Source organism: Salvelinus alpinus, chromosome 36 (assembly GCF_045679555.1).
Source record: "Salvelinus alpinus chromosome 36, SLU_Salpinus.1, whole genome shotgun sequence".
Classification (NCBI taxonomy): Eukaryota; Metazoa; Chordata; class Actinopteri; order Salmoniformes; family Salmonidae; genus Salvelinus; species Salvelinus alpinus.
The window spans coordinates 4341283-4485461 of NC_092121.1; the positions used below are offsets into that span (position 1 = coordinate 4341283).

The window sequence follows — 144179 nt, forward strand, 5'->3', positions numbered from 1 at the left end:
GTTACTTGTTGCTGTCTTGGCTTGTCGTTCTTTTCACCACCTCCCCTTGCCAAATGTTTGTGTTCTCCTCCTCCTCTCCATCATTGAGATCAATGGCTGCCCTCACCATGCCCCTCTCTCACATAAGCGCCATTAGAACAAAACACAGCTGAGAGGTGAATGCTCTCTGTGTCACTACTACTACAGCCGTGTGGTTCCAAGTTGTAACCCCTTAAGTGAGGAGGTGGGGTGCTATATTACTAACGTACAAATAGGATTTATGTCGGTCGGTCAACATGCGCATATGATGCCACCACAATGAGCAGACGCGTGCCAACCCCGACAGATAATAGAGAAAACTTTGTCGCCAAAAATATGATATGATAATAGTTGACCCAAACCCTCGTTTTCAACTTCTGGAGAGCGATGTTGCATGGTGGATTCTCTTCTACGTTCTCGTTCACCGGGTGTGTGTGCTTTCTTCTCTTCTGCAGTCTGTGCTGTAATAGACAGTCCGGGTAGGGTAATTAGCGACATAAATCGTGAGCGACAAATACTCGCCCCTCACGGAATGGGCAGTTATCGTTACTGTATGAAGACCAGACTACAAATAACCGTTAAACGTTTACGTACACATAGAGGCTGGCTGTGCGATGTCGTGTTGCCAAAGTCTTCGTATTTGGGGTCTTCCTCCTCCTCTTCATCATATTCGAGGTCGAAAATGCGCTTTGCTATTGTTTTCCTTCTCATCTTTCTCCCATTATCCTTTCCCCCCGCTGAAACACTGGCTGCTTCTTGAACATGCTGGTCAATACACTGCTCGGCTCCCAGACTTTCGCGTCAATGCTGGGTAGGCACCCGCATCAGCCGTGGTGCGGGGGAACAATATTTGTTACGGTTGTCCTACTTTGTGTACTTATTGCATCTCAGTTAGTAGAACTGTGTTCAACACACTTGATTTAAGCTGTTTTTCGGTGAAATGTACCGTGGCATGACATGGCAAGATTGGACAAAGCCTGCTCAAGATGAAAGCAGCAGTTATAGCTTTGGGCATGATCATGACTTTCAAGTACATTTATTGTTTATTTATTTAACAATTATTTGAATGAGAGGGTTTATTCGAAGGGATAAAGTACACTATGTGAATTTCAATTGCATTACTAGGCTATAGGGTACTAGGGGGTAACTAGCCCCCCCCCTCCCCTAGGGCTTTTCTATAAAAAAAAAGTTACCCCAGTAGAAGACTTTGGGATAGGGTTTCACGCAAGTGTGTTAAAATCCATTTAATCCGTTTTATTGCGAAATTATTTAGTAAGTAATACTTTGAAGCTAAGTCTACTTGTCTTAATTGAATTATTGAAATAGAATATGGGGGGAAATGTTGTTCCACATGTCACAATTAATATACGCACTATGAGCAGATATGATGTAAAGTCCCTCTTTTTTTAACTCACCTGCACATTCATTTCCTTTGTTCTTTCTTTGTTCCTTTTCCATACAATCCATTATGTACAATTGCACAAAATATTATTTGAATATTGCAATATGTTTTACCCCAGCCGTCTTTAAAATGACATTCAGGAGCAAAAGGTTTTCAATAGTTGTTTTTAATTCATTAAAAAATTAATATTAATTGGAATATTGGAATGGAATATATCTAATAACATTGGAATATAAGCATTGATAAGAATAACTCATAACTTTACGGATTAATTCAGCCTAACATTGATGTGGCAGTTCTGCTATTGCTCAATTCTAATTTGTACATAGGTCACAAATAAAGCTATCCCCAGTAAAATCAAGTCTGGTTCATCATTGGGAGCAATTTCCAAACACCTGAAGGTACCACCTTCATCTGTACAAACAATAGTACGCAAGTATAAACACCAGGGGACCACGCAGCCGTCATCCCGCTCAGGAAGGAGTCGCGGTCTGTCTCCTAGAGATGAACGTACTTTGGTGCGAAAAGTGCAAATCAATCCCAGAACAACAGCAAAGGACCTTGTGAAGATGCTGGAGGAAACAGGTACAAAAGTATCTATATCCACAGTAAAACGAGTCCTATACCGACATAACCTGAAAGGCCACTCGGCAAGGAAGAAGCCACTGCTCCAAAACCACCATAAAAAAGCCAGACTACGGTTTGCAACTGCACATGGGGACAAAGATCATAATTTTTGGAGAAATGTCGTCTGGTCTGATGAAACAAAAATAGAACTGTTTGGCCATAATGACCATCGCTATGTTTGTAGGAAAAAGGGGGATGCTTGCAAGCCAAAGAACACCATCCCAACCGTGAAGCACGGGGGTGGCAACATCATGTTGTGGGGGTGCTTTGCTGCAGGAGGGTCTGGTGAACTTCACAAAATAGATGGCATCATGAGGCAGGAAAATTACGTGGATATATTGAAGCAACATCTCAAGACATCAGTCAGGAAGTTAAAGCTTGGTCTCAAATGGGTCTTCCAAATGGACAATGACCCCAAGCAAACGTGTTGTCTTAAGGACAACAAAGTCAAGGTATTGGAATGGCCATCACAAAGCCCTGACCTCAATCCTATAGAAAATGTGTGGGCAGAACTGAAAACGTGTGTGCGAGCAAGGAGGCCTACAAACCTGATTCAGTTACACCAGTTCTGTCAGGAGGAAAGGGACAAAATTCACCCACCTTATTGTGGGAAGCTTATGGAAGGCTACCTGAAACGTTTGACCCAAGTTAAACAATTTAAAGGCAGTGCTACCAAATCCTAATTGAGTGTATGTAAACTTCTGACCCACTGGGAATGTAATGAAATAAATAAAAGCGGAAATAAATAGTTCTCTCTCTCTCCTGTTATTCTGACCTTTCACATTCTTAAAATAAAGTGGTGATCCTAACTGACCTAAAACAGGGAATTTTTACTGGGATTAAATGTCAGGAATTGTGAAAAACTGAGTTTAAATGTATTTGGCTAAGGTGTTATTGTCCATGTGTTATTGTCCATGTGTTATATTATTATCCATGTGTTATTTCATAGTTTGATGTCTTCACTATTATTCTACAATGTAGAAAATAGTAAAAATAAAGAAAAACCCTTGAATGAGTAGGTGGGTCCAAACTTTTGACTGGTACTGTATATAGATCTAACTTTGTTGGAATATATCTACAATTTTTTTTACCACAAACTGTTTTGTTTAAATATCTCCAAAAGTTGTGATGGCACAGAGGAAATGTTCTGTTGAGCAAGAGCAGTGGCAGCCAGGGCGTGTTGGAAAAATAATTTGGTGTTGTTAATGTGAATTACAGGGGGGGGGGGCAGTTACCCCAGGGGGCTAGTTACCCCCTAGTACCCTACAGTTTAGGCTAGGCTACTGTCCCTTAAGAAGACAACATGGGGATGCAAAATGTCAACATGTGCCACTACACGTGACAACATTCCAATTTACACATGTAAGAGTTAGATTTTCATGTGACATTTTTCCACATGTGAAACTGCAAATTCCACATGTGAGAGTTAGGTTTTCACGTGTAAAATGGCAAATTTCACATGTGAATCTGCAATTCACGTGACGGGAAAACATGTTATCCTCCTCACATCTGAAACGTTGGCGTTAACATGTGAACTCTATATTGAATACATGTGAACATATGGTTTCACATGTGAACAGCTGACCTCACGTGTCTCTTTAGTTTTCACATGAATTTTTTTCAAAAAAGAATTCAATTTTTTTTCTTCATATTTATTTATTTATTTATCAGTGGTTGCTGTAGCACCCTCAGCACTTCTACTTCTCTATGTCCACCTGTATTGTAATTGTGTATTGTATTTTACAGTATTGTATTGTACATATGTAGGGGTCCTGTACACGGCTCAGTTCGTAAGAGCATGGCACTAGCAACACCAGATTTTTGGGTTCGATTCCCAACTGGGGTCACATACCGAGATGTGTGGACTGTTATCGTTTTGTATAAAAGTGTCTGCTACGTAATTGCCAGTTATTACAGTACTGTGTTGGCCTATGCAATTTTGGAAAAGCTACTTCATTTTGGATACATGACTACTGTATCGGATGTCCTTCTTATTTTGGACTTTCTGGATCATTAGTATGGCTCGCGAAAGCAGCCACACTTTAATTTGCGTATTGCTATTGTATTGTGTTGATATAGAAACACGAGCATTTCGCTGTAGCTGCTGTAACATCTGCTGATCTGTGTGTGCGACCAATAAACTTTGATTTGATTTGTTTACATACAATACATCTCTGGTCTCGTCAATATGTGTTTTCTTTTTAACTTACTGTGGAGTAAAACCATGATAGTCATCATCATAGTAGTATATTCAGTATATATCATACCTTATATGTTTCTACTTTACAGAAATAGGTTTTCATTATGTAGTTCTCAAAATCTATAGTAGACATAAAATCTATAGTAGGCATAAAATCTATAGGTTTGCCAAATGATTAAGTGATCATCAATTAAGAGCCGTCGGATTAAGTAAAAGTCAAATGTATCTCAACAAAAGAGAAGATAATCATATCAAAAGTAATGCGAGCGTCGCATTATGAAAGGCAATTACTTTATTACGAACATGTACTGCAATGTGAAACATGGATTTTGAGATGAAAAAGTGACTGTATGATTTTATTGTGCTGCACTTTAGTTGAAAATGTGCTTCGAGTTTTGTAACAACTGCCTTTTTGATGATCTGTTTTGAGTTTCCTACTAAGAGTTATGAAAATGTACCGCACACTTGTGAAAATTGCACCGAAGCGATACAAAAAAAAAAAAAAAATGTCAACCACAAGCACATGAGCTTTCAAAAGAGGAAACAGATTCAGGGATCAGAGGAGAGAGATTGTGTGTGTGTGTGTGTGTGTGTGTGTGTGTGTGTGTGTGTGTGTGTGTGTGTGTGTGTGTGTGTGTGTGTGTGTGTGTGTGTGTGTGTGTGTGTGTGTGTGTGTGTGTGTGTGTGTGTGTGTGTGTGTGTGTGTGTGTGTGTGTGTGTGTGTGTGTGTGTGGCACCATAATGTAGGTTCTCATATGAACTGTCCAATCGTTTTGGTTCCCCTGATCTGATGGTTGCTATAGAAAGAGAAACTGTCTGTGATCAATTTGTTGAATTGGAAACAGATCACTATCAGTGGTTCCTCTTCTTAACAAACAAAACAAAACGGCACCACAATACTCTGCATCAGAGTTCCCTAATTGGTGATGTGTAGCCAATTCCCGGGTTGTAACTTGTGACCAGATGCATGTTGTGTGGTTTATCAAGATCTTATCATGGTGCCAATGTATTCTTGGTGTTTTCTAGACACTGGGCAAAAACTGGTTGAATCAACATTGTAATTATAATTGTAATGTAATTTCAACAAAGAAATCCAACGTGAGGATGTTGAACCATGTGGAAAACAGATTGGATTTGCAAAAAGTCCTCAACGTTAAGAAATGTGTCTTTTTTTCACCCAACTTTTAACCCTAATTCCAATGACATGGTGACATTTTTCGTTGATTTCACGTTGAATTCACGTTACTTGACAAGTCAACCGAATGTAAATCCAAACCAGATGTTGAAATGCTGTTTGTGCCCAGTGTGCAGTGACTCATAATAACCACTGAAGTAAACAATATGACCCGCAACTTGTCCCCTGATGTGCAATACGAATCAATAGCCTTTTCATTCATGCCCAGTTCATTCCTGATATCCTGATAGTTCCCTTTGTGTCCTTCTAATAAAATGTTTGTAGAACTTAATCTCATTGTGACCCTAAAATGCCAAAATTTATAAAAAGCGTGGCATTGAACTATGACATGAATATTGAATAAGTATATCCAAGAAGTGTATATTTTGACTCTAGCTAGACATAAAGGACTTACATAAATGTAACAGTCCCTTTCCCTTGTAGCAATTGTGTCTCACAGAGCGGCTCCCCCTGGGAATAACCTATTGATCCATCCACTGCATATTTTTCACACTTAAGTGGGTCTGACACAGAAAAAGCAGGAATATTGATAACGCATCGACATCTACTGTTCTCTCTGAGGAAGATTCGTCCGCAGAGCACCAGCAAGCCATCGAATCTATACTTTGCCTCCTGTCTTTGATGGAGAACAAAGAGAGAGAGAGAGAGAGAGAGAGAGAGAGAGAGAGAGAGAGAGAGAGAGAGAGAGAGAGAGAGAGAGAGAGAGAGAGAGAGAGAGAGAGAGAGAGAGAGAGAGAGAGAGAGAGAGAGAGAGAGAGAGAGAGAGAGAGAGAGAGAGAGAGAGAGAGAGAGAGAGAGAGAGAGAGAGAGAGAGAGAGAGAGAGAGAATCAGTGACAGTCACTCCCACACACATCTCTGTGAACCTGCCTGTGAGACCTGACATGACACGTCTTTAGCCACAGTTATAGCTTGTTTGCTTCGTCTCCCTTCTTCCCATGCAATCACACTTATTTTTAGAAGCCTATCTCCACCAAGCCAGGTGACTGGCCCCTGCTCAGGGCCCTGACTGCCCCACTCAGGGGTCTCCCTATTGACAGCTGAAGAGCCAAACACAGATTACATGCGATATTAGAGGGGCCAAAGTGGGGGTTCAAAGGAAAAAGTCATGTTTATCAGGCGGCGATAAGGTTACACACGGAACCTCTCCTCCGGAGTGAAATTGAAACTGTGGCCCCGTGCCCCTGGAGATAATTGAAAAACGAAGGCTCCATCCAACAGAAGCAGGACGTTTTCCCTCCCTCCCCGGCCGGGCCCCCGTTACAGATTGATAGAATGAATGGGGCCATAAAGAGAGAGGCTGGACTTTGGCATTGAGTGGGTTTTGATTGACCAGACGGGGGCGTCAGGGTTGAACTTTGACTCCTTCCCCCAGCAGCCATGGAGGGCTGTAAATGATTTTTGTGCTGATGAACAGAGCCGGTGGTGGCCGAGGTAGACACACACAAGCACGTTTATACAAACACACACACACACACACACACATACACAAACACATATTCACATGGGATCAGTGACCACTGCTGAGGCCTAGACACTCACACATAGAATCACACACACTCACACACACACACACACACACACACACACACACACACACACACACACACACACACACACACACACACACACACACACACACACACACACACACACACACACACACACACGAACCCATACAGAGCATTCGGAAAGTATTCAGACCCCTTGACTTTTTCCACATTTAGTTACGTTACAGCCTTATTCTAAAATTGATTAAATTGTTTTTACCCTTCATCAATCTACACACAATACCCCATAATGACAAAGCAAAAACTGGCTTTAAATTTATTTGCAAATGTATCAAAAATAAAAAACTGAAATATCACATTTACATAAGTATTCACTCCCTTTACTCAGTACTTTGAAGAAGCACCTTTGGCAGCAATTACAGCTTCGAGTCCTCTTATGTATGGAGCTACAAGCTTGGCACACCTGTATTTGGGGGGTTTCTCCCATTCTTCTCTGAAGATCCTCTGAAGCTCTGTCAGGTTGGATGGGGAGCGTCGCTGCACAGCTATTTTCAGGTCTCTCCAGAGATGCTCGATTGTGTTCAAGTCCGGACACTGGCTGGGCCACTCAAGGACATTTGGACTTGTCCCGAAGCCACTCCTGCGTTGTCTTGGTCTTGTGCTTAGGGTCATTGCCCTGTTGGAAGGTGAACCTTCGCCCCCAGTCTGAGGTTCTGGACGCTCTGGAGCAGGTTTTCATCAAGGATCTCGCCGTACTTCGCTCCGTTCATCTTTCCCTCAATCCTGACTGGTCTCCCAGTACCTGCCTCTGAAAAACATTCCCACAGCATGATGTAGCCACCACCATGCTTCACCGTAGGGATGGTGACAGGTTTCCTCCAGACTTGACGCTTGGCATTCAGGCCAAAGAGTTCAATCTTGGTTTCATCAGACTAGAGAATCTTGGTTCTCATAGTCTGAGAGTCCTTTAGGTGCCTTTTGGCAAACTCCAAGCAGGCTGTTATGTGCCTTTTACTGAGGAGTGGCTTCAGTCTGGCCACTCTACCATAAAGGCCTGATTGGTGGAGGGCTGCAGAGATGGTTGTCCTTCTGGAAGGTTCTCCCATCGCCACAGAGGAACTCTGGAGCTCTGTCAGAGTGACAATTGGGTTCTTGGTCACCTCCCTGACCCAGGCCCTTCTCCCCCGATTGCTCAGTTTGGCCGGGCAGCCAGCTCTAGGAAGAGTCTTGGTTGGTCCAATATTCTTCCATTTAAGAATGATAGAGGCCACTGTGTACTTGAGGACCTTCAATTCTGCAGACATTTGTTAGTATCCTTCCACAGATCTGTGTCTCGACACACTCCGGTCTCAGAGCTCTAGGGCCAATTCCTTTGACCTCATAGCTTGGTTTTTGCTCTGACATGCACTGTCAACTGTGGGACCTTATATAGACAAGTGTTTCCCTTTCCAAATCACCTCCAATCAATTGAGTTTACCACAGGTGGACTCCAATCAAGTTGTAGATACATCTCAAGGACGATTAAGGGAAACAGGATTCACCTGAGCTCAATTTCGAGTCTCATAGCAAATATTTATGTAAATTAGGTGTTACTGTTTTTTATTTTTAATACATTTGCTAAAATTTCAAAAAAACTGTTTTTGCATTGTCATTATGGTGCATTGTGTGTAGATTGAAGAGGACATTTTTACATTTAGAATAAGGCTGTAACGTAACAAAATGTGGGAAAAGTGAAGGGCTCTGAATAGTTTCCGAATGCACTGTACATTACACATGAATGCAAGAATTGATGGTTATAGACATAACACAATCCAACATAGATGTATCTAATCATTTTCTACTCTCTTTCTTTTATTGCTATCTAGTGTGTTATTGTGAATCAAAGAAATATGAGTCTATTTGTTTCATTCTGCTGGGCATATGTGTCTGTGATCGTAGTTTATATATCTGTGTGTGCCTGGCTGCCTGTGCTTCTCTAAGTGTAGCATGAGTGAGCTTGTGGCTAACCTGCTGTGCTTCAAGTCCACAGGCCTAGCGTTGATGGACAGGTTGAAAGCTAATGTTTAGAGAACGTTCCACGCTCTGTCTCGCAGATCAGACCCCCACCGTGCCGATTCTTCCTCTCCGCCGACACCGTTTTGTTCGCCCCTCATGAATATGCAGCGGCTGATTTGAGGGGATGATAATGTTTTCTGGGAGAAGCATGCTCTGGCCATAACTAAGACTGACACAGGCATGGCCAGGCTGAGAACAGTGAACGTCTCTTCCTGAGATACAAGTAGAGGGAAAGGCCTCAGACATGAGAAACCATGTGGAGAGCAGTAGCTTCAGTTGCTCAGCATCCATTATAAAGATCATGTTTTCTATTTCTCCAATGGGACTAATGCTGTTTGAAAATATATGGAGGTATTTTGGTTGAAAATGTATGGAGGTAGATTGGTTGAAAATGTAGGGATGTGGTTTGGTTGTAATTGTATGGAGGTAGTTTGGTTGAAAATATAGGGATGTGATTTGGTTGGCCAAGGTGCACTATTGTGATAGTTGTGAGCACAGTCATCTACAAATACTATATGGCAATGTATGGCCTTGGTATAAATCTGAAGAGAATTTAAATGAATCTGCTGAATTAATTGATATTGAGACTGGATTGACGCCAAACGTCCCAGATACAGTACATGACTACAAATGTCTTAGAGAAGTTAGCCATTTTGTCTTCAGGTGTCTGACTAGTAGTATAGTTTTGGGTGCTTTAGTTGTCCAGATGCCATTCACCCCGCCAAAACCCTGTCAGCCAGCCTGTCATGTTTTATGTCAGCCATCTTAGCCTCTATGTCAGCCATCTTAGCCTCTATGTCAGCCATCTTAGCCTCTGTGTCAGACATCTTAGCCTCTATGTCAGCCATCTTAGCCTCTATGTCAGCCATCTTAGCCTCTGTGTCAGCCATCTTAGCCTCTGTGTCAGCCATCTTAGCCTCTATGTCAGCCATCTTAGCCTCTATGTCAGCCATCTTAGCCTCTGTGTCAGACATCTTAGCCTCTATGTCAGCCATCTTAGCATCTGTGTCAGACATCTTAGCCTCTATGTCAGCCATCTTAGCCTCTGTGTCAGACATCTTAGCCTCTATGTCAGCCATCTTAGCCTCTGTGTCAGACATCTTAGCCTCTGTGTCAGCCATCTTAGCCTCTATGACATCTTAGCCTCTGTGTCAGCCATCTTAGCCTCTATGTCAGACATCTTAGCCTCTGTGTCAGCCATCTTAGCCTCTATGTCAGCCATCTTAGCCTCTATGTCAGACATCTTAGCCTCTGTGTCAGCCATCTTAGCCTCTATGTCAGACATCTTAGCCTCTATGTCAGCCATCTTAGCCTCTGTGTCAGCCATCTTAGCCTCTATGTCAGACATCTTAGCCTCTGTGTCAGACATCTTAGCCTCTATGTCAGCCATCTTAGCCTCTGTGTCAGACATCTTAGCCTCTATGTCAGCCATCTTAGCCTCTGTGTCAGACATCTTAGCCTCTATGTCAGACATCTTAGCCTCTGTGTCAGCCATCTTAGCCTCTGTGTCAGACATCTTAGCCTCTATGTCAGACATCTTAGCCTCTGTGTCAGCCATCTTAGCCTCTGTGTCAGCCATCTTAGCCTCTGTGTCAGCCATCTTAGCCTCTATGTCAGCCATCTTAGCCTCTATGTCAGCCATCTTAGCCTCTGTGTCAGCCATCTTAGCCTCTATGTCAGCCATCTTAGCCTCTGTGTCAGCCATCTTAGCCTCTGTGTCAGCCATCTTAGCCTCTGTGTCAGCCATCTTAGCCTCTGTGTCAGCCATCTTAGCCTCTGTGTCAGCCATCTTAGCCTCTATGTCAGCCATCTTAGCCTCTGTGTCAGCCATCTTAGCCTCTGTGTCAGCCATCTTAGCCTCTGTGTCAGCCATCTTAGCCTCTGTGTCAGCCATCTTAGCCTCTGTGTCAGCCATCTTAGCCTCTATGTCAGCCATCTTAGCCTCTATGTCAGACATCTTAGCCTCTGTGTCAGCCATCTTAGCCTCTGTGTCAGCCATCTTAGCCTCTGTGTCAGCCATCTTAGCCTCTGTGTCAGCCATCTTAGCCTCTATGTCAGACATCTTAGCCTCTGTGTCAGCCATCTTAGCCTCTGTGTCAGACATCTTAGCCTCTATGTCAGCCATCTTAGCCTCTATGTCAGCCATCTTAGCCTCTGTGTCAGCATCTTAGCAGAGTCCTTTTTTCCTCTCCCCTCAGTGATGTCACCAATGGGAGTTTCACCCCTGTTAAATCATTTGGCGCAGGTCACTGCAGAATCCGGACAGCGGGCTTATTGCATGTGCTATAATTCACAGTGTGACTTTGATGATAATAGCACTAATATTGGTGTGACACTGACGGATGGGGCAGAGCGGCTTTAGAGGTCTACAGACTGACCCCTGGTCCAATCAGAGCACTTCCAGGTTAAAAGGCTTTTACTGCCCACCAAAGGCCTTCCTCACTGTGAATGAATGAAAGAGAGAGAGGGGGTAGGGGGTTGGGGGGGGGGGGGGGGTGCTGGGAGGTTCAATCAAGATCCCTTAGTCAGGACTACAGACAATAGACACACACACACACCAATTCCTTCAAACACCATCCATCCAAACATAAATTATTTTCCTATTCATCGGAATCCAACCCACCACCATAGCTAACGAAAACGCAAAGGCATAAACATTCCCGAACCAAACCACATGTCAAAATCCCTGAGAAAAAAAATCTTGTTTTGTTTACCGCTTGCCAAAGAGGTGGTCTACGACTCTTGGCTTTTGGTTGGTTCCTCTCTTGATCAGAGAGGGCGCCTCTTCTGGAGCTCTGGTGGGAAAGTTGCGCCGGCCAGCCAGGGCCATGTGTTTGACATTAAGCCCAATCAGGCTGGGTCTCGTTTCTGGTGAGTGCCGAGAGATTGAGAGGCAGGCAGATCCAGCGGGTGATAGATGGCTGGGCCTACTTTCCAGTGGGCGGATGGAAATCAAACATCACGACAGAACCATGGGGGCTGTTTGCTTTATTTGCAAGGCCCGTCAAGACCCGGAGATTTATTGCAAGCGCACGCGGGGTCCTGATTAGCAGAAACACGGCTCTGCGTTCGAGAGAGAAGAATGACCCACGGTGGGATGTGTGACCTGTATGTCCTAGAGGTGTATTTTAATTCCTGTATGACATAAACAAGCGTTCCAACCAGTGGAGGTTGGATCCTTTACAGCGCGTAATGGTTTCATAAGTGGAGAGCTGACGTGGGGGTGAGGGGGAAGACTAGAGACAGCTCCAGCCTCAAACTGCTGGGTGCAATTTGCATCATTTTGATCATAAATCTCTCTCAGCCCTCCGCCAGTATGGCCTCAGACACTGATACTAACGCCTGCTTGTACTTAGACTCAGGCACACACTCTCGGAGGTCCAATGACTTGAGATGTGCCAGTAAGTCAAGCTTTCAATCAAATCTTCCACTGACATCAGCATAGGCTACATATTATGCACCGATGCCAATAGATTCACTTGACAGTTTGGGCTACTCCGTGACAATCAAGTCAGTCGCTTCATGACGTGCATTTACTATCATAAGCACGTCTGACATACAGTATGTCCGGAGTTTGCTCTTCCTTCAGGCGGGAATACGTCCTCGACTCTCACTCAGACTCGCACACTCCTTCATGTAACTGCCTGCCTGTGCTTTCCTCCATGGTTCTCCTCAGAGTTCTCAGTATGTCGACCTGCACTCTAGGGCCTTCTGTCCCATCCCGTCCTGCTCATTGATCCTCATCCCTCATACCTCGTAGCTTCTTGCACATTGGATCCATTCTAATATCATAACAGGAGCCTGCTTCGCGATTAGCTCAATTAGAACCCCCGCCCCCTGCTCCCCCAACGCCCATTAAACACTGGCCCGTCCTCCGCTCCTCTGCCACTCCGACCCTCTTCCATTGATCCCCGTCCATCCTTCGGATCAGCCTTAATCACCGACCGCTGTCCCCTCGACCATAAACGACCACGCTAGACCGCGCCTTGTCAAAAACCTACGGGGGCCGGCGGAATTTATCGGATCCTTAAAGGTAGGAGTTTGCACAGGGGAAGGAGAGGAGGCCAGCGGAGTCTGCAACACGGCGGACACCCGTGTGAGCTGCCTAGCGTGTCATAATACAGCACCAGAGGCCCCGGGATGAAGCGTGGTTGGCGGATTGATTTAGTGTCACGGCAGGTCTCGCCCCCTTCATGCGCCTTATCGAGTGATCCGCTGAGCGTGACAGGTTGACGTTATTGAGGAGCACCCAATCACTCGCCCGTCTTTTTTTTTTATCCGCCAGTGTATTGGCATTACCTTTCTTCTACCTTCTACCTCTAGTCACATCTCAGGTCATCCTCTTTCTTTTCAGGGAGAAACATTGGTTAGTTGTTGTTCCATTTTGTGACAGCCATTTTGGTCTCCTGCTTTCCAGTGTTGGCATGGCCTCAAGGGGACTTGGGAGGCAGGCTGTGTCCGGTCACGCCACACCTGGAGGGGTTATTTTGCCGACCTTGTACCTCTATACGTAACACAAAACAAAAGGGTCTTTGTCCCCCATTCGTGCAGCATGTGAGCCAATTGAAATATTTAGCATTCAATTCTATCTGTTGTCCTTCGAGTGATTTTCAAATCCTCACGCTACCATATCAAACTCTATTTTTATATATTCCTCTTGCATTTAAGTGAACAGTTTAGATAGTTAGTTAGACGAAAAGGGACATCGAGAAAAGAAAACAGATGAACTCGTCAAAGTCTCAGAGTGGGGAGACCTTTACTGTCTGTGGTGGCTGATTCCTGGTACCCGCTAGCCACTCATGGCGTCTGATTTCCTAGAAGAACAGAGCAGTTCCGCCCAGAGCGAGTCAGCTGATTCACCAGTCAGCAGAAATAGACAAAGCACACATAGTTGAAAGTGTGTCATCCATTTTTTACACTGAGCGTTACCGCACCCTCTGTGCAAAGCCGAGGTAGTTTACGTGCTTGAGCTAAACATGCTCTTTGATATTGACTCTATCTGGTACTGTTGTCCACAGAATGCGTGGAAATATATCTCACTCTGCCTTCACACAGTCTGATAAAGAAGAGGCTATATGTCGAGCACAGTACATGAGAATGAACATCCTTGGGGCTGCTTTGTGTATGAACCAACTTTCTAAGGATCTCTGTGTGTCTGAATGTAGTGTGTCCTGTAATTGCCACAGTGTCTGCTTGTGGACTCTTCTCAAACACGTACAGACACCATTGTCTTTACAATTTGCGGGACTAACAAAGCATTTGATGACAGTGTCATGCTAAATATTTATGATTCACCAGACCAATGGTTAACGATCTTGCTCTAAGTTCACTATACTCCCAGGGGTGCATCATGGGCCTCTATGTGGCCCTGCAACAATCTCCAAAGTTATGTAACAGCTTGGACTACTGTAACCTCTGAATGGCGACTTCTTCATTCAGCAGGTGTGTTTTGTTATTTTTTTTATTTAACCTTTATTTAACTAGGCAAGTCAGTTAAGAACAAATTCTTATTTTCAATGATGGCCTAGGAACAGTGGGTTAACTGCCTTGTTCAGGGGCAGAACGACAGATTTTTTACCTTGTCAGCTCGGGGATTCAATCTTGCAACCTTTCGGTTACTAGTCCAACGCTCTAACGGTGTAATCTGGGCGCTGTGTTAAACCTCTCTCTCGATCACTTTTGGTTTCCCTCTCAAACCTTTTTCTCCGTCGCTAACATCCCTCTCCCCCCTCTCGCTTTCTCTTGCCAAGGCCTGCCACCAATTACATGTGTGTTTGAGAGTCACACCCACCGTCTGACATCACAACACTCAGACAGCCCTCCACCAATTTCTCCGCCCTATTTCGCAAGGACAGACAGACAGACAGACAGACAGACAGAGACAAAGACAGAAAAATGTGTTTGTTTGCGCCTGTGTGAGCATTCTGACAAGCCTTTGTCAACCCTGTCGGCCTTTGTAAATCTGACCAGTGACGGGGTACTGAGGCGACATCAGTCTCCCACACAACCGCCCTAACTGCCATGCTTTGTCAATCATAGCCAGCCACAGCCAAGCAAGAAGCCTTCACTTCTCAGTCACCGCCACTATTCGGTCCAGCTAAATAACTGCAGTTGAAGGCAAGTGACGGCCATTGAAAGCATTTGACAGCGGCAGCGTTTGAAAGTTTGAATGAGCTTTTGGTCCCCATCTGACCCGATCAGACTAGACCCATGGGTGTCAAACCCCAAAGTAATGTCATGGCAACGTTTTAAGAACGCTGCATTCCACGTATGCCTTCCTATCGAGTTTATCATGGAGTATAGGATGGGGGTTGGTGAGAGAGTGCTTGTTTACATAACACACCGTGACATTTTGATAAAACTCTGGCAATTTATACGCATTGTTAACCAATGGTTTGTAATCGTACTGGAAAGAACTTATAAATATACTTTAGCTCTGTAAACCTCTACCATGTATGTTTACTTTGTATGTTTACCTTGTGTTTCCCACACCGTGTAGCTGTTTATGTTTTAATCGTCCTCCTTTGTCTTCAAACTGTCTCATGTTTGAAGTAAATGTCTTTGTTTTGGGAAGATTCTTCTGGAATGACTGTGACTGTGTTCATACTTTGGACTGAACGTAAGCCAATGAATGTAAGAAAGAAGCTCTGAAGATGCATTCTCAGTCAAGGTGGAGACCGTCATTACATCTCACGATAAAGATATGAGCCCACGTTGGTTCCTCTTCGTGTCGTTTGTATGTAACACACATCAACAGTTTTAGTTTACGTTCAGATTGAGTGAGAGACGTGCCGGCCAGAGACTGTAAAGTCCATGGAGAATAAGAGCACCTCCTCCCAGCTGCCCACTGCACTGAGGGTAGGAAACACTGTCACCACTGATAAAACTACAATAATCGACAATTTCAATAAGCATTTTTCTACAGCTGGCCATGCTTTCCATCTGACTACCCCTACCCCGGCCAACATCTCAGCACCCCCTGCAGCAACTTGCCCAAGCCCCCCCCACTTCTCCTTCACCCAAATCCAAACAGCTGATGTTCTGAAAGAGCTGCAAAATCTGGATCCCTACAAATCAGCTGGGCTATACAATCTGGACCCTCTCTTTCTAAAATTATCTACCGAAATTGTTGCAACCCCTATTACTAGCCTATTCAACCTCTCTTTCGTATCGTATGAGATACCCATAGATTGGAAAGCTGCCACTGTCATTACCCTCTTCAAAGGGGGAGACACTCTAGACCCAAACTGTTATAGACCTATATCCATCTTTGAAAGCCAAGTTAACAAACAGATCACCGACCATTTCGAATCCCACCGTACCTTCTCCACTATGCAATCTGGTTTCCGAGCTGGTCATGGGTGCACCTCAGCCACGCTCAAGGTCTTAAACGATATCATAACCGCCATTGATAAAAGACAGTACTGTGCAGCCATCTTCATCGACCTGGCCAAGGCTTTCGACTCTGTCAATCACTGCATTCTTATTGGCAGACACAATAGCCTTGGCTTCTCAAATGACTGCCTCACCTGGTTCACCAACTACTTCTCAGATAGAGTTCATTGTGTCAAATCGTAGGGCCTGTTTTCTGGACCTCTGGCAGTCTCTATGGGGTTGCCACAGGGTTCAATTCTCGGGCCGACTCTTTTCTCTGTATATATCAATGATGTCTCTCATGGTGATTCTCTGATCCACCTCTACACAGACGACACCATTCTGTATACATCTGGCCCTTCATTGGACACTGTGCTACCAAACCTCCAAACGAGCTTCAATGCCATACAACACTCCTTCCGAAGCCTCCAACTGCTTTTAAATGCAAGTAAAACTAAGTGCATGCTCTTCAACCGATTGCTGCCCGTACCCTCCCGCCCAACTAGCATCACTACTCTGGACGGTTCTGATTTAGAATATGTGGACAACAATAAATACCTAGGTGTCTGGTTAGACTATAAACTCTCCTTCCAGACTCACATTAAGCAACTCCAATCAAAAATGAAATCTAGAATCGGCTTCCTATCGTAACAAAGCCTCCTTCAGTCATGCTGGCAAACATACCCTCGTAAAACTGACTATCCTACCCATCCTTGACTTCGGCGATGTCATTTACAAAATATCCTCCAACACTCTACTCAACAAATTGGATGTAATCACAGTGCCATCCGTTTTGTCACCAAAGCCCCATATACTACCCACCACTGCGACCTGTATGCTCTCGTTGGCTGGCCCTCGCTACATATTTGTCGCTAAACCCACTAGCTCCAGGTCACCTATAAGTCTATGCTAGGTAAAGCCCCGCCTTATCTCAGCTCACTGGTCACCATAACAACACCCACCCGTAGCACGCGCTCCAGCAGGTATATTTCACTGGTCACCCCCAAAGCCAACACTTCCTTTGGCCCCCTTTCCTTCCAGTTCTTTGCTGCCAATGACTGGAACGAATTGCAAAAATCACTGAAGCTGGAGTCTTATATCTCCCGCTCTAACTTTAAGCATCAGCTGTCAGAGCAGCTTACCGATCACTGTACCTGTACACAGCCAATCTGTGAATAGCACACCCAACTACCTCATCCCCATATTGTTACTTATCCTCTAGCTCTTTTGCACCCCAGTATCTCTATTCTCTACTTGCACATCATCATCTGCACATCTGTCATTCCAGTGGTAATGCTAAATTGTAATTATTTCGCCTCCATGGCCTATTTATCACCTTACCTCCTTACTCTTCTACATTTGCACACACTGTACATATATTCTTCTATTGTGTTATTGACTGTACGTTTGTTAATGTGTAATTCTGTGTTGTTGTTTTGTCACACTGCTTTGCTTTATCTTGGCCAGGTCGCAGTTGTAAATGAGAACTTGTTCTCAACTGGCCTACTTGGTTAAATAAAGGTGAAATATATATATATATATTTAAAAGACTGAGGAGTGATTTTAGTGTGCTTGGCTTTTCTAAAGACCATTGTACTCTTCTGCCATCTACTGGCCAAAAGGAAGTACCACTTGCATGCCCATCATGTTTACGTAGCCTATCGATATACTGAGTATACAAATATCAGGAACATCCTAATATTGAGTGGCCTGTCGTGGAAAGAGCAGGTGTTCTTAATGTTTGGTATACTCAGTGTAGAGGGAAAACAGCTTTTGTTTTTTATGAGATACTACAAATAATTTATTGTTCCCCAAAATCAAATAATTATGAATAAGCCTTTAAATATGTAAGTGTAATACATTTTACTAATTGATTAGGGGTTACTTAGTTATAAACAAACAAATGGTAGCGTACCAAACACTTATTTCATCGTTGTCAAACATGTGTGTTGGAGTGTATGCATTGAAGGAATAAAAACTCCATAATTGGCCCTCAATATTTAGCATGAAATGGACCTTGATGTGAACCATTATAAACATAAACAGTTGGTAGGCAAAACAATTGCAATGTCCAGATTTGGGGAAATGTAGGCCTTTAAAAAAAAAAATCTATAGATTATCAAATGTAACTGACGCCTAACATGTTAATTTTTCAGATAGCTTACCATATACGTTACATAATTTGAATAAATTTGAAACGGAAGTCAAAGTTTATGTGTAAAGTGTAGCCCTAAAGCAAGGCTATAGAGGCTATGTTTTATTAAAATATATACATATATATATATATATAATATAATATAATGAAGCACATCAAATTATGGTGACATAGCCTAAATATAGAGGCCTTTAGGACGCTCTGGGCCTTTTAGTGACAGCATGTGGTGTTTTGGAGACCGAGTGGCCAGGTCCAATATTGGTAAAATAGCCTACAAACTTCAGCCTTACATGGCTTTGAGAATCCCATTTTCAAAACAAGGCAGTCTAGGTTAGCCTACTTCAGCCTTTATTTTCCAACATAAGGCTCGATTTACTTTCGCTTGATTGACTTCCTGTTAATTGTTTTTTTTTGTGTGAAACCTCTCAGCCCCGCCTGTCACCTAATATTTTCAGAAACCTGTCGCTTGTTTACCTCTCAAGACGATAAATCGTTTTATTTTTTTCTAATTTGGCTCCATTTTACGAAGACTGTGCGTCCGCGGTCTGAGATTGTGTGCGAGTTTATTTGTTTAAGAATGGGGCCATCATTTATATCCCGCGCGCTCTGTTTGGGCAGATGGTGGGCTTTGGTGCGCCAAACAGGGCTACGTGTTTATTTGAAATGGAGCATGTGGCACGCTAGGGTACAAAACGGCCCCAAGGAGCATGTGGTCCTCCGTCGCTGATTGAGAGACGAGAGTTTGGCAGCCTGGCTCGGCTTTTGACAAGATGCAGGAGACAGGACTGGTGTTCTGTTGAAACAGACCCGCCTGTTTTCACGGGCCCGGGCACCGGGCACAGAGACTGACTGGCCTCGAGTGCGGGCTGTTGGCTGTCCGTATTCTTTATGGCGTCGTTCGCAACCCCATGTGGATGTGATAATGAATTTTATATGTCCAGCTGGAACTTCATAGAAATATAATTACATTTCAAGATTACATTAAATATGACATATCACAGGCTAAAGCGTTGGACAATGGACAAATATTGGAGAGTTTAAAACGTGCTAATTGTAGGACATATTGTGCATCCATAGCGCAGGTGAAAATATGAAATTCAACTTTCGTGTTGAACGAATTCAATCTTTGCAAGATAATTAGATTGTGAAGGGGGTTATTGATTGTGCAATAAAAACAAATGCACTCCTTAAAACATAATAGATATAGGGCGTACTTTCAGTCAAATTATAGTTCCAACATGATGATGGTCTATACTCCACAGACCGTCAACAATAGAGCTACAGGGTAGAAGGGCTCACATTAAAGTTTACAGCAATAAGGCAGAGGCATTTGACAGTTATAGCCTAGAAAATAAAATGGAGTTTGTGAAAATGTTACAATCTTATATAAATTGTAATTCCATAAGAGGTTTTATTTCTCATAGGCCAGTTAATCAGTAAAGCACTTTCCATTTGTATTCTTTGTTTATTCTGTTATAGACAACACATAACAAGATGTTAGACTGCAGAACATGATACAACCTATATCCACAGTCTTATTTAAAGAAAAAAAAAATAGCATGTCTTCCTTTGATCACAGTTGATGATTGACAGTTTACCCCCTATTCCACCCCACCCTTCCCTATCTCCATCCAGCTCAGCCCACTTTTACATCATCACTGGAATATCCAATCAGCTGGAGACCAATTTGTCAATGTCAGGTCCACACACCAATCAGCGAAAGATATGGTAATACATTCGAGCCAATAAGAGTCAGCCTTTGTGCTCCATGGCTATATATATATATTGGACCTGAGCTGCATCTGTCACATAGACAGTTGGGAGCCAGCTGGATCATCGTATGGAACTAAATGAAACTGAGCAGAACATACCTTGAGGCTGATGTTATAGGCGTATTGATGGATACTAGGCATGGAGTTGATCGAGCTAGATGACTTTTGTATTGGGATGTAGGCCTATCTTAGTGGAACAGAAAGGCAGAAAGAATGGATATACACCTATTTATGTGGATGTCCTTTCTGAATTGTATTTTGTCAATACCAACTACTTAAGTATCCTACGTTAAGAACATTAAAAAAACGTTAATAACACATTAGTAACATTACACAACACAACAGCCTGAGAATACATTGATCGAGTGGACAAGGGCAGGATTTACAGAATGACATAACTACATTCTATGTCTGTCTGTAACACTGTCCAGTGTTGTCTTAGCTAAGTGCACCCTAGATAATCCTATGACCCAGCTTTGGGAGAATCGGACCCAACGGCCCGACTGCAGTCCATGTCTCTCAGGAATCTCAGCCCCAGATCCCCGTTCTACTCCTGGACACTCCTCCTGAACCCCTCCCATTACCCAGAGCACCATGGCCCCATCGTGGCCACGCACTGCCTCTGCCTGGCTTGTACAAATCACCCCCTGTCACTCTGTCAGAGCTGTGTAACATAATTCACCCTGTTTGACTTGGCTCTCTCACAAAGGGGGCTGAATGTGTGTAAGTGTGCGCTTCCCACTTGTGCTCAGAGCCTCGGACCTCTGCGTCACACCTGCTTTGATGGAGGCCAGACCATGGGGCTGCAGAGCCAGTGTGTGTGTGTGTGTGTGTGTGTGTGTGTGTGTGTGTGTGTGTGTGTGTGTGTGTGTGTGTGTGTGTGTGTGTGTGTGTGTGTGTGTGTGTGTGTGTGTGTGTGTGTGTGTGTGTGTGTGTGTGTGTGTGTGTGCGCTTGTCTATTGTTCATAGTCCCTCTCCTATCACTGCTTCCCTCCCTCACTCCCTCTCAATTTCCATCCCTGTGTATTTTCTCTCTCATTCCATTTCTCTCAATTTTTCTTTCTCACTCGCTCTCTCATGTTGTAGCCTATCCCTGTGTGAAAACCCCTTGTCAAACTCCCACTCCCACTTAGGCTTTGTCCGTGGGCGTCACAGGGATGGGGGCTAGGGAGGTTGTTGCCAGAGAGCCCTCCTCATTCATCCTCTCACCAGTCACTGGCAGCTGTTTGAGGGCACATTTTGACTGATGATATGGCCACTTCTCTGAACTCAAGCTGCTAAAAGATCATACAACGTAAATAAGATGTCTTTTTTAGGTATTTATGGGAAAGGGTGGCGTGAAAGGCATTTTTTTTTTCTCTCTCTCTCTCTATATATATATATATACTTTTTTTTTTATAGCTTGATAGACCTATAGGCCTTGACCTAGCAAATAGGCTTACCAAGTAAAATTATGAATTCATATTGGTTTCAGCCACAGAGCTAATCAGAGAAAAGTAAAATATGAATATATATGAATATATATGAATATGAATATATATATATACATACAGAGAAAAGTAAAATATATGTACGTATATATATTATATATATATGTACATATATTTTCATATTTTACTTTTCTCTGATTAGCTCTGTGGCTGAAACCAATATGAATTCATAATTTTACTTGGTAAGCCTATTTGCTAGGCCAAGGCCTATAGGTCTATCAAGCTATATAAAAAAAAAGTTTAATATCCGATGTGTCTTAAAGTGTCTGTTTTAATTTAATTATGGGGCATTTGCTAGCCTACAGATGCTATTTTATTCTTCATCTCCTCGTGAATTTGAACTGACCTTTCAGCACTCTCTTCTGCCTCCGTCTGATATGAGATGACGGAACCACGTGTTTGTGTGTGTTTTATTTCCCCGTACAGTTCAGACAGTGGCGGGACGTGAACGCATTTGAGAAAACGTTTGGAAATCAGATGTTCGTAGAGCAAAAAAAAAATCTCATAAAAAGGCCAGCTGGGTTGCTTTTGAGTTCGCCGTGACAGATGGAGATGTATCTGATATCTATTAGCACTCACGCCTCGCTTCTAAAAGGCCATAATGGATGTTGCGAGTTTCCGGAGGATGTGGCACACGTGCGTCGCGTGCTCACAGTCAACTGGTGCGTTGATGACGATAGCTGGTGCTGAGTGCAGCTCAGGAGAAGAGAGGATGTTGTGATTGACCCTTTCGCTCAGGAAATGTATCATCCCACGTAATTAACCGATTAATGCCACGTAATGCCACAGACTGGAATATATTCTGGGATTCATCTGATAACATCGAGGAGTTCACCACATCAGTCACCGGCTCCATTAATAAGTGCATCTACGTTGTCATCCCACAGTGACTGTACGTACATACCCCAACCAGAAGCCATGGACTACAGGCAACATCCACACTGAGCTAAAGGATAGAGCTGCCGCTTTCAAGGAGCGGGACACTATTCCAGACGCTTATAAGAAATCCAGCTATGACCTCCTGAAGAGCCATCAAACAGGCAAAGCGTCAATTACAGGACTAAGATCCAATCCTACTATGCCGACCTCTGACGCTCAACGAATGTGCTAGGGCTTGCAAACTATCACGGATTACAAAGGGAAACGCAGCCGCAAGATTCCCAGCAAGGCCGCAGGGCTAGACAGAATACCAGGACGCGTACTTAGAGCATGCGCTGACCAGCTGGCAAGTGTCTTTATTGACATTTTCTATCCCTGACCTGTACGTACATACCCCAACCAGAAGCCATGGACTACAGGCAACATCCACACTGAGCTAAAGGATAGAGCTGCCGCTTTCAAGGAGCGGGACACTATTCCAGACGCTTATAAGAAATCCAGCTATGACCTCCTGAAGAGCCATCAAACAGGCAAAGCGTCAATTACAGGACTAAGATCCAATCCTACTATGCCGACCTCTGACGCTCAACGAATGTGCTAGGGCTTGCAAACTATCACGGATTACAAAGGGAAACGCAGCCGCAAGATTCCCAGCAAGGCCGCAGGGCTAGACAGAATACCAGGACGCGTACTTAGAGCATGCGCTGACCAGCTGGCAAGTGTCTTTATTGACATTTTCTATCCCTGACCTGTTCTGTAATACCAACTTGTTTCAAGCAGACCACCATAGTCCCCGTGCCCAAGAATGCCAAGCTAACCTGCCTAAATGACTACCGCCCAGTAACACTCACATCTATAGCCATTAAATGCTTTGAAGGCTTGTCACGGCTCACATCACCCTGGACCCACTCCAATTCGCATACCACTCCAACAGATCCACAGGTGACCAGCCTTTCAAAGCATTTCATGGCTATAGATGTGAGTGCTACAGGTCGATAGTCATTTAGGCAGGTTAGTCCCCTCCAAGCTCATCACCAAGCTCAGGACTCTGGGACTGAACATCTCCCGCTGCAACAGGATCGTTAACTTCCTGACGGGCCGCCCCCAGACGGTGAGGGTAGGCTACAACACATCCGCCACGCTGACCATCAACATGGGGCCCCTCAGGGGTGTGCGCTGCTTAGTCCCCTTCTGTAACACCTGTTCAGCCATGACTCCATGGCCGCGCACGACTCCAACACCACCAACAAGTTTGCTGACGACACGACGGTGGTAGGACTGATCACCAACGACGATGAGGCAGAGCTTCAAGTTCCTCGGTGTCCACATCACTAAGGAATTAACATGGTGCGCACAGACCCACACAGGCGCGAAGAGGGCACGACAGCGCCTCTCCCCACTCTGGAAAGATTTAGCATGGGCCCTTAGATCCTCAAAAAGTTTTACAGCTGCACCATTGAGTCTTGACTGGCTGCATCACCGCTTGGTACGGCAACTGCAAAGCACCCGGCCGCAAGGCTCTACAAAGGATGGTGAGTATGGCTTAGTACATCACTGTGAACGAGCTCCCTGCCATCCATGACCACTATACCAGGCGGTCAAAGACTCTAACCATCCAAGCCATAGACTGTTCTCTCTGCTACCGCACAGCAAGCAATACCAGTGCACCAAGTCTGGAACCAACAGGACCTTGAACAGCTTCTACCGCCAAGCCATAAGACTACTAAACAAAATGCTAAATAGCTAATCAAATGGCTACCAGGACTACCTGCATTGACCCTTTTTTGCACTAACTCTCTTGGACTGACTCTACGCACACACACACGGGACTCTACCCACACATACTTAAACTGACACCGCAACACACACATAACATACGCACACATGCATCCTGATGACACACACGCGCTGCTGGTACTGTCTATTATCTATCCTGTTGCCTAGTCACTTTACTCCTACCTATATGTACATAGCTACCTCAATTAGCTCGTACCCCTGCACATCGGCTCTGTACTGGTACTCCCTGTATATAGCCATGTGATTTTGACTCTTTAAAAGGATTTGTTACTCACTGTGTATTTATTCCCCGTGTCAATATTTGTATTTTATTTTCTATTTTTTGACCTTTATCTTAAATTGTTTTGAAAAAGGACCTGTAGGTAAGCATTTCACTGTTAGTCTACACCTGTTGTTTACGAAGCATGTGACAAATAACATTTGATTTGATTCGAAATAAAAGCTTTGGCTACGGTACAGAGGAAAAGTGAACTATGCTACAAAAATGACGTTTCAATCTTTGTAGATAAATACAGATTACAATAAGCCTATTATTGGATTATAAAAGGTTCTGAAATAACCTAGGCCTATATGATTTTTCAATTATTATTAGCCTATGTTTATGGAAATTGTAATAAGCATAATGGTAATGAACAAAACGTGATAGGCTATAAGTATATAAGTATAAGTACCTTACTACAAGGCACTAGTACTAGGCGATCCATGATGAGATGGAGATATTCTGGTAATACATACTCCCAACTATTTGATTGGGCTTGGTTATGAGATTGAATGTCATGGTAGTTTGTCAATCCCAATATTATGTGAATGATATCCCTATCAGTGACTTTTCAGTGGGGAGAGAGGAAATTGCTCCACATGAAATGCTGCAAGGCGGTAATACGCCCCTAGATGGCAGCAATGCCAAAGTTGGGGAAACTAATCCTTGGTGGGCAGTGTACGCAGACAGGTCTTATCATCAGGCCGATTATAATTATGAGCTGGCAATTTCATGCGCTCAATAAAGATTCATTCGTTTTTGGTGTCGTTAATACCAATGAATGGACCACTGTAGCATAACACACTTTATAGCTTACTGCTGTGACGTGAACATGTTGGATTTGTCTTCACTATCACACATTTATATTCATATAGATACATTTTAAAACGCCAGACTGACAAGCGTTTTGAAGCGTATGTAGCCTATAATACAATGTTTTATTTATAATGCAATTGTGCATATTATTTTAAAACGAAAATAGGCTAAACACGAATGGCAGTAAAATTGCATATAACATCGTAAACTAACGATTTAGAGAGTTAATTCGATTTTTAGATGTGTAGGCTAAATAAATATAATGTAATCCGTTTCCGTTTCCGTCATCCTTATATGAAAGTAGCAGGTGCTCCTTGTACATTTGGACCATGTGTTCATTTTAAGAGACCTATATGCCCTCTTGCCATCAAATTCGTTAAACATTATCATTTCAGAATCGAAATAATTCTTAAACCTATAATAATAATGTTTTCCAATTATATAATAGCGAACCAGTTCTACACATTTTTACATCTAAAGCATCGCAATGTAATCTAAAATAGGCCTACGAGCAGCTTTGTATGCTATTCAATGTCTTTACATATACTATAACATTCACCACAGACACATCTTCATTGTCTATGCTAAATTTCCCTAATTACAGCCTACATTGAACAATTAAAACGATATTTAGCACAGAATGATATGGAATACAGAAAGCTCCACCCTGCACCAGACACATCCAATCACATTTTGAGATTTAACATCTGAAACGCTTCATTGGCTCTTGATATGAAGGCGGGGATTTTGACGTCAGACCCTGACGTCCAATCAAAACAGACACCACATCCCATGTCATGAATATTAACAACTAAGATTACCATTCAAAATATTCATTTCAAAAGACACTCTGGGCTACAGCCTTCACTGCTCACAGGAAGCCTTTTCGAGGAAACAAGAAAAAACATATTGTGTCAAATTAGATACGATAAATATGGAACAAGAGACATTTTGACAACACAAAATACAAAAAATATGGTTTAATTAGCTTGACAACAGGCAGACGGCAATATAAATCAACAAAACTAACAACTAGAAACTGAACTACTGTAACAATACACAGGCTATTGCCTTTTTTTTCTGTTAAACTTACAACGCTTTGAAATGTAGTATATCAAAACGTCATGTTTAAAGTTCTCTGTAACTTAACTTCATAATCATTGAAGCCTAAGCAACAGTTCCCCCTAGTTGTGTAGGCCTGCGCACATTAAAACAACATTCAGTTCTCTTGGTTAGGTTAAAACATTCTTTACAGAGCATTTTGTGTGGGTTAAGGGAAATTAACAAAATCATGTGCTATAAATCTAGCATAATTCTTCAGATTTTTTATTGCAAATCAAATAAATTAAACAGATTATTTCCAATATAATAAATATAAAATGTCTTCTTGCCATCATAGGAAAAACGCTGTATTTGCCACTAATTACTATAAATATAGTCTATTTAAGCATAAACGCTAAATACACCCCTTAATATTTACACATAAATTCGTACTGTCCATTACTGTAAGACCTTTGGACAGGCAGTGTAGATCATTTGAGTATTGACCACTTTATTTGTTCTTTGGCAGACTGCATTATCTGGAGAGAGAAAAAAACAGAAAACACCTTTTCAGATTGAGTGTGGAGAAACAACATTCTCACAGATCAATAATAGTAGCCTATTATAGTATACTGTAGTAGTCTGTTATATTTATTGTTAATTGTGACCCAAGTCAACCAGTAGGTGTCACTATTGTATTCATGTGAATGGAACTCCTCAAACGTTCATATTTTACATGAAATATGAGCCCCATAAGCTTCGTAAGTGTAACAAACTTTGTAAGTGTATTTTGTGTAGTAGACACAAAAAAAGTGAGTTAGCTTCTCTGAGCAGACTTAAAATGCATTTTCATCTAGCTTAGAAACACAATTAAATTATATTCAAGATCGGTAACGACCTGATGCAAGTGTGCCTTGGTGATTTATAATCGTCACTCTCCCTGCTAAAATGAAATTCCACAAGAAAAACAGCATTTTTTGGGGCTGTTGAAACAGAGACGCATAGCATAAAACTATGCACCAGGGGGCGCAAGGAACCCAGGTAAAATTATGAACTTGTGTCTAGTGTTTAGTGTCTACGTCTAGTAGTTTACTGTTAAGTTCAGTGTTTTAGGTTTATTGTCTAGGTCTAGTTTTTTTTATATAGGCACCATGACAATTCCATGTCTCTTAGAGGGTTTTCAAGGTATTGTCATTTAAAGTTTGGTTCCAACTTGGGAGAAAAACTGTCACAAGGCAAATAGTTAATTAATAGCTTTGGATATAAACCCTTCCTTGCAAGCAGGGTCTGACTCAGGAGTACAGGGCAGTCTGAAAGTCACACATAGAGATGACCAGTATAGAACAGTCATGATGTGTCCATTCTATATACTTCATATCTATCCATCTATCTATCAGGGGCGGCAGCGTTGGGCATTGGGCCAGTAACTAAAAGGTTGCTGGATCGAATCCCCGAGCTGACAAGGTAAAAATCTGTCAATCTGCCCCTGAACAAGGCAGTTAACCCACTGTTGCTAGGCCGTCATTGTAAATAAGAATTTGTTCTTAACTGACTTGCCTAGTCAAATAAACGTTACATTTCAAAATATATATTAGAGACTCAAAATGTCCCACGTCGGAGGGTGAGGAGTGACTTACATTGGAGGTCATAGCCAATTTGTCCGTAATGTGCTGTGAGGGTTAAACCAAAAGGTTAGGAGAAGAAGGAAAGAGGAAGTAACAGGCAGAACATTGCATGAAGCTAAGAGCAATTCAGCAGCCACGCTGACCATGCAATGTCAGCCATTCCATCATTGACTATACAGGTGTGAGCATGGCATCAAATTCAGATGCGGGTAAGTACATGCTGGCAAAGCTGGCAATTCTCCTAAATGATATTGAACGCACGTATGAATGCAGTGTGTTTGGTACTCATGAAGAATACCTGATTCAAATGGATGAATCTATGTCTGAATGCAGTGATGTTAGTCAAATGTAAATCCTATGGTAGTATTGACGGCATGTCATACAACTGGACCCTATCGTTTAAATCAACCCGGTATTATGAGTAGTAATATTCGATCATTTTAAAATTTAACAACACTGGGAGACAATTATCCATATATTGTTTACTGTGGCTTTATTCTACAGAGAATTTAGTATAGAAATGACGAAAATGGGTAACTGGAAAGGTAAGAATCAGGGTTGTGGTCAGTTCCGTTTAAATTCCAGTCAATTCAGAAAGTAAACCAAATTCCACTTCAAAGCATTGAAGATAATTGGAATTAGAATTTTGGTGTACTTCCTGAATCGACTAGAATTCAAAACGGAACTGACCCCAACCCTGATAAGAACCGTGTTATAGTTTATATGCAATTCATGTACTGTATATGACAGCAGAACAGAAGGTTATGTCATCAGGTGTGAGCTGAAATGAATGGCTAAAGTTCTATCCATAGAAAAGATCATCATACCACGCATGCAGGGTGACGTTGCTTTGTGTGTGGGTGCGTGTGTATGACCTCACCTGAGCCACGCTCTGCTCTGACAGTGGGTTCTCATCCGCCTGGAATAGATAAGAGTCAAAGAAAGAGGGGACGTGACGTCATAGCAATCAAGCACACACACCATTAGGGGCTGTGTGTGAACGGAGTCAAACACATAAAGCAATGCAACAACTGTGTAAGATAACAAGAATGCCCTTAAAACAGTCATTTGAAGCCTTGCATTGCGAATGTAAATGCACTCCGACACTGGTGAATATGTCAGTGACCACCACAATCCAATCAAAATGGCTGCCTCACACAAGGCATGCATTGTGCAAGGGAGTACAACAAAGGGCCCTGCTGCTCTTAGTGTACCAACACCTATGGTATTTCCGATAACCCCATACGGACGCCTTGAAACACTCTGGGCAACCTCAGGCTAACCCCTGACAAACCACAGCAAGACACAGACTTAGTGGACAGTTGTTCCAACGTTGTGAGGTGGTTATCTGGAGGTTATCAGAACCTAAAGTGATATGCTCTCTCATCACGCAGTTACCTGCACTGGATATCCCTCACCCATCCCTCACCCTCTATCCCTCACCCGCTATCCCTCACCCGCTATCCCTCACCCGTCATCTCTGGTTGTAGGGGCAGTCTGTTGCTATGCACACTGGCTTCTGTCCGTCTGTCCATCAATGTTACCAACGATGTAATCAAAGAGGTCGAAGCCGTAGGCTTGCTCTGAACCATCCAGCTGACAATGTGAGGGTGGGTTCGGGGGAGAGAGGACACATCAAAGAGGAAGATGGACTTGGGTGTTGAGGGGATGGTGGGGGGGTGCTGAAGACTGGCATTTGGTGTTGTGACATCAAATAAGTTAATTCATTTTCTTCAAACATACAGGTTATCAGAGTCAACAACAATCCACTAGACAATCCCTACATCTGTCGGTCTGAAAAAAATCACAATTTCCCATAGTCATCTGTGTCTTCAAGTATTGTCCCCATATCAGAATCCATGTATTAATCCATACAGTAGACACAGTCAGTGACTGTAGCTGTCTTACCCTGTAATTGACCTTCTGGATGACCTGTTGGGGGTCGCTTTCCAAGATCACCCTGGTAACACGACGGTAAGGGCGGTCATTAAGAGAACACAAGATAGTGTACCAGTAACTCCCAACTCCATCCCTTGAATGATACCTCAAATCAAAGTGTATTGGTCGCATACACAGTATAACAGATGTTATAGCGGGTGCAGTGTTACTAGCTCCTAACAATGCAGTAAAATGTCAAAACAGGTACACATATAATCAGATTTTTTTTGCTCCAAAACAAGAAATCAAGAAATGTCGGAACGAATCCAATTTTCAACCCAAATAGCAATGTAACAGTAATCCAAATGCGATCTATACGTTACCCCCCGTCAATAATTTCGTCCACTACCAAGAAGACTCCGTCCATGTTGTCCAATAGACACCTTCTCTCCACATTTTTCCTGCGAGTAAGAAAACTTCAATGACTGACTTGAATTGTAGTTAGTATGTGGAGCCAATAGGGATGAAACCTGTGATTGGCTCTCATATTATTGCCTTGTGGACCAGAAATGTAGGGCCCATAACACCTTAGGCTATTCTGTACATTTAAAAAACACTGACTTAAATTAACTTCCCGTAGCACCAGTTGTCAAGGTTTGAAATGATACCGAACAGTTGGCATTTTAAAAAAAATAGGAGAAAACTGCATGAAAAGGAGTGGAGAGAGGAAGCAAATAGATTAATTCACTCTCTCCCTACCTGCATTGCTACTGCATTGGTTTCTATGGTAACGGCACCAGCCCCTGTCAAGCTGTTCCCTTTCACCGAGAGGCCAAGGGTGTGTCACTGTCATCCCATCATATATATAACCCAAAATAAACGATCAACAACTTAGTGTGGCCTTCCAACTGATACGGTTCCCCATATTTTGAACGCACGAAGGAAACAATTACACCAGAGCTTGTCAAATCACAAATGAACTTCTTTCTAATTTTGTTGACCTGTCCCCATATTAGTGGCGGCAGGTAGCCTAGTGGCGAGAGCGGTAACCGAAAGGTTGCTGGATCGAATCCCCGAGCTGACAAGGTAAGAATCTGTCGTTCTGCCCCTGAACAAGGCAGTTAACCCACTGTTACTAGGCCGTCATTGTAAACAAGAATTTGTTCTTAACTGACTTGCCTAGTTAAATAAAGGTTAAATCAAAAAACATTTACAAGAGTGATGCTCTCTAATAATTAACAAAAAAAAATCTAAATCGTTTCCTGCATCGCTGTTGACTTTGTTACAATTTTCTCCTCAATGTGTCTACAATCGTTAGCCCCTAAAGGTGACCGACATTCTCACATTTTAAAAAGGGAGGTTACTTCAACATAGACAACACTTACCTTAGGATTTGACTGAGGGACTCAAACAGACAGTTCAGCACAGCCATGAGCATGAGCTATAGGAAGAGAGAGCAGGGCAGTGGATGAGGGGAGGATGAAAAGAGAATTGAGAAGTATAGATGGAAGCCAGGCGAAGTAAACAGAGAAAGGTTGTGGGACAGGGAGAAAGAGAGAGGGAGAGAGCGAAAAGTCAGGTGTGGTTGACTCACACTGCTTGTAGAATATGAATGCCAATTTGCCATGAAGGGACTGGTCTTTCGCTAGCAACGTACATAGCAACAAGAAGTGCTGAAGAAAATCGAATTATCAGTCTTTTATTCTCATGGGCATTTGCAATATATAGGGTCTCCAATGATGACGTCATGCCGACAAATGACCAGTGGTGTGTATTCATGGATGCCAAAGGAAGCCAGCCCCCCCCCCCCCCATTTTATTTTGATTTTTACATATACACATTATATATGTACAGTGGGGAGAACAAGTATTTGATACACTGCCGATTTTGCAGGTTTTCCTACTTACAAAGCATGTAGAGGTCTGTAATTTTTTTATCATAGGTACACTTCAACTGTGAGAGACGGAATCTAAAACAAAAATCCAGAAAATCACATTGTATGATTTTTAAGTAATTAATTTGCATTTTATTGCATGACATAAGTATTTGATCACCTACCAACCAGTAAGAATTCCGGCTCTCACAGACCTGTTAGTTTTTCTTTGAAGCCCTCCTGTTCTCCACTCATTACCTGTATTAACTGCACCTGTTTGAACTCATTACCTGTATAAAAGACACCTGTCCACACACTCAATCAAACACACTCCAACCTCTCCACAATGGCCAAGACCAGAGAGCTGTGTAAGGACATCAGGGATCAGTTCTCCCCACTGTATATGTAATTATCCTTCAATTTGCAAAAGAGGCTGAATGTATCTCACAGGAGAAAGCATCCGAGCGTGCGAAACAGCGCCCCTCTGTTTCTCTATGTGTAGGCCATCTATCTGATACTGTCTGGTCCAAACGAGTATGACATTGTTTCTGCCCGTAGCATTGAATGCAAGGGAAGCCAACGAGCATTTGGCCTCCCTCAATTAAAAAAGTATACAAAATCTGCCAATCAGCGTTGAGCTAAACTGACCGAGCTCAACTGTGAATGATCCTGGCGCACCAAAAAAAAGTGTCAAGAGAAGCCAGTTTGGATTTTGGTATCACTCCTATCAAATCGCAATAAGAGCATACGTCATTGACAGAAACATCTCATTGTATTGTTGTCTTCTGGTGGTTAGCTGGCTAGCTCAAATTGGCACATTCCTAAATTAGCCATGGATGGAAATAGAGATTTGGACTTGTCGTTGTAATTCATTTTCTCTACTGGCCATGGCGATTCTTATCCAACCATTAATTAATATATTGTTGTGCCCTTGGCCTGAGAGGATGGAAGTTCAATATACGCTACCGGTCAAAAGTTTTAGAACACCTACTCATTCAAGGGTTTTTCTTTATTTTTTTACTATTTTCTACATTGTAGAAAAATAGTGAAGACATCAAAACTATGAAATAACACATGTGGAATCATGTAGTAACCCAAAAAGTGTTCAACAAATCAAAATGTTATATTTGAGATTCTTAAAATAGCCCCCCTTTGCAAAGCTGTCGTCAAGGCACACTCTTGGCATTCTCTCAACCAGCTTCATGAGGTATTCGCCTTCCTAAAACTTAATTTGTGGAATTTATTTCCTTTATTTCCTTTTGAGCCAATCAGTTGTGTTGTGACAAGGTAGGGGGATATACAGAAGATGGTCTTTTACAAAATAGGACTAAGTCCATATTATGGCAAGAACAGCTCAAATAAGCAAAGAGAAACAACAGTCCATAATTACTTTAAAACATGAAGGTCAGTCAATAAGGAACATTTCAAGAACTTCAAAAGTTTCTTCAAGTGCAGTCGCAAAAACCAGCAAGCGCTATGATGAAACTGGCGCTCATGAGGACCGCCACAGGAATGGAAGACCCAGAGTTCCCTCTGCTGCAGAGGATAAATTCCTCATCAGAGCTTCCAACCTCAGAAATTGCAGCCCAAATAAATGCTTCGCAGAGTTCAAGTAACAGACACGTCTCAACATCAACTGTTCAGAGGAGACTGTGTGAATCAGGCCTTCATGGTCAAATTACTGCAAAGAAACCACTACTAAAGGACACCAATAATAAGAAGAGACTTGCTTGGGCCAAGAAACACAAGCAATGGACATTAGAACAGTGGAAATGTATCCTTTGGTCTGGATTACAAATTGGAGATTTTGGTTCCAACCACCGTTTCTTTGTGAGACGCAGTGTGGGTGAACAGATGATCTCTGCATGTGTATTTCCCACCGTAAAGCATGGAGGAGGTGGTGTGATGGTGTGGGGGTGCTTTGATGGTGACACTGTCTGTGATTTATTTAGAATTCAAGCCAATCTTAACCAGCATGGCTACCACAGCATTTTGCAGTGATACGCCATCCCATCTGGTTTGGGCATAGTAGGACTATCATTTGTTTTTCAACAGGACAATGACCCAACACACCTCCAGGCTGTGTAAGGGCAATTTTACCAAGAAGTAGAGCGATGAAGTGCTGCATCAGTTGACCTGGCCTCCACAATCCCCCGACCTCAACCAAATTGAGATGGCCTGGGATGAGTCGGACCGCAGAGTGAAGGAAAAGCAGCCAACAACTGCTTAACATATGTGAGAACTCCTTCAAGACTGTCGGAAAAGCATTCCAGGTGAAGCTGGTTGAGAGAAAGCAAGAGTGTGCAAACCTGTCATCAAGGCAAAGGGTGGCTATTTGAAAATATAAAATATAAAATATATTTTGATTAGTTTAACTTCTCTAGGGTAGGGGGCAGCATTCGGAATTTTGGATGAAATGCATGCCCAAATTAAACTGCCTGCTTCTCGGGCCCAGAAGATATGATATGCATTGAACTGGTAGATTTGGATAGGAAACACTCTAAAGTTTCCAAAACTGTTAAAATAGTGTCCGTGAGTGTAACAGAACTGATTTGGCAGGCAAAAACCTGAGAAAGATCCATTCAGGAAGTAGTTATTTTTTTGGTTTTGTAGTTTTCTATTCAATGCCATTACAGTATCCATTGACTTAGGACTCAAATTGCAGTTCCTATGCCATCCACTAGATGTCAACAGTCTTTAGAAATTGTTTCATGCTTGTATCCTGAAAAATGAGGAAGTAAGAGCAGTCTGAATGAGTGGACCCTAAAGTGTCACAGAGCTTTTTCATGCGCGCGACCGAGAGAGTGCCTTTCTTGTTTACCTTTTAAATTGACGACGTTATTGTCTGGTTGAAATATTATCAATTATTTAGGCTAAAAACAACCTGAGGGTCGAATATAGACATCGTTTGACATGTTTCTATGAACTTTACGGATACAATTAGGATTTTTTTGTCTTCCTGTTTTGACTGCGTTTGAGCCTGTAGATTACTGAAGAAAACGCGCAAACAAAACGGAGGTTTTTGGATATAAAGAGACTTTATCGAACAAAAGGAACATTTATTGAGTAAATGAATGTCTGCTGAGTGCAACCATATGAAGATCATCAAAGGTAAGGGATTAATTTTCTCTATTTCTGACTTGTGTAACTGTTCTACTTGGCTGGTTACTGTTTGTAATGATTTGTCTAGTGGGCTATGTTCTCAAATAATCGTAAGGTATGCTTTCGCCGTAAAGCATTTTTATCTGACACCGTGGTTGGATTCACAAGAAGTTCATCTTTAAACCTATGTAAAATAGGTTTTGTTTTCTGAATTTTTATAATGAGTATTTCTGTATTTGAATTTGGCGCCCAGCAGTTTCACTGGCTGTTGAAGAGGTGGGACGCTAACGTCTCACGTACCCAAGAGAGGTTAACACTTTTTTGGTTACTACATGATTCCATATGTGTTATTTCATAGTTTTGATGTCTTCACAATTAAATAGTCAAAGAAAAACTCTTGAATGAGTAGGTGTTCTAAAACTTTTGACCGGTAGTGTATAGCTAGATGTAGAAAGCTAATGTTAACTTGCTAACGTTGCCCATGAAAGGAAGTTAGGTTAGCTAGCAATCATTTATTTTAGCCAGGTAGTCTGGGCAAACAAAAAATAAAAGCATGTACTGTATGACAGAGCGATTGACCATTTTGTCAACATGTGAGAAGAGCATGGTATTAGCGTTTCTCTACAAGTAGGGTGAGTCAACATGCTCTCCTACTTGCACGAATGCACACGCACACACAGAAATCAGAACCATGGACAGGCACATCATATTTAGTTTACGTTGACTGGATTAAATTGTTTTTGGTATCTTTGAGTTGTCACTGTATTAGACTAATCAGAGGAGATTTGATGATGAAATGTTGAAGATGAAATGGTGCTGGAATAGTGAAAGCAGCGCTTTGTGGATTTCACCGGACAGAGGTTGCTCTCCGGTTGTGTGATAAAACAAAAGGTGTGGTTGAATTCCTTCTGCCACTGTGTCTTCTTATCGTCTTCTTATATCATGGTCGCAAGGCATATTAGTTAACAGGTTAAAGACGAAACAACGCAATTCTCACAACACATAGGTTTTAACGGGGGTGGGGGGGCTTCCCCAGTGATTTTACCCATGCACCGCTACTACAAATTACATGTTGCTTTCTGAGATCCCGAATTCTAAATTGATATGTGAGCGCTTAACTCAGACTGTGTGAATTATGCATTGATGTCAATGGAAGGTTTGTGCAAAAAGGATCCGGGCCATATAGTCTTTGAAGCACCAGTCTCGCCTTGTACTCCCTCTGCATCACATTACCTACCTCATTCTCCTGTGCACTGCCCACCACGTAGAAGAATAGGTCGATGCTGCACTTATACACGATCGTCATCCCCTCCACGAAGGCAATCTCATCTGCTTGGGGGGGGGGGAGATCAAGAGAGATCTAGCCACCAAGTAAACATTAAAGCACATCCACACCTTATTCACATTTACGGATATACCCAAGTGAGAGGTTTTATGGTTATTTTTTTTGTTTTATGGTTCCAATTTAAATGTGAGTTTTGTCATATAAAATGCTCAACTCCTATGTGTGTGGGGAAGAAGGGATGGAGAGGAAGGAGGGCTATAGAGATAGAGAGTGGGCATCCTCCTTAGGGGCAGGTGGACCCGGGGTGTCGGATGACTGCTGTGAATTCCATTGGAACAAAAGAGTGCGAGAGCTGTCTGTCGCTGAACTGGTTCCCTCCCCTTTTGTTCGATGTAACGCGAGCTTGGGAGGACTGAAGAACCCAGAGGAACCAATACTGTTTCTCATGTTTAGACAAACTGACCAATGAGGATTGAGCCGCCGGCTAACGCTATACAGCTAACCCAGTCTCGTGTTTTTCTATGTTGGAGGGATACACAAAAGGTGTGTGAACCACGGGTCCTGACTAAATCATTATTTACACAGTTTTCTATTAACGTGAAGCCAAAGAAGACTGGTACACATATGCATTGATTTACATTATGATACCGTCGATACTGATTTCACTGACGGTGCACATCAACTTTCTCACCACATTGTTAGAAGCTTATTTTTTCTTAATCTCATTGGTTCATTAAAACTATAACATGGAATAGAATATTAGGCTTCAAGCTCAACCATCTACTCCAATAGTCTCCTGGGTCATTTTTTTGAATGGGGGAAAAACTTACTGTCAGCTTTGTGTGTCTTGTTGAAAACGTTCTTTTCAAAGTTCTTCTGCTCCTTCATGGAGGGGTAGAGCTCTGTGTCGTAGTACTAAAACGCACCAAAGACAGACATGAGACGCATTAGTTATGACAAATACACCATCTACAAGAGTGCTCATTTGGGGAAGTTCTCACAATGTCTCGACTCCACAACAATAGCCAATGTGGGTAGCTATTGGACAACTGTTATTGGCATACCTTTGATAGAAGTCTATTGCCATCGTTATCCAGAATGAAGACCGCTTTCACTGTGTACAGCGAGGGTTCCTGAAAGACAGTATGACCACACGTTGACTAGAATAAAGGACCATTTGCATTTCCATGGGACCTAGGCATACTGAACACATTCCTAACAGTTATTAATAGAACACTGATGACGATGATATTGGTGATGATAATACAATCTAGTCACGTTATTCAAAAACACGAGGGATATGACAATGTCAGAAAGAGACGTGAGTGTAGATGTCGATGGTCGCAGATCCTTCAGTTCTTTCCATCCCACGGTGGCTTGTTTGAACCAGGCCAAAGTTCTGTTATGCACTGACTACCACAGACTCAGAGCCTAAGTGTATCACAGAACTTGGGCCAGGAACATCACATTCAGGACTTTAGACCTTGAATTGAGATGAACTGGAGGAAAGTGCAAACCAGTCATCAAGATGCCTGTGCCAATTAGAAACAGTCCATATTCAAACTAATTCCTTGAAAAGTTCAATGAGGTGCAGGTGTCAGGTAACCAGTCCTATGGTCCTTTGTGCAACATTATTTTATGCATTAAGCACAGTGAATATCAATATCAAGAGTGCATAACTTATGAAGTCCACATCCTGACACTGTACTGTGCAGCCATAATGACTCTGCCTACTAACAGAAAACACTGCCAATTTACATTGAACAATACATCAGATAAAATGATATCAGTAAAAAAAAATATATATAGAGAGAGAGGGATATTTCGAGGCCGAGGGTCAAGAACAGCAGGTTGGTTAATCAACGAAAAGTAATTGCGGCCTTGTCCAGCGCTGCTTGTTTTATTCTAAGTTTAAATTACAGTTTAAAAAAAATTAACACAAACAATTTATTGTAGCGCAATGATCATTTGTCTAGAGTTTAGTTCAAAAGTGTAAAATTATTCTATGCATATTTAGTTGAAAAACCCACCTGTGGAATCAAGTTTTTGGTACGCGTAAAATGCTGCGAAACGCAGCTCCTCCGGTTGAAACCAAATATCGTAGACGTGGCACACAATATATCCAGTGTTCACCCTTCAATGCTTGGGCAGGCTGATGTCACAGTTCTAATACAAGTATAACGGATAGCCGACAACTCATGCCATTCATTTAAGTGTAAATCATAACAAATTAGGTTATAATCTCAGATATGTGACATGGGGTAGCTTTTTAGACAGTATGCCCCTCTCTCTGGGATAATTTGGCAACTGTTCGAGTTTGTACAACAGCAATTGCCCATTGACGAGGAAAAGTGCAACACATGTTGCAGCTGGTTGTGGAATTTCAGTACGCCACACTCAAATAGCGCATAGACAACATTCAGACTACAACGATAGTCGTGCAGAATACAATACTTCCTAATGTCTGCTATCGTACCTGAAAATATTAGATCCAGCCAGTCAGACCTCAAAAAAAATCACTTAGCCTGGGCATGATGCAAAAACACTGAATACAACATTTTACGCAGCAAAGGGCTACAATGAATGCTATTGAAGCAATGGCCAACGAGGCCTAATCATGCATTTTCAAGGTAAAACTCGTTTAGAAATACATAAAGCTCCATATCCCTACCGATTGCTTACCAAAGACGCGATCTCCATAGTGGTTCTCTGGTGTTGACGTGGACAGGTTTGAGCTGTCATTCTAGTAGACCTCGCAAAATCCTCTGACTCATGGGTGGGCGGATCCTCTGCTGGCCTAGAGGAGGCTCCGCGAAACCAAGCCCCTCAGTCGGCCATGTTGGCTCCTTCAAATTCGTGAATGATGTTAGGTCCTCGTTCTCTAGGAACCACAATGGCGTCAGTTTCTTATAGTGGTGTTTTTACGCGTCACTCCAAAATGAACACCGTTAGGGTTTTGATGACCACCTACTTCATATGGCCAAGTAGTGAATTATGGGGCATTATGCATATACATCCTATCAGTATTATCTTTAATCTCATGTGTATAGAATATGTCATAAATGACCTACTCTTGTTACAAGTGATAGCCTATTTTATAAAAAAATATATATGTGATTCAAACCATGTTGCGAGGCTCGTCTGGATTAGCCAGCGTGGATGTCTTTCTGTTATAGTTCGTTCTAGCACGGCAGATGGCAGCAATGCACATATGGATGGACCGTCAGACAGACAGTAGGATATTCTACTTTGGAGCCTGCGTACGGTGTGGCTGTGTGTTCAGTTGATTTGGCAGGGTTGATATAGATGGGCGGTATAGCCTATAGGGGGGTATGGTTTTTGACGCCGCGGAGTTATAGAAAACAGAAAAGTGAAATGGTAGGCTTTACGTCATGTAGGGAGGGGACAGCGAACGGCTCCGTGAACTGAGCAGGTTTTAAAATTCTTCACTCTCTGATTTAGAGTCATAATACAAAATCTTCCAAAAGGATTGGGCTCGCTGCGTTTCCACTGATGTGCCCATTTTTGACAACTTCTGTCTCCATAGTCCGGTAAGAGAGTCAAACCAGGAAACTAACATTACCTACACTTGTTTGTGTTATTTGGCAGTTATGTAGGCCTAATATGGGTGTTATTACTGTAAGTAAATATGTAAACAGGCTATACACATTGTATACCTTAAATTGAGATGAAGTGGAGTTTATGGGACAGTTGATAACAGTTTCTCGACCCATTTCTATTGATATTCAGTTGCTCGACCCATTTCTATTTGCCAATAAAAGTGGAACATTTCTGAAGAATGAGGGTGAACAATTACTGTCAACGGTTTTTAGATCCTTGACGTTCATACATAATTCCAGATATTTTCAAATGAACTTCTAATGATTTCGCGGGGTCGTTCAGTGTCCTTTGATGAAGTAGCCTACAGGTTAAATTATCAACGTTCTCCCTGTCAAACAGGTTCAAATTCAGTAATTTAATCCATTTTTGGTTGAACGGGCTCCTCATGTGACATGTTTCATGCAGGAACAACTGCAATAGACATGCCTATTGAAAACATCTAGCAGAATAACATTGGTCACCGGTTTATTTACATGGCGTAATACATTACAAATAGTTGCCTACAGTTACCGAAGTAATGCGTTGTCAAGTTATTCATTGAGCCATTGATTGGCAGAATATGCTTGTTATTTCCCGGGTAACAGTGTGATTACCACTGTGTGTCTAGTAGCCGCCCTGGCGCTAACTACTGTACCAAACAACTTCTAGAACGAATAGAAGGAAGTAAGTGGAAGTGAAGTCACTGGTATCTTTTGATAATAATAACACTCCCCTGTTTGTTATCTTTAGGAATATTTTTTTTAAATTCGCTTTGGGTCATCAAGTATACAACAATCGTATATAGGGCACACTTAAGCCCTTTGGGGCCCGAAGCAAGATTTGGTTGGGTGGCCTCCCACCTCGCTCAAAACATTTTAGTGGCCCCAGTCTTAACGGTGGAGAGACATTTATTCGTTTTTAAGTTAATTTCCTGCAACTCTACACATTTTGCCATGGGGCATAGAAAAAATCAGTTTCTTGGAAAATTTCCTGCAATTCTACACATTTTGCCATGGGGTGGAGAGAAATTTCTGCAGTTTTAAAGCACATTCATGCAATTCTACACATTTTGCCATGGGGTGGAGAGAAATTTCTGCAGTTTTAAAGCACATTCATGCAATTCTACACATTTTATAATGACTTAGGCATATTAATATAATTTCGGGAGTGAAAATGACTAACAAAATCATTGGGGGCCCCATGAAGGTCAGGCCCACGTGCCCAGTCAGTATTCAGCCATGATTACTACAAGTTTAGATAGCTGGCTAAACTAACTACTAATCAAAAAATATATATTTTGGGGTTATGGGCCCCCTAGCGGCCGTAGGCCCTAAGCAACCCTGATCTATGCCTGGAAGAGGCCCTGATCTTATGGTGTTCAATTCAGCAGCCTTTTCCTCTGCTATTTCATCAATTATGTTGGATTCACTACTTCTTATTTTATGAATTGTCTTTTCAATGTGATATTCTTTTGAAATAACTAATCAATTAATTGTATTATCTAACTTTATTCTTTCATGTTGTGTTTGTCCGTATAGGATTTAACGATATTTGGAAGAGTGAAGAGGAGAGGATACATCACTTTTTTATCTCACCATAGTGTCTATTTTGGTGTATCCTAAATAGCTTTATTTTGCCTCTTTATTACATTGACTTGAAGCTATAGATAACCCATCAACAGACAATACGTCTTCTGAGGCTTACACTTGGCATTTTGCCACCCACCACGTCTCCATTCCCTTTCCCTCATTTCGTGCACTCACCCTGTAAAACTCTGAAGACAAGACATGATGTGTCTGAAGAAATATTTCACAGAGGGCTTGATCCAAGTAGCCATCCTGCTCAGCCTGGTTGGCGTCAGAGTAGATGTGGGCTCTTACTTGCCCCACTCGCACGAGATGATCCTGGGCCCCACCTCAGCCCTCACCCAGACCCAGTTCCACAACCAGCTGGACGGCCAGGACCTCCACCCCAAAAGTGTAGACCTGGACGGCTTCTTCACAGCCCGGAGGCTTCTGGGCTGGGTCCGCTCCCTGGACCGCCTCCGGGTGCCCAGCTCGGAGCTAGAAACCTGGCTGGTGCGGCGCGAACCTGATACCCTGGTGGTGGGGGCTCCTGGCCAGCCAGCCCCCCTGGAGGGAGGTGCAGGTGGGTTGGAGGTTCATGCAGTTGACCAGGTGGGGTCGGTCATGAGGTCAAGCGTGGTGGCGGGGTCGCTGGAGTCGGAATATGGGCCAATCAGAGAGGACAGTCCGAACACCGTGGCGCCCCTTCTAAGAAGAAGCCATGAGGAGGAGGATAAGGATGAGGATCTCTATGAAGAGGTAAACTATGGTGAACTCTTCTACACTCTAAGTCAGTAAGACCAGTGGCAGCATAGAGTGGTGTTCAAGAGAATTGGCTGTGTCAGAGCTTATTCAATGTTCAAATACAATGCAGTGCCTTAAACAAATGAATTCACAATAGGGAACTACATTACTGCAAATCAGTCCAAGACTCTGCCACTGGGGAAGTGTGTTCAATTAGGCAACTATCAAACTGTTGATTTACAGAAGGCAAGTGATACACCGGTCATATATCATTAGGGATCAAGGGCAGGACTTACCGGAGGCTGAGATCACTATAAAAGGAGGCTTAACTGGGAGAGAAGAACACCCTTGTATGAAAACAGCCTTTCAATAAACACAGTGGGGATTCCCACCCTCGGATTCAAGCAAGCGAAAGCTTCCTGGTTGTATTTGCTGTATCATGCTGTTAATTTCAAACCTGCATAACTAAGAGATTGCGATGCACACAAGGCGAGATATTTACTATTTATAACTCCCTTAATTTACAGCATTAGAGAATGGATCTAAGATTGCAAGTCAAGAATGAAGTGTAGGTTACTTTTCAGAATAAGTGACTGGTCGTAAACGATTGTCAGACGTCTTGGCTTATTCAGTGTGTCTAACATAACTTAGCAGGCGTAAAAGACATGCCTGAAATTAGATCCCTTACATACTGGTCTTGACGAGAAAGGGGAAAAATGTTGGGGGAGGTTCCCTTCTGCACTGATCAAGTAAATGTGGAGGAGGAGTTAAGATGGAGTGTCGCCTTGTTAACGCCCACAAGAGGAAGTCTCGTCACAGGCTCTTTCCATTTCCCCTGAAAACCGGAACATCCGGTTGTTGTGCGACAGGGTCTAGGTCTGCCGATGAAGTGCCACTTATGTGCAGTCGTAGGCTCTGACAAAGTGTTGAGCCTTTATCGTGTAGTGTGGGCTGGTGTTTACGAGCCAATCCCCGTGCCCGACCAATAGGAACACAGCCGGCACGGAGTACGCACACAATAACATGATTGAAGTGTCAGATTAATATAATAGTTTGATTTAAACGTTTACATGCTTTGCAAGAAGAACGATTTCTCGAATAATCTTTCATCTTTTACATGACATCAGAAAAATCGGGCTACCTAATTGGATTTTGATAAATAAACAAAATCGCAACTCAAAATAAACGTTTTACCACAGTGGCCATGTTTTTTTTGGGACGCATATTTGATTCTGACGTGTAAAAAGTTTGTATGTGAAAACAATTAGCAGACACAGACGTTCACTTCACTCGTGCGTAAGCATAGAAAGAGGCTTGCACTGCTGGCACGTGCTGATCAAATACACCGCTGCGGTTGGCCAAGCCTACGTTGGCTGACGTAAACTCTCAAGCCAATCGCAGAAATGTGACGACAAAACTGAAGCAAATCATACAACCTGATTTGGTAACATCTCACAGTGTGGCATGTAATAATCGTAAAAGGCTGAATCCGACGTACAGGGTGGGAAGGCCTTAAAGTGAAACATTTTTCCTGTTAAAACATTTGTTCTATTCTAGTAAAAAAGTTCCCGGGGATTGTATATTTGGCATGGTGTTTGGTGGGCTGACCTCTTCAGATTTCAATAGCATTAGTATCATGACCAATATGACGAGGCAAACCATTTAGGTCATTAGTAGTCAATATTTACTCTCTGAGGACTTGCTGAACTTGAAAATACGACATAAATCACTTTGAAGACAGGAAAAATATCGACAGTCTTGTTTTATCCAGTCTATTCTTGATAAGTGTGGATATCCAACTGTATTGCAACAGTTACATTTGAGTAATTGTAAGAAATAACAATTAACTCAACAACCCCGTCATTATGTTTTAGCATGTGCTCACTTTTGTTCGAGCCTTTGTTTTGGAACCCAAAACACTCATTGAGCAACAGTGTTGGGCATTGAATGACAGAATCACGGGGAGTGAGTGCAGCAGCATGCCAAAAGCTTGGCTGGACTTCCCCTTGTTTTTCCAACAGCTGAGGGAGAGCTGCTTGTTGATATGGTCCACTAACTGTGAGGGGCGCGTTGGCCGGGGCCCAGGCTACTCTGTGTCAGAGGAAAGTAGGCCAGAGAGGGGTGTGTGACTGGAAATGTGTCCCACTTTAGCCACTGGCTATTCAGTCTTGCCCCATACATACAGCTTTCCATACCCATCGAAGCCCAGCAGATTTGATGTAGGAATAAACTGTAGAAGTATACACATTCCGTGTAGGCTAATTGTATTTGTACGCCAATCATATTTAGAAGTGCAATCACAATAATACTTGATTTTACTATGGAAATAAATGTATCGGAAGATACCTAAAACATTAGTTAAAACATGTATTTATTTATTTACTCTCCATTTGTTGAATATGGCAAACACAGGGGACAGCTTCTACTGCTCCAACCTAGACCTTGAAGGGGAATTCCAAAATCACTTTCATTTAGCACCGAGGTAGAATATTAGTCACTTTGGGAGTGTAGGGAGTTTTCAGTCACTGTAGGGTCTAAATATACAGTATATCTGCAAGGCAACATGCCTGAGTATGCACCCTACACTGGACTCATCAACACTCCATAATGAGCTTGTTTTGGATTGGGGAAAGTATGGGAGTTGTTTTGTTTTAGTCCTCTGCATGTCATTGCCATCTCCTGGCTTCTGGTCTTTTGGGTTATTTGACTGCGTACCCAGTCTCAACCACGACGACTGCAGACATCCACAGACACCGGAGGCTTTAGGTTTAGCCTCCCAAATCAGAAGCCACTCGCAGGGCAGAGAAAGTGGTGTCATTTGGCATGTCCACTGTCACAGTTGACCAAGTATGAAGTTCAGACTGGACGTGTAGCCCTGTTGGCTATTTCTGGACAGGAGGGCATGTTTTTTGGCATTGCTAACTGGTACTCGGTTTAAAATGTACATGCCTCATGTTTTCCCACCAACCCCCCATGAATACAGTCCTGTTGACAAATATTTTGTAACATAGTTAAAAATATATATTCTTGAGGCTCTTACTACCATAGATGGTTATGCTTTCTGGGTCGACCCAGATTCCAGTAAGTGATATTGAAATGAGCATCTGAGACCAAGTTAGGTGCTGCAATCGTGATGTAACGATTCAGACATACTGATACTCTTAGTTCCTTCCAAGGATCTAAGTGTCCCTGATAACGATCTTCACCCGGACTAACTCATCAGTGAAACAGCAACCGCACCGAGACAGCTGGGCTGTATTTTTCAACTCCAGCTGCATCATATTATGGCAGCAATGTGTGGTACTGTCTGGGTCTGGGGCATGCCACCACATCTCTCCCTCTTATAGGTGTTGGTATTGTTACAGGGCTAGGCTGGACATGTCTGACGTGCCAGACATAACCAGTCCTACAGTATTATGTGAGAGGAGAAAAGTCAACTAAGCTTCCTCTGGGATAGTGCTCTGTGAAACCGTTGCCCTCCCCTCTCTCTGTGCATTCGTACAGAGGGGCCAAGGACCTCTCTTAAGGCCAAGTGCTATAATTGGTCTTAACTTCCCAGACTTGTTATTCAGTTCTATTACAACTCATCTCTGCTCTATTACCTTGACTTGCTCAATGAAACACAAATGCTGCCAAGTTCATCTATCTGAGCATCTCAGGGCAGTAATATTGTGACGTCAATATTGTGGAAGGTGGCAAACTGACAACATCAGTATTGACTCGCCAGCTCTGCTGTAAACCACAGATGTTTGTCTTGGAAACTTGGACTCAGAGCTCAAATAGCACTCAGAGCTTTGTAGTTATGTTACAATCAGAACATTGGCCCTGTGACCACAGCTTGTTTGTTTTGTAACACGAGGTGGCATCATTCTAGCACACAGTTATACCTTTGGTTTCGCAACGCTTGTTTACTGACTTGGGCTAGTAGTATATGACCTCTTCAGACAGGTGCATGTATATGTATAGCCCTATACCCAGAGCACTCTACACATAGCCCCATGGACCCCATCCACTGCCCAAATCTGTCCAGTGCTGCTGCATTTGGCCTCACACCCCCCTTACCCAACACTTCTCATGTTGTGCTTATGCTTGAGGAAAACATGCTGTGCAATCCCTTCCAGTCACATTCAGGTACACATTTACCCAAAGATGCCAGAGTAGCAGGACCACAGGCCTCAGGGAATGGTCAGAGGTAGGGATTGGAACCAGTTCAGGGAACAGAACAGAAAACCAGAGAGAAAAAAATTTGGCGGAAGGGAAACAGAACCAGGAACCAAAGTGAACTTCCGGAACAGAACCGTTATTTTCTAACCTTGAGAACCAGTTAAAAATGTTATTTTCTGTTACCAAAATATTCCTAACGTGTAGTATATAATTTAGTTTCCAACCCCTGGTCAGACGTCAAACATGTTGTCAAATACGGTTCAAGGGGTCACAAGATCAGAATGTTCCAATCAGTCAAAGTGTCAAAGCCAAGGAGAGGCCAGCTAGTCAGTTTCACTCAGGTCGCTGTACGGTAAGGTAGAATCGGGGCATCACAAAGGGCAACATCCCCAACTCCAGTAGTCCCTTTCAGTGGAGGGCGAGAGGATCAGCTGCAAATATAGAACTGGTTTAGGGACATGACTGGATCAGTTGGTATCACTGAGCTCCAACTTAAGGAAAAGGTTAAGTCTATTCATAGCCATCCCACTGTTTGTATGCAATGTCTACTAATGTATGGGCCGTCATGGAAAAATTAAACAATAGTAGATAAAACGCAAGGTGGCTCCGATCCCCTCTTTTTGTCCCTGGCATGTGTCCCATCTAAAAAAAATTGTACAGCGATAACTTAAATCAAACATACAACGATACATAGGGCATTGTATGGATGATTGAATGTCATAGTTATTATGCTTAATAAGGAGGTGCCGATAACTTTGCTTCGCCTAACATTTCAATTATTATTGTGTGTTCACAGGATACAGATACGCTTTGGCAGGATCACTCTGATCGTGGACGCCATCAGTGGCCTGAGGAGGGAGAGGAGGAGGAGCTGGTGGGGGACACCTGGAGAGAAATCTGGAGGGATGGTGGACGCTCTTACGACCGTGCGAATAGAGAACTTGCACAGGATTTATCTGATCAGGTGGGACTCAGTCCTGAGGCTTACAATGGCAATAAAAAGTATGTGAACCCTTTGGAATTACCTGGATTTCTGCATAAATCATCTAAGTCACAACAATCATCTTCATCTAAGTCACAACAATAGACAAACAGTGTACTTAAACGAATAACACACAAATAATTGTATTTTCTTGTCTATATTGAATACATAATTTAAAACATTCACAGTGTAGGTTGGAAAAAGTATGCGAACTCCTAGGCTAATGACTTCTCCAAAAGCTAATTGGATTCAGGAGTCAGCTAACCTGGAGTCCAGTCAATGAGACGAGATTGGAGAGGTTGGTTAGAGCTGCCTTGCCCTGTAAAAAAAACTCTATTCACAAGAAGCATTGCCTGATGTGAACCATGACTCGAACAAAAGAGATCTCAAAAGACCTAAGATTAAGAATTGTTGACTTGCATAAAGCTGGAAAGGGTTACAAAAAGTATCTCGAAAAGCCTTGATGTTCATCAGTCCACGGTAAGACAAATTGTCTATAAATGGAGAAAGTTCAGCACTGTTGCTACTCTCCCTAGAAGTGGCCATGCTGCAAAGATGACAAGAGCACACCGCAGAATGCTCAATGAGGTTAAGAAGAATCCTAGTGTCAGCTCAAGACTTACAGAAATCTCTGAAACATGCTAACATCTCTGTTGACGAGTCTACGATACATAAAACACTAAACTAGAATGGTGTTCATGGGAGGACACCACGGAAGAAGCCACTGCTGTCCAAAAAAAACATTGCTGCACGTCTGAAGTTTGCAAAAGTGCACCTGGATGTTCCACAGCGCTACTGGCAAAATATTCTGTGGACAGATGGAACTGCAGTTGAGTTGTTTGGAAGGAACACAACACTATCTGTGGAGAAAAAAAAGGCACAGCACACCAACATCAAAACCTCATCACAACTGTAAAGTATGGTGGAGGGAGCATCATGGTTTGGGGCTGCTTTGCTGCCTCATGGCCTGGACAGCTTGCTATCGTCGACAGAAAAATGAATTCCTAAGTTTATCAAGATATTTTGCAGGAGAATGTAAGGCTATTTGTCCACCAATTGAAGCTCAACAGAAGTTGGGTGATGCAACAGGACAACGACCCAAAACACACAAGTAAATCAACAACAGAATGGCTTCAACAGAGGTAAATACGCCTTCTGGAGTGGCCCAGTCAGAGTCCTGACCTCAACCCGATTGAGATGCTTTGGCATGACCTTATGAGAGCGGTTCACACCAGACATCTCAAGAATATTGCTGAACTGAAACAGTTTTGTAAAGAGGAATGGTCCAAAATTCTTCCTGATAGTTGTGCAGATCTGATCCTCAACTACAGAAAACGTTTGGTTGAGGTTATTGCTGCCAAAGGAGGGTCAACCACTTATTAAATCCAAGAGTTCACATACTTTTTTCCATCCTGCACTGTGAATGTTTCCACGGTGTGTTAAATAAAGACATGAAAACCTATAATTGTGTGGTTGTTATTAGTTTAAGCAGACTGTGTTTGTCTATTGTTGTGACCTAGATGAAGATCAGATCAAATTTTATGACCAATTCATGCAGACATCCAGGTATTTCCAAAGGGTTCACAAACTTTTTCTTGCCACTATAAATGTCCATATACCATATACAGTGGGGGGGAAAAGTATTTAGTCAGCCACCAATTGTGCAAGTTCTCCCACTTAAAAAGATGAGAGGCCTGTAATTTTCATCATAGGTACACTTCAACTATGACAGACAAAATGATTAAAAAAAATCCAGAAAATCACATTGTAGGATTTTTAATGAATTTATTTGCAAATTATGGTGGAAAATAAGTATTTGGTCACCTACAAACAAGCAAGATTTCTGGCTCTCACAGACCTGTAACTTCTTCTTTAAGAGGCTCCTCTGTCCTCCACTCGTTACCTGTATTAATGGCACCTGTTTGAACTTGTTATCAGTATAAAAGACACCTGTCCACAACCTCAAACAGTCACACTCCAAACTACACTATGGCCAAGACCAAAGAGCTGTCAAAGGACACCAGAAACAAAATTGTAGACCTGCACCAGGCTGGGAAGACTGAATCTGCAATAGGTAAGCAGCATGGTTTGAAGAAATCAACTGTGGGAGCAATTATTAGGAAATGGAAGACATACAAGACCACTGATAATCTCCCTCGATCTGGGGCTCCACGCAAGATCTCACCCCGTGGGGTCAAAATGATCACAAGAACGGTGAGCAAAAATCCCAGAACCACACGGGGGGACCTAGTGAATGACCTGCAGAGAGCTGGGACCAAAGTAACAAAGCCTACCATCAGTAACACACTACACCGCCAGGGACTCAAATCCTGCAGTGCCAGACGTGTCCCCCTGCTTAAGCCAGTACATGTCCAGGCCCGTCTGAAGTTTGCTAGAGAGCATTTGGATGATCCAGAAGAAGATTGGGAGAATGTCATATGGTCAGATGAAACCAAAATATAACTTTTTGGTAAAAACTCAACTCGTCGTGTTTGGAGGACAAAGAATGCTGAGTTGCATCCAAAGAACACCATACCTACTGTGAAGCATGGGGGTGGAAACATCATGCTTTGGGGCTGTTTTTCTGCAAAGGGACCAGGACGACTGATCCGTGTAAAGGAAAGAATGAATGGGGCCATGTATCGTGAGATTTTGAGTGAAAACCTCCTTCCATCAGCAAGGGCATTGAAGATGAAAGGTGGCTGGGTCTTTCAGCATGACAATGATCCCAAACACACCGCCCGGGCAACGAAGGAGTGGCTTCGTAAGAAGCATTTCAAGGTCCTGGAGTGGCCTAGCCAGTCTCCAGATCTCAACCCCATAGAAAATCTTTGGAGGGAGTTGAAAGTCCGTTTTGCCCAGCAACAGCCCAAAAACATCACTGCTCTAGAGGAGATCTGCATGGAGGAATGAGCCAAAATACCAGCAACAGTGTGTGAAAACCTTGTGAAGACTTACAGAAAACATTTGACCTCTGTCATTGCCAACAAAGGGTATATAACAAAGTATTGACAAACTTTTGTTATTGACCAAATACTTATTTTCCACCATAATTTGCAAATAAATTCATAAGAAATCCTACAATGTGATTTTCTGGATTTTTTTCTCTCATTTTGTCTGTCATAGTTGAAGTGTACCTATGATGAAAATTACAGGCCTCTCTCATCTTTTTAAGTGGGAGAACTTGCACAATTGGTGGCTGACTAAATACTTTTTTGCCCCACTGTATACCTGTACACTTGGACATCCTGCTTCAATTATGTTATAAACGCACATGCTGAAATGTTAGACATGGCAAGACTGGCATACAAGATGGAATAGGAGCCGCTTTCCCCAAACACTGGAAACTTTCCGCCTCAGCTCACAGACCGATTGAGAGGCCCTGACAAGTGCACTTTGGGAAAGCATAACACTTCGGTTGCTTGAAACAAAATATGGGTTTTCTATCCTGGCTGTGCGTCGTGAAGCAGGATAGAGTGTTTGGGGTAGATGAGGTGGAGATAGGAAACAGTCTTCCCAAGTGTGTAAAATAACAACATAACCCAGAAACCTTCCCTTTTATAGGGCAGTTTCTAACCACAATCTCTTGCACTCTCTTGCACTCCTATACCTAATTTTGGGAACAGGGGCAGCCATATATCATTACAAAGGCATTAGCACTCCTCAGTGGTGTATAGCTGGAGCATGAGATTACTGTATTTCTCCTTAGGTCAAGCATAGTGAAATGAAATTGACATTCGATACCACACTACAAAATTATTCAGATAAAGCCACGCTGTTCTGTTTAGTTTACCCTCTTGCCATAACATGTTTTGTAAAAGCCTAATCATCTCCACCATCTGTGTCAGTTCAGCCCAGAAGAACCATTGTCACCATCCATAACATCCAGGTAGCTCTCTGCTCACTCCTGTTCTCTTCTCCATCAGTTTGCCAGCTTGGAAGCTCAGTCCTCAATGTCCTTCCAGGAATGTCTACGGCTCTTGGAAGACACCTTCCCTTTTGGAGAGGAGACAGAGGTACAGCACAGTTGTTTTATTTGATGGTACTAGGGTAAGAGATGACCATTGATAGGTTTGTTGATCATTGGATGACCATTGTGATGTTTCTGTTTTTAGCCGTCAGACCCAGTTGGCATAGATCTGAGGGAAGCCAGCGGAGAGGACCCAACCCCTGTCCGAGAGCTTCTTCTGTCCCCCCTGTCGTCCCACGAGGATCCCTCTCTGGACTTGGAGCAGCAGTGGCATGATATTCTCGCCATCATGGAGCCAGAAGTAAGTCCTAAGTGGTTTCTGATTTTATCCCCTTCATAATTTATTTAAAATGTTGAAAAGTGTATAAACTTTGAAATACTCTTGCCCTGAAAGTAATTCAAAAGAATATCTAATCTAACTTCTTGTACTATTTTGGAAGGATATGGACCTTGACAGAGATGTAATGCAATCTGGATCTATTCAGAGTTCCAGCTTGATGGACCCCGTTCACCAGGATGTCAGCCTTCAGCAGGCAATCCTGCCCAGAAGCAGCCAGGAGAGTTACCCCTTCAACTCCAGCTTCGGGGGCAGTGTTCCCCTGGAGGCCCCACTCCAGCTAGCCCTGCTCAGTCAGTCCTCCAGTGGACCTGACTTTGACCTTAACTTGACCTTTGGCCCATCTGACCTGACAGATAGCGCCCTTCCTTTGGCACTCAATGGCACAGTTGGCAACCCCATGCCTTCCATTCAGTCAAGTCTCTTTCTGGAGGAACCAGTCCTGCCTAGCCCACTCGGCTCCCTCTTGGATGATGCCTTGCTGGATGAGCTTAGCTTCCAGGGCCTGGCTCTGGAGGAAGGCTTCAACCCAACACAGGCCTCCCAACTTGAGGAGGAGCTAGACTCTGACTCTGGACTTTCTCTGAACTTCAGCCACAGCCCTGCATCCCCTAGCGGCTCGGAGGCATCCTATTCCTCTTCTTCGTCCTCTTCATCGTCTGACTCTTCTGTGTTTTCTGAAGAAGGGGCTGTGGGCTACAGCTCTGACATGGAGGTTATTGTGGAGCGAGAGGAGGGTGCTGTGGGAGGCTACTCCCCAGAAGTCAGCAAGATGTGCAGCACAAGCTACCAGAAGCCTGGGCGTTTCAACAACCTCCCTTGGCTGGAACAAGTGGGCCACGACCATACCTACAACCAGCCTAGGGCCACCTCTCCCAGGCAGGGAAAATCCCTCAAGCTACCAAAGTCGCGTTACAGCAAACCCTATGAGCATGACATTTCCGATAAGCTTTGGGGCCGTGATGAGCGCCGGGCTCGCACCATGAAGATCCCCTTCTCCAACGATCTCATCGTCAACCTGCCCGTGGAGGAGTTCAACGAACTTCTGACCAAGCATCGTCTCAGTGAGGGCCAGCTCAACCTGATCCGAGACATTCGCAGGCGGGGCAAAAACAAGATGGCCGCTCAGAACTGCCGCCGGCGCAAGCTTGATGTCCTGTTTGGGCTCGAAGAGGGGGTAGAAGGATTATGCCGCCACAAGGCCCGCCTGTTGAAGGAAAAGGCAGAGAACCTTCGCTCTGTCCGGGAAATGAAGCAGCGGCTCAGTGGTCTGTACCAGGAGGTTTTTTCCCGTCTGCGGGATGAGCAAGGAAGACCCTTGCTTGCCACTGACTACAGCCTCCAATTTGGCAATGATGGACAGGTTCTGCTTGCTACACGGAACGGTTCAGCCAGTGAGCAAAACTGCAAGCCCCACAAGAAACAGGACGGAAAAAAGTGAAAAAATTAGTTGGGTGTGTAGTTTGGAGTCGATTGACAAGGAGATGGCTGTAAAGTTACAAGAATTTCTCACAATAAGAGGGAACTGAAAAGGAAAGATGCAAGAGGATGCTCTTCCTAAAATCGGTTTAATCTGCAAAGGACATGTAGCACAAATATGATCATGCAAGAATCTTGTGAGCATCATGGAAAAACAAAAGGGAAAACCTGTCTCAGGAGCAAAATAACTGTTGGGAGGACCATGTCAGCCTTCCAAAGAAATACAGTACATAAAACACTAAAAGGTGACAAGGAGGAAGGGCTAGCCTAAGGCCTTCAGCCAAAAGACAAGACCGGGCCCTTAGCGCAATGCGGGCACATTGCTGTTCCGGTTTTCCAGTGCCTATATGTTGAGAGGTTGGGCCTAGGTTCCTTGAAGTCATCACTCACTGGACAGTTTATTAGGTATACATCTAGTACCGGCTCAGACCCCCCTTTGCCTCCAGAACAACACAAACTCTTCTGGGCATGGATTCTACAAGATGTCGGAAACTTTTGTTGCTCAATTGGTATCAAGGGACCTAACATGTGCCAGGAAAAACATTCCCCACACCAGTACACCACCTACACCAGCCTGTACCAGGCAGGATGAGTCCATGGACTCGTGCTGCTTATGCCAAGTCCTGACTCTGACATGAGCATGACGCAACAGGAACTGGGATTCAGCAGACCAGGCAATGTTTTTCCAGTCCTCAATTGTCCAGTGTTGGTGATGACATGCCCACTGGAGTCACTTGTTTTTAGCTAATAGGAGTTTAACCTGGTATTGCGTCTGCTGCAATAGCCCATCCGTGACGAGGATCAACGAGTTGTGCATCCCCGAGATGCCGTTCTGCACACCACTGTTGTACTACGGTGTGATTTGTCTGTTTGTGGCCCAACTGTTTGTGGCCCTCTCTCATCAACAAGCTGTTTTTGCCCACAGGGCTGCCGCTGACTGGATGTTTCATTATTTGTCGCACCCTTCTCGGTAAACCCGAGACACCGTTGTGTGTGAAAAACTCAGGAGGGCGGACGTTTGAGATACTGGATCCGGCGAGCCTGGCACCGACGATCATACCACGCTCAAAGTCACTTAGGGCACTCGTTGCCCATTCTAATGTTCAATCAAACAGTAACTGAATGCCTCGATGCCCATCTACCTGCTTTATATAGCAAGCCTCGGCCACAAGACTCACTGTCTGTAGGAGTGATCCATTTTAATGAACGGGGTTGTGTACCTTAAAAATTGACCGGTTAGTGTATACCCAAGTAAAAAGGGTAAGACAGGGGAGCCTGGTTGAGAACATAAAGGGAACCAAAAAGGTTTGCACCTGTCTAAAGCCAACCGAACACAAGTTGCCATTAACTGGTAGTGAAGGAGTTGGATAGTGCCTTTAGTAAAGCCTTAGTTACCCACACAGCTATCTGTGGTTCTCAGGGGATGTGACTGCATGACATGGTACAATGATATTCAGGAAATAGACTAGTTTAAAGTACCTGGAAATAGTATCTACTAATAGTATCTAACAGTATTGTGTTAATGATATGGTTGTGGACTTTGATTTGTAACAAGTTGAAATTGAATGCCTTATCACCGGTCATCATAGTGGAATACAGCTGTTAAAGCTGCATAAAATATCACAGCATTTTCATAAACGTTAAAAAGTTTTAAATGTATTAAATGCCACTATAAGTACTGTGATTGTGTCCTCACACTACTGCTATGCTTTGTCAAGCACTTTCCAAGTGTCCAATATCAGCAACAGAAAAGTATTTAACAAAAACACTGAATTAGGTGCTTTATTGTATTATTGGTTTGAAAATAACAAGATTTTGTTTTAGGAGGTGTTCTTACCCCATTTGGTTTCATACTTTTGAATACTTGCTGGCAACCAAGGGATGTTGCTTTTGGGTGAATAAAACATTTTCAACCTACATCTCTTTTTGATCCCTTATTCCTTGACGATTTAGTGATATTACTAGGAATACTAATACGTACGAAAGAATTACAAGCCAACTTGTTTCGACAAACGATATGAAACACCATTGTTAACAAAAAAATGATTTATTGTCCAAAAACATTTAAACAAGTAAAAGTAACCACTGCAAATGGTGACTGATTGAAAGCAAGAAACATGCAACAAGAGATGCCTCTTCAGGAGACACAAGAAAGAGTCAAAGACAAAATAACTAAAAGGTTACATATGAGCCACTTGACTAGGGTATAATGTATATATAGAAATCTTCCGGTCTGGTATATTAGAAAAGACACGCAAGCCCTCTTAGACTTGTCATGATAAAATGAGCTGTAAAATACCCAAATGCAAAATCAATCCAAGGCAACAGGCTCTATACCAGGGCTGTAAAACTCTTGGTAATGGTGGTTGTCTTCAGTACCTAAACATTTAAATGTTAGACACCATTAACCAGTTAAAATCGATTAACAATTTTTCATACAAGCTATTGTTAGCTGTGATGAATCAATTACATTCTTTACTTAACAATTTAGGATTTAAAAGATGCCAGAAGAGGGATATTCAGATGCAATAGAGCAGTGAACAATTCTTCAATTAATCCAGAGGTAGCAAAGCCCCGCAAACCAAACTTGAATATAACCCACCCACCTCTGTGAGGGTCAGTTCTTTAAATTGGCAGCTCATTTTAATATAACAGATCCAGACACGGCGAGAATTAACATCAGAGCTCAACGGTAAAGTCTGAAAGGAGAATTAGCTTAGTTGGAGAGGTCGTCTTGATCTGGTCTTGCGATTTCAGTTTGTCAGTTGTGCGAGATGAATAAGTTGCTAGATTGATCTATATTCCATGGCTGCCAACACCTTGGATAGATTTACTTTACACTATAAAACAGACCACCATAAAACCGTTTTATTTACTTTGAATCACAATATAGACTACCTAGGGACACGTCGTCTGTATTTAAAATAGGGGTTTAGTAAAACAGAGGTGCGTGTGCATAGACCAGGGCATTATAACCCTGTTCCTGGAAAGCTACTGTCATGTACAGTTGAAGTCGGAAGTTTACATACACCTTAGCCTAATACATTTAAACTCAGTTTTTCACAATTCCTGACATTTAATCGCAGTAAAAATTCCCCGTCTTAGGTCAGCTAGGATCATCACTTTATTTTAAGAATGTGAAATGTCAGAATAATACTAGAAAATTATTTATTTCAGCTTTTATTTCTTTCATCACATTCCCAGTGGGTCAGAAGTTTACATACACTCAATTAGTATTTGGTAGCATTGCCTTTAAATTGTTTAACTTGGGTCAAATGTTTCAGGTAGCCTTCCACAAGCTTCCCACAATAAGTTGGGTACATTTTGGCCCATTCCTCCTGACAGCTGGTGTAACTGAAGTTTGTAGGCCTTTGTAGGCTTCCTTGCTCACACACGCCTTTTCAGTTCTGCCCAAACATTTTTCTGTAGGATTAAGGTCAGGGCTTTGTGATGGCCTCTAATACCTTGACTTGTTGTCCTTAAGCCATTTTGCCACAACTTTGGAAGTGTACTTGGGGTCATTGTCCATTTGGAAGACCCATTTGCAACCAAGCTTTAACTTCCTGACTCATGTCTTGAGATGTTGCTTCAATATATCCATATCATTTTCTTTTCCCCATGATGCCATCTATTTTGTGAAGTGCACCAGTCCCTCCTGCAGCAAAGCACCCCCACAACATAATGCTGCCACCACCGTGCTTCAAGGTTGGGATGGTGTTCTTCGGCTTGCAAGCTTCCCCCTTATTCCTCCAAACATAACGATGGTCATTATAGCCAAGCAGTTCTATTTTTGTTTCATCAGACCAGAGGACATTTCTCCAAAAAGTACAATCTTTGTCCCCATGTGCAGTTGCAAACCGTAGTCTGGCTTTTTTTTTTATGGAAGTTTTGGAGCAGTGGCTTCTTCCTTGCTGAGCGGCTTTTCATGTTATGTCAAAATAGGACTCGTTTTACTGATGATATATATACCTTTGTACCTGTTTCCTCCAACATCTTCACAAGGCCCTTTGCTGTTGTTCTGGGATTGATTTGCACTTTTCGCACCAAAGTACATTAATCTTTAGGAGACAGAACGCGTCTCCTTCCTGAGCGGTATGACGGCTGCATGGTCCCATGGTGTTTATACATGCGTACTATTGTTTGTACAGATGAACGTGGTACCTTCAGACGTTTGGAAATTGCTCCCAAGGATGAACCAGACTTGTGGAAGCCTACAATTTTTTTTCTTAGGTCTTGGCTGATTTCTTTTGATTTTCCCATGATGTTAAGCAAAGAGTCACTGAGTTTGAAGGTAAGCCTTGAAATACATCCACAGGTACACCTCCAATTGACTCAAATTATGTAAATTAGCCTATCAGAAGCTTCTAAAGCCATGACAATTTTCTGGAATTTTCCAAGCTGTTTAAAGGCATATGTAAACTTCTGACCCACTGGAATTGTGATACAGTGAATTATAAGTGAAATAATCTGTCCGTAAACAATTGTTGGAAAAATTACTTGTGTCATGCAAAGTAGATGTCCTAAACGACTTGCTAAAACTATAGTTTGTTAACAAGAAATGTGTGGAGTGGTTGAAAAAATAGTTTGAATGACTCCAACCTAAGTGTATGTTAACTTCCAACTTCAACTGTAGGTTCTCGTCAACCCCCGTTTTAATTTACCTGATTCAGTTTATGAACCAGCTAATTATTAGAATCAGGTGCGCTATATTAGGGTTGGCGTGAAAGGATGGTAGCTCTCCAGGAACAGGGTTGGAGAGCCCTGGCATAGACACTACATTTTCCTCTGTGTATACCTCTTGGGATAGATTTGGTTCCATTAAAAAAAAAAAAAAAAATCAATTTGTTTTGTCCATCCCTCATCTTCGCAACCACATTAAAACCATGGGCCTTGACTGAGCCTAACCCTTCCCACCACCTTAATCCAAATCCACGTATTTCCAGTGCAGTTTGACAACAATACCAAACCTCCTAAAAGCCCCAATCCCCTCAAGGAAGCCTGTGAATGGTGAGCATGTGCTGCACATGGGAATAGCTCGACAAGAAATAAGGACAGAATATGTGGGCGTTATAGTAAATAAAGCTTTCCACCAAAGATTAATCTGAGTGAAAGCCTATCTTTCGCATCTTCATCTCTAGCTTCTTACTTGGTGCCTGTTTTCTGAGGGTGTGTTATCTGGCAGGAAAGTAGTACACACCAATCAAGTCTTTTTAGCCATGGGTACGAGACCACAAACAACTCAGGTTACATAGGTCATACTGGTGCTCCACAACAAAGTTAGTAGCTCCATACCAGGGTTTCTGTTAGCCGGTAATAGACGGGTTTTGGCCGATGAAAAAAGTGAAAAGCCGATAAATAAAATGTCCGACCAGCCAATTGTCTGTGAGAGAAAAGAAAAATCCCCTTGCAAAATAATGCTCTTTAGCTTATTCATTGATGGAAATACCAGTCGATGCAAATACATTTGACCGGTCAAGCTTATCAGTCTATAGGTTAATTTGCATAATTAAATTGCTGCATGTGTATTTCCGTTAGTCTTTATGCATCTTATTTATCACAGGCACACAGCATACAGATGCAGAGGCTAATTTGAGCGGGAAAATCTGCGGTTTGAGGAGCTGCTGGTAAAGCTTCTCAAACCGCCTGTTTGTTGCTGCTGGAGTAAAACGTGCTTTTACAAGCCCAATCATTGCGCAACAATTCTAAATGCAATTGCGTGTTAAAAAAGTTGATGGCCACCATTAAAAATAGCAACTATTTGTATTTCTTAACTGACAATTGAAGCGTGCTTATTTTAAGTGCCTAGGCAACGCTATGCAGGCTTCAGACACCACTTTGCAATGAAATGGAGGCAGTATGCATTTAGAAAACATTCGTAATTGTTTGAAACCTGAATGTTTTACTTCATATGAGACTTGTCTTCCCTTGCGTCAAAGTAGCCTAGCCAAGATCCGACCATAGAAACGTAAAGGCAATTGTTTTAAAGTTCCATATGCCATTGAAACCAGTAGCCTATTTCTCTCATGTTCTATTGGTTTTCAAATCAACTCACTCTCATTTTCCAGTAATCAAAGGCACAATCCTAGTCATATTAGCAACCCATGCTAGTTGTTGCATCTTTAGATTAAGAGGGGAGATCTAATGGATATTTTAATCTCATGAAAACCGCTCGCATGTGCAGTGCGCATTTCACAAGTGTTTTCCTGCTAATTGCATTTTGGAACGAACATTCACGCGAAGCCTACTGCCTTGTGTACATTGCTGCACATACAGTGGCTTGCGAAAGGAAAAATGCCATGGGGGGGTTGAATACTATCTTGTTGCCTTACAACCAGTAATTAAAATGGATTTTTTAGGGGTTTGCATCATTTGATTTACACATGCCTACCACTTCGAAGATGCAAAATATTTTTGGGTGAAACAAACAAGAAATAAGACAAAAAACTGAAAACTTGAGCGTGCATAACTATTCAGTCAATACTTTGTAGAGCCACCTTTTGAAGCAATTACAGCTGCAAGTCTCTCGGGGTGTCTCTATTAGCTTGCCACTGAGAATTTTGCCCATTCTTCAAGGCAAAACTGCTCTAGCTCCTTCAAGTTGAATGGGTTCCACTAGTGTACAGCAAGCTTTAAGTCATACCACAGATTCTCAATTGGATTGAGGTCTGGGCTTTGACTAGGCCATTCAAAGACATTTACATGTTTCCCCTTAATCCACTCGAGCATTGCTTTAGCAGTATGCTTCGGGTTATTGTCCTGCTGGATGGTGAACCTCTGTCCCAGTCTCAAATCTCTGGAAGACAAACAGGTTTCCCTCAAGAATTTCCCTGTATTAAGCAACATCCATCATTCCTTCAATTCTGACCAGTTTCCCAGTCCCTGCCGATGAAAAACATCCCCACAGCATGTTGCTGCCACCACCATGCTTCACTGTGGGGATGGTCTTCTCAGGGTGATGGGAGGTGTTGGGTTTGCACCAGACATAGCATTTTTCCTTGATGGCCAAAAAGCTCAATTTTAATCTCATCTGACCAGAGTACCTTCTTTCGTATGTTTGGGGACTCTCCCACATGCCTTTTGGCGAACACCAAACGAGTTTGGTTAGTTTTTTCTTCAAGCAATGGCTTTTTTTCTGGCCACTCTTCCATAAAGCCCAGCTCTGTGGAGTGTACGGTTTAAAGTGGTCCTGTGGACAGATACTCCAATCTCCGCTGTGGAGCTTTGTAGCTCCTTCAGGGTTATCTTTGGTCTCTTTGTTGCCTCAGATTAATGCCCTCCTTGCCTGGTCCGTGAGTTTTGGTGGGTGGCCCTCTCTTGGCATGTTTGTTGTGGGGACATATTCTTTCCATTTTTTAATAATGGATTTAATGGTGCTCTGTGGGATGTGTTTTATAACCCAACCCTGATCTGTACTTCTCCAAAAATGTGTCCCTGACCTGTTTGGAGAGCGCCTTGGTCTTCATGGTGCCATTTGCTTGGTGGTGCCCCTTGCTTAGTGGTGTTGCAGACTCTGGGGCCTTTCAGAACAGGTGTATATATACACACTCAGATCATGTGACACTTAAATAAAGTCCACCTGTGTGCAATCTAACTAATTATGTGACCTCTGAAGGTAATTGGTTGCACCAGATCTTATTTAGGGACTTCATAGCAAAGGGCGTGAATACATATGCACATACAATCTTTCAGAGTTTTGTTTGAATTGTTTGAAACAAGTAATTCTTTTCATTTCACTTTGCAAATTTGGACTATTTTGTGTATGTCCATTACATGAAATCCAGATTAAAATGTGTTTTTAATTTCAGGTTGTAATGCAACAAAATAGGAAAAACGGCAAGGGTGATTAGTACTTTTGCAAGGTACTGTATGTGAAGAAATTATAGTTTAATCAACATTTTAAGCGAAATGTTCTGATCGGTTGCATCAGTGTCATTGCTTGAAGGTTATTTTCATAAATAATGTTATGTAGCCTAGGCCTACTGGTTGTATGCATTTGGGATCTGTTGTCCCAGAGTCTGTCTGGAGTAGGCCATTTCTTTCCTCGCACAGAACGACAAGCTGACCAATAAATAGGTCAAATGTTCTACTATGGGGAATAGTATATTGACATAGGCTAGGGATTTTGCTGTTTGTTACTCACCTTGCTGGCTGAGGAAAAGTAAAAGCGGACAGTTATTCTAACATCTTCAAAGTGCGCATCGGAATTCGGTAAAGATGCACGCTGTTGCATCCTCGATTTGCATGTTCTTTTAAAACAAATGACCATAATCTAAAATGTGATCCGTCATTCTGAGCACCGTGGCTGTACGCCCTAATCAGATTACGCACACAATGCATATGGGTCGGGAAAACGTCTCAAATGTCTGGTAAATTAAAATGCTGCCCGTCAAATGTCCAGCACCATGTTTTGCTAATGGAAACCCTGCATCACACCATTGTTCACACCTCTATACACCTCCTATGTGTAACACTTAAAGACCAGAATATAAATTAACTCTAGTCTGAACATCCCAAAAATTCAAATAAAATCCTTCTTAGATCGCTCTCATAACCAATTAAAACTAACCAAATATAACCGCAACTATTTACACATTATATGATAATGATATGGCAAGGGAAGGCAGGTGCCAACACTTAAAAAAGGTTTCATAAAAAGTAGAAAGACAAACAAAAAGCACTGCAAGTTGCTCGATGAGGGATGTGTAGGTACAAGATAATGTTCTGACAAGAAATCAACTTCAACATTTCACGCAAGAAAACTGGAAATGAAGATTGGCTATTTCAATTCTATTAGCTGAGAACTTTTGCTGGATCGTGTTTTGGAATCGGACCATTCCATTTTGTAAACTCAGCTGCTGTAGTGATACACTTTTGAGTTAGCGAGGTATCTTGACAAAAGCTTTTCTGAGGCGAAACTACACTAAGAGGAGCTGGTGATTTTGAAGCATTTCAGTGCTCAGGGACTGAAAACTACATATCCCATGATTCTATCTGATGAGACCCAAAAGTGAGGCCTGATAAAGTGATCTTGAGACTTAGGAGTTCTATTTACCCATGCCCCCCCCCCACAACCCACCTCCTTGACAAGTCTTATCATCCCTACCCATCTGTCAACCTCTGTTTTAGTTTTAACAGTCCGGGTTTGCAGAAAGGTTTTGAAACAAATCAGCTTCTCTGTCCCACACCCTCCACCCCACCCTCTGTACCCCCTTCCCCTTCATCCTGGACCTGTGGCTAGTTCTTATCATCCTTCTTCTCTTCCTCCTCGGTGGGGTAGGAGTGCCATGTCAGACGCTCCTCGTAGAAGGAGATGACCACCTGTGGACATTTAATGTTGGCCTCCTTAGCCGGCACCAGGTCCGCCTCATCACTGTTCTTCCTGTGGAGACAGGATTTAAGGGAGAAGCCACTTCAATCAGTTATGTCCCACTTTTTTGGAGGGGACAACTAGTATTTGACCAATCTTCCACTCTCCCAGTACCGTATAGTGAAAAGTCCCAAAAAAGTCAAAATCCCAATGCAGCCCAGAACTCACCATTTCATGAGGAACATCAGCTCTCCACTGGAGTCTGTGGCTCCAATGATCCGTTCGGGGTCAAGACCACGAGCAAAGCCTCTGGGCTTCTCGGCCTGAAAGAGTGACGGATAAGGAGAGAAGGTTCAGTACAGGGCTACGTTCACGGTCTATAGTATCAGGCATGTTCTTTAATACTGAAACCAAGTACAGGCTCTCACCTCATCTTTCCTCTTCTTGGGCCTGCCTTCTTCACCCCCTGCCTCTGTGTCAGACTCGCCAGCTTTCCTCTTGCCACCAGACTCTTTCTTGTAACTTTCTTTTTTGTTATGATGATTCTGCATGTACTCGGCAATCAGGTCAGGGCAATCCAGGTTGTCCTGCGGTTCCCATGTATTGTCCTCACTGTGGTGAACAAATACAGGTTAAAAAGGCTACAACATAAGACACTACCTGAAAAAGGTCCATTTATACCTGGGCTACAACCATTAGATTCGGTTCCAAACCCCCCCAGAACCAACTGATCGAAAATTCCCCAGCCCATGGACAAGCTAACAATTGAGATTATTCCGATATGGTCGTAATAGCACATGAAGAAAAAAAAGGGGTCAGGGCCCGAGGTGGCAGGACTACCACCGCAACACTGGAAGACGAAGTAGTAAAACAGACGGATGCCAAATATACAGCAGCTGAAGACCAACCAAGCAAGTCCATCTCTGTGTCACCGTGGACCAGAAAAAGATGGAAATGTTTGTAATGGCTATTGACTTTTTGTAGAACGACGAGAGGAACAACAACCAACCAAAGGAAAGAAAAATACAAATAATTTGCGATTTAACACAATGGTTCAAATAATCCTAGAATTAGGTAGCAGGCCTTGGCAGATGTTTTAATTTGATTTAACTAGGCAAGTCAGTTAAGAATGAATTATTACTTACAATGCCAAACCCTAAACCGGACGACGCTGGGCCAATTGTGCGCAGTCCAGTGGGACTCTCAATCACGGCCGGTTGTGCTACAACCTGGAATCGAACCAGGGTCTGTAGTGATGCCTTTAGCACTGATATGCAGTGCCTTAGACCACTGCGCCACTCGGGAGCCCACTGATGCAGTGCCAAGCCCAAAGATCAGGGCCCTATAAAATATGCGATATGGAGAACCCAGACAGAATCCAGACATTAAAATGGAATTCAACAATATTCCAACATGTATTGAACTTAGTTTATGTTCTATCATTTAGAAAATGTATTTTCCCAAGATTATAATAAGACGAACTAAAAGCATAAGGGGTTCATATTTTCCTTTAACTTTGAAGAGGCAATGGCCCGGGAATGCCCCTGTGTGTGCACGCGTTTGTCTACCACATAGCCATTAGCGGTGATGCTAACTACAACCGTCTTCTGGTAGATGGAAAGGCTTTCCCAAAAACCTTCTCAATTAAATGTTTACTACAAAGTAGTCTATGCCTACCTGGCAGAATTATTATTTGCATCAATCCAGTGGTGATTTGTTTAACAAATCTAAAATCATGTGTGCTACAGGTCTCTTGCTGGTGCCAGGCTGCACACTTGAATATAAAAAAGGGTATCTACACCCAAAGATTTACATTTTTCCCAGACCTCAAAAGTGGTCTGCAGGTGTGGATTAAGCACTGTTGTGGACTTACAACATCCAATTTTGTTCTATATAAAAATTGAGGGAAAAACAAAGGGAATTAGAAAAAAAAATATATATATAGGGCCCTAAAGGAGCATACGCAAACTTGTGTAGGGAGATGGAATTGGGTGATGTACCCCAGTTCCATAATCTTTCCCCGTTGTATCCTGAACAATTCCGTAAGCTAGTGGAGTTGGTGGCCCCTCTAAATCAGGAAGCAAGACACTAATTTCAAGGACAGCATTTCTGCGATTCCTGGCCACTGGTGAGCAATAGCTAACCTAATTTTTCAATGCTTGATGTTGATATTAGATGGTCATCATGACAATGAGACAACCATGAAGACAAGTAAAGGGGAGACCCCCATGAAATGGGCAAAAATGAATGGCATCTTACTGGCATTGGGCGAACCATATACACAATCGCAAATACCACAAATAAAACGGCAGTTCTTCAAAAACATATTGCAAGCCGAACATGGCATATGACAAGTGTCATACTCCAAAAATCGCAAAGGTGGTGAGTGCGCTCCACCGTAGATTTTCCATATGGGAAATGGTCAAAGTCAGGTCCCAAGGGTGACATTTTCAAAATCTCAAAATAAATTCAAACTTTTAAAACCTCATTTGGCACTTTTTGGACTGTTGTTCAAAAAAATAATGATTTTTTTTGTCAATTATACATATGTAGAAACTTTATGGATATACATTTGTCTTATTTTATTGAGTTGTTCCATAAGGCCCATGTTTTGTCCATTTGCCATAAATGATCATAGGAAGTCAGATTCCGAACTCAAAAGTCAGTGAACCATGTCCAAATGGCATAAGGAATGTCCAAATGGGATATATACTGACCAAATGATAGATCACCTTATTAAGCCCCGAATCAACCTAGAAGGTCTATTTGTCAAGTTTGATCATAGGAAGTAAGAATTTCTCATTGATTTATTTATTTTATTTCACCTTTATTTAACCAGGTAGGCAAGTTGAGAACAAGTTCTCATTTACAACTGTGACCTGGCCAAGATAAAGCAAAGCAGTTTGACACATATAACAACAGAGTTACACATGGAGTAAAACAAACATACAGTCAATAATACAGTAGAAAAATAAGTCTATATACAATGTGAGCAAATGAGGTGAGATAAGGGAGGTAAAGGCAATAAATAGGCCATGGTGGCGAAGTAAATACAATATACCAATTAAAACACTGGAATGGTAGATTTGACAGTAGATGAGTGTGCAAAGTAGAAATACTAGGGTGCAAAGGAGCAAAATAAATAAATAAATACCGTAGGGGAAGAGGTAGTTTGGGCTATTTATAGATGGGCTATGTACAGGTGCAGTGATCTGTGAGCTGCCCTGACAGCTGGTGCTTAAAGCTAGTGAGGGAGATAAGTGTTTCCAGTTTCAGAGATTTTTGTAGTTCATTCCAGTCATTGGCAGCAGAGAACTGGAAGGAGAGGTTGATGTCGATTCAGTATGTCCATTTCGTAATGGGAAGTCCTTATGGATATGCAACGGACACTGTCAACTTGCAGAAGAGCATGTTCACACTGACAATATAGCATATGTGTCTTGGACACTCTTCAATCGCTCGTTGGTGTTGATTTCAAGCCTGTCCATTTGGTGATATTAAATCCCTCATTTATACATTTCCAATTGTACACTGTCCATTGGCAATGTCTTACAATGGGCATTTACCATCACGAACTGGACATGCTGCAGAAATGCCCAATTGACTGGCTCGTTGAATTAGGGATGGCCGAGCAGTAATAGTGGTTCCTCTCCATCGCTAGTTGGTGTTGATTTCTGCCTGTCCATTTGGTGATGGTAAATCCCTCAGTAAATCCCTCATTCCAAGATGGCGTAGCAGTCGGAAGTGTGTTCCGTCTTGTCCCATACTGTCCCGTTGTAAATATAGTTTCTTGTATTTTTTCGAATATATTTTAATCTCACTATCCACACTATCTACCAAGAGACTTCTCGTTTATATTCTTCGTTGCTGTCTATTCACCACCACAAACCAATTCTGGCACTAAGACCACACTCAATGAGCTGTATAAGGCCATAAGCAAACAGGAAAACGCTCATCCAGAGGCGGCGCTCCTAGTGGTCGGGGACTTTAATGCAGGGAAACTTAAATCAGTTTTTTTCTCATTTCTACCAGCATGTAAAACATTTCTAGACCACCTTTACTCCACACACAGAGACGCATATAACGCTCTCACTCGCCTTCCATTTGTCAAATCTGACCATAATTCTACCCTCCTGATCCCTGCTTTCAAGCAAAAACGAAAGCAGGAAGCACCAGTGACTCAGTCAATAAAAAAAAGTGGTCAGATCAAGCAGACGCTAAGTTACAGGACTGTTTTGCTTGCATAGACTGGAATATGTTCCGGGATTCTTCCTATGCCATTGAGGACATCAGTCACCACATCAGTCACTGGCTTCATCAATAAGTCCATCGATGACGTCGTCCCCACAGTGACTGTACGTACATACCACAATTAGAAGTCATGGATTACAGGCAACAGCCGCACTAAGCTAAAAGGGTAGAGCTGCCGCTTTCAAGGAGCGGGACTCTAACCTGGAAAGTTAGAAGAAATCCCGCTATGCCCTCCTACAAAACCATCACAGGCAAAAGCATCAATACAGAACTAAGATTGAATGGTACCACACCTGCTCCGACGCTTTCCGGATGTGGCAGAGCACGCAAACTATTAGACTAAAAAAAGGGAAGTACAGCCGCAAGCTGCCCAGTGACACAAGCCTACCAGACGAGCTAAATTACTTCTATGCTCGCTTTGAGGCAAGCAAAACTGAAACATGCATGAGAGCATCAGCTGTTCTGTGTGATCACGCTCTCCGTAGCCGATGTGAGTAAGAACTTTAAACAGGTCAACATTCACAAGGCCGCAGGGCCAGACAGGTTACGGATACGTGTACTCGAGCATGCACTGACCAACTGGCAAATGTTTTCACTGACATTTTCAACCCGTCCCTGACCGAGTCTGTAATATCAACATGTTTCAAGCAGACCACCATAGTCCCTGTGCCCAAGGACACTAAGGGAACCTGCCTATATTACTACCGACCAGTAGCACTCACATCTGTAGCCATGGAGTGCTTTGAAAGGCTGGTCATAGCTCACAACACCATTATCCCAGAAACCCTAGACCCACCCCAATTTGCATACCGCCAAGACAGATCCACAGATGATGCAATCTCTATTGCACTCCACACTGCCCTTACCCACCTGGACTAAAGGAACACCTATGTGAGAATGCTATTCATTGACTACAGCTCAGCATTCAACACCATAGTGCCCTCAAAGCTCATCACGAAGCTAAGGACCCTGGGACAAAACACCTCTCTCTGCAACTGGATCCTGGAATTCCTGACAGGCCGCCCCCAGGTGGGAAGGGTAGGTAACAACACATCCTCCAAGCTGATCCTCAACACAGGGGTGCGTGCTCAGTCCCCTGCTGTACTCCCTGTTCACTCATGACTGCACGGCCAAGCACGAATCCAACACCATCATTAAGTTTGCCGACGACACAACAGTGGTAGGCCTGATCACCGACAACGATGAGACAGCCTATAGGGAGGTCAGAGACCTGGCAATGTGGTGCCAGGACAACATCCTCTCCCTCAATGTGATCAAGACAAAGGAGATGATTGTGTACTACAGGAAAAGGAGGACCGAGCACGCTCCCATTCTCATCGACGAAGCTGTAGTGGAGCAGGTTGAGAGCTTCAAGTTCCTTGGTGTCCACATCACCAAACTATCATGGTCCAAACACACCAAGACAGTCGTGCAGAGGGCACGACAAAGCCTATTCCCCCTCAGGAGACTGAAAAGACTTGGCATGGGTCCTCAGATCCTCAAAAAGTTATACAGCTGCCCCATCGAGAACATCCTGACTGGTATGACAACTGCTCAGCCTCGACCGCAAGCCACTACAGAGGGTAATGCAAACGGCCCAGTATACAACTGGGGCCAAGCTTCCTACCATCCAGGACCTCTATACCAGGCGGTGTCAGAGAAAGACCCTAAAAATTGTCAAAGACTCCAGCCACCCTAGTCATGGACTTCTCTCTGCTACCACACAGCAAGTGGTACCGGAGCACCAAGTCTAGGTCCAAAAGGCTTAACAGCTTCTACCCCCAAGCCATAAGACTCCTGAACAGCTAATCAAATGGGGCTACCCAGACTATTTGCATTGCTCCCCCCCCCTTTCATCTTTAACACTGCTGCTACTCTGTTTATTATCTATGCATAGTACAGATTACCTCAACTAACCGGTACCCCCTATATATAGCCTCGCTACTGTTATTTTACCGCTGCTCTTTAATTATTTGTTATTTTTTACTTAACACTTATTTTTCTTAAAACTGCATTGTTGGTTAAGGGCTTGTAAGTAAGCATTTCACTGTGTTGTATTCGGCGCATTTGACAAATAAAATTTGATTTGAAATAGCTGTGCAGCAACGCTCCCCATCTAACCTGACAGAGCTTGAGAGGATCTGCAGAGAAGAATGGGAGAAACTCTCCAAATACAGGTGTGCCAAGCTTGTAGCGTCATACCCAAGAAGACTCGAGGCTGTAATTGCAGCCAAAGGCGCTTCGACAAAGTACTGAGTAAAGCGTTTGAATACTTATGTAAATGTGATATCAGTTTTTTTTATAAAATGAGCAAAATAAAAAAGGGATTTGTCATTATGAGTTATGTGCAGATTGATGTGGGATTTAAAAAAAAATCAATTTTAGAGTAAGGCTGTAACGTAACAAAATGTGGAAAAAGTCAAAGGTTCTGAATACTTTCCAAATGCACTGTACTTGCCAACCACTGGCAAGCGTTCCACACCACGACTTGTCTCAAGCCAGAGACATTAGAGACCATTGTAGACCTTGCGCAACATGCTCTGTGAGGAAAATGGCGACCAATATGTCTGACCTGTTGCAGATCCGGAGGGCCCAGGGGGTTTTACAACTCCTGTTGCATGGCAACAAGACCCCCAGCTACCCCAAGCGCCACTACCCCATAGGTACCAATAAAGAGATGCAAAATTATAATAGAAAATGTATACAGGATTGTATGTCATGTATGATAATTTCATTTCTGTGACTGTAGTATTACAAGCATTAAGTCTCAACTCACTCGGAGAAGCCTTTCCATTTGAGCAGAAACTCCACGCGTCCCTTTACCACCCGTCGGTCCAGCACCTTCTCCACCACATACTCCTCCTCCTCTTCCTCTACCACCTCCTCCACCTTCTTCTTGGTCTGCTTCTTCCCTGCTGTTGCCGCCAACTTGACCTCTTCCTTGGGGGGCTCTGGTGAAGGGAAGGAGTGCAGAACAGTTTGGTTAGACTCCAAAGACTTTGTTCACGGCTATAAGCCCCACTGATTATGGGCACACTTTACTACGGTCAGATTACACAGATGGGATTCGTTGCAAAACGTTGGATTCACGTCCAAATCAAGTCTGTTGGACTTGATTTGCCAATCAAAATACAAATGGTGGTCTTTTATGCAATTAAGCTGCAGTGCCAGCATGGCAACCTTTGTACCTTTTTATCGTCAACCCTGTTTGCCAACCCTTTCTTCATTACGGTTCATGGAATTGTAGAGGACTATGCTGCTCTCTGATGTATGTAGGCTTCAAGGTCTCTGGCTCTGAATCACTAGCATCTGGCTGATCCACTTTCAAATTGGGTTTTTGTAACTCTGTAAATATAACCAAACCATGGCAATGGGTTTCTGTATTCAAAGAGAGATCCTCCAACTGATCCTCATGGATTTGTTTTTAGAGGGAGTTAGATGAGCTTGGTATGCTCTTGGGGTAGTTTTAAGGTGTCCGGTATGGGGACTGGACCCAAGGATTTAACATTTCAAGGACATACACTACCGTTCAAAAGTTTGGGATCACTTAGAAATGTCCTTATTTTCCATGAAAACATACATGAAATGAGTTGCAAAATGAATAGGAAATATAGTCAAGACGTTGACAAGGTAATAAATAATGATTTTTAATTGAAATAGTGTCCTTCAAACTTTGCTTTCGCTAAAGAATCCTCCATTTGCAGCAATTACAGCCTTGCAGACCTTTGCCATTCTAGTTGTCAATTAGTTGAGGTAATCTGAAGAGAATTCACTCTATGCTTCCTGAAGCACCTTCCACAAGTTGGATCGGCTTGATGGGCACTTCTTACATACCATACGGTCAAGCTGCTCCCACAACAGCTCAACAGGGTTGAGATCCGGTGACTATGCTGGCATTATAGACAATACCAGCTGACTGCATCTTCCCTAAATAGTTCTTGCATAGTTTGGAGCTGTGCTTTGGGTCATTGTCCAGTTGTAGTTGGAAATTGGCTCCAATTAAGCGCCGTCCACAGGGTATGGCATGGCAAAAGAGTGATAGCCTTCCTTCTTCAAGATCCCTTTAACCCTGAACAATTCTCCCACTTAACAACCACCAAAGCACCCCCAGACCATCACATTTACTCCACCATGCTTGACAGATAGCGTCAAGTAGTCCTCCCGCATCTTTTCATTTTTCCCACGTCTCACGAATGTTCTTCTTTGTGATCCGAACACCTCAAACTTAGATTTGTCTCTCCACAACACTTTTTTCCAATCTTCCTCTGTCGAGTGTCTGGATTCTTTTGCCCATCTTAAACTTTTATTGGCCAGTCTGAGATATGGCTTTTTCTTTGCAACTATGCCTAGAAGGCCAGCATCGCGGAGTTGCCTCTTCACTGTTGACATTGAGACTGGTGTTTTGCGGGTACTATTTAATGAAGCTGCCAGTTGAGGACTTGTGAGGCGTTGGTTTCTCAAACTAGACACTCTAATGTACTTATCCTCTAGCTCAGTTGTGCTCCGGGCCTCCCACTCCTCTTTCTATTCTGGTTAGAGCCAGTTTGCTCTGTTCTGTGAAGGGAGTAGTACACAGCGTTGTACGAGATCTTCCGTGTCTTGGCAATTTCTCGCATGGAATAGCCTTCATTTCTCAGAACAAGAATAGACTGACGAGTTTCAGAATACAATTATTTATTTCTGGCCATTTTGAGCCTGTAATCGAAACCAAATTCTGATGCTCCAGATACTCAACTAGTCTAAAGAAGGCCAGTTTTATTGCTTCTTTAAACAGAACAACAGTTTCCAGCTGTGCTAACATAATTGCAAAAAGGTTTTCTAATGATCAATTAGCCTTTTAAAATGATAAACTTGGATTAGCTAACACAACGTGCCATTGGAACACAGGCGTGATGGTTGCTGATAATGGGCCTCTGTGCGCCTATGTAGATATTCCATTTTTTTTAAAACAGCTGTTTCCAGCTACAATAGTCATTTACAACATTAACAATGTCTACAATGTATTTCTGATCAATTCAATGTTATTTTAAAATGGACAAAATATTTTGCTTTTCTTTCAAAATCAAGGACATTTCTAAGTGACCCCAAACTTTACACTGTATATACACTGTCATGGAGAGGGATGCACTATCATTGCTGATTTGAAGCCCAAATAGACATACAGGTTGGGCAAAGGATAAGAGGTGTCACACAGCAAATGAAAGGTTTCGGTCACACTATATTTGGATATTATCTGTAGAGCATCGACAGACGAACTATCAACAAACTATCTGTTGATAAGCAACTGCTTGCTAAGGTTAGGTTTAGAATAAGGGTTTCGGGTAAAGGTTAGGGCGACGTTTAGAGTTAGGATAAAGGTTTGGCAGATGATTAGTTGAAATGTTACTGATAGTCTGTAGAGCATCTACAGTTAGACTAGCAAACAAAAAAAAGTGTTACCAATTGTTTTGAAAGTATGGTCCACCTCTAGCGTGGACCATAACATCAAAGGGCGGGTCTGCACCCTTGAAAAAGTAAAAGGCACGACCTATAAGATTCTTGGATATCTGAAAGAGGATGGACAAGATGGTGTTAAGGAAGACGACCAAAGCAAACAGTCACAGATGAGTGCATAGTTGACGAATGTGTGTGTGTGTGTGTGTGTGTGTGTGTGTGTGTGTGTGTGTGTGTGTGTAGAGGGTGGACACAGTGCATTACATCTTAGGCTTGGGCACTATACCGTATACCGGGGTATTTGGAAAAAGCTATGGGATGGTTTTTCCAATACCGTCAATAATGTTTAAACTATTTATTTGAAATGTTTTAATAAATTGGAATATTTCTAGATACTTAAGTAAATACTCGCAGTCAACTTCTGCAATACGTTAGATTTCAGCTGTCACATTATTATGAGGCTTACGTTAGTCTACTGTCATGTGATTTGTTTACAAGCACACAAAGACGAGAGAGCGGAGCCTTGAGTCACTCACTGTTGTGCAGCATGCGCCAGGTGATCTAATTACAGTATGGAATTCACAGTTAAATGTTGGCCAGCTAGATCTCTTACAACTATTAAGTTAACTGTCTAAATGTGCTAAATGCTCCGCAGTTGTGCATTTAGTATGCTAATTTAGTAGCTAGTTAGCTATCTAGCGAAGTGGTTAGCTTCTTCCAAAAGCAAGCATTCGCTTGGTAACAGCAGAGCAGCCATATGCTATTGCCATATAATTACACTATAACAAAATAGAACACTATGTTATGGTTAATTATAGGATATCTATGGCTATTTTGTGTGTGTTGTCTTTTACTTTGAGACTGGTGTTTTGCGGGTACTATTTAATGAAGCTGCCAGTTGAGGACTTGTGAGGCGTTGGTTTCTCAAACTAGACACTCTAATATAAAAATATATATTTTTCAGTTCTATAGGTTAAAAAAACTAAAATAAAAAACAAACAGAAAGACCATCCTCCGGGATCAAGAGCCTTGCTGGCTAATATTTGTTATTCGCATGCAGCAAACTGAGTATCATTTTTGAGTTACTTGTATAGTTTAGGTCAGAAACTATACAAAATGTTTGCAATGCCCTTGTTAGCATTTAGTTAGCATTCTCTATGGAATTTTAAATGTACTTTTTAGCATTGCTAACCTTCAGATTATCGAGTATCAGTGGTGTTTGAAAACATGGCCCCTTGTGTTCAGTGCCAGTATTATATCCCTGTGTGGCACAAGGTCTCTATGAAGGTATGACAATCTGGATACCGCCCAAGCCTAGTACATATCCCCCTAATCTTGTCAAGGTGGGCAGCCAAGTAAGAGAGAATCCTCTGGAGGCCCTACGCATTTTTGGGGGGGTAAATCCTCTTCTAGAGCGGAAAAGCTTGTTTAGGTTCCACCGCTGAAGAATGATACAAGCAACATTACATATTCACGAATTAGAGCTGAGTAGGAATGTAGAGGGAAAGATCTCAGTTGCATAACCCTCACGTCCTCATCTCCTTCTCAAAACCCATTGGATGAGAAAGCCAGAGGTCCTTCCCCTCTGACCTTATCCTCCAATGGGTTTTGAGAAGGAGACGAGGAGAGAGGACGCGAGGATTATGCAATTGAGACCTTCCAGAGGTGATTTCCACGTGGAGTGGAAAAACTTGAGACTGAAAAGTATTAGCACGTCAACTCATAGGGGAAATACACGGCATTGACACGGAAAATATCTGAAGTTATCACTTCAAGCCCAAATATATAACACTTTGACTAAAGCGACCGACTTAAATCCTTGTGCAACATCATGGGTAAGCTATGGGCATCGTCTTTTACCCCCCAAAAAGTGAATTTCCGCTCGCGGGCGTTTAAGTTCTGCCGAAGCTGGCCAGTCCACCACCCACCCCTATGGTATTCATAAGACAGAAACAATGGATTACCGTTTTCATTAGTAGAAAGTTGATCTACAACTTCAGTGGTAACGCCAGTAGTAACACTGGGGGTCACATCGCTAGGGGGTTCTGTAGCGGTAGGCTCACTCATTTTCAGGCTGGGAGAAGGCAGTGGAACCAGCGGGTTCCTTGTCAGCAGAGCTAAACAGGGTGAGAGGGGTTACTTAGGCATGGGTGATGGGAGGACCGGGGGTCGTAGATCAGAGGCATCAGGGAGATATCACAGAAGGCAGGAGAGAAGGCAGGAGAGAATGGCATTGGTAAGAACAACACATGGTTTCATCTCTCACAGTCAAATCGATTACTAACGTGTAATGCATGCATACCTCTACAGCACAGATAGAACAATGAGACAGATGTCCCATCGGCTGTATACATGTGAAGCATCCAGTTGGCATTTCCACTCACCACCAAATATGGTGACCAGAGGAAGACCAGTGGTTGGCAGTGGGAGAAGATGGAGCGAGATGGATTTTGGGCGACACTCTGCTTATTTTCTCATCTATTAAACATTTGATCTCAATACAGTTCTGTGACCAAAACTACAATCTGTTACAAACAGAATGGACTAAGCTTTGTAAACTTTATCCTTCGCCAAAGTTTTAAAAAATTCTGATCAGGACAAAATGAGTTATCGCACGTGCACTTCAGAGTAGGCTTTCCCTAACAGAAATATGCAAATACATGCAAGAACGCGCCAATAGGATCTCGCTAGCTCGTGCTTGGCTCCACCCACATCCTTGCTTGTTCTGCCTACTATGATTCATTTGCGCCTATTGGAAACAGGCTGTGGTCTATCTTGGGTTAGTTATAAAATAATCTTTGACTACAGTTCCTACTACTGGTCAGTACTAAAACGCATGGAGCGGCGATATATTATGTTTCTATTAAAAAAGCTGGCATGCATTGTACTGCAAGTCTGCAACTAATGCAAATAAATACACAGAAAAACAAATATTTGACTAGAAGCCCTCTTAGGTTTGTCATCACTACTTCCAGAAATATTTATGACTAGACCGTCTAAATGATGGTACACTGTTGGTGTGATTCCCAGAGGAGAGCCCTAGGGGTTGGTACCTGTCTTGAATACATGATCTAGGCAGGGGGTAGGGACTATACGAGTTCTTGAACATTCCATTGGGCTGTAACCTTGATGTGGTGTAGACAAATGCACACCTAACTAATATGTTTGGAATTTCAGAAGCACAATCATATCAATCAGACCAGCAATTACGCATTTAAGCACATAAAATTACATGAGATTTGGCATGAAGGGGTCAAGCTTCAAATCTGGACATCAAGGCACAGTTTTGCCACATACAGACAAATCAACTTAGGCACACAATCACTACAAACCACTGGTAGAAAACAAACACGGTGAGAACAAGAGAATGTCTGGAGGAGGAAGGGGGCACACAGACATCCTGATTCTTACCCTATGGAACACACAACAGCATGAAAACGCTTACCCCCACCCCTTCCTAACTCAACATTGGGGTAAGCAGGGGTAAAGCATCACTATCATACAAACACAAATTGATTTTTTTTTAATCATTAAATAAAACATATCGTTTTTCAGTATCATCAAATATTGTGTAGGCTAAACGACGCATTTGAGTGCCAGCTTTTGACGTGCAATTCAACAGTTAGTTTCAAAATGTAAGTCATTTCAAGAAGGTGATGATTTCTGATTCCATTGCCCTATTGGGGTAGCATTGATTTTAGGTGCACGCTGCAGTTCGCTGGTGGCTATAATGTTCTTAACCGGCAATGTCAATCAATGATGTGAATTTAGCCACTTGTAAATCGATGCAAATATATTTGTCTCGTAAGCAGTCCTTTCTTTGCTACAGCACGTTTCCTCTCTTTCATGAGTAGCCAATTCGATGAGCCACATTCCTGCCTGAAAGGGGGTAATGAAATGTAGCAACCTAATCGTTTTCCTACTTCAATAATAAACAGGCAATCGCGCAGTGCAACAAAGTAAAAGGGTCAAATACACGGGAACTGTAAAGGGCTACACACAATTGCAATGTATTAACCAACCCGTTCACTATGCCATCAGCCGATCCCGTTTCACATTATGGTACTAGGGGTTTTTCCCCCCAGAGCTGTCGAGATGGAATGACTAGTCGTCCATGTTGACCTGAATCATAGCACGAGCAATCTACACGAATTTGCGCGAAAACAATACAATTGAACACTCAAAACAGAATCCGCATGCAACAATGTAGCAAGATGCACATTGCCGTGTCAATATATTGGCCTATCGAAATATGTTTATCACCCATTGTGCATAATAGAAGGTTAACACTGGGGGGACCGCTAAAGAGCAGAAGGCGATGGTGAAGTAACTAGCCACTTACCTTTACAGAGATTTGACTCTAATGAATGAATTGTCGGAAATTGGGTTAATTTTATCAAATGAAAACCAGTATTACACCAATGGTTTATCTAAAATATATATATATATGTTGTGCTTATCCTATGTAAAGATCAGCTTGTAAAATATTTTAAAAGGACACTCTTCTCGTTTTTGCGTAAAGCTACAGACAATAGCCCTCCAGTGCCTCCCTCGTACCCGCCAACTCCGGCAAAGCGTGGCTACGCAACGTGTTATTGTATGGCACCATGGGAGATGAAGTCTTTATACATTTTATTTGTATTTATTTACTTTCTCTATTATAAACATATTATTCAGAGATGTTTGATGATCTTCATTTTCAATGTTTAGTTATTGGTCAAGCATGCCAATGGGTAGAGCAATTACTTTACTTACAATGTCTTGTACTTGGTTCTATACTCTAGAATTTCATGACCAGTTGTGGAAGCCTGAACTCGTCTCCCCCCACCTTGCTCTCCATGTTTCTCTCTCTATTCCTGTTGGCTGGTTAGCCTTCACTGACTTCAGTCAGTGAAAGGCGAATGACAGACTTTCCCTTCTTCTCCATTGCCAGATGTATTTTTAACTGACTGCAATGACACTTATATCATACATATTCTGAAGGTATAGTATCTTTGATGTCCCGACTGACAAACTGCTGTATGTGAAAACCCTCAGACCTCTGATGAAGATGTCACCCATGAGAGCTGCCATCTTCACCCTCTCTGTGTCTCTGTATCATTAGAAGCCATCCTGTTCATTTATTTTTTTATTAATCATAATAGTTTACAGGCAATAGCCCAGACAAACAATGCTTCCAAAATGTGCATTCATTATGTTGTCATGTAAATCAAAAGGAACAGATGAAAAAACACAAAAGTAATGTGTAAAGGATTTAGAGCATGGCAGTGATGCGTACTAACAAAATATCAGTAAAAAGCTTGCATTACCTGCACATGCACCAGTCACAGTTCTGTTAAAAACAAGACTAGACTGCTGCAGAGCTTGGCCTTGCGGCTAACACTGTATCAAACGTGTTTGTGTGTGTATGTGCTTGTGATGATGAGTGTGTGTGTGTGTGATATATTGTGATTATTATTTGTATCTGGAATGCACGAACCAAAGCCATTAAACAGGATATTCTGCTCTCCCACAACTACAGTATCTGATCTTGTCAAAGCACATAGGGTCATATCCTCTTTGTTCCTTTGACACTAAAAATAAAGAGGTGTCCGACCATACCTGTACTTTTGGAATGGAAATGCAAATGCCTCTCCATTTCCCATCAAAACCATGAATTGAATCAATTGGATAGGCTTGAATTAGAGGAGAAGGAATGAACTCATAGGTCTATAAGAGCAGGTGGACGGTATAATGTGTATTTGTTTATGTAGATCCCTAATTGATTTGACTGTGTGGCGAAGCGTTAAGGGTCAGGCAGGATGACAAGTGGTGTGATCATGTCCCCTGTCTCCTGAGGCTGGGTAACATATGTGTTCTTCAAATACATGAATACACACACACACGCACATGCATGCAAACACACCTATTCCCCCTCCAAACACACATCTGCACCCCTACCCCCCTTTTGCATGTACACAAACACATGCACGCATATGGTGTCTGCATTAGAAGTATGAGTAAGTGGGAAGAGGAAGGAGATGCAGAGGGGGAGAGGAGGGAGATGGGTAGGGGGGGGGGGGGGCAGGGAAAACAACACGTTCAGCTTCATTAGCCAATAGCAACCCCTTTTAACAGGAAGCCCATTATTCACCCAGGATCCCAAGTCAATTACAAGTAGGAAAGAGGTGACTTTCGTGGGAACTTTCAACAAACCCTAACTCTCATGGTATATGACATAAATGATATAGTGGCCAAAGAACTTCTCCAATTGTCTGGTCCATGTCCTTAATTTATGTAGTTAATGATTGTCTTTTAGTTAGTATTGCCAATTTTATATTCAAATGTAAGTTGCAGTCATAAATCAGCATGTTGCTGCCACTTGCCACAATGTTCTGTTGAAAATCAGTAGGAAAGAAATTACATTCTCTATCTATCTTCAACCAGCAATCTCAGTTCCCAATAGAGGAAGGAGGTGAACAAAAATTGAAATAAGTTGTGAACGAACTGGGAGGAAACGAGGACAAGGAAAAGTTTGAGATCTTCCTGAAAGAGGAGAGGATAACCGAAGTTGAGAGGGGTGAAGTCTACCCCAGTAGGATGAAAGAGGGTATAGAGAGAGAAGGGGTAAAGGGAGAGGTGGGGAAGGAGGGAGGGGGATAAGGGGTGAGAGGGTCTCTCTCAGGTAATGTTGAGGAAAGAAACCTGATTGGGTTTTAGCGGAGAACAAAAGAGGAGAGCACACAGAATTCATCTTGTGTCTCTGCAGCCTGATTGGTCTAATTACCCCATTACTCACTAGAACCAGTGGCCCTGTGGTATGAGAGAGGGGGGGGGGGGGGGGGTGAGAGAGAGACAGAGACAAAGAAGGGTAGATATAGAGAAACAGAGTAATAGGAAAAGAGAGGGTCAGATGAAGAGAGAAAAATAAAGACAGAGAAAGGGATGTGTTGTAGAAAAACATGTCTACAATCTACATACAGTGATAACAGCGAGAGATCAACCTTTCAAGAGATGATGTGCTACCATTGGAATGACTATTATAATTAAGCAATAAGGACCGAGGGGGTGTGGTATATCAAATCAAATTTATTTATATAGCCCTTCGTACATCAGCTGATATCTCAAAGTGCTGTACAGAAACTCTGCCTAAAACCCCAAACAGCAAGCAATGCAGGTGTAGAAGCACGGTGGCTAGGAAAAACTCCCTAGAAAGGCCAAAACCTAGGAAGAAACCTAGAGAGGAACCAGGCTATGAGGGGTGGCCAGTCTGGCTGTGCCGGGTGGAGATTATAACAGAACATGGCCAAGATGTTCAAATGTTCATAAATGACCAGCATGGTCAAATAATAATAATCACAGTAGTTGTCGAAGGGTGCAGCACCTCAGGAGTAAATGTCAGTTGGCCAATATACCACAGCAATATATATATATATATGGCCAATATACCACAGCTAAATTCTTATGCGCGAAGTGGACAGCTCTTTGCCATGGTATATTGGCCGTATACCACAAACCCCAGAGGTGCCTTGTCGCTATTATAAACTGGTTACCAACATAAATAGAACAGTAAACAAGTATTTTTGAATAGCCGTGGTATATTGTCCGATATACACATGGCTGAAATGCTGTTTCAGCCAATCAGCATCAATGACCCATCTGTCACATGTTTCATAAACAATAGGTGTAAACTAACAGTGAAATGCTTAATTTCCAACAATGCATAGTTAAAGATAATATATATATTTAAAGAAATAGTAACATGAGGAATAAATACACAGTGAATAATGATTAACAATAACAAGTAAAAAATAACATGGCTAATACAGGGAGTACTGAGTCGATGTGCAGGGGTATAAGGTAATTGAGGTAGCTACACTATATATACAAAAATATGTGGACACCCCTTCAAATGAGTGGATTCGGCTATTTCAGCCACATCCGTAGCTGACAGGTGTATAAAATCGAGCACACAGACATGCAATCTCCATAGACATAAATTGGCAGTAGCATGGCCATACTGAAGAGCTCCGTGACTTTCAACTTGGCATCGTCATAGGATGCCACCTTTCCAACAAATCAGTTTGTCAAATGTCTGCCCTGCTAGAGCTTTCCCGGTCAACTGTAAGTGCTGTTATTGTGAATTGAAAACATCCATGGCTAAGCCATGAAGTGGTAGGCCACACAAGCTCACAGAAAGGGACCTCCAAGATATGAAACCAGTAGTGCGTAAAAATCGTCTGTCCTCGGTTGCAACAGTCACTACCGAGTTCCAAACTGCCTCTGGAAGTAACGTCAGCACAAGAACTGTTCGTCGGGAGTTTGATGAAATGGGTTTCCATGGCCGAGCAGCTGCACACAAGCCTAAGATCACCATGCGCAATGCCAAGCGTCGGCTGGAGTGGTGTAAAGCTCACCGCCATTGGACTCTGGAGCAGTGGAAAGGCGTTTTCTGGAGTGATGAATCATGCTGCACCGGCTGACGGGCGACTCCATATTAATGCCCATGATTTTGGATTGAGATTTTCGACATGTAGTTGGTCATGTGGTGCATGTATTGTGCCAAATTCAATTCAAAAGTCGAACGGGGTGGGATGGTGCTACTGAGTGGCGCAGCAGTCAGTAGCCTCTAGCATCTCAGTGCTAGAGGAATCACTACAGACACCGTGGTTCGAATCCAGGCTGTATCACAACCGGCCGTGATTGGGAGTCCCATAGGGCGGCGCACAATTGGCCCAGCGTCGCCCGGGTTTGGCAGGTGTAGGCCGTCATTGTAAATAAGACTTTGTTCTTAACTGACTTGCCTAGTTAAATAAAGGTTAAATAAATACGATTGCGCGAACAAACACTTGAGTTGCGAGAGAAGAAATGTTGTCGAGCGAGCAGAGGACGGGTCTGGCGAACGCAGGCCAGCGTTGTGCGCAAATTAAACTTGAGAGCTTGCGAGTACAACTTCATTTATGTTGATGATTCGTTACTAGAGAAATGAGACCAAGTCAAGACGCTGGACAGGGTGGATCGGTATATAATAAGACAGTTTATTCGGATGTGAAGATATCTGAGAAATCGTGCAGCACGGCCCCTTCTGTCTGACTCGTATGGAATCGTCGGAAAAGAGACCTCTAAGCAGTTTGTGCTGGTTATATATGCAACAAGTAAAGTAGGTTGATCTTGTAGTCTGGCCTTCCGATTGGTCGATCTGGGTCGTGGGTAGTCCTGTCCGGGCCTGATGTCGACGTTCCATTGGCTCTTCACACAGTTCTTTGTCTTAGAATCTCATCCTCGAGCAGAATGCATGTGCGCTTGTTTTAACAGGGGCCTGTTCATGGGGGAGGGGAGTGTGTGTGGGTCTGTGGTTATTATAAGGGTACGAAGAGTGGGGGTATAGTGGGGGATGGGTGCATGTTGTGTCAAGTATAGCTAGTGTTGAGAAGTTGTTAAAACAAGTTACCAGTATCTATTACAATTTCTTACAAATCCCCCTCTTCACGTCTTATAGACGTGAATAAACTAGTTAAAATTTGTCAGAAGACAAATTTTTGATTCCCCCTCTTCACGTCTCACAAGAGACGTGACATAAAAGTTTCTTAGTCCTCAAATAGATAGACAGGTCCAGCTTCCCCATCATCAAGCAATGGGAACATTTGGGCCCTTTCCTGATTAGGGTCTATGGCGGCAGTGATAACACGGCTAGCAAGCGTGCGCGCACATGGAATGCAACAGCATCCACAAAGTACAAGAATGCCTGCAAAAACGGAAATAGATACTAGGATAGAGGAAACCAGCGTCTTATATTTACCAAAAGCATCCATCCATGAGTCCCACATAGAAGTGTCCACTCCAGAATGCTGTTTCATCTTACCATTAAGGGTACGAAGTCCCTCCAATGCTACAGTCAGACTCCCATCCGTAGCTGTGTTGTTGGGAATGAAAGTACAACACTGTTCACCAAACATGGCACAGACCCCCCCCCCCCGTTCTGCCAATAACATATCAACTGCGATTCTATTTTGAAATGCCATCAGGGATGTAGCTTCCAATTGTCCATGGACCGCCTCAAAGCCTTGTTGAGTCCAATTGCCCAGTTTCTGGACATTAAAATGAATGTAATTAATTCTGTCCACATTTTTATTAACTGTACACCACCAGCAAAATGATGATTCAAAACCCGCGGCTACTTGGTCAACCAGTTTATACTCATCTGGTACCCCCCTGGGGACTCCAATTGCATCAATGTAAGTTGGGTCCCCAGCAGAAGGGCCCACCGTGCGCTTGGTCCTGTTAGGCCAATATTCAGGACCCAGAGCTTGTATACGGGTGAGCAGATCTTGGACGCCTATGGGGTAAACAGAGATGGGCAACAGAAGAGTTACAAGTGCACAGGTACCAGTGGCATTGTGGGGAAGTCTGTCCAACAGACTAGTTCCCCCACACCACCACCACACATCAGCTCTAGACACTGGTTTAAAGATTGCCGTGAGCATGTGAGTGTACAAGCACCAACTATCAGGGAGCTTACCCAACAATGTCCCTCCACCTGTCATGGTTATGCATGTGAAGTTAGCTCTAGCCACACTGGAGGAGAATATCGGTTTCTTGACCACCGTGGTGACTACCGGATAAACAGCGTCCCACTGTGAACACTTCTCAGGTGGGTTGTCTTTGTCCATAAGGGGCATTAGACAGTCTCCGCTAATAGCGGCTGGGACTATGCGGAGCAATGGCCTAGCTCCCATGCAAACGACGCAGCTTTGCAGGGTCATGTTAGCTGCTTGTTCGGTCAATAGGAGCCAATTGTTATAGAAACCTGAGATTCCGGTGGCAGTAAGAATGGTATCATCAGGGGTGGTAGGAGTGGTGACCATATTAATAGGACCCCAATTATCCTTCCCCTTAGATGTTAAAACAGTAAACCGGTCAGTAATAGCAGAGGGCTGAGCCTGCTGTGTAATGCAGATTTTTACTGGCCAGTAGAGTAGATCCTCACTAGAATCTACATGTGGTGCTAGTATAAAATCCTGACAACCCGTCCCAGTACCTGGTCGAATAATTAGTGATAGACCCCAATTATGCAATCCAGTCCTAGTCAGTGACAATCTTTGTCGCCAGATAAGAACTGCTTGCCCTAATGAATAACTGGACCAGTCAGGACCAGTCTCAGCGACCAGGCTCTTCCATGACCACTCCTGAAACCCCCCTCTTGTCATATACCAGTTAAATCTGGTGTATTCCAGAGCATGCCCTCCCAGGCCATTCCTAGCTTTTCCCAATAACCCCCAAGACAGTGTAATGGTGGTGGTCACATTAGCGGGTACACATAAGGTGGTGCTTCTAACCTCTGTTGGAGTGCAGGGTTGGTCTGTGGTTGTAGTGCTACGTTTGTGTATGGCGGGACTGGTAAGATCGAGGGTATTGTTGGACGTGACATTAGTATTTGTAAGATGTGAGAGGGGTGGGTGTGGGTGTGTGAGCTGTTGTATAAGCCATGTGAAAGTTCCTAGGGACACTCCAGTAATGATTATCAAAATAACAAACAAGGGACCGGAAATTCCCAGTTTCTCCCAGGGATTGAGATATCCCGGTCCTAGGCGAGTAGCCTTAGTTCGTGGAAACTGGGGCTGGCGTCCCATTTTCACCAACTAAGGTTTGTTTGGTTGGAGTCGAATTGAGATTGGCCAAATCGGCCCTGACTTCAGTCAGAGTTCTGGAAGGAGTTGGGGCTGGTGTGCAATGTGTAAGGTGATGCCAAGGTGCGCCCGATTTACCTTTGACCTGGACTGAGTGTGAAGTAACCTCCTTCACTTCGTACGGTCCAGTCCACCTGGGTTCTAGCCACTTTCTCTTGTGGACTTTCACCCTCACCCAGTCACCAACTTTTACCTTCAGTGGTGCCGGATCTCCCGTCAGCTCCCCCTCTTGGACCTTGTGTATCTGTTTGGAGAGAGCTGCAGAAAGTTCCGTCAGTTTTCTCACATATTCAGACATTACAATTTGTTGTACATCAAGGGCGGGCATATGACCTCCCACCCTTGGTGGACCAGGCATGGCTCTACCCGTCATTATCTCATGAGGAGAGAGATGGGTGCCTGCACCTGGCGAGGCTCTCATGGCCATCAATGCCAGGGGCAGGGCCTCGACCCACGTCAACTTCGAACCTGCACATACCTTAGCTATCTTAGCCTTAAGGGTCTGATTTGAGCGTTCCACGAGGCCCTGCGATTGGGGCTTGTACACTGACCCAAACTTGTGCACAATACCAAATCTTTCCTCCACCTGTCTTAGGTGTTGGTTACTGAAGTGGGACCCATTGTCGGATCGAATTTGCCTGGGGACCCCATACCTTGGTATGAGTTCGGTTTGCAGCCACTTAATGACCGATTTTGCATCCTCCCTTGCTGTTGGTATTGCCTCGACCCATTTGGAAAACCTGTCTACCATTACCAAAAGGTACCTTTTCCCATTTGTCACATTGTCTAGCCCCATGTCAGTGTAATCTATGCTGATGTCCTGAAAACAAGCGTTAGGGACTGGGTATGAACCCATGGGCGTTTGATATGGTTTCTTTGGATTGTGGCTACCACAAATGCCGCATTCATCACAGAATAAGTCTGTCATGTCTTTCATGTGTGGGTGCCACCAGATGTGGGACACCTTCTGTAAAGTCTTTAGTTTGCCTTCGTGTGTGGGCCCATGAGCTTCTCGTATTAGTTCTGGACATAGGTTTGCTGGGGCCACCAGTCTGCCATCATGGCATCTCCACAGTTCATCAGGTCCCTTGGTGGCCCCTTTCTGTCCCCATACTGAGTGTTCATAGGGTCCTGCTGTGAACTGGAGTTCTTTTATGTGTTGCTTTGTGAGCTCAGTCCGAGCTGGTTGGACCTGTAGTACCATTTGTCTCGGGGTGTATCCGCCAGCTTTCTTGGCTGCTTTATCAGCTGCATCATTTCCCTCGCTGACTCTGTTTTTCAGTTGTTGGTGTCCTTTACACTTCATGATGGCCACCTTCTCAGGTAGTGAGACCGATTTAATCAGTTTTTCCATCTGTGCCTTGTGTTTGATTGGAAGGTTTCCTGTGGTGGTGAAGTTGCGTCTAACCCATTGTGGTCCATCAGTATGGACTGCTCCATGAGCATACGCTGAGTCGGTGTAGATGTTTACAGTCTTTCCTTCAGCCTTTTCCAAAGCTTGTGTTAAACCTATGATTTCTGCCAGTTGGGCCGATGCAGGTTGTGGGATGATGGCAGATTCCAAGGTCACGTGTGACCCGTCTGGAAGCTGTTGTACCACTGCGTATGCTGCTATGTTCCCTTCCTCTCCTCTATAGCAGCATCCATCTGTGTATAACCATAGGTCCGGGTTAGTGAGTGGTTCGTTCCCCAGGTCAGGTCTCAGTTTCAGTTCTTGTGCAGCTCTTTCTGCACAGGAGTGGGGTAGACCTTCTTCAGCATTGAGTGCGTCTGCCATGTTTTTGTCAGTATTGACAAAAGTGATGTGTGATTGTGTGCATTTATTCTGGATTTTTGTTTTTCTTTCAGCGCTGAACGTGAATTCTTTGCTCATCAGATATGCTGCAACCCCATGGTGGGTGTGGATTTCCAATGAATGGCACATTACCAGGTGGGCTGTTTTTTCAATAGCTTTTGCCACTGCAGCCACATACCTGGAGCATGTGGTTTGTCCCACTTCAATGTGGTCCAGTTTGAAAGAGTGATACATCAACAGTCTTCTCTCCCCCTCTTGTTTCTGGAAAAGGATGGATGATGTAAATCCTTCTTTTTCAGAAACATCCAGATGGAACTTATTTTTGTAGTCAGGTGCTGTTAAGGCTGCTGCCACTGAGAGATCTGTTTTCAAGAGTGCAAAAGCCTTTGATGCTTCAGTAGTCCAGGTCAATGATGAGTGTAGGTTCCTAGGTCCCGCCTCTCGCACTATTTCTCTCAGAGGCTCCGTTCTGGCAGTGTAGTCTGGGGTGTGTTCGGCTGTACCCTGTCAAGCCAAGAAAAGACAACATTCCCGACACAGTGATGGGGCGTGGGTGATGAAGTATCGAGTCTCTGTGGGTTTTAGAGAGTCCTGCTCCTTCTCCCGAGATTTCTCTGCCAAGGAAAAGGACAGTTCTGCGACAGGACTGGACTTTGCTCATTTTGACCTTGTATCCTTTGTCAGCAAGGAAGTCCAGTAACGTTTTTGTCATCTGTAGACAGAGATCAGAAGTGGGAGCCCCCAGCAAAAGATCGTCTACATATTGGATCAGTATCACACCTTCTGGGATATTCAGCTCTGCCAGGTGTGTCTTAAGGATGTGATTGAATATTCCGGGTGAACACCTATAACCCTGTGGAAGAACAAAATAAGTGTACTGTTGATGTTCATACGTGAAAGCAAAGAGTGGCTGAGAGGCTTCATCAAGTGGGATGCTAAAGAAAGCATTAGCCAGATCCACCACCGTGAAGTATTGGTGTTTTGGTGACAGATTGCTCAGAGTAATGTGAGGGTCAGGGACAGGTAGGTCTATCGGTGCAGTAACGTCATTTACTGCTCGGAAGTCTTGAACCATCCGGTATGTTTCTCCTCCAGCTTTCAGCACTGGTAGGATCGGCGTGTTTCATGGAGATACAGTTCGATAGATAACCTGTGCTCTCAGTAACCCATCAATGGTCGGTTTTATCCCCATGGTCTGTTCGGGTTTCAAACGGTATTGAGTTCGGTAGATAGGTATTTGATCTGGATTTAGTAGGGTGATGGTGACTGGTTCCACCTGTAGTTGGCCCACATCAAAAGGGGTGTTAGTCCATATCCTTTCATCTATGGTGGAGATCAATGCTTTGGTAGATGGGTGGTCGGTCCATGGTTTACCATGGTGTCTTGGCAGGTTCAGTCGTTCCGGAAGACAGTGTTCTTCAGTGTCAATAGTCATGAACCTCCACATGTTTTCAGTGGTGGCCTTTTGTATCCCCGGTGTCTGGGTGGGTTCCCACTGAAGTTTGGATGCTCGTCTGATCATATGGCCCAGGCTTCTTGCTTCGAAACCGTTTCCCACCGCCAGTGTAACATGGGGAGCCGACTCCTCCCCTAGTAGGTACCAGGATTTCAGATGAGGTGGTAAGATGACTGGTGCTGCTACTCCTTCTTGTCCACACACAATGGTGCAACACCTGATGGCTGGCGTTAGGTGCATCATGTTCTCATCCCAGTCATCGGTGTATGTGTTCACGTCATTTTCTGTCACATTCAGTGTACAGTGGATTCCAGCTTGCGGGGTTTTGTATGGGTGTAATGCATAGATCTGTGGCTTCAGTTGATTGAACTTAAACTGGACCTCTGGAGTCCCAGGACCTGTCTCCATGCATTTTAGCCAATAAATGTATTGTGTTGCTGACAACCCAGGGGTTGGGATGATGGGTAACATCAGCACCCTAACAGGGTGAACCGGTGTTGAGGGAATGGGATCAATGGAGACCTCCACGCCCCTTTCAGTAAGGTAAATTGAACATTTCAGTTTACACAACAGGTCTCTCCCAAGGAGGTTGATAGGGCAATTGGGACAGTATAGGAACTGATGCTTTAGATTGGATGGGCCCCAGGAGAAGAGCAACGGAACGGTTTTATGTTGTGCTTCGGGTGTTCCTGATACCCCCACCACCTGTATTGATTCCGAAGAGAGTGGTTGACGGGATCTTATAGCAGAGTATGTACACCCTGTATCTACAAGAAATTGGTGGGTCACTCCTTCCACCTCACACAGGATTGTTGGTTCTGTGTGTAAGGGGAAGTGCTGGCCCCCCTTCCCGTCCGGTGGTGGTGGGCAGCTTCAGGGCCATGGGGCATATTCGTCTGACATGCCCTGGAAGGGAGGAGGTTGTGGTTGCTGATTTGGGGCTTGATTTGGGTGATTGTAGGCAGGTTGAGGGGCCGCCCGTGGTTGGTACATCATTGGTCTGACTCCCCCTCTTGGTCTAGGGGCGTATCCTCGTCCCCTATTGGCCAGAAACTGGCTTTGGGCCGGGGTTATTGGGTGTTTACAATTATGACAGTTTCCATAAGATCCAGAGTACCTCTGGGGCTGTCCCCATGTGGGTGAATAGTTTGATTGTGGTAGTGGGTAGTAGGGTTGTAGTGGTGGTTCCGACGAAGGGCATGGCTGAAGCGGGTAGGCATACGGCAGTTGGAATGGCTGCTCCTGGGGTGGGTGTATAGGTGGTCCCTGCTGGGTTAAGATGGGTAGTTGTTGTTGCTGTATCATTTGGGGAACAGTTTTTTCAATAATTTGTGAGATTTCTTGTTGGTCTTCAGCCACCATCTGTTTCTTGGGTTTCTCCCCCTTCTGAGCCTCTTTCAGTTGCAGTTTCAAAAGTTGTACCTGTAGGGACTGGACTTGTGTTTCAGCCCCTCCCTTATCCTTGTTGTATTGGGTGATGTGGTGATGCACATGGGAGTTGAACTGAGCCTGGGGAAGTGCCATTAACCCCACAGTGCCCCTGAGTTTAGTACGGACCTCGTTTGGAGCTCCGCTCACCACCATCTCCTTCCACATGCTGACCGTGGTGGCAGTGTGGTCATATGGTTCTTCGTGGACAGTTCTCCATGTGGTTTTTGCTCTGTCGAGGTAGGCTGCCGGTTGTTCCCCTGGATTGATGGTGAATGATGAAAGGGTTGCATGGTTTCGTTCTGTGGGATATGCCCTTCTCAACACTGCCCACAATTCTGCTCGGAAGTCTTCCTGGGCCAGTGCAGCCGGGGCTGTGGCAAGATCTGCATCTCTTATCAGAGCACTCATGGTGGTATGATCTGTTGCTCTAGCCAGAAGGGCCCTCATGTCACCTAGACAGAGCCGTAGACCTGACGTCAGTGTTTGCAGTTGAAGGAGCCATGCAGAGGCACCCCCATGCAGGCTGGGTAATTGTTCCATCAAAGTGGTAAGGTCTGTCATTTTCCAGGGTTGGTATTCTTCATGCCCTCCGTCCGGAGTGGGCCTCAACGGCATCTGCATCTCTGACCCTCCCCGTCCACCATGTTGGGGATCCCAGTCTGCCCTGGACGAGACACCCCTGCTGTTCTGTTCCCTGAGACGTACGGACTGTCTGATAGGTTCGACCAAATCCGTCACCTTCCCCAACATTACCCCTTCTATATGGTATGAGCCCCCTCCACGTTCAGCATCTTCTAACATAGATTTGGCCAGTGCCACTGAGTCCCTGATGTCTCGCTCCACCTCCTCTTCATCTTGTCCTAATCTGTTCTCACCTTCATCGTCCTTGCTGTGGTTTCCTCTTAATGAGGCCCCAGAGGAGCATTGTCCTGGTGGCGACCATGACCCTTCAGTGACTATTTGACTATCCCCCCGTGTTCTGCTTCTAAACCAGTCTGGGTTTGGAGTGGAAGAAAACTGAATCAGCTCTCTGTCTTCTCTCTTCAAAGGGCCTGGTTGAGACCCACCACCCCGTCCTTGTGGGTAGGTTGGTAGAGACCCACCGTGTCCCTGTAGTGAGGCGGGGTTCGAACCCCCCCCCACGTCCCTGTGTGTACGCTCTATCCCTTTCCTCCCTTTCTCGATGATCAGGCCTCTCTTCACACACGAGTTGCCCTTCTTGGATCCCCAAAGTCATGCTTCCTTTTAGGTGTCCTTCATGCACCACAATTCTAGGACTCATTTTTCTCAAAAAATGTTATTATCACATATTCAACTAATTAATTAAATACTTTCCCAAAGTATTTCAAACGTGTCCTTTTGGGACAATATATTAGTATATCCTAGCGCTTCTAGAATAATTATCAAATGATTTCTAGTCCTTAAGGCAAAACCAACAGCACAAGAGGGAAGAATCAAGTCAACTTTCAGTGCAATAGAGGGAAAAATCAAGTCAACTTTCAGCGCAATAGCTTCACAACGACCTAAACTTTTTGACTCAGCGGTCACTTTTATCAGTAATTAGCAACAATCAGCCTCGTGGAACGTTCAATCACTCACATTAATTTGGCGAGTTCGGGTTTAATTCCTATACACCTAGTTCAAGCAATAACTTCTTACCAACGCTCCTAATCGAAAATTAGTTATCGACTAGTCTCGGTTCTGCTCATGCAACTTATTTCATCAATTCCTCACTGGTACATCAGACTACTTGGAATACATTCAGAATAACATGCATAGACTTCTGTCTACTGGAATGCCAACTCCAGTAGGCTCAGGTTCGCTATTACCAACTTGATCACACAATATCACATTTCATCATTTCACATCATTTCATCAATTCCTCACTGGTACATCAGACTACTTGGAATACATTTCAGACAAAATTCATTTAATTCCTCACTGTTCATCAGACTACTTGGAATACATTCAGACAAAATTCATTTAATTCCTCACTGTTCATCAGACTACTTGGAATACATTCAGACAAAATTCATTTAATTCCTCACTGTTCATCAGACTACTTGGAATCCATTCAGACAAAATCCATTTAATTCCTCACTGTTCATCAGACTACTTGGAATGGGATTTTTAACGCAGATATCCTTACACCATGCCTTTGTTTTAACGTTTTTTATTTTATTTATTTTTTTACAAATTTAACAGAAATTCATACTCACGCCCAGTCACTGATCTTTAATTTAGTTATAATCTATAATACAATATGCAGATTTTTGACTTAACAGGCTCTGCTTACCTTTATTTTTCGAGCTCTTAGATCAGTTTCCTGGGTGAGTTGAATCCCCGATGTCTCCTGCGGACAGGTCACCCGTCCTTCTGGAATCTGTCTCAAACTTGTCTTTTCTCTCATCAACTTTCTATGGACCGAATTCAAAGGTGTCTAACCATCCTCTACTTACCAAGTTTTGTTGATGATTCGTTACTAGAGAAATGAGACCAAGTCAAGACGCTGGACAGGGTGGATCGGTATATAATAAGACAGTTTATTCGGATGTGAAGATATCTGAGAAATCGTGCAGCACGGCCCCTTCTGTCTGACTCGTATGGAATCGTCGGAAAAGAGACCTCTAAGCAGTTTGTGCTGGTTATATATGCAACAAGTAAAGTAGGTTGATCTTGTAGTCTGGCCTTCCGATTGGTCGATCTGGGTCGTGGGTAGTCCTGTCCGGGCCTGATGTCGACGTTCCATTGGCCCTTCACACAGTTCTTTGTCTTAGAATCTCATCCTCGAGCAGAATGCATGTGCGCTTGTTTTAACAGGGGCCTGTTCATGGGGGAGGGGAGTGTGTGTGGGTCTGTGGTTATTATAAGGGTACGAAGAGTGGGGGTATAGTGGGGGATGGGTGCATGTTGTGTCAAGTATAGCTAGTGTTGAGAAGTTGTTAAAACAAGTTACCAGTATCTATTACAATTTCTTACATTTATGCATGTAGTAAATTAATAACAGAGCAGATATTTTTGTTCGCCTGAAGAAATACCTACATGTCAAGAGTCAGAAATGACTGCACTCAGAAATACGCCACGTTCCTACACGGATGTCTTTTCTCCCTCTCACACCAACTTTCCAGTTTGCTCTCCAAAATCCATTTTGCTCTCGCTACTGCTTAATATCATTTTATAACAGGTGGAAATTCTAGCCAATGAACAGGGTGAGTATAATTTGTGGAACATTCCAACAGGAATCCAACAAACAACGCATTCAAAGTTGTATAGTGGACAAATACGATACCGGGTAGGGAGTGGGCTATTTCATTAAGTATTTCACTCACAACGTTTATTCCGAAAAATGTCTGTCCTCACTCTGGTAGCCTATGGCCAAACATTAATAATAAACTACGCGGTGAGTTGATGCCTATTCGGCAGGTAGTTAGTTAGGTGAATTGATCGTGCTACTTTGTATGCGTTGTTTGTTGGAAATCTTGTACTTTACGAAGTTTTTGGAACAGATTCCTATTGGAACGTTCCACAAATTATACCCACCAAATGAACATAGCCTGTGCTGTAGCAGTCTACTAAAATCCACTTGGTCAGGTTGTTGGACCAATCACGGATCGACTACTCTCTAACCAGATTTTTGACCATAGAGGTAAAAGGGGACAGTGAAAGATGAACGATGGCTGACAATAATGAAGAGACAAATTCAATAGTTTTTCAGTAGAGGTACTAGCTAATCAACTATGATTTCAATATTGAAAGTGAAGTAAGTAGTTATTTGGTCGTCTGTTATTAAAGCAGGTAACGTTAGCTAACTGTTAGCTAGCTAGCTAACGTTTAACCATGTGGTTTAGTTTAATATACTGTCTCTGGTTTAACTAAGAGCTTTGTACCTAAGTTGAGTAGGGGTTTAGTAAAGGAGGACTTGGAAGACCAGCATGACGGGGTGGCAGAAGAGGGGTGAGAACCGACAGGGGAAGAGGTCAGTGATTTGAGGATGGGTAGCCAAGAGAGGTCAGGCTCTTAATCAAATAATAGCCATTATTGTAATCTGCTAACTGCATAATTTGAGATATACAATCTGATTGAAATAAAGATTTGTAACTTTCACTTTTTTGTGCAGTTACAATAAATGAGATTGACCTTAAACTATTTCTCTCTCTCCATCCCTCTTTCCATGTAGGTCCACTGTCACCAAAATGTGGTGGTGAAGTTGTTCTCAGCTCAGCTGACAGAGACGGGAGATACAGGAGCCCATTCTGTTCCAAGTAGGTTACCTTGGCTCTCCTGTATGCACAGCACTCCGGAGACTCCCTGCAGGTAACCATGACATCCACCAATCACCCATTTAACTTAATCATTAGTGGTACTGAGAGTTCCTCAAATCTCTTTGACGCTGTATGAAGGCATTGTGCATAGGACATTTGTCACATAGAGAGGATGATGACCAGCTGCTGTCTATTGGTTAGAAATATGGTTCTATACTGAATGTATGTGATAGTCATTGCTAAACAATAGCTCTCCACGAAGTGGGTTGGGCATGAAATGACAGCAGGCTGTTCAATACTGAGCCATGCTGACTGACAAGTGGTGTGGATTGGTACAGGAAAATTCCACAGTTTCAGAGTATTTGTATTTATTATGGATCCCCATTAGCTGCTACCAATGCAGCAACTCTTCCTTATACATTTTTAAAAACATTATGGTACATTCACAGATTTCACAACACACTGTGTGCCCTCAGGCCCCTACTCCACCACTACCACATTCTATTTTATATATACTTTTTTATTTAACCTTTCATTTAACTAGGCCAGTCAGTTTACAATGAACAGTGGGTTAACTGCCTTGTTCAGGGGCAGAACAACAGATTTTTACCACATATCTACTAGAGGTTGACCGATTATGATTTTTCAACGCCGATACCGATTATCCAAAAAAAAGCGGATACCGATTAATCGGACAATTTAAAAAAATATGTATATATATAATAAATAAATTAAAATGTATTTATTTGTAATAATGACAATTACAACAATACTGAATGAACACTTATTTTAACTTAATATAATACATTAATAAAATCAATTTAGCCTCAAATAAATAATGAAACATGTTCAATTTGGTTTAAATAATGCAAAAACAAAGTGTTGGAGAAGAAAGTAAAAGTGCAATATGTGCCATGTAAAAAAGCTCATGTTTAAGTTCCTTGCTCAGAACATGAGAACATATGAAAGCTGGTGGTTCCTTTTAACATGAGTCTTCAATATTCCCCAGGTAAGAAGTTTTAGGTTGTAGTTATTTTAGGAATTATAGGACTATTTCTCTCTATACCATTTGTATTTCATATACCTTTGACTATTAGATGTTCTTATAGGCACTTTAGTATTGCCAGAGTAACAGTATAGCTTCCGTCCCTCTCCTCGCCCCTACCTGGGCTCGAACCAGGAACACATCGACAACAGCCACCCTCGAAGCATCGTTACCCATCGCTCCACAAAAGCCAAGGGGAACAACTACTCAAAGTCTCAGAGCGAGTGACATCACCGATTGAAATGCTATTAGCGCGCACCCTGCTAACTAGCTAGCCATTTCACATCGGTTACACCAGCCTAATCTCGGGAGTTGATAGGCTTGAAGTCATAAACAGCTCAATGCTTGAAGCATTGCGAAGAGCTGCTGGCAAACGCACGAAAGTGCTGTTTGAATGAATGCTTACGAGCCTGCTGCTGCCTACCATCGCTCAGTCAGACTGCTCTATCAAATATCAAATCATAGACTTAATTATAACATAACACACAGAAATAGGTAACCATGACATCCACCAATCACCCATGTAATGTAAATGTAAATACGAGCCTTTGGTCATTAATATGGTCGAATCCGGAAACTATCATTTCGAAAACACAACGTTTATTCTTTCAGTGAAATACGGAACCGTTCCGTATTTTATCTAACGGGTGGCATCCCTAAGTATAAATATTGCTGTTACATTGTACAACCTTCAATGTTATGTCATAATTATGTACAATTCTGGCAAATTAATTACGGTCTTTGTTAGGAACAAATGGATTAAACACAGTTTGCAACGAGCCAGATGGCCCAAACTGCTGCATATACCCTGACTGCTTGCACGGAACGCAAGAGAAGTGACACAATTTCCCTAATTATAAGAAATTCATGTTAGCAGGCAATATTAACTAAATATGCAGGTTTAAAAATATATACTTGTGTATTGATTTTAAAGAAAGGCATTGATGTTTATGGTTAGGTTTGGTGCAACGACAGTGCTAAATCATCACCCGTTTGGCGAAGTAGGCTGTGATTCGATGAGAAATTTACAGGCACCGCATCGATTATATGCAACGCAGGGCACGCTAGATAAACTAGTAATATCACCAACCATGTGTAGTTAACTAGTGATTATGTGAAGACTGATTGTTTTTTATAAGTTTAATGCTAGCTAGCAACTTACCTTGGCTTCTTGCTGCCCTCACGTAACAGGTAGTCAGCCTGCCACGCAGGCTCCTCGTGGAGTGCAATGTAAGGCAGGTGGTTAGAGCGTTGGACTAGTAACCGGAAGGTTGCAAAAACGAATCCCCGAGCTGACAAGGTAAAAATCTGTCGTTCTGCCCCTGAACAAGGCAGTTAACCCACCGTTCCTAGGCCGTCATTGAAAATAAGAATGTGTTCTTAACTGACTTGCCTAGTTAAATAAAGGTGTAAAAAATGTAATTATTTAAAACGTTTTTTATTTTTATTTTTTTTAATCGGCCAAATCTGTGTCCAAAAATACAGATTTTTGATTGTTATGAAAACTTGAAATCGGCCCTAATTAATCGGCCATTCCGATTAATCGGTCGACCTCTATCTACAGTACAAAATTCATGTGTACGTGTGTGCGTAATGTGTATGTTATCGTGTGTGAATGCATGTGTTTGTGTTGCTTCACAGTCCCCGCTGTTCCATAAGGTGTATTTTCATCAGTTTTTTTAAATCTAATTTTACTGCTTGCATCAGTTACTAGATGTGGAATAGAGTTCTATGTAGTCATGGCTCTATGTAGTACTGTGCTCCTCCGATAGTCTGTTCTGGACTTGGGGACTGTGAAGAGACCTCTAGTGGCATGTCTTGTGGGGTATACATGTGTCGTGTCTTTGACTATGCCAGATTGATTGCTATGACATGCTATTCTATAAAATAATTTCTCCGGTATCAATATTACCTGATTGAACTAATCATGTAAATATTAATTAACTAGAGAGGGACACCACGAAAGAATATTTATAGAGCTGTTATCTTTCGAATAAACTCTTAAAGATTTTGTAATATTTTACTAAATAACAGTCACATTAATCGTCATTTTATTCAGTCTCATCTGAAGGTTGTAAGTCCTTGATTGTCTGCAAGAATCCTGGCTAACAAGTTGAATCAGCAATACAAAATTGGGTTTAATTATTTATTTACTAAATACCTAACTAATCACACAGAATCACACATATACAATTAAATCATAACTTGATCACAAATTACGTCATACAGAAAACGTCCCTAGCGGGCGGAATAGATATGACAGCTTGTTACACAAAGAGAAGGGGCGGGATTTTAGTGAAAGAGCGGGAGATTCGGAACATAGGCGAGCTGTGCTCTCGTAAATATCGTATCTTATGCATTCTAAATTACCGCCCATTTAAGAAAGAAAATGCAATACATATTTACTCTGAGCTGCGCTTCAGTAGGTTGGTGGTAGATGGAAGACCGTATCGCCAACCCGAGTCCTCTGTCCTTTGGAGGATGTCTCTGGTCTCTGGTAGTCACGGGATACTTTGTAGTACCGTTGTGTGTGGAAGACGGGATACCCGGAGTGTCCTTCCTAACCTGCGTTTGTAGCAGCTGTTGCCAACTCAACGGCTAGGAGATATCACTTCTGTAGTGAACACGAGTTCAAAGTTCATACCATTCACAATCAAAGTCCATGCTGATGTTGGCCTAGTTCTGTAGTTATTGTCTGAACCATCTTGACATCGGATCGTCATCCAAAATGTACCTGGAACAGGATGTTACCTTCTGGGAAAATGGCTTTTATAGTGGAGGAGAGGGGTGTGTCTGAAAAGTCTATTACCCAGGTCTCTTCACAGGGGCGGGCCCCTGGTTGAGCAGAGGAAAACTTATGAAAGCACAGATCTCTCATTTGGAAGCTAAAATTACATTTCATCTCTTCACAAATAATCTCATATTCAAACATTTGAATTAAACAACAATTCCATGTGAATCCGATACCTCTGACGTTTAGACTTTTCACAGTAGAGTTTGTCATTCTATCATTGATGAGAATGTGTCAGCGGGCAACCGAACTGACATAATATACCTTAAGTACCACCGCATATGTTCAGTTGGTTGGATTGCCAGAATATAGTTCATTTCCCCCCAACTTCTGATGTTACCCAGAATCTCTATGTTAACCCATGGGTTTCCTTATGTCACATCAGTTATAGTGGGGAGAGAGAAAAAGGGGGAAAGAGGTATTTATGACTGTCGTAAACCTACCCCCAACCCAACGTCATGACAGTCCCCCCATGTTGGGTTCAATCTTGCGATTAACCTGCATGTTGCAAACCAACATACAAATGACCGTGGGTTGTTCTGGTTGTGGACCATCGTTGTGGTCCCCATCTGGTGGTCGACCCAGGTAGGGTTTCTGCGAATGAAGAAGTCTGCTCCATGGCTGGACAGCAGATGTCCAGTTGGTGATCGCTGTGGCAGTCCCCCCTCTGGTGTGGTCGACCCGGGTAGGGTGTCTGCAAATGAAGAAGTCTGCTCCATGGCTGGACAGCAGATGTCCAGTTGGTGATCGCTGTTGCAGTCCCCCCTCTGGTGTGGTCGACCCGGGTAGGGTGTCTGCAAATGAAGAAGTCTGCTCCATGGCTGGACAGCAGATGTCCAGTTGGTGATCGCTGTTGCAGTCCCCCCTCTGGTGTGGTTGACCCGGGTAGGGTGTCTGCAAATGAAGAAGTCTGCTCCATGGCTGGGCAGCGGAGGTCCGGATTGGGATCGCCGTTCCGGACCCGTCGTCTGGTCGTCCAGACTGGAAGATCTGGGCAGTAACTTAGGCAGATGTTAACAACGCACACACACTCATGAAATATGTCATTACATTTCCTCCCAAATGAGCGGCGTTGTGGCACTAACTGATGGTTGTATGGGGAAGTTGTTTATGGCTCTATCACTTTCTACATGCCGAAGAAAATGAAACAAAATGAAATGAAAGCATAAACAAAACAAAATATAGTTATGCCACCTTAACCATCTAATTGGACTGTATTCTATCTACGTCCATGGTCTTGGCAAAATGACCCTATCATGGCATTGTCTAATGTCATATCTAGGGCTCTTCTAATTTGCGGGGTGTTGGTTAGGGTACTATCCTAAGTTGATAACTATATGATACGTCTACAGCTGTAAGGCACTAGTTTTGGGCAGTCTACAGGGATTGACCTATGGACTTCTGAGAAGAAAACTGGTGAGTGCTGTAGCTGTAGAGTTAAAGGCCTCAAAATAACTGTTTAACTTTACTAAGGCTGGTATTTTGCTCGGACCCTTAAGTGATCCTAGCATAAATCCTAATTGGATGTTCCGTTGTACATGTGCGTTTATGCGTACGCAAGCACACATGTCAAGGGAAGGAAACCAAGTATCCTGGCAGATTACAACTTGTTCAGAATGAGTCTGACGTAGTCAGGTAATTTTCAGGTCAATGCCTGGAGGTCAGTCAGAATTGGTGTCGAGGGGGTCTGTAGTGGTTTTACTACCAGTCACTGTCTTCCACTATTGTAGTGGCAGTAGGTATGGAGAAGTATTCTTCATAGCTATGTTATCCACGGAGGAGCTAACCTCATGACGGAAGTACTTTAAGTATTAGACCAGTCGTACGTGGTGTGATCGTGGTTCCTGACTTCTAATAACTTTTCTCCTGAACGGAGGGTTCTATTTATTAGTGGCGTGTGTAACCATTGGAAGAGTGCAATGGAGATTCCCTTCCCCGCGCTGCACTCTGAGTGACTCAGACTCAGTCGCTGTTATCAAAAGCAATTTAAGTGAGGTTACTAATCCTCTTACTGAGTGTTGCTGGGCTGACTGTGGTATTGGTACTGGTACTCAAGGGGTCCAGTCGTCCTACCGATTTATTCTGAAATGTTATCCTACAGGAATACATGATTAGAGCATTTTACTAGTTGTCTTGTAGTGACTACTACACATGGCAAGGAATGATTATTGTTGCCATTTATTTTGGAGGTGGACAAGTCCACTGGACTTCCTTTACGACCAGTGTGGTACACCTCAGTAATATCTTAGATGTGTTCTAAGATAATCCCCGTCTAGGGGCCTGTCTGCTCCTCACTGTTCTCAAATGGGAGTTTACAACTAGATTTGATTTATGCTCTGGCGGCCTCGTATGGTGTTGTCCGTAGTCTCGACCCCCCCATCGGCCTCGATAAGGCTCATCATGGGTCTGGGCTACTATTCCCCCCCTTTGCGTCTCGGGACCCCCCCACCAGCATGTGGTGTTGGTATCCGAGGCGCAAACGAAAGGTTCGGACCCTATGTACGAGTTGTCAGTGGCCGCGTTATTATGAGAATGGCTGCAACCTTTCAACCAAATCTCCTGGTGTTTGTGCTTCAACACCCTCAATGGCTGTCGAGGTCTGTCAGTCACCACCGCGACCGCGTGTGGCAACCTCTTCAGTACCTGCGAACTGAGACGAGGATATCGGTCTGTGATATCGCAAAGTGTTTCACCAGTGGGAATCATCGGGTCAGTTGCTGGACTGACGCCATTAGTGTCATTGTAAGGGTTGACAGTCCCCCACAAAGTGGAAGGTGTGTCATCGGAAGCAGAGTATACTCTGCGCATCGATGTTTTTCTTGCTGAGACGGCCGCAGTGCTTGCGGAAGTGTCCGAAGGGCAAGACAAGTTCATCTCAACTACCGTATTGCATGACTGCAAGGAGGAGGGAAGTAGCTCATTCACAGAGACAGCTGGCTCGAAAACGTGAAAAGAATTGTCAATCAGATTGGCTGATGGAATGTGTTGAGATATCGTAATATCTCCTTGGATCGGATTCTGCACCAAGTGGGTTTTAAATGTATTTTTCCCAAGGGGTGCTTCCGACAGATACCCCTCGTGACTGACTGCGTTGCAGCTAGCGTTAGGGAAAGACAGTGTGGTCGGTGGCGAAGGCACGGTAGCCTGTGACCATACCTGGTTGGTTTTCCAATCCATCAATGGGAGTAACCGATCCATCAAGTCTGCTCCGAGTAGCAGGGGTACAGTTTCGAGGCTAGTAACATACACAGGGTGGACGAGCGATATGTCCTTGAAGTGTAGTTTCAGCATGACGCTCAATGTGAGAGGCGAGGTAGTCTGAGTGACCCCTCGAAGTGTAGTGTCGCATCGTTCCACTTTTAACCAACGTTTAGTTGGCTTCAAAGCCCTTTTTAGATCATCAAACAATGTTTGAGAGATGAGTGATATTGTCGCACCCGAATCAATTAGCGCATGACAAGTTAAGCAGTCCTCCAGGACTGTTTCCAGGTACGGGCGTTTAGATTCGTGTTTAGTGGACATATTCCCCACGAAGTGAAGTGGTCTTTCGCAACAACGTGATGTGTCAATTCTGTTCAAGGTGGAAGCAGATTGACTTTTACGATTTTGAGTGGGCTTGGCTTTAACGAAGCGTTTGACCTTTTTCTTCGCAACCTTTGTATCAGAGTTTATGAACAAAGCCCGTGGGCTTGTTTCTTGGTCAATCGGGCCCTGGATAGGGTCTCGAGTGAAAGCAGGAGGGATTTGAATTTTAACGTCCTTGCTATGGGTGTTAATTCCTGCGGACCTGGAGTCCGGTAATTCCCTGTCTAGTCCTTGTGACTTATCTTTTACCCTTTTCTCAAATGTTTCTCGCTTTAGTTCTTCGCGTAGTGGAACTTCTGGAGAACATTGGTCTACGTTTTGATCATCCTTCAACCCTTTGTTACCCTTGTGCTCTGACACTTTGTGTGGGTTGGGTGCAGGAACGTAGTGAACAGGTCGATTGTAGCGGTGGTCGTTTTGATGGCGACGTGCTTTACAGTTATTTCGACCGCGGAGGTTATTGGAATCATGGTTTCGTGGTAGAAACTGTTGTTGTGCGTCATTTCTTAACGCTCCAATACCTGATAATGCACCCTCTGACTGGAGTGAGTGCTCCTGGTCAAACTTCAAAACCGAGTGGTCAGGGCTCTTGGCGTTGCGAGCTTTTGATGCCTCAAAAGCTGTGCTTGCAAGCTCTCTGAGTTGTAAGATAGGCAAGCCAATGTGGGCTGCAGTGCCCAAGTAGGTAATGAAGGTGGGATACATGTTCGACAGGAACATTTGTTTAAATGGTAACAGGTCTTCCATGCCTGTTTCAGTGAGTAGGCCAAAGTAAGCTGAACGAAGCCTATGATAGTAAGATTGTGGGTGCTCATTCCGAGCTTGTTTGACCGTGTTAGCCAGTGAGCTATCGTGTTTGCGAGTTGCAGAACCACTGAATTCTAATTTCAAAGCTGTGGCAAGTTTAGCGTAGTCATTTAGCACGTGTTGCTGTTGTAGGCGAATGAACCTTGTCACGTGTCTATTCGACGTTCGCTTCAACAGGTAAACCCTGTCAGAACCCGTAGCGTTCGGGTAGCCATCCAACGCGTCCTCTATGTCAGCTAGGAACGTCTCAGTATCGTTTGGCTGACCTGGAACGGGGTCAAAGGTGGGGAAATACTTGACGAGTTTGTCAAGGTATTCCGCGTCAAGCGGGCGGAGAGGGTGGGCTTTATCCTGTGGGGAAAGTGGGGCCAAAAGGCCAAGAGGAGAAGCCAAGCTTTGGCTTTGTTGGCCAAGAGGCGCCATATTACTCAGTGCCGAATGGCCAAGCGGAGAAGACTGGGGGACACCTGACGGAGGCAATGTCTGAAACCTATCGTCTTCACTCCATTGAGTACCGGGCTCTGGTTGCTTGGATGGATAGTCACGCTGTAGAGCGTGACCCTTCTGGACTTCCTCCAGATGGTACCTAAGGGTGGTATTCTGCTGCATTGCAGAGTCCACTTGAGCGCTTAGAGTACTGATTTTGGACACGTGAGTGTCGCACTTGCTCTTTTCAGTCTCAAACTTATCTGTCATGGCTTGCAGATAGAGGTCTTGAGTACGGAGCGAGAGATTCAGTGATGAGATTTCTTCCGCTTGTTTAGAAATCAAGATTTCCATCTTCATCACCCGAGTTCTCTCATCATTCATTTGGTCAGCGACTTCAATGAGTTCTGCTGATTTGTCATCCAACTTCGTCATTGTGTTCATCAACTGATCGTCTTTGGTCTGCAGAATTTTGAGTAGCGCCGTGTTACTCTGAGTAACGTTCAACAAAACTGCCTGCATGTTATCAAATTGCGCGCTCCTATTGGTAGATAACTCAACAGATTTATCTAGTTTGGAGTGGACCACCTCGTATTTAGTTTTGGCTAAATCGAGTTGTTCCTGGAGACGACGATTTTGTTGAAGAGTTTGTGCTCGTTCATCGTCATAAGTATTTGCAATTGCTTTCAATTGTTCAGATTTCAAACGCAGTTCCTCGACTAGCAGAATGTTTTCATTTCCTGCTTTTGTCAATAGTGGCTCAGTTCTCTCCACCTGTACCCTAATGCTAGCCATGACTGGCACGTGCTTCAGCTGTGCACGGTGGTATTGAACCGATGCCACATTTTTATGGCGATACATCAGTGCAAAAGTGGGGAGAACCGTCACAAAGCCTGCGTTTGATGGTTGATTTTGGAGAGCGTTCGCAATTTCGGCTGTTTTTTCACTAATGGCATAATTAGGGTTGGTATCGCTGCTGAGGTCAGAGATCAATCCTTTTATGGGTGGAGGTTCACTACTTAGCGGAGGAGTGGTGACCACCTCCTTTGATAGCTTGCACATTATTAGAAAAATTTTGAGGAAAATTATTCACTAAGTTTATTCAAAGTTTGGATTTGGAATTAATTGGAAGCTGCAAAGACAAGTTTAATCTATTTATAGATGTTGACAAACTACCAGTACTGTACCAGTAATGTGGGAGTTGGACGTGAATGAATTTGCAAAAGCAAATTGAATCAATTAATCAATGCCAATGATTAATCCTACCTGTGTAGGCTCTGGGTATTAAACTTTAATTAACATGAGATGTGGCTTCATCTAGGTTAATGTGAGAAGTTTAAAAGTGTCTCATTTGATTGGAAGAACATTAAATTATGTTCAACAATTTAACTTATTAAATTGAATGAGACGATAATCCATACAATCTCTGTTGATTGGATATCATAAGTGTAAACAGAGACCAAATGTTTGGAACATTCAACACTGTGGCACTTCTCCCTAAGGCCGAAACCACATGGGATTCCCGCTGGGCGGGGCTTCTGTCAATACTGGATTATTGAATGGGTTCTGAAAAACCCAAATTTTACTGATTGATCAATTTAATGATAAATCAAACCTGTATAGGCAATTTGTGAATTAAACTTTAATTAACCTGAGAAGTGCTTAATCTAGGTTAGTTTGGAAAAAGTTTGCAATGTCTTATTTAGAGAACTCAACAATTTGGATATTATTTAAAATATCTATTTCAGAATGTAAATGGCCAGAGTTACACTTTTTAGTTCAATAGGATAAGACATTGATATTCGTCTGGAAATCATAAGTAATGACTTGAGTGTGACCTGAATAATTCTTCATGAACGAACATTCTGGGCACACTTCAGCGGCCAATGATTTAACCCGCTGAAAACAAACGGAACTACCCGCGTGCGGGACTTCCGTTCCGCGAGGCGGAGGAATTTCAGCGTGGCACCAGGGGAAAAAAATGCTATTTTTCCTTGTTAGCTTTAGCACCTCGTGCCAGCTAACCCTCCTAGTTTGGAGTTGTAGCACGTAGGATTCCCTTGGCAAGGGAAAGGTTTTACTAATAACGTATTATGTTCAAACCCTTTTCGGCGTTTTTTTTGACGATGTTTTAACCGGAACACGCGGCAAACATGAAACGCACCGTGTTCTCTTCGCGAGAGAGAGATAATTATCGCTGGTCACGATATCTCCTGAATTTCAATCGGCTGGCCCTTTGTCCTCGCTCGAGAAATTAATAATGACCTGCCCTACCCGCGTATGAGACGCGTCAGGCAGAAATAGCCCTGCGTTTCGCCAAACGCACTATTTCTCAGATTTCTATAAATTAGCTTTTTCAGCCTACAAGAAATGTATTCGCTTACGTTGTCCACTGACTACGTCAGAGAACAACGTGGAGCGGGGAATCTACAGCACACACAACCGAAAATGCTCGTCTATCACTCCAAAAATGTGTATAGTAAATTTGGTATATTATGGAATCTGCTTTTAAATTTTATACAGGCTGAATCAAAATGAAAGCCTCATTCTATCTTAGACTCCACGCAGGGGGCTCCAATATGTCGTGTCTTTGACTATGCCAGATTGATTGCTATGACATGCTATTCTATAAAATAATTTCTCCGGTATCAATATTACCTGATTGAACTAATCATGTAAATATTAATTAACTAGAGAGGGACACCACGAAAGAATATTTATAGAGCTGTTATCTTTCGAATAAACTCTTAAAGATTTTGTAATATTTTACTAAATAACAGTCACATTAATCGTCATTTTATTCAGTCTCATCTGAAGGTTGTAAGTCCTTGATTGTCTGCAAGAATCCTGGCTAACAAGTTGAATCAGCAATACAAAATTGGGTTTAATTATTTATTTACTAAATACCTAACTAATCACACAGAATCACACATATACAATTAAATCATAACTTGATCACAAATTACGTCATACAGAAAACGTCCCTAGCGGGCGGAATAGATATGACAGCTTGTTACACAAAGAGAAGGGGCGGGATTTTAGTGAAAGAGCGGGAGATTCGGAACATAGGCGAGCTGTGCTCTCGTAAATATCGTATCTTATGCATTCTAAATTACCGCCCATTTAAGAAAGAAAATGCAATACATATTTACTCTGAGCTGCACTTCAGTAGGTTGGTGGTAGATGGAAGACCGTATCGCCAACCCGAGTCCTCTGTCCTTTGGAGGATGTCTCTGGTCTCTGGTAGTCACGGGATACTTTGTAGTACCGTTGTGTGTGGAAGACGGGATACCCGGAGTGTCCTTCCTAACCTGCGTTTGTAGCAGCTGTTGCCAACTCAACGGCTAGGAGATATCACTTCTGTAGTGAACACGAGTTCAAAGTTCATACCATTCACAATCAAAGTCCATGCTGATGTTGGCCTAGTTCTGTAGTTATTGTCTGAACCATCTTGACATCGGATCGTCATCCAAAATGTACCTGGAACAGGATGTTACCTTCTGGGAAAATGGCTTTTATAGTGGAGGAGAGGGGTGTGTCTGAAAAGTCTATTACCCAGGTCTCTTCACAGGGGCGGGCCCCTGGTTGAGCAGAGGAAAACTTATGAAAGCACAGATCTCTCATTTGGAAGCTAAAATTACATTTCATCTCTTCACAAATAATCTCATATTCAAACATTTGAATTAAACAACAATTCCATGTGAATCCGATACCTCTGACGTTTAGACTTTTCACAGTAGAGTTTGTCATTCTATCATTGATGAGAATGTGTCAGCGGGCAACCGAACTGACATAATATACCTTAAGTACCACCGCATATGTTCAGTTGGTTGGATTGCCAGAATATAGTTCATTTCCCCCCAACTTCTGATGTTACCCAGAATCTCTATGTTAACCCATGGGTTTCCTTATGTCACATCAGTTATAGTGGGGAGAGAGAAAAAGGGGGAAAGAGGTATTTATGACTGTCGTAAACCTACCCCCAACCCAACGTCATGACACATGGCTGTCCGAGCTGTGCGCCAGTAGTTCAAACAGACAGCTCGGTGCATTAAACATGTCAATACCTCTCATAAATACAAATAGTGACAAAGTCAATCTCTCCTCCACTTTGAGCCAGGAGAGATTGACATGCATATTATTAATATTAGCTCTCTGTGTACATCCAAGGCCAGCCGTGCTGCCCTGTTCTGAGCCAATTGCAATTTTCCTAAATCCCTTTTGTGGAACCTGACCACACGAGTGAACAGTAGTTCAGGTGCGACAAAACTAGGGCCTGTAGGACCTGCCTTGTTGATAGTGCTGTTAAGAAGGTAGAGTAGCGCTTTATTATGAACATACTTCCTCCCATCTTTGTCACGTTCCTGACCTGTTTTCTGTTAGTTTGTGTATGTGTTAGCTGGTCAGGACGTGAGTTTGGGTGGGCAGTCTATGTTTTCTGTTTCTATGTTGGTTTAAGGGTGACCTGATATGGCTCTCAATTAGAGGCAGGTGGTTTTCATTTCCTCTGATTGAGAGCCATATTAAGGTAGGTGTTTTCACACTGTTTGTTTGTGGGTGGTTGTCTCCTGTGTCTTTCGTGTCTGTGTATGTGCACCACACGGGACTGTCTTGGCTGTTCGTTCGTTTGATGTAGTCTGTTCCTGTTCGTGAGTTCTGCGTGTAGTTATGTAAGTTCCATGTTCAGGTCTGTCTACGTCGTGTTTGTTATTTTGTAATTTCCAAGTGTTTTCGTATTTCGTCTTCGTGTTTCAATAAATATCATTTATGTCTAATTACCTCGCTGCGTATTGGTCCACCGATCCTTCTCTCCTCTCCTCGTCCGAGGAGGAGGAGGAAGAGGACAGCCGTAACAGAATCACCCACCTAACTAGGACCAAGCGGCGGGGGAGAGCTCAACAGAGCAACCAGGACTCATGGACATGGGAGGAGATCCTGGACGGCAAAGGACCCTGGGCTCAGCCAGGGGAATATCGCCGTCCCAAGGCGGAGCTGGAGGCAGCGAAGGCAGAGAGGCGCTGGTATGAGGAGGCAGCGCGGCGACGCGGTTGGGAGCCCGAGAGTCAGACCCAAACATTTCTTGGGGGGGGCACACGAGGAGTGTGGCAAAGCCGGGTAGGATACCTGAGCCAACTCCCCGTGCTTACCGTGGAGTGAGAGGGCGTCGTACTGGTCAGACACCGTGTTATGCGGTAAAGCGCACGGTGTCCCCAGTACGCGTGCTTAGCCCAGTGCGGGCTATTCCACCTTGCCGCACTGGGAGGGCTAGGTTGGGCATCGAGCCGGATGTCATGAAGCCGGCCCAACGTATCTGGCCTCCAGTACGTCTCCTCGGGCCGGCGTACATGGCACCAGCCTTACAGGTGGTGTCCCCGGTTCGCCTGCATAGCCCAGTGCGGGTTATTCCACCTCGCCGCACTGGCAGGGCTACGGGGACCATTCAACCTGGTAAGGTTGGGGAGGCTTGGTGCTCAAGAGCACGTGTCCTCCTTCACGGTCCGGTATACCCGGTGCCACCTCCAAGTACCAGTCCACCGGTGGCAGCCCCCCGCACCAGGCTGTCTCTCCGGGTTCTCTCTCCAGCTGCTCCCACCTGTCCAGCGCTGTCAGAGCTTTCCTCCTCTCCAGCGCAGCCAGTGCCTATACCACGCACCAGGCCTACAGTGCGTCTCAGCCGGCCAGAGTCTGCCGTCTGCCCAGCGGCGCCTGAACTGCCCGTCTGCCCAGCGGCGCCTGAACTGCCCGTCTGCCCAGCGGCGCCTGAACTGCCCGTCTGCCCAGCGGCGCCTGAACTGCCCGTCTGCCCAGCGGCGCCTGAACTGCCCGTCTGCCCAATGGCGCCTGAACTGCCCGTCTGCCCAATGGCGCCTGAACTGCCCGTCTGCCCAATGGCGCCTGAACTGCCCGTCTGCCCAATGGCGCCTGAACTGCCCGTCTGCCATGAGCCTGCAAAGCCGCCCGTCTGCCATGAGCCTGCAAAGCCGCCCGTCTGCCAAGAGCCTACAGAGCCGTCCGCCAGACAGGAGCCGCTAGAGCCGTCCGCCAGACAGGAGCCGCTAGAGCCGTCCGCCAGACAGGAGCCGCTAGAGCCGTCCGCCAGACAGGGGCCGCTAGAGCCGTCCGCCAGACAGGAGCCGCTAGAGCCGTCCGCCAGACAGGAGCCGCCAGAGCCTTCCGCCAGACAGGATCAGCCAGAGCCTTCCGCCAGACAGGATCAGCCAGAGCCTTCCGCCAGACCGGATCAGCCAGAGCCTTCCGCCAGACCGGATCAGCCAGAGCCTTCCGCCAGACCGGATCAGCCAGAGCCTTCCGCCAGACCGGATCAGCCAGAGCCTTCCGCCAGACCGGATCAGCCTTCAGAGCCGTCCAGCCAGGACCAGCCTTCAGAGCCGTCCAGCCAGGACCAGCCTTCAGAGCCGTCCAGCCAGGACCAGCCTTCAGAGCCGTCCAGCCAGGACCAGCCTTCAGAGCCGTCCAGCCAGGACCAGCCTTCAGAGCCGTCCAGCCAGGACCAGCCAGAGCCGTCCAGCCAGGACCAGCCAGAGCCGTCCAGCCAGGACCAGCCAGAGCCGTCCAGCCATGACCAGCCAGAGCCGTCAGCGAGCCATGACCAGCCAGAGCCGTCAGCGAGCCATGACCAGCCAGAGCCGTCATCCAGCCAGGATCCGCCAGAGCCAGCCAGCCAGGATCCGCCAGCCAGTCCGGTGTTGTCCCTCAGTCCGGAGCTGCCGTCCCTCAGTCCGGGGCGGCCCCTAAATCCAGCGGGACCCATGTCTAGGGTTCCCAGTCCAAGGTCGGTGGCGAGGGTCGCCACCTTGAGGAAGACACAGAAGCGGGGATTTATTATGGTGGGATGGGGACAGCGTCCGGAGCCGGAGCCACCACCGTGGTCAGATGCCCACCCAGACCCTCCCCTAGACTTTTGGTGGTGCGTTCGGAGTACGCACCTTGAGGGGGGGGTTATGTCACGTTCCTGACCTGTTTTCTGTTAGTTTGTGTATGTGTTAGCTGGTCAGGACGTGAGTTTGGGTGGGCAGTCTATGTTTTCTGTTTCTATGTTGGTTTAAGGGTGACCTGATATGGCTCTCAATTAGAGGCAGGTGGTTTTCATTTCCTCTGATTGAGAGCCATATTAAGGTAGGTGTTTTCACACTGTTTGTTTGTGGGTGGTTGTCTCCTGTGTCTTTCGTGTCTGTGTATGTGCACCACACGGGACTGTCTTGGCTGTTCGTTCGTTTGATGTAGTCTGTTCCTGTTCGTGAGTTCTGCGTGTAGTTATGTAAGTTCCATGTTCAGGTCTGTCTACGTCGTGTTTGTTATTTTGTAATTTCCAAGTGTTTTCGTATTTCGTGTTTCAATAAATATCATTTATGTCTAATTACCTCGCTGCGTATTGGTCCACCGATCCTTCTCCCCTCTCCTCGTCCGAGGAGGAGGAAGAGGACAGCCGTAACAATCTTAGCTACTGTTGTATCCATATGTTTTTACCATGACAGTTCATAATCCGGGGTTAATCCAAGCAGTTTAGTCACGTCAACTAGCTCAATTTCCACATTATTTCTTTCAAGATTTAGTTGAGGTTTAGTGAATGATTTGTCCCAAATACAATGTTTTTAGTTTTAGAAATATTTAGGACTCACTTATTCCTTGCCACCCACTCTGAAACTAACTGCAGCTCTTTGTTAAGTGTTGCAGTGATTTCACACACACACTGTAGTAGCTGACATGTATAGTGTTGACTCAAAGCCAGTGGCATGTCATTAGTAAACATTTGAAAAAAGTAATGGGCCTAGAGAGATGACTTGGGGAATTCTTGATTCTACCTGGATTATGTTATAGTGGCTTCCATTAAAGAACACGTTCTGTTAGACAGGTAACTCTTTATCCACAATATAGCAGGGGGTGTAAAGCCATAACACATACGTTTTTCCAGCAGCAGACTATGATCGATAATGTGAAAAGCCACACTGAAGTCTAACAAAACAGCCCCCACATTCTTTTTATCATCAATTTCTCTCAGCGAATCATCAGTCATTTGTGTAAGTGCTGTGCTTGTTGAATGTCCTTCCCTATAAGCATGCTGAAAGTTTGTCAGTTTGTTCACTGTAAAATAGCATTGTATCTGGTCAAACACAATTTTTTCCCAAAAGTTTGGTTGGCTATTTAAACAATTTTTTAAACCTTTATTTAACTAGGTAAGTCAGTTAAGAACAAACTATTTTTTACAATGACGGCCTACACCGGCCAATTGTGCGCTGCCCTATGGGACTCCCAATCACGTCCGGGTGTGATACAGCCTGGTTTCGAACCAGGTACTGTAGTGACGCCTCTTGCACTGAGATGCATTGCCTTAGACCGCTGCATCCGTGTGTATGTGTGTTAATTATTTAACTGCACTAGAATGCTTAAAAGGCCGCTAAAATTTTAAATATCGGTTATCGGTATCGTTTTTTTGGGCAAGGAAAATATTGGATATCGGTATCGGCAAAAAATGTGATCGGTCCATCACTAATTTGTTAACACATTTTAATGCACATTTGTGGCCTGCTGGAGGTCATTTTGCAGGGCTCTGGCTGTGCTCCTCCTTGCACAAAGGCGGAGGTAGCGGTCCTGCTGCTGGGTTGTTGCCCTCCTACGGCCTCCTCCACGTCTCCTGATGTACTGCCTGTCTCCTGGTAGCGCCTCCATGCTCTGGACACTACGCTGACAGACACAGCAAACCTTCTTGCCACAGCTCGCATTGATGTGCCATCCTGGATGAGCTGCACTACCTGAGCCACTTGTGTGGGTTGTAGACTCCGTCTCATGCTACCACTAGAGTGAAAGCACCGCCAGCATTCAAAAGTGACCAAAACATCAGCCAGGAAGCATAGGAACTGAGAAGTGGTCTGTGGTCACCACCTGCGGAATCACTACTTTATTGCTAATTGCCTATAATTTCCACCTTTTGTCTATTCCATTTGCACAACAGCATGTGAAATTTATTGTCAATCAGTGTTGCTTCCTAAGTGGACAGTTTGATTTCACAGAAGTGTGAATGACTTGGAGTTACATTGTGTTGTTTAAGTGTTCCCTTTATTTTTTTGAGCAGTGTATATTCAATAAAACTTCCCATGCCAAATTGAAATAATTTTAGATTCTACAATTGATAGACAATAGTAGTTCCCAATCAGACAATTATTGTAAACAACTCTGTTTCCCTCAGTGCAATGTTTGGTGAATGCATGGTGTTGTTTTGTCCTCCTTTGAATGCAACCATCATCGAGTCCATCCTCACTTCCTCGATCACTGCAACGGATTGTCCGGTCTGCTGAGAGGGTCATTGGCTACCACCTTCCCTCCATCGAGGTCCTGCATAACCCCTTCATGCCCGACCCCCTTTCACACCCTCTTCCAAAAAGTCCCATCTGGCAAACGGTTCAGGTCAATCACAAGCAAAACCTCCAGGCACCTGAACAGTTTCTTCCCCTATGCCGTGGCACTCACCAACCGCCCATCTGGTTCACGATTAACCTCTCATCCGTGGACTTTGCACTATTCATCCACAGACGATGCACCCATCCACAGACGATGCACCATACATGTGTAGCACATGGGGATGTGTGAAACTTAATCCTCAGCCTTAAGTGTCCCGTTTGTGTCGCCTTATTACAGGGATGACACTAGTCACCTTTTGGCGAAATTCGCCGTTTTGAATCCAAAAAAGGTGACCTATGTGATACGTTTAGATCCGATGGGCTTTGGATGACTACTGGCTGTAAGTGAACAAGTGATGCGCATTTGGAGCAATACTGGCTGCAGGAAGTGCAAAAAAAAGGGTCACCTTTTTGGGCCCCTTTTTTGGGGGTCCATTCCTCCTGTTATTAACTAGCTTTTGAGGTGGTGCGATTGGCTAAGACGCTTGAGAGACGTGTGTTTGTGAGGCAGAGGTCCTGAGTTTCCGCCAGGTATGGGCCGACTGGAGGAAGTGGTACTCGCTAAGCAAGCAGCGTGACATCCTTTACACATGCATCATTTATAATGTAGCTTATTGTGCTCATAGTGTACACACTGTATGTGGATTTGCATCTATGTATATTGTGTTTGTGGTAGCACCATTTCACATAGTCAAATTCCTGTACGTGCTAATTTATTTGGTGAATTAAAGCTGATTGACATGTTTTAACTTGAGTAGCTGGTTTATTATGTCAGTTTACATTCTATTATTTTTGGACTGGTTATGTAGTGTATGAACTGCAGCAGGTAGCAGCTTCTCCCCTTTGTGTCTTCCCCTATGTGTCTTCATGTATGTTGCAGGGTCTACAGATAATCACGGATTACAAATAGAAAACCAGCCACGTCGCGGACACCGACGTTTTGCTCCCGGACAAGCTAAACACCTTCGCCCGAATTGAGGATAACACAGTGCCACTGACACGGCCCGCTCCCAAGGACTGTGGGCTCTCGTTCTCCGTGGCCGACGCGAGTGAGACAAGCTGCTGGCCCAGACGGCATCTCTAGCCGCGTCCTCAGAGCATGCGCAGACCAGCTGGCTGGAGTGTTTACGGGCATATTCAATCTCTCCCTATCCCAGTCTGCTGTCCCCACTTGCTTCAAGATGTCCACCATTGTTCCTCTACCCAAGAAAGCAAAGGTAACTGAACTAAATGGCTATCGGCCCGTAGCACTCCTGCCATCATGAAGTGCTTTGAGAGGCTAGTTAAGGATCATATCACCTCTACATTACCTGGCACCCTAGACCCACTTATATTTGCATACTGCCCCAATAGATCCACAGACGATGCAATCGTCATCGCACTGCACACTTTCCTATCTTATCTGGACAAGAGGAATACCTATGTAAGAATGCTGTTTATTGACTACAGCTCAGCATTTAACACCATAGTAGCCTCCAAGCTCATCATTAAGTTTGGGGCCCTGGGTCTGAAACCCACCCTGTGCAACTGGGTCCTGGACTTCCTGATGAGCCGCCACCAGATGGTGAAGGTAGGAAACAACACCTCCACTTTGCTGATCCTCAACACAGGGTCCTGGGTGTGTGACACAGGGTCCACTCCTGTACTCCCTGTTCACCCATTACTTCGTGGCCACGCACGCCTCCAACTCAATCATCAAGTTTGCAGACGACTCAACAGTGGTAGGCCTGATTACCAACAATGACGAAACATCCTACTGGGAGGAGGTGAGGGCCCTGGCAGAGTGGTGCAAGGAAAATAACTCCCTCAACGAAACGAAGGTAGCTGATCGTGGACTTCAGGAAACAGCAGAGGGAGCACGCCCCTATCCACATCGACAGGACCGCAGTGGAGAAGGTGGAAAGCTTCAAATTCCTAGGCATACACATCACTGACAATCTGAAATGGTCCACCCACACACAGTGTGGTGAAGAAAGAGCAACAGCCCCTAAGACCCTCACAAACTTTTACAGATGCACAATTGAGAGCATCCTGCCGGGCTGTATCGCCGTCTGGTACGGCAACTGCACCGCCTGCAACCGCAGGGCTCTCCAGAGGGTGGTGCAGTCTGCCCAACGCATCACCGGTGGCACACTGCCTGCTCTCCAGGACACCTACAGCACCTGATGAATTTTGGCACATTTCTTCTGACAGAGCTGGTGGAACTGAGTCAGGTTTGTAGGCCTCCTTGCTCGCACACGCATTTCAGTTCTGCCCACATATTTTCTATAGGATTAAGGTCAGGGCTTTTATGGCCACTCCAATACCTTGACTTTGTTGTCCTTAAGCCATTTTGCCACAACTTTGGAAGTATGCTTGGGGTCATTGTCCATTTGGAAGACCCATTTGTGAAGCTTTAACTTCCTGACTGATGTCTTGAGATGTTGCTTGAATATAGCCACATAACTTTCTTTCCTCATGATGCCATCTATTTTGTGAAGTGCGCCAGACCCTCCTGCAGCAAAGCACCCCCACAACAAGATGCTGCTACCCCCGTGCTTCACGGTTGGGATGGTGTTCTTTGGCTTGCAAGCCTCCCCCTTTTCCCTCCAAACATAACGATGGTCATAATGGCCAAACAGCTCTATTTTTGTTTCATCAGACCAGAGGACATTTCTCCAAAAAGTACGATCTATGTGCAGTTGTAAACCGTAGGTTTTGGAGCAGTGGCTTCTTTCTTGCTGAGTGGCCTTTCAGGTTATGTCGATTATAGGACTTGTTTTACTGTGGATATAGACACTGTACCTGTTTCCTCCAGCATCTTCACAAGGTTTGCTGTTGTTCTGGGATTGATTTTCACTTTTCGCACCAAAGTACATTAATCTCTAGGAGACAGAACGTGTCTCCTTCCTGAGCGGTATGACGGCTGCGTGGTTCCATGGTGTTTATACTTGCATACTATTGTTTGTACAGATGCACGTGGTACCTTCAGGCATTTGGAAATTGCTCTGAAGGATGAACCAGACTTGCGGAGGTCTACAATTTTTTTTCTGGGGTCTTGGCTGATTTTTTTTTATTTTCCCATGATGTCAAGCAAAGAGGCACTGAGTTTGAAGATAAGCCTTGAAATACATCCACACCTTCAATTGACTCAAATTACGTCAATTAGTCTATCAGAAGCTTCTAAAGCCATGACGTAATTTTCTGGAATTTTCCAAACTGTTTAAAGGCACAGTCAACTTAGTGTATGTTAACTTCTGACCCACTGGAATTGTGATACAGTGAAATAATCAGTCTGTAAAACAATTGTTGGAAAAATTACTTGTCATGCACAAAGTAGATGTTCTAACCGACTTGCCAAAACTATAGTTTGTTTACAAGAAATTTGCGGAGTGGTTGAAAAACTAGTTTTAATGACTCCAACCTAAGTGTATGTAAACATCCGACTTCAATTGTATGTGCATGTGACCAATAAAATGTTATTTAAAAAAAGGGTCAATGCAGGTAGCTGGGGTAGCCATTTGAATAGCTATTTAGCAGCCTTGTTTAGCAGTCTCATGGCTTGGGGGGGTAGAAGCTGTTCAGGGTCCATTTGGTTCCAGACATGGCGCACTGGTACCCCTTGCCGTGCGGTAGCAGAGAGAACAGGCTATGGCTAGGGTGTCTGGAATCTTTGATATAGAGGTCTTGGATGGCAGGGAGCTCGACCGCATTTACCCCAGTACTTTTCCATCTGGTGTGGCGACAGCAGCAGCACCTACCAGGCCAGTTCTCAGTGCATTTTTGCGTCCCAGTTCAACATTTACCTGCTCTGTCGCAGTCCTACCATTGAAAACCATTGGAAACTACATGCTGAAAAGTCGTGCTATTTGTCATTTAGCAATATGTTTGGCCGTTCATTCAAGCACCACAAAACTCCCACGAGTCACTCACAACTTATCGAGCAGCACAGAAGTTGATAGCTACGCGCACAGCACGTGCAAGCGGTCCTGAGCAAAAAGAATCGCCCGTTAATCTACTCGCTGAGTTTATGTATTTGAGGGAATGTAATTTACAAAAGTGAACCTTACAAACGTCTTAGGGCTAGGCCCCTTTTTTCTCAATTTCCGCCTGAATGACGTGCCCAAAGTAAACTGCCTGTTGCTCAGGCCCTGAAGCCAGGATATGCATATAATTGGTACCATTGGAAGGAAAACACTTTGAAGTTTGTAGAAATGTTTAAGAAAATTTTGGAGAATATAACACAATAGATATGGTAAGAGAAAATCCAAAGAAAAACCAACCAGAATTAATTTTTTGAGAGACCATGCTCTTACAATGGCAAGTATAAGGGCATACTCAATTCTAGCTCCCAGGATGCAATTCCTATGGATTCCACAGGGAGTCAGCAGTCTATGTTAAAGGTTTCAGGCTTGTAACTTCCAAAACAAATAAGAAATATCAGTTGTAGTACAGGGACACAGTCTTGGAAATTCGTGTTTGCACGCGCCATTAAGAAAGGACGCACCTGCTAAAATCAGTTTCCTGTTGAACATACTTCTTTCCGTAAGAAATATTATAGTTTGATTACATTTTAGGGTATATGAGGAGTCAATAGAAACATATTTTGACTTGTTTAAATAAAGTTTTGGGGTATATTTTCAGATTCCTTTCTATGCATGTTGAACGAGTGGATTACTCAAATCGATGGCGCCAACTAAACAGACTTTTTGGGATATAAAGAAGGATTTTAGCTAACAAAACGACACTACATGTTATAGCTGGGACCCTTTGGATGACAAATTAAGGGAAGATTTTCAAAAAGTAGGTGAATATTTAATCGCTATTTGTGAATTTATGAAACCTGTGCCGGTGTAAAAATATTTTGATGTGGGGCGCCATCCTCAAACAATCGCATGACATACTTTTGCTGTAATAGCTACTGTAAATCGGACAGTGCAGTTAGATCAACAAGAATTTAACCTTTCAACCGATATAGGACACATGTATGTACCTAAATGTTTCATATCCATAGTTTTTATGTTTATTTGAATTGCGCTCCCTCCAGTTTCACCGAAAGTAGTTCAGCTAGCGGGATGCCTGGCCCTAAGAAGTTTTTAAGTAGTGAACAACATACTAGCAATATGCTGGTTACTGTTGATTGTCTGCAAAAAGAAACCTACAAAAAATACACTTTAGCATTGTCTTTGGCTAGCCTACTGTAGCCAGCTGACATCTCTATTGGAACGCAGATCTCTTAAACGAGTAGGGTGCTATTTTGAGATGTAAAAAAATATATTCTCAAAGTGACATACTTTAACAAAAATTCATGCAATTAATACAATGCAATTCTAAAGAATATAGTAATGACTTCCATTGCTAAAGTATCTTAAGCAGCTTTTTAATACATAAACCATATATAGCCTTTTCATAGCTGCTTATAGAGAGAAAACATGCCAACCTACAGGCCTGCATGAGCCCAATGCATTTTAAAACTACACCATGTCTGGGCCAGTAGAAATTCTGTTCGTGCCAGTAAGATTTTTTTTTTAGTGTTGGATCCTGTCATAGCCTACAAATAGGACCCAGTTTTACCTGGCCAGGTCATGAGATCTGGAAACTCCAGGCCCCAGAAAAGACGCAAACTAATTTTGCCAAACCACTTTTGAACCTGTGGTGCCACCTCTGCCAAGTGGTGATGCAGCCAGTCAATATTCTCTCAATGGTGCAGCTGTAGAACTTGTTTATTATCCGAGGACCCATCCCAAATATTTACAGCCTCCTGAGGGGGAAGAGGCACTGTCATGCCCTTTTCACAACTGTGTGTGTGTGAGGAACTTGAAGATCTCGACCTGCTCCACTACAGCCCCCTTGATGTGGATGGGGGAGTCGTCGCCCATTTGTTTCCTGTAGTCCACGATCAGCTCCTTTGTCTTGCTGATGTAGAGGGAGAGGTTGTTGTCCTGGCACCACACTGCCAGGTCTCTGACCTCCTTCCTATAGGCTATCTCTTTGTCATCGGTGATCAGTCCTACCACTGCCGTGTCGTCAGCAAACTTGATGATGGTGTTGGCGTCATGCACGGCCATGCAGTCGTGGATGAACAGGGAGTACAGGAGAGGACTAAGCACACACCTCTGAGGGGCCCCCGTGTTGATGGTCAGCATGGCGTATGTGGGGGCGGGGGCGGCCCGTAAGGAAGTCCAAGATCCAGTTGCAGAGGGAGGTGTTCAGTCCCAGGGTCCTGAGCTTGGTGACGAGCTTGGAGGGCACTATGGTGTTTAATGCTGAGCTGTAGTCAATGAACAGCATTCTTACAAATGTATTCCCTTTTTCCAGGTGGGTGAGTGCAGTGTGGAGATCAATAGAGATTGTGTCATCTGTGGATCTGTTGAGGGGGGTGCAAATTGAAGAGGGTCCAGGGGGTCTGGGATCATGGTATCGATGTGAGCCATGACCAGCCTTTCAAAGCATTTCATGGCTATACATGTGAGTGCTACGGGGGATAGTAATTTAGGAAGGTTACCTTGACGTTTTTAGGCACGGGGACTATGGTGGTCTGCTTGAAACAAGTTGGTATTAGAGACCGGGTTTGGAATAGGTTGAAAATATTAGTGAAGACACTTGCCAGCTGGTCAGCGCATGCTCTAAGTACACGTCTTGGTATTTCATCTGGCCCCGCGGCATTGCGAATGTTAACCTGTTTAAAGGTCTTACTCACATCGGCTACGGAGAGCGAGCTCATACAGATGTCCGGAACAGCTGGTGCTCTCATGCATGGTTCAGCGTTGCTTGCCTCAAAGCACGTATAGAAGGTATTTGGCTCATCTGGTAGGCTGGTGTCACTGGGCAGTTCATGACTGGGTTCCCCCTTTTAATCCGTTATGGTTTGCAAGCCCTGAAACATCCGTTGAGCATCAGAGCCAGCTTAGTAGGATTTTATCTTAGCCCTGTATTGACGCTTTGCCTGTTTGATGGCTCATCTGAGGTTGTAGCAGGATTTCATATAACCGTCCAGATTAGCAGTGGCATGTATTCGGAGATGCCAACGAACGCCAGGCTTCCCCAAAAAATGTACCAAGAAAAAAATATTGCATTATTTTGTACGTTTTATCTTTCTTCTCTGTGTTTCATAAATGTCCTTACATTTGCAAGAAGCTGAATGACTCACTGGAGAAAGCATCAAAGCGAACGAAACGGCATGTGTCGTATGTGTAGCCCATCTATCTGATGCCATCTGGTCAAAAAGAGTATGACATAGTTGCCGCCGTAGCATTGAATGCAAGGAAAGCCAGCGAGCATTTGGCCTCCCTCGATAAGAAAATATAAATAATAAAAGCCGCTAAGCATTGCGCTAAACTGAATAAGCTCAGCTGCGAATGGTCCTGGAACACCCCAAAAGGGAAGCCAGTTGGGATTTGGCTTTGCACCAATCACATCACAACAGATGCCAAATGTCATTGACAGAAAAAACACTTGAATTGTTGTGTCGTTATCCTCTGGTGGCTAGCTAGCTAAAATTGGCCCTTTCCTAAATTAGCATAGATAGAGATATGGATTTGGACTTGTGGTTTTACTTAATTCTCCATACTGGCCAATGATTATAATGGCGATTCTAATCCAACCATAAATTCATACACTGTGCCCCTGGCCTGAGATGATGGAATTTCAACATGTAGCTAGATATAGTAGGCTAATGTTAACTAGCTGGCCTGGTGCATTGTTGCCCATGAAAGGGAGTTAGGCTAGCTAGCAAGTATTTTAGCCAGGTAGCCTAGGACAACAAAAACTAAAAGTGTGTACTGTATGACAGCCATCGACCGTTTAGGCAACAGGAAAGAGGAGGTTGGCATTGGCGTTTCTCTACAAATAGACCGGTCAACATGTTTTTTTCTACTTACACACACACAAATCAGTACCATGGACAGCCACATCATATTTAACTTACGTTTATTGGACTAAATCGATTTTGGTATCTTTGAGTTGTCACTGTATTAGTATAGGTGATTAGATTATGTTGAAGTTGAAATGGTGGTGAATAGTGGAGGCAGCATCTGTTTTCTTTGCGACTTGCAGTTACTCTCCGTGGTTCTAAATCAATTGTTGTTTAGTGGTCTGAAAATGTCGGAAACATTAACTTGTTTGAACATGCTGTAGATAATGTAACTTTTTGTTACATGCAATATGCTTTGTGGACTTTACTGGACAGATGTTGCTCTCCGGTGTTGTGATAAAACAAAGGTGTGGTTGAATTTATTCTGCCACTGTGTCTTCCTATTGTCTCGGCCTTAGGCCTGTATATCACAAGTCATATGAACAAACGGGTTATACAGCAAACAACGCAATTATCACAACATGTAGGTGTAATATGGCTTTTTTTTCTGGCTTGGCTTCTCCAGTGATTTTACCCGCATACAACTAATGCGGATTAGTGTCCCACTCCTTGAAAGCAGCAGCTTTAGCCTTTAGCTCAGTGCAGATGTTGCCTGTAATCCATGGTTTCTGGTTGGGATATGTACAGTCACTGTGGGGACGATGTCGTCGATGCACTTATTAATAAGGCCGGTGACTGATGTGGTAAACTCCTCGATGTTATGGGATGAATCCCGGAACATATTCCAGTCTGTGCTTGGGGAAACGTCATCAGACCACTTCCGTATTGAAACTGGTACGTCCTGTTCGAGTTTTTGCTTGTCAGCAGGAAGCAGGAGTATAGAATTATGGTCTGATTTTCCGAAAGGATGGTGAGGGAGGGCTTTGCATGAGTTTCTGTGTGTTTTAATAAAGATGATCTAGAGTTTTTTTCACATCTAGTTGCACAGGTAAAAATTAGGTGAAATGGATTTCAGTTTCCCTCCATTAAAATCACCGGCCAAGAGAAACCTTTCAATGTGCATTTTCTTGCGCTTCCTCTTTCGAGTCCTGGGGATTAGGGCCTGTTCCGGAGTAAATGGAATGTCCAGAGCAGCCGACTCGTTGAAGTAGACATAAAAAAAAAAAATGAAGATCAGTGTACAAAACAACACACAAAATAGCAGAATTGGTCAGGGGCTGTAAGAAGGCTGCTATCCACTGCAGCGCCATCTAGCACCCAAACTACGCAGTTTATAAAACTGTTTAATACACATTTCTAAAAATGAAATGTATCTGAATATCATCATTCTGAATGTAAGCGCTAGCAAATGAAAGGCACGAAACAGTTGTTACTGTAAAAGTAACAATTCTGTTTTATTGAGTATATATGTTTTAGTTAAATATAGAGCTCTCGTGGAGTGTGGTTGTGGGGCAGTGAGCAAAGGTCTCCAGAGTGCTGGTCAGTGGGAAGTATTGCCCTGTCACTGAAGCAGTGGAGGCTGAGAGAGAGGCTCATCTCCCTCAGGCCTTTTACAGGCCTGCTGAAAGCCAGGGGTGAGGGCCTTTTGATGGCACGCTCAACCTGGTCAAACACTGAGGTCATTGGCTCTTTGGCCAATCAGTGGTGTTGACAGGGTGGAGGTCCCAGACCGATGAGTTGTCCACTGAAGGCTCCTCCAGGGCCAAGCTCCACCACATTCCACACAGGGACTTCTCAAAGGCAGAGAGAGGACCCCAAAGCTGATAGGATGTATATGAACCCATCCTTTGACACTCAGAGGCACACACAACATTACCTGTCCGCTATGGTAGTTTAGAGACTGGAGCTAAGAGTTATGGATAAATGGCAAATCTGTTGAAGCTCTAATTTATGATACAAATAGACTTACTTATCCACAAAATTGCAGTGAGTGTTTTCTCTTTGGTAGCAACGTAGAGCTGTTGGATTTGGTGTAGAATGTAGTTTTTTGGTCCACTCTTAGAATGTAGAGTGTTTAGTGTTGCCATGTGGTGTTGGGATACGTTGTATGTGTTATAACGCTCTAGGATGATTTCAGTTTGAATTCAAATGCTATGTTTTCTTTTGATTACTGCATGTTGGCATGATTTTGAGATGCCTTTATGGCATCACCCACTTCTGTCTCTGTTTTGTGCTCAAAACCCTACTTTGTACGCAGCATGGGTCAAGAGGCACTGCAGGAGATGAGGAAAGTAACACATGAGTTAGTATTGGAATACAGTGCACATCTTCTGAACATGCCATTGCATTGTCCACACCGGTTAATGTGGAAGGATGAGTTCCAAAGGTTATTCAATGCTGCCACCTTGTGGATAAAAGTGTTAAGTGCTCTCTTTTAAACAAATACCGAGAGTGGTCACTGACACAATAAAATGTAGAACAATTGCAATTAAAATTGTAAAGATTTCTTCGTCCAACATTATAGTGAAGTAAAAGGTTCTGGCACACTACAGCCCAAGGGAAGCCGTGGCACCATTGTCATAGGCAAAGCAGACTGTAGGGTTTTCTGTCATATGCATAGTAGTGTACACTGAGTTCACCAAACACTAGGACCACTTTCCTAATATTGCGTTTAACCCTTGATTCTGGATTCATCTGGGTCAGCCTGTCAGGGAAAGAGCAGGTGTCCTTAATGTTTTGGATACTCAGTGTGTGTAATCATGTATATCAATTGATATAAAGGGGTATTTTAATTGAATATCATGACTGCTTGTGGGAGCTGTTATCCCATGTTAACAAGGAAACTGGATGAGATTGGGTTCATGTAAAATGTTGCTGTAGCAATAGGTAGTATTGGATGATTTACGTGTCTTCGTAGCAGTTAAAGTACAAGTTGAAAGAGATATAAACTGTCCTTTGTGTCAGCTGTTAAAACGAGGTACTGACTCTCTCAGTACAGATCACACGGAGAGGAAATTTCAGCATTTAACCCAATCCCTCTGAATCAGGCATTGGTCACAAGAGCAGTAATGGTAAATGAGATTTTACTGAACGTTTCTGCCCTCTTTTGGGTATAGTTACAGCAATATTACATAAACATTTCCCAAACATAACAATATTTACAAGCAGAGCACTACCAGAACAGAGTGCATACTCAGCCTATGTGCCCTTGGGAGTGCATATCACTTTGGACCCCACTCCCCCTATCCTGTAGTATACTATCTAGTCTAGTGTGTAGAGTCCTTGCACTGTCAGTACAGTGAACAAGAAAAATCAATACATTATTATCTCAGTTGGCTTGTCTAAGCCATAACCCGAGCCACTACTAATAGCAGGCTTTGATACGAATATCCCACCCCAGGCGTTAATGGGATCGTAATATACCTCCTCTGTCCGATACTGAATGCTTTACAGCTATATGCTTTTCTGCTTTTGGCCACGAGGTGGTGCTTCAGAGCAAGGTTTATTAAAGCTGTATTGATACCGTAAGGCAGGGAGCGTCAACTATATGTAGATTCAGCCGAGGGACGATTTTGTCTTGTGCATATGGTCGGCGGCCAGAACATAATTACAAATCATTTTATAGACTGGAAATGGACCGCAAGAAGACCCAAAAAATATAATATTTGACAAAAACATCATTTCAAACCATGCTTACGTTTGTATACTATTCTGCGTGGGAATACTTGGAACAGATTGACAAAAATGTTATCACTTGGAGGTGATTTACTGGTGTTTTTACAGTATTTTATGTACAACAATTAAAAACGAATTTCTCATAACTTAGGGGGGCCAAATAAAATAACCGAACATGCAGACAAACAGTAGCAGATCTAATTAAAATATGCTTCCTCGCCCACTTCCTCCGCTTTGGTCCTCTCTTTCTCTCTCTCTCTCCCTCTCTTTCTACTCCAAATGCTGTAATGACTTGGATCGCAGTTGTTTCAGGAGCTGTGTTTTACGATTGGCAACCATTCTGGTTGAGGGAGACAAGAGAAGACACCCTCTGTCTAATGTTACCATGGTCACAGAGGTTTTTTTTGTCAGCTGCTAGGAGCCATGTCATCTACCCTGAACCATTTCAGACGGTGCTGATTATTAGTGTTTTGCGAATGCTTACACACTTGTTGCGGAATTTGGCTCACTGTTGTCAAAACGCTACACACAAACCAAGTAAGAAATCAATATCTCACTTCTATGTCTAAATGAAACTCTGCCATCAAAACCTAACAATCCTTTTTCAAAATGGCATTTTTGCAACAAAATGAGAGACACCTGCACCATTTGAATTACTCTTTCAAAGCAGCAACAACACACTGATGTACTTTATACAAAACACTGCTGTCTTTAGTACTTTGTAAACCTTTTTCATTTTTCTCATACAGGCTTCTGTGAAAGATTGTTCCAGAACAGTACATCTACTCACATTTCAATGAACACAAAAAATAGAAAGGCTTCAGAAAGAAATATATACAGCCAATTTTTTTGGCCTTTGCAAGTTTTTACAACAAAAAAACACAAAGAAAAGTAGATGTACAGTAATCAATACAATATGTTACTGTAAACTCACAAAAACAAAAATAATTACAGTAAATTTACCGTAAAAATAATTACAGTAAAAAATAATCAACAAAAAATAGTATAGCAAGGGATGGGGTGGATGGTTTATGAATCCCGCCTTCTGTTAGGGTCTGGTCACATCACCTCATCCACATCACAAACAATGTCCTCCCTGGCTGGGCAACGGGGAAAATATTGCCTTGCAGCATCCAACCCTGGACTGACCCCACCTCAGTGTCTCCGCATGCCTCTTCCATTGCTTGCAGAAGAGGCAGGCGGTCATGTGGTTGGCGGTCATACACACGCCAAGCCGAAAGTAATTCCTCAATCGGAATGAGAACTGTGGAGTAAGGGGGCAAGTATACAACTGTGAAGTTATTGTGGTTGGTGAACCAGTCCCTGACCAGAGCAGCCCGGTGGAAACTAACATTATCCCAGATGACAACAAACCCGGGCTGCTCAGGTCCGTCCTGTACAGCTGCATTATGTAGTGCATCCAGACATGTGAGCAGTATTGTAGGGACCCAGGGTGCCATGGTGATGGAGAACTCCTTGCAGACTAATGGTGGCACACAAGGTGATATTTCCCCCACGCTGCCCAGGGACATTCACAACGGTTCTTTGTCCTGTAACATTTCGGCCCAGACGCCTGTTTTTTTTAGCTAGATCGAATCCAGCTTCCTCAATGGAAATGAACTCATGAGGCTGTGCAGCTGCATCAATGTCCAGGACTCTCTGTAACAGAAACTGCAAACACTGTACCGTGAATATGGTGTAACTCAAACACAGGACTACAATGCCCCCCCCCCAGGCAGAACAATGCCCAGGTCACATACTGCTTTGTCTGAATGTATCTATGCAGTGCCAATAGGACACAATCTACTGCCATTACTGTATTACAGTAACAGTACAGTGACACTTACTTGCACGTAGTCATGACTCTAACGCTGTTCCTCTCAAATGGAACCCTGGACATCGAACGCTGTTCCTCTGAAATGGAACCCTGGACATCGAACGCTGTTCCTCTGAAATGGAACCCTGGACATCGAACGCTGTTCCTCTCAAATAGAACCCTGGACATCGAACGCTGTTCCTCTCAAATGGAACCCTGGACATCGAACGCTGTTCCTCTCAAATGGAACCCTGGACATCGAACGCTGTTCCTCTCAAATAGAACCCTGGACATCGAACGCTGTTCCTCTCAAATGGAACCCTGGGCATCGAACGTTGTTCCTCTCAAATGGAACCCTGGACATCGAACGCTGTTCCTCTCAAATGGAACCCTGGGCATCGAACGCTGTTCCTCTCAAATGGAACCCTGGGCATCGAACGCTGTTCCTCTCAAATGGAACCCTGGGCATCGAACGCTGTTCCTCTCAAATGGAACCCTGGGCATCGAACGCTGTTCCTCTCAAATAGAACCCTGGGCATCGAACGCTGTTCCTCTCAAATGGAACCCTGGGCATCGAACGCTGTTCCTCTCAAATAGAACCCTGGACATCGAACGCTGTCACTCTCAAATAGAACCCTGGACATCGAACGCTGTTCCTCTCAAATAGAACCCTGGGCATCGAACGCTGTTCCTCTCAAATGGAACCCTGGGCATCGAACGCTGTTCCTCTCAAATGGAACCCTGGGCATCGAACGCTGTTCCTCTCAAATGGAACCCTGGACATCGAACGCTGTTCCTCTCAAATGGAACCCTGTACAGCTGCTTCATCGTAGGTTGGTGTTGAAGCAAGACGCGGCGGAGTGTCAACATACTGACACGGTTGATATTATGGAATGTTGTGTGATCCGAGATGATTTGCTCTGGTAGTTGATGTAGGTGGATGGTGTTGTTTGCCCACACTAGATTGACAACGGCCAGTTCCTGTTCATGGTGAACAGGCGTTTCCTTCCACCCTCAGGAGGTCGTCTGGCAGTTCTGTAGACAATGTCAGAATATGATGTCATTGATTAGGTTCTTTTTTACATACTGTACTGTCATACTGTACACAGTAACATCAAAACTGTATTACATGTACTTCACAGTACTATACCAATTTTTTTTTGTTCATTGAGCATAGACCTAATATTGTAGGGCTACATTGTATTGTACTGTGATGCAGAATGATGTGCAATAATTACATAGGTACAGTCTAGTGTAGAAAGTTGAAGACATACCTGTTCTCCAGTCTAAATGTCCGTATTATGGATTCTACCGTGTAGCGACTCAGGTTGGGACTCTGCCCAGCCTCCCTCATCGTCAGGCCATGATTTATGACATGGTCCACCAAAGTGGCCCTAATGTCGTCGGAAATATGTCTCCGTCTATTGCCTGGTCCCCTTCTTTGTTCTTGTCCTCGCACTCTCTCTCCTCTCTCTCTCTGTCTGTTTTGCATTTTGAATAGAACTGTTTTCCCAATTATAGCAAGAGATTTCATTCTTGAACGAAGTGTCTAATGTAAGAAACAGTGTAGTGTTTTGCAGGTGTGTTGCAGAATTGCAAACAAAGTGCAAACAAAGTGCAAAGTGTGTTGCAGAATTGCAAACAGATGGCAAAGCAGAAAATGTGTTTGTACTTTTGGTGCCTTTGTTTGAGGCATGGTTACAAAAGTAAAGGTTTTGATGCTTTTGTCGAAGCATTCACTTTCAGTGTGTAAGCATTCTGCAAAAACACTAAGACGTGTGTGTGTGTGTGTGTGTGTGTGTGTGTGTGTGTGTGTGTGTGTGTAGCTAGAGCACATAGTCACAAAAATAGAACGTTTTTCCCCATGACACTGATCTAAGGTCATTTTTGGACTTCACCACCCGTATGGGATAAAGGTTAAGACTATTTCTGCACATAAACGTAGCTACAAACCCCAGCACCCCAATGCAGCAAACAGAACACGGACTCTGGCCGTAATGACAGAGACATACACCAGAGAGCGCCCCAACTCTCACATCCCAAACCATTGATCCTGCCCTTCTCTTCTGATGGAGGGAATGAGGAGAAGAGAGAGCAGGAGGATGGCTAATTAAACAAGTGCAGCCAAGAGAGGGACTGGTAGAGCAGAAAAGATGACGAGACACACACACAAACGGTCTTGTATAACTAACCTTCTGGGGACACCCAATTCACTCCCATTCAAAATCCTGTTTTCCCTAACCCATAACCTTAACCCTAAACCTAGCCCTAACACTAATTCTAACCTTAACCCTGAACCCCCTAGAAATAGCATTTGACCTTGTGGGGACCAACAAAATGTTTTTTTCTTCCCACAAGTAAAGTTACACACACGCAGTCCCTTTTGTTTTCCTAATCCGTTCCTTCCATTCCCTTCTTTCCTCCTCGACTTTTCTATTTCTCCTTCTCAAATCCCCCCCCTCCTCCTCTGCTCTCTCGCTCCCTCTCTCCATCTCTCCTCTCTCTGCTGTGACAGGCGGTTTTAACATCTCCCCGGCCCATCTGTGCACCGCTCTCTCTATGTTCCCCCCGCTGCAAGAGAAAAGGGCTTTCTGATGATCAACGTTGCATTTATTATTATGCTTCTACATCACCAGATGCACCGAGCCAACGCACCCAGGCACTGATGTATGCCCTTTCTCTATCCCTCTCGCCTCTCTCTCCTTTTCTCGCTCCCCCTTGTCCCCCACTCTCCCTCTCACTCCCTCGCTCTCCCTTTCACCCTCTCCTGCTCTTTTTCACTGAGACTGAGCAAGTTCACGCAGGGTACGTACATTGACATCGTTAGTCTGGGAGCATACGGTTTGCACTTTGTGACTACTAGTCATCCCCTCCCAACCCCCCACACACACTCTCTCCCCTGCTGCATTTAAAACTACTCCATCTGGCCCCGATGGTCCCTCACTTCCTCTTCTCTTCACTCCCCTCTTTCCCTATCCACCATGTTAACCCCCCCCCACTGTGTTCCAGCCCAAGCCAGCCTATCCCATTCCAGGGGAAGGACCTTGGCACCTCGCCTCATCCTAACCCATTACCCATCATCCCCGCTCAATTGAACTTATTTTGACTCTGCTACGCTATGCTCAATACTTCTGATCGGTGTGACGCTTGAACTACCATCTATAAGCCGCTCTGTGACGGGCCTGACGATGGAGAACAGGTTGATTTGGTTAAGGGGGGAGGGGGGGGGGTTCTAGGAATGTCAAGGGAGCGGTGGGGATGGTGTTAGGAAACATAACACAAGAAGAGGAGAAGGCAATTGACATGTAGAGGAGGATGTACACTACCGTTCAAAAGTTTGGGGTCACTTAGAAATGTCCTTGTTTTTGAAAGAAAAGCTAATTTTTTTGTCCATTAAAATAACATCAAATTGATCAGAAATATAGTGTAGACACAAGTCTCAACGTCAACAGTGAAGAGGCGACTCCGGGATGCTGGCCTTCTAGGCAGAGTTCCTGTGTCGAGTGTCTGTGTTCTTTTGCCCATCTTAATCTGTTATTTTTATTGGCCAGTCTGAGATATGGCTTTTTCTTTGCAACTCTGCCTAGAAGGCCAGCATCCTGGAGTCGCCTTTTCACTGTTGACGTTGAGACTGGTGTTTTGCGGGTACTACTTAATGAAGCTGCCAGTTGAGGACTTGTGAGGCGTCGGTTTCTCAAACTAGACACTCTAATGTACTTGTCCTCTTGCTCAGTTGTGCACCTCCCACTCCTCTTTCTATTCTGGTTAGAGCCAGTTTGCGCTGTTCTGTGAAGGGAGTAGTACACAGCGTTGTATGAGATCTTCAGTTTCTTGGCAATTTCTCGCATGGAATAGCCTTCATTTCTCAGAACAAGAATAGACTGACGAGTTTCAGAATAAGATTCTTTGTTTCTGGCCATTTTGAGCCTGTAATCAAAACCAAATGCTGATGCTCCAGATACTCAACTAGTCTAAAGGCCAGTTTCAGAAGAAAGTTTGGAGCCTGTAATCGAAACCACAAATGCTGATGCTCCAGATACTCAGTCTAGTCAGATACTAGTCTAAAGAAGGCCAGTTTTATTGCTTCTTTAAACAGAACAGCAGTTTTCAGCTGTGCTAACATAATTGCAAAAGGGTTTTCTAATGATCAATTAGCCTTTTAAAATTATAAACTTGGATTAGCTAACACAATGTGCCATTGGAACACAGGAGTGATGGTTGCTGATAATGGGCCTCTGTACGCCTATGTAGATATTCCATTAAACATCTGCCGTTTCCAGCTACAATAGTCATTTACAACATTAACAACGTCTACACTATATTTCTGATCAATTTGATGTTTTTTTAATGGACAAAAAAAATGTGCTTTTCTTTCAAAAACAAGGACATTTCTAAGTCAGCCCGAACTTTTGAATGGTAGCGTATGTCGTATGTTAGAGGGGTAATCGTAGGGTTAATGTTCTGTGGTGATGAATACTGCCGCAGCTCGATGCTGGGAGCAGTCAGAGGGAGTGAACCACTGTAAATGAATGTAAATGGATGCATCATCTGAAGAGCGAGAAAACGTACACCTCCTTAGAAATCCGTAGCTTCTCTTCCCTTAAAAGGGCTATAGGCGAGGGGAAGCAAAAGTCTGTTTTTGGAGACACTTTGGATTCATCTTCTTCATTCAAGCTTTATGTTGATGATGTAGCTGAATTCTGACCTTGAACTCTTGACCTATGTATGAGGGATCAGTGAGGCTTTGGGTTGAATGGGATTCTGGCTTTACGTACGTTTTCGCTCTCTCTGGTGTTTCTCAAACTGAGCCGTATGGCTGAGCACAGTGTAGCACGACTTCCAGAGAGTCAAGAATGGTTTTCAACTCAAACACAGACTGACACACCCTTGAATACTCTCAAATGCATTTACAGTGCCTTCCGAAAAGTATTCAGACCTCTTCCGTTTTTCCAGCCTTATTTACAGTTACAGCCTTATTCTAATATTGATTAAATAAAACATTTTCCTCAGATCTACACACACTACCCCATCATGACAAAGCGAAAACATGTTTTTAGAGTTTTTTTCAAATGTATTACAAATAAAAAAAAACAGAAATACCTTATTTACATAAGTATTCAGACCCTTTGCTATGAGACTCAATTGAGCTCAGGTGCATCCTGTTTCCATTGATCATCCTTGATGTTTCAACAACTTGACTGGAATCCACCTGTGGTAAAATGAATTGATTGGACATTGTTTGGAAAGGCACACACCTGACTATATAAGATCCCACAGTTGTCAGTGCATGTCAGAGCAAAACCAAGCCATTAGGTCGAAGGAATTGTCTGTAGAGGTCCGAGACAGGATTGTGTCGAGGCACAGATCTGGCAAAGGGTACCAAAACATTTATGCAGCATTGACAGTCCTCAAAAACACAGTGGCCTCCATCATTCTTAAATGAAGAAGTTTGGAACCACCAAGACTCTTTTAAGAGTTGGCTGCCTGGCCAAACTGAGCAATTGGGGGAGAAGAACTCGATGGTCACTCTGACAGAGCTCTAGAGTTCCTCTTTGGAAATGGGAGAACTTTCCAGAAGGACAACCATCTCAGCAGCACTCCACCAATCAGGCCTTTATGACGGAAGCCACTCCTCAGTAAAATGCACATGACAGCCCGCTTGGAGTTTGCCGAAATAGACCTAAAGACTCTCAGACCATGAGAAACAAGATTCTCTGGTCTAATGAAATCAAGATTTAACTCTTTAGCCTGAATGCCTAGCGTCACGTCTGGAGGAAACCTGTCACAATCCCTACGGTGAAGCATGGTGGTGGCAGCATCATGTTGTGGGGGATGTTTTTCAGCGGCAGGAACTGGGAGACTAGTCAGGATTGAGGCAAAGATGAACGGAGCAAAGTACAGAGAGGTCCTTGATGAAAACCTGCTCCAGAGCGCTCAGGACCTTAGACTGGGGTTAAGGTTCACCTTCCAACAGGACAACGATTCTAAGCACACAGCCAAGACAATGCAGGAGTGGCTTCGGGACAAGTCTCTGAATGTCCTTGAATGGCCCAGCCAGTTCCCGGACTTGAACCCGATCGAGCATCTCTGGAGAGACCTTAAAACAGCTGTGCAGCAACGCTAACCCGTCTAATCTGACAGGGCTTTAGAGGATCTGCAGAGAGGAATGAGAGAAACTCCCCAAATACAGGTGTGCCAAGCTGTAGCATCATACCCAAGAAGACTCGAGGCTGTAATCTCTGCCAAAGGTGCATCAACAAAGTACAGAGTAAAGGGTCTGAATACTTATCTAAATGTGATATTTCAGTTTTTTATTGGTTATACATTTGCAAAAAATGTCTAAACCTTTTTTTGCTTTATCATTATGGGGTATTGTGTGTAGATTGATAAGGGGGGAAATAATTTCAATCAATTTTAGAATAACGTTGTAACGTAACAAAATGTGGAAAAAGTCAAGGGGTCTGAATACTTTCCGAATGCACTGTATATACAGTGTACAATATATACGCACATCATCATTACATACAAACAAACATACCCTTTATTACACACAGTCACACAATGTACCCATAAGCAACCAATTTCAAATATATCTTAACATTCACTCTGCTCTTCTACTGAACTAGCCCAGACTACAAAGGTCTTATTTCTGATCTGATGGAGACAGATCCACCCCGTCAACCAGCCCTCACATCTCCCAGCACCATACATCAAGGTGATACCCCCTGGCATGGCATGTCAGACCGTGGTAAATCACCTCTCTCTCAGTGTAAATCAGGGTAAATATGTGGGAATCTCAAGATTTAACTCTTTGGCCTGAATGCCAAGCGTCACGTCTGGAGGAAACCTATCCCCCCCCTGCTATGGCAGAACACTCTCTCTTAGAACAGTGAGGGGCTCTTCATCTCCCAGACACCACGGGAACCAACCCGCATCACTAGCGTGACTCCATTTTGGGGTGGATGGAGAGAGACGGGGAGGGAGGGTAGGGGGGATGAGGAATGTGAACGGGGGAAGAATGTACGGAGGAGATAAGAGGAGAATGAGAACAAATGGAGTGAGGGGAGAGCGAGCGAGGGAGGGAGGTTGGGCTTTCGTTTCATCGGCGGAGGGAGCAGAGAGCAGTGCAGCGCAGCACCACAAGGGAGCCTAATTCTTCCTGCCAACCTCGCAGCGACCCCACCGCTGATGGGGTGAAAGGCAGGTGGAAAGAGAGGGAGAGAGACATGGAATGGGATGTATAAAGAGGGAAGGATCCATACATGTATTCAAGGGATGGGTGTGGGGGCAGAGGGAGGGGAGAGGGTTGGGGTACTGGTCGCCTAGACAACGCCTATAATGGTGGACCTGTGATGTCATGTATTTACCGCCGAGGGGGTGCGTAGGCACTGGAAGTGTAATGGCGTGTGTGTGTGTGGGTGAGGGTAGGGAGGTGGATGATGGTGAGGGATGATGTCACTTATCACAGGGCGACTTGTCACCCTCCATCATTTCTCTCTAATGTCACCCATCTCTCTCCTCTTTCATTCTCTCTCCTTTCTTTTTTCCTGTCTTTAGTCAGTCCCTTCTGCCCTCATTCACTCTCCTTTCCTTTCCTCTTTGGTCCTCTTGTCATTCGCTACATTCAGCCTCTTCCCTCTCTCCTGTCCTCCATCTTGTTCTCTCTCGATCGTTCCGGCTGTTGTACAATATTGGGCTCGTTTGGTACCTCTGAACACTTAAAAAGACACACACACACACACACACACACACACACACACACACACACACACACACACACACACACACACACACACACACACACACACACACACACACACACACACACACACACACACACACACACACACACACACACACACACACACGGAGCAGTTGGTTGCTAACAGTAGCGCTCCTCTGCTTTGCGTTGCCTGCCCCCAGGGCTGGGTTGTGATGGAGAATGGGAAGTCTGTCGTTGCCCTGCCGTTGAACCCACAGCCTGCATCTCTCCCTCCTCCTCTCTCTCTCCCCTTTTCACTCTCTTTCTCTCTCTCTCACACACACACACATACTAGCTTGCTACCGGCCGTTGTTTGCACAACATAATGAAATTCATCCCTTTTTCATGCAAACTCAGGAAGACCTCTAAACATGATCCACGGCCACAATATCATAACATCTAGGTTTTACAACGTCTGTGTTTGCTCGGCTAACAGGGATATTGTGTGCTGTCCATGTGATGCTTTGACAACATTTGACAACACACGTCAAATAGCCTTCTGGAGGGCTAATTTGTTTTGGCACCCTCGACCCTTGGTAAGCACACCAACTTTAATTCCCAAGGAAACGGCGGCGGCCATTTTGAAGCCTCTGTGTGACCGTCTGGTGACCTCTCCTCCGATGCCCCCTGAATGGAGGGGAGGGGTGAAGGCCGGGTCACGGCGCCTTGCCCAGTTCTCTGAGGGGATAGCGCCCTCCTCTGGAGGAGTCTGACCGTAACGAGGAACACTCAGGTCAACAGGTTAGATGGAGACTGAGCCTGAAGGCAATCATGAATACAATGACAAAACATCACGGGAGAGGACACAGTAACGCCTCAACAAAGGCCTCTCTTTCCCACTCATTCTTCCTCCTCCCTCTGGACACAGCCTCCCTCCCTCTCTCCTGCCTACTGAGCAGGCATTACGGATGGCCCCTTAGCCATAATGGCCGTTTAAAGTGGACGTGAGTGCGCTACAGAGTGTCTGTAATGATGGCTGTTTACGCTGCTCCCCCCGCCATTTGTAATGATTAGGCCCTGGATGGATCGGACCGCATGCCTTCGGGACTGACCAACGCTCCAGGGAGGGAGGAGGGAGGGGGGGGAGTGTATGGCGATGGCAGGGGTGGTGGGTACTATGTCCAGCGGGGGGGGGGGGGTGTTCGGACAATGACACGCTGTAGTTGACCTGCAGGTGACCCGGCCGGTAAAGGAGCTGGCTGTTAGATGATCGTTGTCCCCACGATGACAGCGCGACCCCAGACTCAACCCCGTCGCCATGGCCGATGGTTGACCCCCTCAAAGTGGACGTTTGGAGTTGTGGTCGTCTACTAGGGGACACAAAGGCCACAGGGTGGGTCTCCACTGGACACGGAGATAGAGTAAGAGAAAGGCACAGAAAGAGGAGAGTGAAGTTTGAGAGAAAGGAGTCAAGCCTGAGGTGAAAGGTCAGAGCGTGGTTTTTTTACTCTGTCCATTCTTTGAGTCAGTGTGAGGGAGGGAAAGATGGCCTGACCTCCTGCTGGGCCATAAGTTGGGGTTGACCTCTGACCCCTGGACTTCCCCTGACCGAGGGCGTCTCATTGGACCACATTGGCACAATATGGTATGCTCTTTCCTGTCAAGGCTATGGTATAAGAGTCTGTATTTCAGAGGGCTTTTTGGAAGAGTGGGCACAAAGACTGAGGCCAGGAGTTTGAACCTCCTGAACCTAATCATGACACTGAAACAATTGTGTGTGTGTGTGTGTGTGTGTGTGTGTGTGTGTGTGTGTGTGTGTGTGTGTGTGTGTGTGTGTGTGTGTGTGTGTGTGTGTGTGTGTGTGTGTGTGTGTGTGTGTGTGTGTGTGTGTGTGTGTGTGTGTGTGTGTCACACTTGGTGTCACGGTATGCTGATTTATACCAATGCAATGCACACCATAATAATATCACCGTGGAGAGTAGCCTCATATGAAATCAGCATACCATTACAGTGAAAGATCAGTGAGCAGCACTGCATGCTAAGTACACTGAGAGCCCCACGTCACACACTAGCGCTGCTGAAGCCGAGCCAGCGTGATGCGCCATCGGGGAACGGTACTGCATGGCCACTGACGAACGGTCATTGGCTGACATAGGCTACAGCGGTGTTGTGTGATGATCGGAACAAAGACCAGCCACATAGCAACAAGGGCATACCAGTGAAAGAGACACAAGTCAAAGTGAGATTTCCTGTTTTGTCATTTTTGCATTCAGTCACGATGGGCTCTGTGTTCCTTTGCCCATTTGGACCACTTGACCTCACAAGGGGTCAGACTGAGTAGAATGGCCAGAGAAAATAACGAGTGGCGAAACCGAAGCAGTCACAGTTCAGATGAACCCACTTCTGTTTTCCAATGGATCCTACAGTGTCAGTAGCAATGGAAGGCAGTGCCTGGGTTTGGCCCCTAGGTGTCAGCAGTGACCGTTAGAGACTGTGGCGTTGGAGCGTCGTTCCAAACGGTCTCTTTCTCAGTACCACATAATATGACTCGCGTAAGAAGCCCACTTTTCATTTCACTCTCATTCTGATTTAGTCCAACAATGATCCTCTCATGCGCTTCCACAGGAACCCTTCTCATTAAGTCACAGGCCAGAAAAAGAGTCACACACTCTAACGTTGCAAGTATAGCCTCTTTTGCCGTTCTTAGTCATTTCTCGACATTAATAAGAATGCACCTCCATTTTGACTACACCCTGCTGCAACCAACCAATGAGGAGTGGCCGGGGTCCTGGGCTCTGCCTGTGGCACCGTTACCCGGGCAACCTGTCGCCGAGCGACCCAAGGGGCAGTTGGCCAGCCATCTAATGAGCGGAGCAACGTCCTGCCAGGAGAGCGCCGGAGAGATTTACTGCCTATTACACACCAGCTAGCACACAGCTAATATCTGCTGTTACACTCCCTGCTCACTTGTGGCAGCCATTTTTTTACCAGGATGTTCACCACACATCAGATGTAGTGACTGAACAAGGCACTTCAATGTGAGGAGGACAACAGAAAAGTCTAACCTTTCTTCTTGACCAATATCACATACTGTATGTCTATTCTGAAGATCACACTGACGTTAGGCGGGATCTTCAGAGGGTGTGTACACCGTGGTATGCTGGTCTAGCCTCAGCCAGTACTCCAGCCAATATACACAGCTAAAAGACGGGATCTTCCCTACGGTAAATGCAGAGCAGCGTGAAACACACTGTAAATGATGTGTGTACGTGGGGACTTCCAGTAACTGAGTTAACGCCTGGGGGATCCAAAATGGCAGCTTTATATGGATCGATGGGCCTGATGGATCGACTCACAGGACAGCCACTGAAGGGACACCAAATCCTGCTGGGAGAGAGGGAGAAGAGAGAGGGAGAAGAGAGGAGAGAGGGAGAAGAGAGCGGGCAAAGAGGGGAGAGAGAGAGAAGGGAGAAGAGGGGAGAGAGGGAGAAGAGAGCGGGCAAAGAGGGGGGAGAGAGGGAAGAGAGGAGAGAGGGAGAAGAGAGAGGGAAGAGAGGAGAGAGGGAAGAGAGGAGAGAGGGAGAAGAGAGCGGGCAAAGAGGGGGGAGAGAGGAGAGAGGGAGAAGAGAGAGGGAGAAGAGAACGGGCAAAGAGGGAGAGAGGAGAGAGGGAGAAGAGAAGAGAGAGGGCAAAGGGGGGTGAGAGGGAAGAGAGGAGAGAGGGAGAAGAGAGAGGGCAAAGAGGTGGGAGAGAGGGAAGAGAGGAGAGAGGGAGAAGAGAAAGAGGAGAGGAAGACAAGGGGGAGAAGAGAGGTTTTAATAGCAACACAGCTTCTGCCATGTCCCTTGAATGCGTATTTATCTTAAACTGGCGTATTCACCCAACGTTGGGAGCTTTCAAAATGGTGATGGGGAGGGTGGGTGGGTAGAGAGAATAGAGGGGGCAATCAGGGAGCCATTTCAGGGGGAAAGAAAGACAGTCTTATGGGGATCTCTGTAAAATCTGCACCTGGGAAGGCCAAGATCCCTCCGCTCGTAAATCTGGCCCGTGGGAACACTGGAATGCAGACTGTCGGTTGGCCTGCCCCCTCTGAGGAGGAACCTTTCAGTCCCACATGCATAAATTAGAACCCTGACACCTCGGAGGGGCCTATGGCGTGGCAGGGTGAACTTGTGTATGAAAGAAGAGTTCTTCAGCTCCGCCTTCTTCATAGAGGTGACCTGCCAATCAAATGTGGAGCTACTGTAGATGCTCATTGGTGGAAAGAGAGGCTTGGCTTTTCTCACAGAATTCTGATTAGCTGGTGTGTTGTAGATCTGTGTATCTAGTGAATGTAATGCACTTTTAAAAGTTGTTACATTTCAATCGTATGGAGAACCGACAACCTTTTTGTCAAATGTAACTTGAATTTATGACAGGGAGTCTACACACGTAAGACAACTTTCCCCTTCTCTCCCATGGAGCCAGAGGAGATGAGAAGCTCTTCTACTTCACCACCTGAGAACTCGCTCCTTACTTCTAATTAGAAATGGAAATCATAAAATCCCTCCTCCCCCTGCCCCCTCTCTCCAAATGTCAGAGGGAGGGCGAGGCAGGGGTGGCAGGGTTGCGGAGCGGGGAGGGTGTAAAGATGCCAGATGGATGGTGGCATTAGACACTATTTCATGTTTCACTGTGCTGGGTGCCGGAGGAGAGGGGGAGGAGGGTGGTGGGTGTGTGTGTGTGTGAGAGCGAGAGAAAGAGAGAGAGAGCATTGTGTGTGTGAGAGAGTGTGTGTTGGAGAGAGCGCGTGTGTGTATGCGTGTGTATGCGTGCTGTAGCAGCGGAGTCTGCACGCAGCGTGAGATTAATTCAGCCAAATTAATTGGGCCGAGATTGAAAATGAGAACGAGTCGCAGCTGAGCCCCAGCATCCCTGCCTTCATCCCTCCTTCCCCTCATTTTTACACTTATTTCTTCTGTTATTTATTTAGCTGTAAGGGGAAAATCTCATATGCTCCCCAAAAACAATTCTAGACATACAACACGAGTGCTTATGTACAGAGGAATGCACCCACCACAACTCAGTGCTGGAGCTGAACGTGTTTTTTTTCTTTGTTATAAACGTGTTTCTGGAGGATTCTGTGCTGTTGCTGAGAGGGGAAGAGAGAGGGAGAGAGAGAGAGAGAGAGAGAGAGACACAGAGAGACAGAGAGAGAGAGAGAAAAATCAGTTACAGTCAACTTGCCTGTGAGACCTGACATGACACGTCTTTAGCCACCTGCCAGCGGTGTAGCGACACAACTTTACCGTTGACACCACCAGTGACCCAGCCGTCAGACAGTGTTTCAGTGGGAACACAATACTTACACGACGCCACAGTGATGCTTAGTGACAGGACACTATTTCAGGGGCAGGTGGTAGGGTAGTATGCCTACTTATGTCAGGGCAGTATTTCAGCGATACCGAAGTGGCTTAGACCTACTAAATGTCTGGGGAGGAATGGGGGGTAGTAATGGCAGTAAAGTATGTTGACAAGCACTTGGGTTTGAGTGACGGTTCAGTGTTTACAGTGATTGAGCAGGTCATGTGTTAGTGAGAAGACAGTGTGTGTGTGTGTGTGTGTGTGTGTGTGTGTGTGTGTGTGTGTGTGTGTGTGTGTGTGTGTGTGTGTGTGTGTGTGTGTGTGTGTGTGTGTGTGTGTGTGTGTGTGTGTGTGTGTGTGTGTGTGTGTGTGTGTCGTGTTTTAGTGAAAAGACAGAGCTTTAGAACCAAGACAGAGATAGTGACAGGGTGGGGTTATAGAGCCATTACTGGACAATGGATATGTGACAGTAAATAATGTTAACAGTATATAACCTGAAACAATATCTGGGACAGAATTTGACTCATGTTTGAGTGACATGGTTAAGGTCTGCAGTAAGTGACCAGACAAAGTTTTAATGACTATGCTCGGTCACATGGTCACTTCAGAGGAATGAGTAGGCAAATTGTGGAATTGTGCACTTCACAATATCTGTGTGTTTGTGTGTGTGTGTGTGTGTGTGTGTGTGAGAGGGAGGGAGAGAAAGAGAGAGAGAGAGAAGGTGTGTGTGTGTTCATTGGAGGGTGCTTTCTGAGAGAGGGGGACAGGGGAGATGAGTAGAGTTACGAGCTCTCTTTCTCTCATTCTCTGGTTCTGTACCTTTAGTACAAAGCGACACACAGAGTCTCGGTCTCGCCTGAGTGAGCAACTCAATTATCTCCTTTTAATACAGCCTTAGCCTCGTACACCGATCCCATTATGCCACAGCACATCCCCGCCGGTGACCACACCGCGCCGTCTCTTAGCGACAAGCCACCAGACTCTCTCTCTCTCTCTCTCTTTCTTGTGTAGTCTCTCTTCAGAAGCACCGGGCGCATTCTGCTCACTTTAATGTGGGAAAGGAACGGGCCTCACAGGCGTGCTGTACATGTACATACCATCTCAACAGGTGGAGAAAAATGCTACATTCCATTTATCCTTTATTGGATGGAAAATCTCTGGTCGGTGGTTTCCCAGATTTAGATCTACGTTTTTTTTTTTAAGTGCATAAATTAAAACAATAACACTTCAGATACATGTTCAATGACCAAGCCAACGCCAAACAAATGATATACATTGCAGTGATAATGCTCTCGAAGCCGGTGTTTGGAGGATATATTGGCTCGGGTGCTGCTTCGAGGGCATTATCACATTATACAAGGGGTTACCAACATATTCAAATAATGATTTACATATTTTCATTAAAAACGTTATTTTGATGAATGTATTATACTATTTCATCCTTCCACAAGATATAGTCCCGACACAAATCTAGGGTTGCTACCCAAGCCGGCTGGTCATTCGTTCTATCGGTTCGGTTGCCAGAGGCCCAGTCATTCAGTCTTTTTGTTCTGTATCTATGGACGCGACTCAGTCGTTCGTTCGAAATGTTCCATATGCTAGCTAGCCAACTAGGGCTAATTTACAGTCACGGCAAACAGTGCAGCCAGAATAACAGAATAGCTGCATTTGCATTTGTTGAATCTGTTTTTCTAGTGACATTGATTTGGACAGATCCAAAGCAATGAGCTAATGAGGCGCGATTTCGCCTGGCATAGAAAATGTGCTCTCTGGTTAGGACACCGTTGTTCAGAGGAGCTAGCCAACAACACAGCTAACACAGTCACTTCAAACTGAAGCTGGAAAGACTGCAAACTAGCTGCAATTGTTTCGTTTTACCTTTTTTCAATTGACATTTCTTTGTATAAATCCATGAAAACTATGCCAGTTGATTCATGATTTCGGCTGACTGAGAAATGCTGCCTGCCTGTCTGTTTCGTCTCAACTCCCGGCACGTTCATTACTATGGGACAGCTGGTGATCGAATTTGAATATTGAAACAATGTTGCAAATGTCGGAGAGACAGACAGCAAGGTTTATACAACTCTCCGCTGTTGAAAACTAAATGTTAGTCTGAAAAAATGTGCGATAGTGTATTTTTATAATGGATATCAAGTTTATAAATTGCCTGGCTGGGCTAATGAGACAGTGGATTGCGCAGTCAGATGGAACAGAGTAGTATTTTTTTTATTTTTATGTATTGTTATTTTTTTAATGGTAAATCTCATTTTAGATTTTTTTTTCTATTTATAGATTTTTTTGTACCTTTTTATTTAACTAGGTAAGTCAGTTAAGCACAAATTATTATTTAACAATGACGGCCGAGATAGGCATTTTAACGTCATAGATTTAGCCGGTTGTAACTTGTGGAATAGATACCGGCTGGAATGCGATTTTAACCAATCAGCAGTCAGGATTAGACCCACCCATTGTATAATTTTGTATAATGTTATTATTATTATTATTTCTTAGGGTCAACAATGACTTCTACCATAGTACCAATTACAGTGTCTTATGAAATGGGGGGTGGAGGGGGTGAGGTAAATGCATATATCATTTGTTGTGATTCTGTTGTGATCTAAAACCAATAAATAAATCAAAAGATTGAAGGTTTAAAAGCTTTTTAGGTTTAATGAAAACCAGAGTTTTTTTTTCTTAAAACACAAACCAATAGACTAACACATGGTGGTAGTCTACCGCTCTACCTTGTGGGTGTGCAGTCAGAGATGCTGGGATGTGTGGAACAGCCTGGCTAGTTTGATCAGCTTCTGAGAGCCAACTGGTAAATCACTACAGGTTCACAGTCTCACCCTTACCAGCCAATATACACAGTGTGAAGAACATTTGGAGATTTCATCTGGATATTTTTCCATGGCTGCAGCTGACTTTTGCACCCCCCCCCCCCTCTTTCTCCCTTTCTGCTTATCAGAGGGCATATCACAATTTGTTTCTACCTGTGCCTGGTTGTCAGAGGACAGGTATCTCTCTCCTAACCCCCCTACCTCTCTTTCGGTCAAGCATCCATCACTCACTCACTCTATTTATCTCTTTATCAAAGGACATACCACTCCCCCTTTCAGGGCACTCATCTTTCACTCAATCTCCTTCAGTCCTTCTCTCTCTCCCTATCGCGCTCTCTCCATCGACCACTCTCACTTTCCATATCATGTTTTGACTCCATCTCTCTCTCTGTCTCTCTGTCTCTCTCTCTCTCTCTCTCTCTCTCTCTCTCTCTCTGTCTCTCTGTGTGTGTGTGTGTGTGTGTGTACCGGTACACGGCGCTGTCACACAGAAAACAAATCAAATGTAAAGTCTGTCAGTGTGGACAGATTGATGTGTCTCTCATCCCTGAGCCGACTGCACATAGCTCATCATTACTGTCTGCACTGCAGCTGAAGAGGAGAGGAAGGTAGAGCCAATAAGCTGGGAGGAAGGGGGAGAGCAGGATAGGTGGGGAGAGCAGGATAGGTGGTGAGAGCAGCGGGAAAGAGGAGAGGATAAGGGAGGAGAGGGAAAAGAAGACGGGAGAGGGAGGAGGAGAGGAAATACGGTGAAAACAAGGAAAGGGGGAAAAAGGGAGCATATGAGGAGAGACAGTCGAAAAGAGGAAGGGTCTGTGCACTTCAACCAAACCATAAGGAGCGGTATCCCAGCATGACTTCTCATGCATGTGTTTGCTTGAATAACTGCCATGTGTGCAAATGCCAGCCTACCAGCGGACTGCGCATAAATCAAATTAGGCCGAACATGTGTGCATATCTCTGTGACTGCGTGTGTGCGTACGTGTGTTTCTGGGTACGCACATGTGAGCTGATGTGTGTCTGTTCACGAGTCCTTGCTTCCTACTTGATAAGGGCCCCACCGTTTGCCATATGCCTGACAACATCGACATGGTTTTATCTTATTGGAGGGCCAGGCTGCCAGCTTCATCTGATAGGCTGTCCAATCATGTCAAATGGAGACCTCTGCTTGTGTAAAACCTGCCCTCTCAAAACAAAATGAAAACTAGACAATAACAGTTCCGTAACTGTAATATTTCATGTTAGCAAGGTAGCTAGTTTTACAACCAGTGTGTGTGTGTGTCTGTCTGTGTGGGGGACGCTCCAAATTGGCCAATTCTCATCATGTCACGAAGAGGTTTTATTTTATTTCACTTTCGTTGGCAGGTGGATGAGCCAAACTCTGCGGTCCGAGAAACAAATGACAATGACAGGAGCAGGACAGGAGAGTCTCCTGGTTGATTTATGCGGACAATAACTGCAAATGAAAGCGGTAGAATAGAGGAGAAATGAGAAATGTAGAGGGGGAGGAGAGGAGAGTATAAAAGATGATAGAGGATGCATACTGAGCTGGTTATCACTCCTCTAAGGTTGTGGGTTTGATGGATAGTGCGGCGCGCCGTGTTGGTTATTTATGAAAGCGCATAACTGTTGGTTGATCTTTGGATGTTAGACTTTTGTGGTTGAGTTTGTCATGTTGGTTACATTTCCACAAGTCAATCCGATGCCTACTCCGAACTCTATGACACAAAGTCTACCCCGCTTTCTCTCTCATTCACTTACCGGTGGCCTCGCTGGCTCGCTCCAGTTGCTCAGTCTGTCTGTCTGCGCCGGTGGCAAACGATGCGACTGGGCCCCGTGCCAGACAGAGTCGGAGCCAGAGCCCAGAGCTTGGAGCCACAGTTCCCCGGTACCTCGCCATCTTCCATCCCTGCACTTCAGTAAATGAGCCCACAGCTAGACAGGAAACGACACGCTGAGCAATCGGCATTGATCCCTCTGCCTCTATTCCAGCCAATCAGGGGAGGGTTAGGAGACAGTGGTGGAGATGGCGTAGGTGGTGTGTCGGGTCGGTTTGTATGTGTGTGTGTGTGTGGAAGGGCGGGGGTGGCTAGCCTACATTGAGGAGGCATGCTTCTTAAGTGTCTTGGAGTCAGCCTGGCTTCGTAAAGAAAGAAGGAGTCTGTAAGGCCAGTGTACCATTATGTTTGAGTGTTTTTCTATACCACCAACCACCCAACATATCAGACTGATAAATCTGCAGACAGCTGGGATTCCAGTGAACTGGCATTATTGACCTGTCTGGTATAATGGAGCAGTAATGTATCAGGACTTTTAAAAAGTTCACATGGGTTCAAAATCTGTCTCCTGTCGGGTCATGTTCTGGGTCGTTCCTTTGAGATTTGAAGTAGAAATTGTGCGTCGATATTGAATTTTATAATCCTGTTATATTAAATGAAGCACCCCTTAATAAAGACCCCACGGATAATTCAATACATCTGATTTAAATATATGAATTAAGAGTTGCTAAAGTACTTTGACGTGCCACTCCGTGCAACCTCTGTGACTTCTAGGAAGATTTGACCGATTTAACCCCCCAAATGTGTCCAAGGTTTCCAACATCATTGCAAAGCCCTGGTTATATCGTTGCTCTGACAGTCATTTCTGAAGGTGATTATTTCTTTTGTGTGATTAGTGATGCAGTTACACGTCTGTCTCTCGTTTTAGGTGAATTGAAACTATTCCTGTTTATTTGTTTAACAAAAAAAGAAACATCTAAGGGTCAAATCGTGGTGTAAAAGCAGGTTCTACTCTTTTTGGCCATTTTCCCGTGTTTTGTGGTGTAAAACTGAACTCAACAAATCAATCCTGTTACCCATAGATAGACAGGCTAGAACTGTTTTAATATTAAATCATTTTGGTGAAACTTCAATTGTCCCCCCCCTGTTACACACAACAATCTTCCATTCCCGCTGTCACAAGGGGATTCATGGCTGATTTTAAGATTAAATCGTCAAGCCTATTACGGTGAACACTGTTACTTCATTTGGCACTTGCTATAGTTATTTTGTTTTGAGATGGGAACATGTGCTCTTTATGACAGAATGTTAAAATGGGTGAAATCATTATTATTATGATTTTTTTTGACCAAGTTACACTTCTCAAAAGGCACCGAAACGGTGGAACAACCCGTCTCTCCATATTCTATAGTTCGGCAAATCTGCTGTCTGAAATGTTCCCCGACTTGGGCTAAAATACTACACGCACTTTCCTAGATGTCGGTGAACGTTTTGGTTACAAGCGCATTGCCCATAGCCCCTAGCTCAGAGTCTATGGACGTATCCCAAATGGCACCCTATTCCCTATAGTGCACTACTTCAAAAGAAATGCATACAGGGTGCATCCCTGGGCCGAGTGTGGCCAAGCTGGGCCCTTTGTCAGGACAGGACAGGCAGGAGCTCTACTGGGGGGCTCTGGCCCGGGGGCATGGAGGGAGTGGCCTGACTGGACATTGTGCCAGCGTGGCACTGAGAAGAGACCGTAGGGTAATGGGGTGTGGTACCAATTCCTGCGGGCCCAAAAAGGGTGAGAAGGGGTAGAGGGAGAAAGAGAGTGAGAAAGAGGGAGAGAAAAGGAAAGATAAAGGAAGAGAGATAATGAGGAAGAAAGAGAGAGGGGTACGGGGGAGTGAAAAAGAAGGACAATTGTAGCCCCAGTGAGACAGAGGTGGAGAGAATAGAGGAATGAAGAATGGTGAACAATGTGTTTGGTTTTAAAAGAGAGGGTGAATAAAAAAGAGAGAATAGAGGGATGGATGGAGCGCGGTATGAACTGTAGCGTGCAGGGAAGCCCAGGATAGAACTTACATCATTGTCACATCGAACCAGCAGCATTCCTGCTGTGTCCTTCAGCTCTCTCAGTCTGGTGTTGTGTTGGGTTTAAAATAGTGGTGAGACACCCACTTTGAGAGGATGCTTGGGTCTGCTGCCTAAATGGGAGGCTCACACGCTACGGATGGGAGGCTGGGGGGAACGAGGGGGGCAAATGGAGGCGGTGTGTTCAGAAAAAACAACATCCGCAGAGTAATGCTCCTCTCCTGGGTAGAATTATTATCCAGGAAGCGAACCCTCTGACGTGGCAAGGCAACCCCGCCATTGACCCCAGTGCTCCTCTCATCCAATAAAAGCAGGAGGCGCTTGTAGGAAGGTCACCGGGAGACTTCCCCTTG

The 144179-nt window shown here is 44.0% G+C and overlaps 4 protein-coding genes and 1 long non-coding RNA gene across 24 annotated transcripts in view; 2 read left to right on the forward strand and 3 right to left on the reverse strand.

The window, feature by feature from the left end:
- LOC139565031 (BEN domain-containing protein 6-like) overlaps positions 1-848 on the reverse strand; it is a 6866-nt gene extending 6018 nt beyond the window's left edge. Inside the window, exons 1-2 of the mRNA XM_071385039.1 lie at positions 613-848; positions 381-479 (exon numbers count right to left, since the gene is read on the reverse strand). Coding sequence (XP_071241140.1) covers positions 381-479; positions 613-729 — 216 coding nt within the window. The 5' untranslated portion in view covers positions 730-848. The remainder of the gene's footprint in view (positions 1-380; positions 480-612) is intronic.
- A 25665-nt stretch (positions 849-26513) lies between these two features.
- On the reverse strand, positions 26514-39243 carry LOC139564895 (coatomer subunit zeta-1-like). 18 transcript variants are annotated; one of them, XR_011672833.1, is made up of 11 exons: positions 39035-39187; positions 37417-37485; positions 37183-37267; positions 36305-36399; positions 31478-31533; positions 30476-30553; positions 30123-30246; positions 29686-29810; positions 29095-29133; positions 28227-28259; positions 27077-27128 (listed from the first exon to the last, which is right to left on the reverse strand). XR_011672833.1 is itself a non-coding variant. In XM_071384761.1 (10 exons), exons 1-10 carry the CDS (start codon positions 39092-39094, stop codon positions 27081-27083), a joined length of 612 nt encoding a protein of 203 aa, XP_071240862.1. In that variant the 5' UTR covers positions 39095-39186; the 3' UTR covers positions 26514-27080. The 18 variants fall into 18 exon arrangements, 12 of the variants coding, with proteins under 12 accessions (XP_071240862.1, XP_071240858.1, XP_071240861.1 ...); XR_011672832.1 differs by lacking the exon at positions 28227-28259 and having other exon boundaries at positions 26514-27128; XM_071384761.1 differs by lacking the exon at positions 29686-29810 and having other exon boundaries at positions 26514-27128; positions 30123-30174; positions 36305-36396; positions 39035-39186.
- Positions 39244-39763: 520 nt separating this feature from the next.
- On the forward strand, positions 39764-55110 carry LOC139564892 (endoplasmic reticulum membrane sensor NFE2L1-like). Of its 2 annotated transcripts, XM_071384752.1 has the most exons (6): positions 39764-39903; positions 41491-42276; positions 47222-47389; positions 51334-51423; positions 51523-51678; positions 51818-55110. In XM_071384752.1, the coding sequence occupies exons 2-6, from the start codon at positions 41740-41742 to the stop codon at positions 53153-53155; spliced, it is 2289 nt and encodes a 762-aa protein (XP_071240853.1). In that variant the 5' UTR covers positions 39764-39903; positions 41491-41739; the 3' UTR covers positions 53156-55110. The 2 variants fall into 2 exon arrangements, with proteins under 2 accessions (XP_071240853.1, XP_071240854.1); XM_071384753.1 differs by lacking the exon at positions 39764-39903 and having other exon boundaries at positions 51863-55110.
- Positions 55111-62359: 7249 nt separating this feature from the next.
- Positions 62360-76783, reverse strand: LOC139564894 (chromobox protein homolog 1-like). 2 transcript variants are annotated; one of them, XM_071384754.1, is made up of 6 exons: positions 76527-76783; positions 74149-74301; positions 69528-69702; positions 62929-63112; positions 62729-62823; positions 62360-62572 (listed from the first exon to the last, which is right to left on the reverse strand). In XM_071384754.1, the coding sequence occupies exons 2-6, from the start codon at positions 74249-74251 to the stop codon at positions 62428-62430; spliced, it is 702 nt and encodes a 233-aa protein (XP_071240855.1). In that variant the 5' UTR covers positions 74252-74301; positions 76527-76783; the 3' UTR covers positions 62360-62427. The 2 variants fall into 2 exon arrangements, with proteins under 2 accessions (XP_071240855.1, XP_071240856.1); XM_071384755.1 differs by lacking the exon at positions 76527-76783 and adding an exon at positions 76207-76328.
- Positions 76784-91349: 14566 nt separating this feature from the next.
- LOC139565206 (uncharacterized) lies at positions 91350-111613 on the forward strand. Its single transcript, XR_011672872.1, has 3 exons — positions 91350-91741; positions 92710-92846; positions 110002-111613. It is a non-coding gene; the product is annotated as an uncharacterized lncRNA (long non-coding RNA).
- Positions 111614-144179: the final 32566 nt, after the last annotated feature.

What these genes read in the sequence shown, in the direction of transcription:
- LOC139564894 (XM_071384754.1), bottom strand. Translation starts at nt 74,251, where the DNA reads ATGAGTGAGCCTACCGCTACAGAACCCCCTAGCGATGTGACCCCCAGT. An exon ending in ACTTTCTACTAATGAAAACG is followed by an intron (nt 69,703 to 74,148) that starts GTAATCCATTGT and finishes TCCCTTCACCAG; the next exon opens with AGCCCCCCAAGGAAGAGGTC. An exon ending in CCAAGAAGAGGAAAGATGAG is followed by an intron (nt 62,824 to 62,928) that starts GTGAGAGCCTGT and finishes TCACTCTTTCAG; the next exon opens with GCCGAGAAGCCCAGAGGCTT.
- LOC139564895 (XM_071384756.1), bottom strand. Translation starts at nt 39,094, where the DNA reads ATGACAGCTCAAACCTGTCCACGTCAACACCAGAGAACCACTATGGAG. An exon ending in CTATGGAGATCGCGTCTTTG is followed by an intron (nt 37,486 to 39,034) that starts GTAAGCAATCGG and finishes ACTGTCTTTCAG; the next exon opens with GAACCCTCGCTGTACACAGT. An exon ending in CAAGACACACAAAGCTGACA is followed by an intron (nt 36,400 to 37,182) that starts GTAAGTTTTTCC and finishes CCCCCCCCCAAG; the next exon opens with CAGATGAGATTGCCTTCGTG.
- LOC139564892 (XM_071384752.1), top strand. Translation starts at nt 41,740, where the DNA reads ATGATGTGTCTGAAGAAATATTTCACAGAGGGCTTGATCCAAGTAGCC. An exon ending in ATGAGGATCTCTATGAAGAG is followed by an intron (nt 42,277 to 47,221) that starts GTAAACTATGGT and finishes GTGTGTTCACAG; the next exon opens with GATACAGATACGCTTTGGCA. An exon ending in TCGCCATCATGGAGCCAGAA is followed by an intron (nt 51,679 to 51,817) that starts GTAAGTCCTAAG and finishes CTATTTTGGAAG; the next exon opens with GATATGGACCTTGACAGAGA.